The sequence below is a fragment of the Episyrphus balteatus genome, chromosome 1, assembly GCF_945859705.1.
Source record: "Episyrphus balteatus chromosome 1, idEpiBalt1.1, whole genome shotgun sequence".
Lineage (NCBI taxonomy): Eukaryota > Metazoa > Arthropoda > Insecta > Diptera > Syrphidae > Episyrphus > Episyrphus balteatus.
Genome location: NC_079134.1, coordinates 98,519,752 through 98,663,930, shown reverse-complemented (window position 1 = coordinate 98,663,930; position 144,179 = coordinate 98,519,752). Strand labels below are relative to the sequence as shown.

General features: G+C 32.3%; 2 protein-coding genes across 17 annotated transcripts; one reads left to right on the top strand and one right to left on the bottom strand.

Annotated features, from left to right (window-relative positions):
- The first annotated feature begins 45,389 nt into the window (after positions 1-45,389).
- On the top strand, positions 45,390-126,682 carry LOC129918355 (sentrin-specific protease 8). Of its 14 annotated transcripts, none has more exons than XM_055998853.1 (8): positions 45,390-45,542; positions 45,663-45,769; positions 103,954-104,062; positions 104,126-104,341; positions 125,128-125,817; positions 125,873-126,164; positions 126,216-126,305; positions 126,371-126,676. In XM_055998853.1, exons 3-8 carry the CDS (start codon positions 103,963-103,965, stop codon positions 126,588-126,590), a joined length of 1,608 nt encoding a protein of 535 aa, XP_055854828.1. In that variant the 5' UTR covers positions 45,390-45,542; positions 45,663-45,769; positions 103,954-103,962; the 3' UTR covers positions 126,591-126,676. The 14 variants fall into 14 exon arrangements, with proteins under 14 accessions (XP_055854828.1, XP_055854818.1, XP_055854898.1 ...); XM_055998843.1 differs by having other exon boundaries at positions 45,391-45,542; positions 45,663-45,792; XM_055998859.1 differs by lacking the exons at positions 45,390-45,542; positions 45,663-45,769 and adding an exon at positions 92,457-92,599.
- On the bottom strand, positions 84,462-93,114 carry LOC129918426 (fatty-acid amide hydrolase 2-B). 3 transcript variants are annotated; one of them, XM_055998960.1, is made up of 6 exons: positions 93,025-93,114; positions 91,588-91,717; positions 91,136-91,514; positions 90,863-91,082; positions 90,602-90,734; positions 84,462-85,805 (listed from the first exon to the last, which is right to left on the bottom strand). In XM_055998960.1, exons 3-6 carry the CDS (start codon positions 91,358-91,360, stop codon positions 84,758-84,760), a joined length of 1,626 nt encoding a protein of 541 aa, XP_055854935.1. In that variant the 5' UTR covers positions 91,361-91,514; positions 91,588-91,717; positions 93,025-93,114; the 3' UTR covers positions 84,462-84,757. The 3 variants fall into 3 exon arrangements, with proteins under 3 accessions (XP_055854935.1, XP_055854926.1, XP_055854946.1); XM_055998951.1 differs by lacking the exon at positions 93,025-93,114 and adding an exon at positions 92,812-92,936; XM_055998971.1 differs by lacking the exons at positions 91,588-91,717; positions 93,025-93,114 and adding an exon at positions 92,812-92,929.
- Positions 126,683-144,179: the final 17,497 nt, after the last annotated feature.

Below are 144,179 nucleotides of genomic sequence, written 5' to 3'. Positions count from 1 at the left end.
TGATGAAATATATGAACTTAAAAAACATGTCAATTTTTGAAAAACGGCAACGCCATATTTCCGCTCTCGGCATTTTTTGAGAAAAACTAAAAACGCAGTTTTGTTAGAATCAATAAGAGTACTGCGCACACCAGAGAAATTTGAAATACCTCGAAAACGTTATATGGGAGATATGTGTTAAATTGGAGATATTAAAAAAATAAAAAAAACGGTCCTAGGGAATTACGTAAAAATCATCTGTACCAAGTTTCAAGCAAATCCATCCATCCGTTTAGGCCCTAGATCCATGTACAGATGGACGCACAGACGCACAGACCGACGGACGGCATGACGAAAACCACTTTTTTGATCTTCTCCATCATCGTAATGTTGGTTTTGATTAAAACCTCGATTTTTTTTTCTACACGAAACCAATACTTGCCCTATAGAGCAAGTAAAAATGTAAAAAAATAAGGTAAAATCAAAATATTTAGTACTAATTTTTTTCACTTTTTGTGAAATAAAGCTCTGAAATGATTTTTTATTCACTGCAATATCAATTTATCAAACACTGAAAATCAAAAAGCTTTATCTCTTCTAGTTTTTAAGAAAATCGAAAATTACTAAAACTTCATTTTTTCCAAACGATTTTTTATGCTTATTCATTGCTCACATTACACATAAAAAGGTAATATATTCCGGAATGACATTGGTCGCCAGATTGTCAAAACATGACACTTTGGCGACCAATGTCAGCTATTCTTGATTCTTGATTGTTTAAAACACAGTACACATAATAAGTTAATATATTCCGAACGTTGTCAAAATTTGTTTGTCAAAAATGGGCACCAATCTGTCAGGTCGGCCTTTAATTTTTATATTTCAATCGCAGTAAACAGGAAATATGTTTTTGTTTTAATTTATAAAATGTCATTTAAAAATATTATAAATTGAAAAATAACAAATTTTCTTCGTGTTTCATCGCGGAAAATGGTAAATAATTGTTTCAAAATTAGTGGTGTGCGTCGTTTATCGGTTTTTGTGCGTTTTTCGTCGGTATTTTAAACAATTAAGAATTCGGTAGCTGACATTGGTCGCCAAAGTGTCATGTTTTGACAATCTGGCGACCAATGTCAGTTCGGAATTCTTAATTGTTTAAAATACCGACGAAAAACGCACAAAAACCGATAAACCACGCACACCACTAATTTTTAAACAATTATTTACCATTTTCCGCGATGAAACACGAAGAAAATTTGTTATTTTTCAATTTATAATATTTTTAAATGACATTTTATAAATTAAAACAAAAACGAATTTTCTGTTTACTGCGATTGAAATATAAAAATTAAAGGCCGACCGGTGCCCGATTGGTGCCCATTTTTGACAAACAAATTTTGACAACGTTCGGAATATATTACCTTATTATGTGTACTGTGTTCATTGCTGATGTTTTTCCAATATTTTTTTCATGTACAGGGTATCCGGTAGAAAATGGATAAGCCTGAAATGGCTGATAGGTGCACATTTGACTGTTCTGAAACCGAATAGAAAAAGTTTCTATCGCAACTAGTTTAGAAAATATTAGCTTTTTTTCGTTCAGTGTACTTTGAATTTCATCATCTTACGTTTTCTTTAACCACAATCACAAATGAATGAATTTTATAAATTTGTTATTTTTATAATTTTCTACAATAATTGGCTCACTACATAAGAAGTTAAAAGTTTTTTATAACTGTTGCATCTTTTCTTTAAAAAAAATTTGAAATTTGTTTTTCGATGCAAAATGTAAAAAAAATATTTTATGAAAATTTTCAAACACCTGTGGTATAAAAAAATCCATAGGAACATAGGTGGCCAACTTTTTTAAAAATATGCGCGTCCAAAGGGGATTGCAGAATGGTAAAAGTTTTTATCAAATCTAGAGTTACTAGGAAGTTATTGGTACCAAAGTGCAAAAAAAGCCTATTAATTTAATAAATTATTTTAACTGTAAAATCTTAAGTTTTTCACATTGCTGCCACAAATGCATGGATTCCATCAGTTTTTTCAATCAGTCATATTTTACAATAATTCTTCTTATACATAACTATTAAAAAAGTGTTACAACCGTTGAACAATGGCTATAAAAAACAATTTAACTTTTTTTTATGCAAGTAAGTAGAAAAAAAAATATTTGTTCGCTAATTTGCTAATAACCAGTTTAAAAGATAAAATAAGAAGTGGCTCACAATAATAACTTTAAATTAAATTGCATCTAACAAATATTGGCTGTTTTTCGTAGCCCAATAAGATTGGGAATTGAACACAAATTCGAAAACATTGCAACATTTTTGATGAGGTTGCATTGGGCCAACGGGACCGAAAATCACAATTTTTCTTTAAAACGAGATCATTAAGACGTCAAAACTCAAAACAAGCTGTCCCGATGCACAATTGTATGCCCATGCTTAAACTGAGCAAACAAATATTTTTTTTTCTACTTTGCATTAAAAAAAAGTTAAATTTTTTTTGTATAGCCATTGTTCAACGGTTATAACGCTTTTTTAATAGTTATGTATAAGAAGAGTTATTGTAAAATATGACTGATTGAAAAAACTGATGGAATCCATGCATTTGTGGCAGCAATGTGAAAAACTTAAGATTTTACAGTTAAAATAATTTATTAAATTAATAGGCTTTTTTTGCACTTTGGTACCAATAACTTCCTAGTAACTCTAGATTTGATAAAAACTTTTACCATTCTGCAATCCCCTTTGGACGCGCATATTTTTAAAAAAGTTGGCCACCTATGTTCCTATGGATTTTTTTTATACCACAGGTGTTTGAAAATTTTCATAAAATAGTTTTTTTACATTTTGCATCGAAAAACAAATTTCAAATTTTTTTTAAAGAAAAGATGCAACAGTTATAAAAAACTTTTAACTTCTTATGTAGTGAGCCAATTATTGTAGAAAATTATAAAAATAAGAAATTTATAAAATTCATTCATTTGTGATTGTGGTTAAAGAAAACGTAAGATGATGAAATTCAAAGTATACTGAACGAAAAAAAGCTAATATTTTCTAAACTAGTTGCGATAGAAACTTTTTCTATTCGGTTTCAGAACAGTCAAAAGTGCACCTATCAGCCATTTCAGGCTTATCCATTTTCTACTGGACACCCTGTATATTAATTATTTTATGTTTACTACACCTACTAATTCGTCTTACCAAATCGTCATAGACCAAATCGTAACCAATATCAACGTTTTGTTGACAGAAAATGAAATTACAGTTATCCAGACTAGAGCTGTAACAAATTGTATGTATTCATTACTAAGATGCGGGTTACGTCAGTAAAGAGTAACGAAATGTTATTGTCTAAACAATGTCGTTACATACTCGAATTTTCCGTAAGATTTGAATAAAAAAAATATCCTTAACGTATTATCAAATTCCTTAGGTTAGTGTTTTTGATTTTTATTTACATAAATGTTTGAAAAAATATCTTTTAAATACACGGTGTTACAAAAATGAGGTTTCAAAATATACGCGGGCGGAGACCTATCAGGTTTTGTAGAGCTAGTCGCACTGATTACGAAACGGTATTTGAAAATCCCCTAAAACCCCCAAAATCTGGAGTTACGGGCAAAAAACGGTTTTTTTGACCTTCACCTCAATAAAGCTCAATAAAAACATTTTTTTCTTTGGAAGGGGGGTCTATCTCCCTCCGTTTAGGTGGGAGGGGCAGTTTTCTGAAAAAAAATTATCAAAATAAAAAAAAATTATTAAAAAACAACGGCAACACTTACAGTAATAAATGATACCATTTCCGAAAGGAAAAATTGTACATTTGATTCTAATTTTTAAATCAATATAACATAACTAATAGTTTTTGAAATAATCGATTTCAAAGTTAAAAATACGCGAACAAAAATTTTTAAAAACTCATTTAATACTATTTTTGTCCAGGCTGTGAATTTTAATTAAAAAAAATTTCACACACAAAACTGCCTCAATAGATTCCTTATCGAAAAGTGAAAACTATATGTTTCTATGTCTTCTAGTTTTCGAGGAAATTGAATATTTTGAAAAAAGAAAAATCTGATAAAATAATTTTTCAATTTTCTCAAAAACTAGAAGACATAGAAACATATAGTTTTCACTGTTCGATAAGGAATCAATTGAGGCAGTTTTCTGTGTAAGTAATTTGTTTACTAAAATTCACAGTCTGGACAAAAATAGTATAAAATGAGTTTTAAGAAATTTTTTTTTAAAACTCATTTTGATAGATTGACATTTGATTATGGGTCCACAATAACATTTGACATAATATCGGTAAGCGATTTCGTGTGTTTTCGTGGATCGATAATACATAGATTTTTTTTTAAGCCTAGTTAGTATACAGTTCTTTTTGATAAAAAAAAAATAGTTAAGTAGGTGTTGAAGAAAAAAAAATTTTTTCTTGAAAAAAAATATCTGTGGTGAACAAATGACAGTTGTAAGTTTTTTCCACAAAAACAATGGGCACTTTAGATTTAGTTTGCATTAAAGTTAATTTTAAATCCAATCCATTAAATCTGAATTTCGTAAATCCAAGGATTTAATTTTTTGTTCATATTAGGCGTTTTTTATTATCACATGATCCATATAGATCATTAATTAAAACGTATTGTAACAACTACATGAGATCTTGCAATATCACGATTCGTGATCCTGATGAAAAGCAAGATCACGATTCGTGATCCTGATGAAAAGCAAGATCTCATGTAATTGTTGTAATACGTTTTAATTTATGATCTATATGGATCAAGTGATAATAAAAAACGGCTATTATTAACTCAAAAAAAAAAATTATGTGATTATTGAATAAATTTTACATCTGGATTTATAAAGCTAAACAGACCTCCAGAGAGCAGTTTAAATTTGTTTGGAATAACGAGATTGGATTTAAAAATTGGATGATTGGATTTAAGTAGTGAATATTATGGAATTGGATTTATTTTTGACATTGTTTACATCCAGATGTATTTTTTAAACTAGTGAATAATATGGTCGTAAGAGTAGTTATCAGCCATTTCAGACTCATCCATTCTTTTTTTTTTAAAGGGACACCCTGTACAAACTTTTGTTTTAGTATAAATAATAAATACCTAATAAAATTTGCAAGCTTATCTGTTGATAATAATGGATCATCATCTGACTGATAGAAGTTCATATCACTAAACTATTGCAAAATAAAATAAATGTCATGATAATAAGAACATTGTAATGATGCTTATATCGCCCTGTTTTTGTGTGAACCCAACTGCATTTCTTCAAAGATTTTTTTTTCTATTAAACATCACTAATGCTCAGGTTGGCAATATTAACATAATGTACTATTTCATGGCAACAAGAACTATGTATGTCATGTGATTAAAATTGATTTTAGTGTGTTGAATTCAAAACTGTTTACAGATATCACGTCTAGTTTTCGGGCGTTTTTTCATCACTATTTTCGCAATTAAACTTATTTTTAAATCAAAAAAAACTTATTTTCTGTGGAATTTTTTTTTATGTTTAATCAAATATAAATATATATTATACTAGCTGACCCAGCGAACGTTGCCCCGCCTTAGAGGAAATAAATAAGTTTTTGATTTTTCAATTTTTTAGGTTAGATTAGATTAGATTAGATTAGATTAGATTAGATTAGATTAGATTAGATTAGATTAGATTAGATTAGATTAGATTAGATTAGATTAGATTAGATTAGATTAGATTAGATTAGATTAGATTAGATTAGATTAGATTAGATTAGATTAGATTAGATTAGATTAGTTTAGATTAGATTAGGTTTGGTTAGGTTAGGTTAGGTTAGGTTAGGTTAGGTTAGGTTAGGTTAGGTTAGGTTAGGTTAGGTTAGGTTAGGTTAGGTTAGGTTAGGTTAGGTTAGGTTAGGTTAGGTTAGGTTAGGTTAGGTAAGGTTAGGTAAGGTTAGGTTAGGTTAGGTTAGGTTAGGTTAGGTTAGGTTAGGTTAGGTTAGGTTAGGTTAGGTTAGGTTATGTTTGGATTGGTTTAAAATTTGTATTTATAAAATTTTGATTGTTCTCTTTTAAAGCTATTTCAAAAATTGCCAAGTGAAAAGTCAAAATTTTATTGATACAAATTTGAAACCAAACTTTAGAACTTGGTGCACTTTTACATCTCAGTACTCTCTGTGTCAGCATAATTTTAGTATAGGAGAACTAGGCTTTTTTTTAGCAGTAATGTTTTTGTTGTGATTTCACTACTTTTTGCAAGGTTTTGCTGTAGAACTTAAAATCTATATATTTGATTAAAATTCAGCGAAAATGGACGGTTACCACGCCCCCCCCCCCCTAAAATTCTCAAATTTTAAATTTTTTCCTTTGTATAAACTACTAGCTCTACCATTGTACCAAATTTCCAGATTCTACGATACACCGGCACACAAAAAAAAAAGTGTCATGTACCAGAAACCAGACCTATCTTTCTATATGTTTTTGGGCACGCTGGCCCGTTCACCCTCCAGTTTTGAGCTGTAACTGCATTTTGTGCTTTTTTTTGTGTGCCGGGGATAGTGACATGTCGCGACAGTGCCAGCACACACAAAAAAAAGTTGTATGTACCAGGAACCAGACCTATCATTCTATATGGTTTATGACCCGCTGAATCCGAATTTCAAGTCCGTTGTGCCCGGTCACCCTCCAGTTTTGAGAAAATGAAAAAAAAAACCCAAAAAAGGCAAAAAACTTTTTTTTTGTTTTTGCACTGTACTCAAAACTGGAGGTTGACAAAGCCAAACGGACTTGAATTTCCGATTCAGCGGGTAAAAAACATATAGAAAGATAGGTCTGGTTCCTGGTACATGACATTTTTTTTTGTGTATGCCGGTGTTCTACAATATTTGATGAAAATTCAGCGTAAATGGGCGGTTGCCACGCCCCCTGGCTAAAATTCTCACATTTAAATTTTTTCCTTTGTATAAACTACCAACTCTACCATTCTACCAACTTTCAAGATTCTACGATTGTCAGGAGTGCTCTATTATTATTGATGAAAATTCGGCAAAAAAGGGCGGTTACCTGAATTGAAAATCTCAAATTTTGATTTTTTCCTTGGTATACACCACAAGTTTTAACAGCGTGTAAAATTTAAAGTTTCTACGATAGCGGGAAGTTCTCCATAATTTTGATGATCTGTCAGTGAGTCAGTTACGGTTTTTGCGATTTTTGAAGTCCTATATCTCAGAAACTACTTATCGTAAGAAGCTAAAATTTAAAAAATAAATTTCTGGAATTTTTGGTGTGGAAGTTGGAGGGGGGTCGAAAATGGCCTGAGTTTTTTCCTGTAAATAAGGGTGTAGTGCCAAAAGTGCTAGAGAACTTGGCTGGGCCCTACAGTGCTCCTTGATTTCAATCATGTCTTCGTTTGTTTTTACTTCTCTCGTTAATGAACCAACGCGAGTAACTGCATCTACTAGTTCATGTTTAGATCACATCTTCATCTTCATATGCTTGCTTAAAGAAATCAAGTCAAATTTTAAATCTTCGGTACATGATTTGAAATTAACTGACTATTTTCTGACCAATCTTCAAGTCGATTATACAATACAAAAGCAAAATAGTCATGCCTATTACAGAAGACGCAGTGACTCATTTCCCGGGAATCTACTCGATCCGCAACCGAATCAAATTTCAATCTGTGAACTCCCCGGGATGAACTGTACTATCGATCCACGAAAACACACTAAACTGCTTACCGACATATGTCATTGTTGACACTTACATAGCCAAATGTCATTCTATCACTTCCGCATCGGCGCGGCGGCTTCGGTGATACGAAATCTTGTGGAAGTGACTCTCACTCCCGTCGCAGTGCATCTGCGTCTTCGGTAATAGGCATGAGAGTGTTTTATTCTGAATTTAAAAATATAAATTATGTACGTTGCATTGCGTTCGTCATTAACTTTTGAATTTTGGGACGAAGTTTATGATTCAAGTGATCCTTCTATAGCGTTTAATTTATTTTTGAATAAGTTGCAGACCCATATTTCAAATTGCACCGTAACTACTACTAGAAATTCTAACAAAGGACCATGGGTTTTTTGGGCCCAATTTCAACATTGCTCAACAGTGATGAAACGCATGTCAAATGAAAGGTCTTGAGGAGTACATATTTAAAAAAAGTGGCAACACTTACTATAAAATGTTTCACCTTTTTCAAAAGCTAGACATCCCACCTTTAATTCAGTATTTAAATAAAGTTATTTCTATTAATTGTTTTCGAAAAAAATGATTTATAAATAAATAAAATGCACGACTGGGTCGCACGTACTTGCTCTTGTAGTTCAAAGCATCTTTATCTTAAATATATATTGGAAATTTAAGATTTTGTGGAGAAAAAAAAATAAAAACAAAAAAAAATCGAAAGTTCAAAAAATTCAATTTTTTAAATATTTTTTGAAAAACTTTTTTTTTTAATTTTTTTTTTACATTTTACACTTTAACCTATGATGTTTGTAAATTTTGAAAAAATTGACTTATGCTTTGATGAAATATATGAACTTAAAAAACATGTCAATTTTTGAAAAACGGCAACGCCATATTTCCGCTCTCGGCATTTTTTGAGAAAAACTAAAAACGCAGTTTTGTTAGAATCAATAAGAGTACTGCGCACACCAGAGAAATTTGAAATACCTCGAAAACGTTATATGGGAGATATGTGTTAAATTGGAGATATTAAAAAAATAAAAAAAACGGTCCTAGGGAATTACGTAAAAATCATCTGTACCAAGTTTCAAGCAAATCCATCCATCCGTTTAGGCCCTAGATCCATGTAGAGATGGACGCACAGACGCACAGACCGACGGACGGCATGACGAAAACCACTTTTTTGATCTTCTCCATCATCGTAATGTTGGTTTTGATTAAAACCTCGATTTTTTTTTCTACACGAAACCAATACTTGCCCTATAGAGCAAGTAAAAATGTAAAAAAATAAGGTAAAATCAAAATATTTAGTACTAATTTTTTTCACTTTTTGTGAAATAAAGCTCTGAAATGATTTTTTATTCACTGCAATATCAATTTATCAAACACTGAAAATCAAAAAGCTTTATCTCTTCTAGTTTTTAAGAAAATCGAAAATTACTAAAACTTCATTTTTTCCAAACGATTTTTTATGCTTATTCATTGCTCACATTACACATAAAAAGGTAATATATTCCGGAATGACATTGGTCGCCAGATTGTCAAAACATGACACTTTGGCGACCAATGTCAGCTATTCTTGATTCTTGATTGTTTAAAACACAGTACACATAATAAGTTAATATATTCCGAACGTTGTCAAAATTTGTTTGTCAAAAATGGGCACCAATCTGTCAGGTCGGCCTTTAATTTTTATATTTCAATCGCAGTAAACAGGAAATATGTTTTTGTTTTAATTTATAAAATGTCATTTAAAAATATTATAAATTGAAAAATAACAAATTTTCTTCGTGTTTCATCGCGGAAAATGGTAAATAATTGTTTCAAAATTAGTGGTGTGCGTCGTTTATCGGTTTTTGTGCGTTTTTCGTCGGTATTTTAAACAATTAAGAATTCGGTAGCTGACATTGGTCGCCAAAGTGTCATGTTTTGACAATCTGGCGACCAATGTCAGTTCGGAATTCTTAATTGTTTAAAATACCGACGAAAAACGCACAAAAACCGATAAACCACGCACACCACTAATTTTTAAACAATTATTTACCATTTTCCGCGATGAAACACGAAGAAAATTTGTTATTTTTCAATTTATAATATTTTTAAATGACATTTTATAAATTAAAACAAAAACGAATTTTCTGTTTACTGCGATTGAAATATAAAAATTAAAGGCCGACCGGTGCCCGATTGGTGCCCATTTTTGACAAACAAATTTTGACAACGTTCGGAATATATTACCTTATTATGTGTACTGTGTTCATTGCTGATGTTTTTCCAATATTTTTTTCATGTACAGGGTATCCGGTAGAAAATGGATAAGCCTGAAATGGCTGATAGGTGCACATTTGACTGTTCTGAAACCGAATAGAAAAAGTTTCTATCGCAACTAGTTTAGAAAATATTAGCTTTTTTTCGTTCAGTGTACTTTGAATTTCATCATCTTACGTTTTCTTTAACCACAATCACAAATGAATGAATTTTATAAATTTGTTATTTTTATAATTTTCTACAATAATTGGCTCACTACATAAGAAGTTAAAAGTTTTTTATAACTGTTGCATCTTTTCTTTAAAAAAAATTTGAAATTTGTTTTTCGATGCAAAATGTAAAAAAAATATTTTATGAAAATTTTCAAACACCTGTGGTATAAAAAAATCCATAGGAACATAGGTGGCCAACTTTTTTAAAAATATGCGCGTCCAAAGGGGATTGCAGAATGGTAAAAGTTTTTATCAAATCTAGAGTTACTAGGAAGTTATTGGTACCAAAGTGCAAAAAAAGCCTATTAATTTAATAAATTATTTTAACTGTAAAATCTTAAGTTTTTCACATTGCTGCCACAAATGCATGGATTCCATCAGTTTTTTCAATCAGTCATATTTTACAATAATTCTTCTTATACATAACTATTAAAAAAGTGTTACAACCGTTGAACAATGGCTATAAAAAACAATTTAACTTTTTTTTATGCAAGTAAGTAGAAAAAAAAATATTTGTTCGCTAATTTGCTAATAACCAGTTTAAAAGATAAAATAAGAAGTGGCTCACAATAATAACTTTAAATTAAATTGCATCTAACAAATATTGGCTGTTTTTCGTAGCCCAATAAGATTGGGAATTGAACACAAATTCGAAAACATTGCAACATTTTTGATGAGGTTGCATTGGGCCAACGGGACCGAAAATCACAATTTTTCTTTAAAACGAGATCATTAAGACGTCAAAACTCAAAACAAGCTGTCCCGATGCACAATTGTATGCCCATGCTTAAACTGAGCAAACAAATATTTTTTTTTCTACTTTGCATTAAAAAAAAGTTAAATTTTTTTTGTATAGCCATTGTTCAACGGTTATAACGCTTTTTTAATAGTTATGTATAAGAAGAGTTATTGTAAAATATGACTGATTGAAAAAACTGATGGAATCCATGCATTTGTGGCAGCAATGTGAAAAACTTAAGATTTTACAGTTAAAATAATTTATTAAATTAATAGGCTTTTTTTGCACTTTGGTACCAATAACTTCCTAGTAACTCTAGATTTGATAAAAACTTTTACCATTCTGCAATCCCCTTTGGACGCGCATATTTTTAAAAAAGTTGGCCACCTATGTTCCTATGGATTTTTTTTATACCACAGGTGTTTGAAAATTTTCATAAAATAGTTTTTTTACATTTTGCATCGAAAAACAAATTTCAAATTTTTTTTAAAGAAAAGATGCAACAGTTATAAAAAACTTTTAACTTCTTATGTAGTGAGCCAATTATTGTAGAAAATTATAAAAATAAGAAATTTATAAAATTCATTCATTTGTGATTGTGGTTAAAGAAAACGTAAGATGATGAAATTCAAAGTATACTGAACGAAAAAAAGCTAATATTTTCTAAACTAGTTGCGATAGAAACTTTTTCTATTCGGTTTCAGAACAGTCAAAAGTGCACCTATCAGCCATTTCAGGCTTATCCATTTTCTACTGGACACCCTGTATATTAATTATTTTATGTTTACTACACCTACTAATTCGTCTTACCAAATCGTCATAGACCAAATCGTAACCAATATCAACGTTTTGTTGACAGAAAATGAAATTACAGTTATCCAGACTAGAGCTGTAACAAATTGTATGTATTCATTACTAAGATGCGGGTTACGTCAGTAAAGAGTAACGAAATGTTATTGTCTAAACAATGTCGTTACATACTCGAATTTTCCGTAAGATTTGAATAAAAAAAATATCCTTAACGTATTATCAAATTCCTTAGGTTAGTGTTTTTGATTTTTATTTACATAAATGTTTGAAAAAATATCTTTTAAATACACGGTGTTACAAAAATGAGGTTTCAAAATATACGCGGGCGGAGACCTATCAGGTTTTGTAGAGCTAGTCGCACTGATTACGAAACGGTATTTGAAAATCCCCTAAAACCCCCAAAATCTGGAGTTACGGGCAAAAAACGGTTTTTTTGACCTTCACCTCAATAAAGCTCAATAAAAACATTTTTTTCTTTGGAAGGGGGGTCTATCTCCCTCCGTTTAGGTGGGAGGGGCAGTTTTCTGAAAAAAAATTATCAAAATAAAAAAAAATTATTAAAAAACAACGGCAACACTTACAGTAATAAATGATACCATTTCCGAAAGGAAAAATTGTACATTTGATTCTAATTTTTAAATCAATATAACATAACTAATAGTTTTTGAAATAATCGATTTCAAAGTTAAAAATAGGCGAACAAAAATTTTTAAAAACTCATTTAATACTATTTTTGTCCAGGCTGTGAATTTTAATTAAAAAAAATTTCACACACAAAACTGCCTCAATAGATTCCTTATCGAAAAGTGAAAACTATATGTTTCTATGTCTTCTAGTTTTCGAGGAAATTGAATATTTTGAAAAAAGAAAAATCTGATAAAATAATTTTTCAATTTTCTCAAAAACTAGAAGACATAGAAACATATAGTTTTCACTGTTCGATAAGGAATCAATTGAGGCAGTTTTCTGTGTAAGTAATTTGTTTACTAAAATTCACAGTCTGGACAAAAATAGTATAAAATGAGTTTTAAGAAATTTTTTTTCGCCAATTTTTATTTTTGAAATCGATTATTTCAAAAACTATTGGTTATGTTATATTGATTTAAAAATTAGAATCAAATGTACAATTTTTCCTTTCGGAAATGGTATCATTTATTACTGTAAGTGTTGCCGTTGTTTTTTAATAATTTTTTTTTATTTTGATAATTTTTTTTTAGAAAACTGCCCCTCCCACCTAAACGGGGGGAGATAGACCCCCCTTCCAAAGAAAAAAATGTTTGTATTGAGCTCCTCTACAAAAACCCGTTATCAAATCCTGGCGCCCAGGTTATCCTACTACGTGCCGAAACAACATTTTTGTTCTATACCTAAAAGTTCGAATTTCTGTATCTGGGTTGAAATCGAAAAAAATTTTTTCTAAGCCAATTTTGGAGTGATTTTCATAAAAAATACCTTGATTGATTGGGAAATAGATATAGTTTATGAATATATTTTTTAAATAGCTTGTTGTTTTGAAAAAATATACTTTAAATTGATGCCGAAGTTGGGCAAATGACGAAAAAAATGAAATTTTTGAACTTTGACAGCTTATAAATTCTAAGTGGTTTAACCGAGTTACATGTTTTATACATTGTTGAAAAGGTATATTTATCTCCTATCAGAAACTGTAAAAAAATCGAAAATGGGTAAAAAATTGTCGAAGCTAGAATTTTTTCAATGGGTGAAGGTCCAAAAAACCGTTTTTTGCCCGTAACTTCAGATTTTGGTGGTGTTAGGGGATTTTCAAATACCGTTTCGTATTCAGTGCGACTAGCTCTACAAAACCTGATAGGTCTCCGCCCGCGTATATTTTGAGTGTTACACCGTGATATTATAATGGATGTCTTTGTTTTTTTTTTTTCAATGTATGTTTAGTTTATTTATCAATGATTTATTGAAATATATTCGTTGTCCTTAAGATATTTAAGAAATCTGGCCTATGTTATACCGTTTTCATTCCATTATAATTCTAGTCTAAACCATGAAAAAATAACTAAATAAAATAAAATATTTTAAGTAGGTACCTACCAAACGTACATTGTACCATGCCAAAACCAAACGCTCGAAATATACTAAAAATACGAAAGTAACGAATAACGATATTATTGATACTGGCACTAGAACCAAACCATATGCCATTGATTTTATAACTGTAAGGCCCAGTTGTACAAATATTTAATCCGTGGTTCAACAACTTTTATCTTATGAAATCGGTGTAAAGGTTCCAGTTTAGCACTAGTGCAAGGTCCACATTATGCAAAAATAGCCACATCCATGTTGAAATCCGCGGAAATCGGTGGGTTAAATTCCTGATCCTACATAAGAAAGTATTAGGAATAGGTCTATTTTCACAGATTGAATAATTGAACAAAATAGGAGACTTAGGTGTCACTTATACAAACTTGTTATATTCCTTCGTCGTTAACTTCAAGAAAAGTAAGGGTAAATACTCAGGACTCAGCATAAAAAATCGTATGGAAAAAATGAAGTTTTAGTAATTTTCGATTTTCTTAAAAACTAGAAGAAATAAAACTATTTGGTTTTCAGTGTTTGATTAATTGATAGTGCAGTGAATAAAAAGTCATTTTAGAGCTTTATTTCACAAAAAGTGAAAAAAAAATAGTACTAAATATTTTGATTTTACCATATTTTTTTATTTATAAATCATTTTTTTCGAAAACTATTAATAGAAATAACTTTATTTTAATACTGAATTAAAGGTGGGATGTCTAGCTTTTGAAAAAGGTGAAACACTTTATAGTAAGTGTTGCCACTTTTTTTAAATATATTTTTTTTCATTTTGAGTACTATTTTATAAAAGGTCCAAAACACCACTTTTGCGCTCGATTTTGACTTCACCCCCATATAATTAATTAAAGTACTCCTCATTGTACTCATTTGACATGCGTTTCATCACTGTTGAGCAATGTTGAAATTGGGCCCAAAGTCCATACAAAAGTGCCCATGGTCCTTTAAACGTCTCAAGCTTTGGATATCATTGACGTTATTAAATAGAATAAAAAAGAAAAATAGTCTTAGTAAATCTGCATTAAAGCATCCTAACAATTCAAGACTTAAGATCTATTAACACAAATTATGCTGCGATCTAAAAAACGAAATACCTAAGTGCCGAGATAATTATTACGCTCAGAAACTGACGGAAAACTTTGGAAATACTAAGAAGCAATGGGGACTAGTGAATGGAATTCTGAACCTTGGGTATTCCCCAAGGTTCCGTTTTAGGTCCCATCTTGTTTCATGTTTTTGTAAACTTATTATTCTTACAGCCTTTTAAGGGAAAATTATCAGCCTTTTTTGATGATACTGCTCTTTCGTACTCACATAATAAATTACTTTGAAGCTTTTGTCAGTATGAACCATGACTTAGAGATTCTACGCAACTGGTTTGGATATCATAAATTGGTTATAAGCACCAAGACTAAGTTCATGATCTTTAATTTAAAGGGAATGGTTCCCGAAATTTTTTCCGTATCATGCCCCTAACTGTTCTGGATTTCAGGTCAACCAATAAATTCTCCAACTTTTAAGTGTTGTGATGGATGCTTCGTTCATCACTATAAATACTTATTCGATAAGAAACTTAGTTGGTTGGAACATACGACTAATTTTAAACTTTATCTTAATAAAGTTGTAAGACAGATCTACCACCTTAGTCTGTATTGCCTCAAAAAATCTTAAAACTTGCGTATTATGGCCTAGTGCAATCAAAAATTCAATTTGGTATTTCTTGTTGGGGTGGTACTCATTTATGCAAAATTCAACCGTTGCTCCTTAGTCAAAAACACCCGATTCGTATCATATCTAGAGTGCGTCGTATGACACCCAGTTTTAATATGTTCTCCAATCTCGGTATTTTTCCTCTTAAACACTTGTACTTTTATAATATTTTAAAATAATTTTTTAAAAGTAATGGTTATAATAATGTAAGAGCTCTAGAGATAGCTGGTTTGATTTCCAGATTACGTCATCTTATGAATGTTCCTAGAATTTTCAAATATCACTTTAGCACTTTCTATAAGATAACACCCCGCCTATTAGGGTGGACCAAAAAAATTATTTTTCATTATTTTGATTTGCTCTACCGACAACTTGTTTTCTCGACACAAAATAATTCTACCCTAATTTTTCCAGAATTTTTCGATGATGTTAAGGGGTTGCGCGCACCCCTTTATTAAAAAAAATTAGCTCTTTTAGTTTATAATTTTTTTAAAGCTTAAATAATTTTTTAATCGAAAAGCTGTTTGAGTAAAAAGTATTGGGTATCAATAGATCTACTAACATCAATTTTTCTTTTTTCAAAAATAAATATTTTTGACTGATTCCCAGGCGTTAGAAGTCGAAATTACTGGTAAATGCTGGGAAAAAAGCTTAAAAACTATGTTTTACTGCTGTTTATAACGGTTAAAATTATTTTTATCGTATTCCTCATCAAATTTACTATAAAAACCGTGCTTTTTTATTGCTCATTTCTTCTTAAATTGATAAAAGAAAAATAATTTTTAAAAAAGATCGTACCAAAACAAGTGAAGGAAAAATGGGAGAGGGTACTTTATCTTGTGTGCCGAGATTTGATAACGGTATTTTGTAGAGGAGTTAAATACGATCATTTTTTACTAAGAGAGGGGTGGTCTATCTGGCTCCGTTTAGGCGGGAATGACAATTTTCTAAAAAATGACTTTAAATAATGAAAAAAAATATTAAAAAACAATGGCAACACCTACAACTATGAATAATACCTTTTTCAAAAGCTAGAACTGTACACTTTATTCTTATTTTGAAGTAAAGTTATTTCAATCAATTGTTTTTGAAATAATCGATGTAAAAGTAAAAAATTGGGAAACAAAGTTTAAAAAACACATTAAATACCATTTTTGTCAAGATTGTGGATTACAATACAAAAATGGCTGAAAAAATAAAGTGTCACAATTGATTCCTTAGCAAATACAGAAGTCCATATGTTTTAATGCTTTTAAGTTTTTGAGAAAATTGAAAAATAAAAAAAACTTCTTTTTTATCAGACCTACTCGAGATCGTACTTCTGGTTCCACGAAATTTTATTTTGAAAACTATCCATATTTTTTAATGATGTTGTTGTGTATGCAGCGCCTTAAAATATTGAATATCGGATATGTTTTGTGATGGTGGCAAAAATATCGAAAAAAGCCATAAAAAATATAATCTGATAAAAAGAATTTTTTTTTATTTTTCAATTTTCTCAAAAACTATAAAGCATTAAAACATATGGACTTCTGTATTTGCTAAGGAATCAATTGTGACACTTTATTTTTTCAGCCATTTTTTGTATTGTAATCCACAATCTTGACAAAAATAGTCATAGACCACCCCTCTCTTAGTAAAAAATGATCGTATTTAACTCCTCTACAAAATACCGTTATCAAATCTCGGCACACAAGATATAGTACCCTCTCCCATTTTTCCTTCACTTGTTTTGGTACGATCTTTTTTAAAAATTATTTTTCTTTTATCAATTTAAGAAGAAATGAGCAATAAAAAAGCACGGTTTTCATAGTAAATTTGATGAGGAATACGATAAAAATAATTTTAACCGTTATAAACAGCAGTAAAACATAGTTTTTAAGCTTTTTTCCCAGCATTTACCAGTAATTTCGACTTCTAACGCCTGGGAATCAGTCAAAAATATTTATTTTTGAAAAAAGAAAAATTTATGTTAGTAGATCTATTGATACTCAATACTTTTTACTCAAACAGGTTTTCGATTTTAAGCTTTAAAGAAATTAAAAACTAAAAGAGCTTATTTTTTTTAATAAAGGGGTGCGCGCAACCCCTAAACATCATAGAAAAATTGTGAAAAAATTAGGGTAGCATTATTTTGTGTCGAGAAATCAAGTTATCGGTAGAGCAAATTAAAATAATGAAAAAATGATTTTTTTGGTCCACCCTACCGCCTATGTTATAAATTGCCAGATGAATTCAGATGTGTGAAAAATGAATCAAAGTTTTTAGCCTTAATTAAACGTTGGCTATTTTCATTAGATCATTCTCAAATAGATATTATTCTTAAATCCATTAATTTGATTTATCTTGTATATTACATAATATATTATATTAACTATCTTCTGAAGTTAAACATAAATAATATTGATTTTTTTTTTATTGGTTGTGTTAATCCCCACACTGTAATATTTTTTTTCTTGCTATCAATGGTTTATTCGTGACTTATTCTTTGGAATAATAGCATAAACCTCAATATTTCATCTTAAATCTTAATCTTAAAATATTTATTAACTGTAAATTCAAACAAATAATATGTAAAGAAAAGAAAAAGAGATATTTACTTAATAAGCCCTTTGAAAAATTGTTAAATATTTGCTTTATATTATTTTTTGACTTAGGTATATTTTTTTGATTGAATTTTGTTCACTTAGCCCTTAGATTTTGGAATGAAATAAAGATACAAAAAAAAAAAAAAGATCAATGTAGATATCTTGTGATACCCTGAAGTATTGTAACTTTGGCTGAATTCACAAACGCATCACTGCCTTTGCATCATAACTTTTTGTATGGAAAGAAAACACTACCTTACCTACAAAGCATCACGTTTGCACCAGGAATATTTTTGATGCACATTTTTGATACTATATGATGCTATAGTTGATCGAGCCATTTGGTAGACTTGACAAAGTTCAGTAGGCTGTTGCCTGAGAGTTCTGATAGTTCTTCAAATTCATTAAAGAAGTAGTTTCCTAAAAAATTTTTCCTAGTGCGGCAGAGTGCTTGACAGTGACAGAGGAAGTGAACAGTGTTTTCTTGTTCGTCTTCATTGCAGCAGCCTCTACGTAGATCATCCGTACTAAGCCCCATTTTCTTTTTTGTAGGTTATGTCCCGTTAAGACGCCTATAAGGGATCTTCAGGAAGGTTTACTAAGTAGTAAGATCTTATTGGATTTTTTCTCGTCGTAATTCGGCCATAGAGTCTTGGTGTTACCGCAGGTATCTAGGATATTCCATCTTTCATTGGTTTCTTGTAAAATATTATTGACGATATTTCGCTTTATTTCACATTGTGGGATTCTGATGTTATGGTCTATAAGAGAGCCTTCCCTTGTAAGCTCACCCGCTTTTTTGTTGCCGAACACATCAAAGTGGCCGGGAACCCAGCAGAATTTTACATTATGCTGCATACCAAGAACCCTAAGCTCTTCGCGATAGCAAGAAACAATCTTTGACTTGATTAAAGTGATAGAAATCGCTTTTATTGCCGCTTGGCTATCAATAAAAAAGTGATGTCAGCAGGTGATATCGCCATCATGGATATTTGTTTAGCAGCATTTTTCACTACCAGTATCTTGGCTTGGAAGACACTGCTATAATCCAGGAGCCTGAAAGAACTGGCAAGGTTGAGTTTTTCTGAGTAGAAACCTGCACCAACCCCAGTGCTCATTTTCGAGCCATCAGTGGCGATTATCGACTCATTTGAGAAAGGTACACTGTTTTCCCACTCTTGTCTGTTGGGGAAACTGGCATTAAAATACTTGTTGAAGTCTAAGTAAGGGGTCATGTAATCTATACTTAAGTTGTTGCCAACGTAGTTAGAAAGTATGGCCGCTTTGACTAGTACTCCAAATGTTAGCAAGGGCGTATACAGGTTTACTTCTTGGGAGGGGTCACGCCAAATTTTTTTTAGAAAAGTATAGACTTAAAAATGTGCTAGTTAAATTACAAATATTTAAATTTGTTTGTTTCGCATTTAGATCCGAACAGTATCGGAGAATTACAAAACAAAAAAAGGTATGTGATTCGTTTGCTTTAGTTTAGCCCTAGCCTTGAGCCCATTTGCTTAGACCATCTTGTTCTTAAGGGGTTATATCTAGTTGTAAGTACAAAAAAACCTTCTTTTTTGTTTATTTTTTGTGAAGAGGCACTTAATTATATAAACATAAAGAATACATATCCATATAGTCAATCTAATGAATAAAAATAATTAGCTGTGTATTTAAAAAAATATTGGGTTCCGTTATTTTTGTAGTAGATCTCCTAGACTTACTCCAGAAATAAGGTGTCGGCGGTCAGCAAGATATCTCTGATCCAGGTCACTTAAAATTAAAAAAACTAAAAGATTTATTTTCAAGATAGACGAATGCAGGTAATGAACAGAGGAATAGTCAAAATTTTGATTTTTGACAAAATGGCGGCTTCTCAAAGAAAAAAATCGTATTTTTCACGAAAATTTATACTTTAAAGTAGCTTTAAAAATCAAATTATTGTCAAAAACCTTTTTCCTTCGTTCATTACCTGGCAAAAGTATCTAAGAAAATTGTGTAAAAATTTCAAGTCGATTACTCCAGCCGTTTCGGAGAAATTTTGCTCACCGCCAGACACCTTTTTTTTGGAGGTCGTCTAGGAGATCTACTACAAAAATAACGGAACCCAATATATTTTTAAATACACAGCGAATTATTTTTATTCATTAAATTTTCTATATGGATATGTATTCTTTATGTTTGTATAATTAAATGCCTCTTCACAAAAAATCCACAAAAAAGTAGGTTTTTTTTGCACTTACAACTAGATATAACCCCTTAAAATTAAACTGTATACTTCGATTTTCCGCTAGCCCAAAATCTTTTTTAAAGATACATACTATGAAAATCTTCTTTATGAAATAAATATGGTAACTTTTTAGTTGAAAGTCTTCCTAAGACAAACGAATCACAAAGTTAAAAGAATAGCATTTCGAAAAAAAATTTTTTTTAAATCTTATGCAAATTTTATTAGACTAGGGGGATACAATTTTTTATATTATAATAAAATTCAATGCAGTTTGCATAACACCCTACTACGATCGACCCATGTTAAAATAATTTCTGATTTAAAAAACTATCTTTGGCGTAAAACATAATGCTAGTTTAAAGGTCCCAATAGAAATTTTGGTAATTTTAAACGGCAATATTATTTTGAACGAAATGCTTTATCATACTTATTTAGGATTTTACAAAATATGAGTCTGATTTCGTCAGCTTTCGGGTTACAAAATAACACACATTCAGTTATATTTATTAAATTTTCTTAAATTGGTTCTTAAAGGTGAATTTTAATATTCTTAGCTTGCTGGAAATATGTATTTAATTTGGCTGTACATAGACAAGGTTACTTAAATTCTTACCTATAATCGGTTTAGCATTGATGATCAACAAATCGATAGTTGTTTCAAAAGATAAAGTAAAAATTACTATTATATTTTATGAGCAAACAAAATTCACAAATTCTTGGCTGTTTAGATAATTAAAAAGGTAGTGACCGATGAAAAACAAAAAAGTAAACGAATTTCATAGGAGGAACAAAACAACGTAAAATTTGTTTGTTTTGTTCACTAAAAATGATTTATATTTCACAAATTAACAAAAATTGGCTCTGGTTCTTCATTTCTTTACAAAATTTTATTTTGGGTTGACGTTTTGTATTTGACAAAATTTTAGTGTTTGTGAAAATGTGTGTAAATACGTCTCGATATAAAAAGGATCGATTCTTCGGGAAAAAGTAGCGAATTTATTTTCATTGGAATTCATTTAAGGATAGTAGCGACTGCAAGTCGACTGCAGATCGAACTTTTGGTTATTTAGAATTCGACATATAATATTTTTTCTTTTGCACTATCAAGAACGTATTTTTTTCTAGGTGCCAAAGAAGAAAAACATTGATCGTACTGGCAAGCCACATGAAAAAACATCCATTTAAAAATAAACTGACTGTGACTTCCTGGGAAAATTTTGCGTGACCCACCGGCACCGTTGGGTCACATGGCGGTCAACGTGTTAAGAATACGTTTAAAATTGAACAACTTTTAAGATTGCTTTATAGAAACGACTGCTTTTTTATTTGCTTCTTAAGAGCTGCTTTCAGATATAGCTGCGTTCCTTTGGAAATATTTATCTACTTTTTAGTACTTAAAACTACTTTGATCTACTTTGCTATACTGAAAAAGTAGTTCAAAGCAGCTTTAAGTACTAAAAAGTAGATAAATATTTCCAAAGGAACGCAGCTTATATTGAATTTGAATGTTTAATTTTATCGAACGAATCAAAATAATACTAATCTATCTTACTGCTCACTAAAAATATGACCACATCTTCAAAATAATATGGTAAAATAGTTCGTTGACACCAAAAAATGTTTTCATTTTCATTTTCCTTCATGTTCTAAAACTTAAACATTTGGAAAATCATCTTAATTAAGTATAACTTACCAAATTGTTGTTTAAGTTTTGAGGTCTTGGGGGGGGTCATGACCCCGTGACCCCCCCCTTGTATACGCCGTCGAATGTTAGTTTGACTGAGTCGTAGGGCACTGTTTGCTGCTAATTCTTGTACAAATAGATCTAAGGGAGTGAGATTAAGGATTGCTTCCAAACCTGTGGTTGGAGTGGACCTCATCACTAATGCATGCTGTTCTTTGTACTTTGGTTAGGGTCTTCAAGTTCATGGTATACATCCACATGATTATTTTAAGATTTGGTCCCCAATTTCTGCCAAGAATCCTATTATCCAAGATCACTCCGAGATATTTCGCTTTACCGGAATCTTAAGTGGGGTACCATCAATTTCTGGGATTACAAAAGGAGGAATTTTCCTTCTGTTTTTGAAAAGTACAGTTCTTTTTTAAGGGGATTAACCCTAAGACCGCATCTCCTGGTCCAGTTACTGAACGTAGATAATGCGTTTTCTAATTGTTCACTTACAGTGGTTAGGTATTTTCCTGTCGCTAGAAGAGGTGAGAGAATACCAACTTGTGGGGTTCCTCTAGATGCGTACTTTTTTATATGTGACCCACCTAATTCACTTTGATTTGTCTGTTCAACATGCACACGATCCATTTTATGACCGTGTCTTCAATTTTAAGGTCAATTAGTGCTTTTTCTATTGCACTATTATGAACACACCTTGTGATAGCCAACATTTTTCGTTTTATTATCAGGAGCAAGAACAAATAACGCAGATGGTCTTCCGACCCGTAAACACTGAGCATGCTAGATATAATTGTCCCCATGGTAATGGCGAATGCAAGACGGGAAGACCGGAAATTGAAGTCGTTTAAACACAAACGGCATATCGGTTGACGGTTAATATCATCGTGGTCCCTAGATGAGAACTTCCTCATCTGCAAACTTCTGTGTGAAATTGTCCCGTAAATTACATAGTTCATTGTTCAATTTACTTACCACCAAACGCGTTTCATTGTTTTGTTTGGTTTATGTCTTGAAGCATGATTATTAGGTGGGACAACTTCGGCGGAGGGATAACCCCCTAAAAAATGGATTGAAGCTGATATAAATAATATCTAGGATTTCATTAATGAAACAGGAAACTTTGAGGTTTTAACAAAATTTGTTTTGAATTTAGATTTGTATTAACTTAATCCATTCTTTGCAGAAGCTTACAACACAAATTTGGGTACTATCGCAAATGTCTTGAGCAGAAACCCCTAAATGCCACCTGGGACCTAATAAGGTCGAAAGTGAGGAGCCTTAAAAGCTCACCCGAGTAAAAATAGAAATTGATTTTTTAAAGAAAAAAATCTTGATCGCCGCACCACCGCCACGACACCACCCTTTGCAGGAATTTTTGCCGCACGACCGCCGCACCACGACTGCAGCACGTCCGCACTATTTCATTTTGTATGTAAAATTCGCCGCACCATGATAAATAATTTTGGAAATTTGAAAAATAAAAAAAAAAAACTATCGACGAGAAGGAGATTCGTACCCGAGCACGTTCAATTAGAAGTCCAACGCTTTAACCACTCGACCACCAAGTCATGTTTGCATGAACTGGCAATTTGTTACTTAAGCCAAAATAACTTTGAAGACGACTTAAACATTTGTATAAGTACGAGAATAGAATTTTTTTCATACAAAATTAAATAGTGCGGACGTGGTGCAGTCGTCGTGCGGCGGTCGTGCACCGAATTTTTCGTTCAAAATGAAATAGTGTGGACGTGCTGCAGTCGTGGTGCGGCGGCGTTGGTAAAGCGAATTTTTTTAATAGCTTTCATTTTTTTCAAAATGAAACGGTGCGGACATGGTGCAGCGGTGGTGTGGCGGTTTACAAACTTTTGATCATAGTCCGGACGTGCTGCAGCTTTCGTGCGGCGGTTTAGGAATTTTTGATCATAGTGTGGACGCACTGCAGAGGTGGTGCGGCGCAATAGAAATTTCTGGTACCTAATAGTGCGGACGTGCTGCAGCGGTCAAAAAGTGCTGCGGACGTGGTGCAGTGGTGGTGCGGGGGAATTCCATTTTTACTCGGGTTTAACTAAAATTTACAAGGCTTCCTCTAAACACTTCTAAAAAATCTTAAAGAAATATCCTTTCATACCAAAATGGTTGACTTGCGTATTCAAGCCTTAACTAAACCTATACATAGATTGTCGAATCGAAAAAGTATGCGCGCATATGCCTATAGTTGGGCCTTAACGTTGAATCAAACAAGAAATGGCGAGCCTCCACAAGACATTTATTGTTAAAACACGTCAACATGACAAAGATTATCTACTGTGGAGGTGGCCTGTTATAAGACGCAAACTTGACAGCATTTTTTTTTTTTTGTTCTATTTTGTTTTCGTTTTCGTATCAACAATGAGATATGTCGGTAAGCAGTTAAGCGTGTTTTCGTGGATCGATTATACAGTTCATCCCGTTGAGTTCACAGATTGAAATTTGATTCGGTTGCGGATCGAGTAGATTCCCGGGGACTGAGTCACTGCGTCTTCTGAGAAAAAAAGACCACATAAAATAGAACAAAAACAATAAGATTTCTCTATGGTTTTCATCCAAGAAGGAAACCTTATTAAAACAATGAACTTATTAAAATTATGTGGAGTTCTTTTAGAAATAATAAGGAATCTTTTTAAATGCATGTGGAAATCTCTTTAAAATCATATGGAAAGTTTTTAAAAATCCAAACTTTTAATAAGTTTTCCGTATTGTTTCAAGAAGTTTTCTTCATACTTTCAATAAGGTTTCCATTTAATTTCAAGAAGATGTCCTACTGAAAAGGATGTGAAATCTTATTAAATATATGTGACAATAACGAAGAAAAAAATAACAAAAATAATAAAAAATTATTAAAATTATTTTTATTTTAAGTGGAGTGATTGAATATAATTCAATATAAGTTCAAGTGACCTCAACTCCAAAAATTTATAAAGCGTTTCGCCCAGGTACGACAGTGGGCTCATCAGTTAGATCTGTCGTACCCTTACTAAGACGCCTTATTTTGGTCGATGTTTACCGACACTATATAAAACTCACAGCATGAATATACTGTGAATTATAATATTCTAAGGGAATTTGTTTGAATTCAGACACTTAGAAAATGTATGCCCGTGGTCAGGCTTATATAATAACGAAGAAAAAAATAACAAAAATAATAAAAAATTATTAAAATTATTTTAATTTTAAGTGGAGTGATTGAATATAATTCAATATAAGTTCAAGTGACCTCAACTCCAAAAATTTATAAAAACGCTTTATAAATTTTTGGAGTTGAGGTCACTTGAACTTATATTGAATTATATTCAATCACTCCACTTAAAATAAAAATAATTTTAATAATTTTTTATTATTTTTGTTATTTTTTTTTCTTCGTTATTATATAAGCCTGACCACGGGCAGAGATACCCAAAGGAGATGGGAAACTTTCGTACGTTTTACCCCCCAAAACCCATTTGTTTATTTCGTGTTGTTGTAATCTCTTTTGTATTCGTGAATAAATGTGAAAAACACACATAGTGTAGCCACGGTGTTTTTACGCACACCTAAGCAAAAATGTACGATTTTTCACGCATACTTAGCCAAAAATGTATATTTTTTCACGCATACTTATCCAAAAATATCTAAAGCAGCTTGTAGGCAAACCCGTATGACGTCAGAAGTTTCTCATCTCTTTTGGGTATCTCTGACCACGGGCATACATTTTCTAAGTGTCTGAATTTAAACAAATTCCCTTAGAATATTATAATTCACAGTATATTCATGCTGTGAGTTTTATATAGTGTCGGTAAACATCGACCAAAATAAGGCGTCTTAGTAAGGGTACGACAGATCTAACTGATGAGCCCACTGTCGTACCTGGGCGAAACGCTTTATAAATTTTTGGAGTTGAGGTCACTTGAACTTATATTGAATTATATTCAATCACTCCACTTAAAATAAAAATAATTTTAATAATTTTTTATTATTTTTGTTATTTTTTTTTCTTCGTTATTATATAAGCCTGACCACGGGCAGAGATACCCAAAGGAGATGGGAAACTTTCGTACGTTTTACCCCTCAAAACCCATTTGTTTATTTCGTGTTGTTGTAATCTCTTTTGTATTCGTGAATAAATGTGAAAAACACACATAGTGTAGCCACGGTGTTTTTACGCACACCTAAGCAAAAATGTACGATTTTTCACGCATACTTAGCCAAAAATGTATATTTTTTCACGCATACTTATCCAAAAATGTCTAAAGCAGCTTGTAGGCAAACCCGTATGACGTCAGAAGTTTCTCATCTCTTTTGGGTATCTCTGACCACGGGCATACATTTTCTAAGTGTCTGAATTTAAACAAATTCCCTTAGAATATTATAATTCACAGTATATTCATGCTGTGAGTTTTATATAGTGTCGGTAAACATCGACCAAAATAAGGCGTCTTAGTAAGGGTACGACAGATCTAACTGATGAGCCCACTGTCGTACCTGGGCGAAACGCTTTATAAATTTTTGGAGTTGAGGTCACTTGAACTTATATTGAATTATATATGACAATCTTATAGAATTTACGATAATTTTTCCCTGAAAACCCCTGTTTTGTTGCATTCAAATTGTAATATCTTTCGTTCTAATTTCAACTTTGGAAATTTTTATACATTTTTGAAAACTGCAATAACACGGCAAGTTTTCAAAATAATAAACCTGTGTCACACCATACAAATTTTTTTCAAGGTGTTGCTCTGAAATAAAAGTAAGAAATTGATTTTATTTAAATAATGGAACTGTTTATTGATTTACAGCAAAATGGCGTATGAAATAAAAAATATTTTGATTAATTAATTATTTCTTATTATTAGGCAATGTTTTAGTGAAAGAATTGTAAAAAACAAAAATCAATTATGAGCGGAGGAAGCAAAACACTGATGCTAAGTCGGTATTTTTCAAAATTTCACAAAAAATGCATTAAATCGAAAACCGTAAGGATTTGGGATGAACAAGTTACCAAATTCTGAGAGCCCTTAAGTTGGCCTATCAGCATATTTCGTTTGAACCATTACTTTTGGGACACCCTGTATACAATGATTTTGGTTTGTGTGTGAACTTGATTGAGCTATCTGAGCTTAAATAGCTCATTATAGACACCCACCTTTCAATAAATTTGTACAGAAATAAAAAAAAAGGTTCGTGTTTTGAATTTATTATTATTATTTTATGAATTAATTCCTCTAATGAGCACTTAAATTGTTTTGAGCAAAACTTCACAGTTGAATGTGTTGGTGCCATTTAAAATGCACGAGAAAACTACCACATATAAGCACTGTGGAGATTTTTCTCTCATTGCAGCTTGTAGGGTGGAGGAGAAAAACCAACCGAAGTCGCGTCCTTTGTATATATTTTTTTATTTTCCGTGTGCTTTTTCAAAAATTATTTTCTTTTATGAAATATCAGTATTAATATAAGAAGTACTTTTTTGGTTAATTTATGTTTAACTGCTTTTCACAATTTCCACCATGTTTTTACTTTCATTAAAAATATCATTTTACAAATTTTATTCAAAGTGGCAGAACAACAGTGTCACCCTGTACTATAATTTCAAAACAGAAAAATTGAAACGTTGCAACGTTGAATTCACAATTTTCATCCATCAAAACCTAAGTGACTAAAGCCAGAACTATAATTGGCGGATGGAGTCGGAAGCTACTGTCAATTGTTGTTTTTTTCCATAAGTTTTCATCCGACGAGTGCGCTCGCAACCGCACTCGACGGATGAAAACTTATGGAAAACAACAACAATTGACATTAGCATCCGACTCCATCCGCTAATTATAGTTGTGGCTTAACACTGTCTTAAATCTGTAATAAACATAGCATACATGCATAGTAATTTCTCATTCTCTCATTCCATCAGTAAAGAATGAAGAAAACGAAAAAATATAATCTATTTACTTCAAATTCTCCTCCTTTTTTTCTGTTCTGTCAAATTTCAAACAGAAATGTATATCTGATCTCCTTACTTTCATTACTGATATCAGAATAAGTTAATATGACCCTCTCTTTCATACAAAAAGTCCATATATTAAATTCTGCACAAAATCGACTGAAGCGCCCTCGCAACCACTCAGGTAGCGAACAAACTAAAAATTCTCCCCTCATGATAGTACTATAGATTATACATATATACAAAGGTCGCGTCTCTAGGTATTCCTTTCCCTATGAACCAGTTTGTGAGAGCATCTACTTTCGAAAGGAAGGTATTAAACGCATTATACCTTTCACACGCATTCACAGATAGGAAAACAAGAGAAAAATAAGAGAGATGTATACCAATTATCTGAAATTAAATTTGTGCCATTTAAAATGCACGGGAAAACTACCACATATAAGCACTGTGGAGTTTTTCCTCTCATTGCAGCTTGTAGGGTGGAAGAGAAAAACCAACCGAAGTCGCGTCTCTAGGTATTCCTTCCTCTATGGGATGTTTTATGCAAGGGGGTACGAGTCAGCTCTCTAGGTATTCCTTCCTCTATGGGTATATCATTGAATGATTATATATAGAAGTGACACCGGAAAAAAACATCGGTTATGTTTGAGGAGTGGTTTTAGGATTGTGTATTCGAAGGCCGAAAAATTCCTGAAAAGGACTTTTGTTTACTAAGTAACGACAATATTATTTATATTTGGTTTATTCGTATTACATAGTTTTGTTTTGCGTTAGTAGTGTGTTTGTTTATTTTTGTTTCTGTAATATTCAAATTCAATTTATTTTTAATTTCTGTAATATTTTGAATTTAATTTTTATTTTTGAATGTTTGATTCTTACGTATATTTGAAAGGATTTTGTTTTTCTGTTTTTATTAACGACAAGAAGATTTTCTTCAGTTATAGACTTACCGTTCGCGTACACTTAAAACCTAATTATCAGCTGACATCGGGTCGGAACTACTCGGACGATTGTCTGCATACACTGCTTCCGATCTAGGACGTCGCTGCCGGTCTGTAGTCTGACTTTGTGAAACTTGAAGTGCATATAAAAATTGTTCTCAATGGAATATTTTGAAGAAATTTATATTTTTGAAAGTTCATACCGCCAATTTTAGCAAAGAAAAGGCTTTTAGCAATATCTATGTATAAATCAACCCGACAACGCACAGTGGGTCCCGCCATAGGTCAAAAATAAAAAAAGTAAATGTCAATTTTTTAAAATCCAATGATTAAACAACGTTCTACAATCTCCCATCGAACCAAAACCAAAAAAAATTTGACGGTTACCCTTTTTTTCATTTCTTAATAGCCATTCAAAGTCGGTATATAAAAAAAGGTACAGTTTTTTAATCGCTGCAGTTATAAGGTGTGAACTTGCGATAGTGATAGCAGGTGTTAAAAATTGTGAACAGTATTAAATTGTTATGGATATTAAACGAGAAGGTTAATACTTTCTAAAAACATAAATTATATTATTAAATAACATTAAGGCTAATTGTAATGGGGCTCGTTAGCGAAGCAATTTTAACCATTTTTATTTAGCTCAATTTTCATTAAATTAGAGATTTAGTTGGTTTGCCTTCGAGTGCCCTCTACAATTTAAGTTCTCAAATGAAGAATACCGTCCTACCTTTCGAAATAAAAGCGCCGTTTTTTCCCCTTTTTTCCCCTTTTCGAGTAATACGAGTTTAAATGACGATACACGGAGAAAAAAAAATTACAACGTAAAACTAAAAAAATCCTTTTTGGCACTATTATTTTTATAAAAGACTGAACTAGAGGGTAAGGGTAAAGTGCTCGACTGACAGGCAGGTCCATTTCCGGCATTAACCATTTTTTTTATATTTTCAAAAAAAAATTTTTCTTGAAAATAACCAAAATTTTAAAAAAACTGACTTGATGCATTTTTTTGCAATAATAAATCATATAAAATGATAATACAGGTGTTTCATTAAAAAAAAAATGGTCATTATATTTTTGACCGCACTTTGTATGGGAGGTGACCCACTGTGCAACGGACGAAAAATCCAAACAAGTTCGGATTATGCCGGTTGATCGGTTACCTATTATCGGGCGTCAACGTACGTCAACGGACGATGTCACTTTCAGTGGTGTACGCACTCTCTTTACTTTCTAGGTGCTTGGTTCTATCGGCCGAGTTCGGCCGAAAACGCCCGAGCATAATTCGGTCGATGACGGATTTTGTGTACGCGAGCCGTTAGAGGATATAATATATGGAGTTAGGGTTGCCAGGTATATTTTGACGAAACTAGTAATCGAGATGCAAAATCCCGGACTTTCCCATTGAATAAGAAGTACAGGAAGGGGTGTATATCACACCTATAGAGTTGGCGAGTGAAGCCACAAAAAAATAAAAAAAAAAATAAATTTTATATAAACTGTCAAAAATTTTATATAATCTGTCAAATTTCGAGCTTGGTTTCCATGGGCGAACTTACTCTTATTGGTGATGACAAGGCGATACAATTATTGACCGCCAATGTTTCAGCTAATCTTGATGATTTTAAAACAATTTTCAGTCTGTTTTTAGTTGAGAAAAGAAACAGTTTAAAATTCGTATATAATTATGATAAAAAATAGCACTTATACGAAAGTCTCTCACGAGACTAGTTACATTTCCGTTGGCGCCCCTTGAGTGAACAATATATCTGCACTCCGACCCTTTACCAATACATGTGCATCTGTACAACTCACACTAATAAAAAGCGGCTTCACTTATTTGGATAAACACCCCTTCCTGTACTTCTTATTCAATGGACTTTCCCGGACAAATAAGGACAAAAAAGAGTACAAAACTAGGACAAAAAAAATGCATAATTTTATAAATAAAATAACCGAACAATCCTATTAAAATTTAACCAAAAATTACATTTTTAACCCTTGTTCCCGTAGCATTTTTTTCTTATTTTTTCACAAAAAAAAAATAGATAAAAAACTCTGAGACAAAGTTTGGCCTTCTCGGTATAGTATTATAATAAACATTTGAGCTATAATACTACAAAAGTGTAATGCAATTCCAATTTTTAAAAATTTTAAAATTCCATTGAAAACCAATTGCGCAAAATTTTAAACGATTTAGTTAAATGCAAATAAAATTTTTAGTAAGTTACTAAGTAAAGAAATGGTCTTTTTGACTTAGCAACTTACTTAAGTGGCTTTAGATTTTCCTTAATCGTTTAAAATTTTTCCATATTCTATATTTTTGAGTTTTGATTATATTGGAACAGAATACAAAACAGAATTGAGCAGATAATAAACCAAAATATTCGTTTTTTTAATAATAAGGGCCAATTTTTCAATAGTCGGATAAACCTCAGAGCTTATTCCTAGGAATAAAAGTTTTTTTTTTATATTGACATTTATTCTTATGATAGTCTAACTGACGATTGAAAAATTAGGGCTAAATGAATTAAGAGTGGCATACAAGTAGTGAGATACTTAAAGGCTAGAAAAGAGTACAATCCTGGACAATTGATAGAAACTATCCCGGACGTCCCCCACACAGCCAAAAAAGAGTACATGTCCGGGAAAACCCGGACGGCTGGCAACCCTATATGGAGTGCTTGTGCTGTTAGTTCCGTGAAGCTTTTATAGAGGGCTCTAGTTTCTTTAAGTTTTTCGATGAGTGAATGCCTCCATTTTATTTTCATTTGATGGCTGTCATCAACAAGCGTGTTTATTTACAGCTGCGGAACCGGACTCTCACTGAAAAACGAAGGCAGCGGCCCCTATTCATGCATATTACAATGTATTAGGTATACGAACAAGCACTCCATATAATTATATCCTCTAAGGTTATAGGTAGAGTCCAAGTGTTTATTTAATTTTGATTAGGGTGTTTTTTGTAAAAACTTTGGACTAGACCAAAGTTGTAGTTCACATTATTTGAATGTTGTCCACATGCACTGTGGCATATACATACTTACTATTTTGACCGCATATGCAAGAGTAGGTAAGGATCAAGTTCATACAATCTGCCTATAGGACACATTATTTTAAAGTATTTTAATACATATTTCAAAGTATTTGGATACAATACTAAACCACATCGTTTATTTGCTTAAACTGATTTATGTATGCGAACAATAACTTTGGATATGCGGCTTTGTTCAAATTTGCAGCTGTAAATGAATGAAGTTTTTGTAAAATGTTAAATTAAAAAAAAATCTTTTCGTACCATTTTTGGATACATTTCTTTATTTTGAATTTTTTTTAAATTTTCTTTGGTGTATCTAAAATTTAAACGGAATATTTTTAATAAAATGATCAAATCAACTCCGAAGAATTTGATTTTGCTTATAAAATAATGATTCATTTATAGATTCATAGCGGAAAATTTTCTAAAAAAAAACTGTAAAAAGGCCTATTTTGATCTCAAATGTAAGGTTTCTGGATAGTTCCAATGATTTTTCTATTTCACCATTTGAATTAAAATAGATATTTGGTTCTAAATCGTAAAACTAGAAAAATGTAGCTTTTACATGCTTTTTATTTTGTCATGATACTTTATAATCAAGCTATGCATTAGTACGAAAAAAAAGTTGAGATAACAATCAGGCATGGCATTATTATAATGGAGAATGCAAGAAAGTGGGTCACGAATTTCCGTTTCTCTGTCTGCTGTCTACAGGTAAACGGATCTACCTATTAATATCAAACTTCGTATGAAGCATTTTTTGGAGACTCTCCACAGGGATTCTTAGAGCTATTTTTTTTGTACCAAAAATCACGGTAGGTAAGTGTCATATACCAATTTCGGAAATGTTTAATTTTCTCGAAAACGGATCCAGTGATTTTGTATAAAAAATTTATGTAACAGTTTTTGGCAATCATGGAAAATTTTTAAAATAATTATTAACGGTAAACCGTAAAACCGTTTTTTTTTCAAATGTTCGAAAACGGTACATTAATTTTTTTGACATTTTAGTTTTGGATGTTGATTAGTAATTTCTACGAAATTGCATACCAATTTTATTTTTGAATTTTTTTTAAAATTGTATTTATAAGGCTTCAACGATTTTTAATTTTTTTCTAAAAATTTATCTTAGTAGAAGAAATCAAATTGAATACTTGTTTTGGAGCTAAATTTGTTTTCAGATGTTGTTTTTTATCTTTGAAAAACGAATATTATGTTTTTTTTTTCATATAAATTTTCAAAACATTTAATTATTTTAACAACTTTAACCCTAAGAGAAAGTTCGTGCGACCCAGTCGTGCATTTTATTTTACTGAGGTACAGCCCAGTACGAAAAATTAATCTTTCTTTTTTATTCATCTTTGATCGAGAGTGAAGTGCTGCGGTACTGAAAGTGGTATAGTAGGTACCATTTTACTGCTCTCGACAGCTTCGTACTATTGTCTCTTCCTTTAACATTCAAAGTTGTGTGTTACATCAAAGTTCTTGTATCCCAAACATTTTACACAAACAGCAAGGAGTTGAGTCATGATTAAAAAAAAACACTTTATTTCCTGCTAAATTCATCACTAGAGTTTGGCACTTTAGTTCATTTGAGTGATCGATGACTTTAGTTCAAATCACACTATTGAACTAGTTCTGAAATAGTTCATTTAGTTCAATCAATTTTAATCACTCCGGTTTTGTTAGACAACAAAAAAAAAAAACAAAATTAGTTTGTACAAACTGTATCCAAATGTATGTAAAATTAACGCATTCTACATAATAAAACAAATACAAACTAAAAATAACATATACATATTTTATGTTTTATAAAAATTCTTAATTTTGTTCATATACTTGTAGAGATGATGGTGCTTGAAGAAGAAACGCTGATACTGGCACAAGCGACCTTGTGCCTTTTGTTTTACATCTAAATCTTGAGGTAGAGCAGAAGAACTGATTTCGCTCCACAAAGAATTGGATGCAATTTCATATGCACTTTAATTTCTGAACCCCAATTCTTTAAACGTCGGTCGGTGAGGTTAAAAGGGCGCTGTCGGCGTATAACGTATAAGACAAGGAGACAAGGACCAAATTTGAAAATTCCCTATACAAAAGGGACTTCCTGTTACCCAAAATATATATATACAAAAAAATGATAAACAGTTAACATAAAGCTATCGGAAAGCTTTTGCTTGTTGTAAACAATGTTAAAAATTAGCAAATAAACGAACCATTTGCTGTCAAAAAATAATCTGAAGGTATCCGAGAATTTTTGCTTTACCTCAGGTATCCGAGTGATTAGCTGATAAACATTTGGCTATTTTTTATTTTGATTTCTATTCGCGCGATTATTCAGCTTGAAAATAAAATAAATTTGCAAGAATTAAAGCTAAATCCAGGGGCGAACGCAGAAAATAATTTCGGGGGGAGTTTCAATAATTTAAGTAAACATTTTTTTTTTGTATTATTTATCAGCCCTGTTGTGAGTTTCACGTGGTCAATTTTTCTCCCGAAACATTTTTGTTCGTCCGGAATTTTAAAAACCTATTGCAAGTTGCATCGGAATGAAATAAGCATTTTCCACTAAACTGTTTTTTTTTTTTTGTTTTTCACCACAGTTTAGTTGAGCTGTTAATCTCGCATTTTAACTAAAAAAAGTTTAAAAAAAACGGGGAGTTTTCGGGACGCGAACAACTTGTCGTCCTCAACTCACAATAGAGGATAAGTGAAATTCAATTTTTCCGGGTGGAAACTTGTTCAAGTGAAACTCACAATAGGACTGAATATGTTTTTCGGGGAACATATCGTGGGCACAAAGCCAAAACCACGAATCTGCAAAATCGTAGTTTTGAGAAAAACTTCTTTAAAGTTTTCGGGGGGGTTTTAACCCCCAAAACCCCCCTCCCTGCGTTCGCCCCTGGCTAAATCGATTGTGCAAGTACTATGCAACAATAAAAAAAAGGGAATTTGCTTAAAAGAAATAATTTCCTCTTTTCAATATTTACATATTTTTTAATTGCTGCTTTGGCAAGCTATCTGGATAGCTTTTCGTTCAAAGAGATATTCCATATACGGGTATCCCAGATAGCCTATCCCATAGGTATTTGAACGTGCACAATGTCATATTACGACTGCTCTAGGTTGCTGTTAAGTTTGTTGAAAAAAACTTTTTCGCTATTCCCGAACTAAATTGGGCTTTTAAGCAATCTGTCTTTGTCTTTTTCCTTTCTATCATAACTGTTTATTAAAGAAATACAAGAAAGAACCAACCAATCAAATCAATTCTGAGGAAAACAAATGCATACACGCCAATTTTCCTCAGAATTTAAATGTCAAAGGTTTTTTTTCTGTTTTTTTTTTTATTTTTTCTTCGACACTGACGTTTGGCTTAAAAGCCCAATTGAACTAAGTAAGTGAACTAAGTTCCATCTTAAAATGTTTTGAGCAAAACTCCAGAGTTTAATGTGTTGGTGCCATTTAAAATGCACGGGAAAACTACCACATGTAAGTACTGTGGAGTTTTTTCTCTCATTGCAGCTTGTAGGGTGGAAGAGAAAAACCAACCGAAGTCGCGTTTCTAGTCGGCTATTACATGAAGTCTCAAGAGGCGCGCCTCTTTTCAAACATAATGAGTGCAAAAGAGAAAAAAGATGAAAGAAAAAATTATCCGACCGGAGAGTCGTGGTTCGAGATTCTGAGACTCTTTTTTGACGTTTCTTTCTCCACTTTTTCTTTTTTCAACATTCCCTTTCATATTTTTTGCTTCTTGGTGCAATACAACAACAACAAATTTTAAATCAAAAGAGAAATGTCAAATTTGAGGCCTGGACTCAAGAGGCATCGTGTAATAGTGCGCGCCTCACAGAATGATTATCAAAAGAAAATTAGAAAAAAGAGTCAAGCCTCTTGAGGCTTCGTGTAATAGCTGACTATGTCAGCTATTACATGAAGCCTTAAAAGGCGCGACTCTTTTCAAACATAATGAGTGCAAAAGAGAAAAAAGATGAAAGAAAAAATTATCCGACCGGAGAGTCGTGGGTCGTGAGTCCGAGACTCTTTTTTGACGTTTCTTTTTTTACTTTTTCTTTTTTCAACATTCCCTCTCATTTTTTTTTTGCTTCTTGGTGCAATACAACAACAACAAATTTTAAATCAAAAGAGAAATGTCAAATTTGAGTCCTTGACTCAAGAGACATCGTGTAATAGTACGCGCCTCACAGAATGATTATCAAAAGAAAATTCGAAAAAAAGTCAAGCCTCTTGAGGCTTCATGTAATAGCTGACTATTACACGATGCCTCTTGAGTCAAGGACTCGAATTTGACATTTCTCTTTTGATAGGGCTTTCAAGCCAAACGTCAGTGTCGAAGAAAAAAGAAACAAAACAGAAAAAAAAATTTGACATTTCAATTCTGAGGAAAAGTGGCGTATATGTATAGTATATGCTTGTGCATGCATGTGTTTATGTATTATGCATGAATGCGTTTGTTTTCCTCAGAATTGATTTGATTTGATTGGTTGTTTTTTTCTTGTACTTCTTTAATAAACAGTTATTATAGAAAGGAAAATGTTACGGACACCTTAAACCTTTATAATTAGCCCTTAGATGTCCCATGTATCTATGGATACTACTAACTGAAAGGCAAAAGTATTCCACACCATAGACGATGAATTGGCAGTGACATGAGTTAAATGGGGAATTTAAACTCTTATAGGAGGGTAGCGGTGGCACCCAAAACGATCCTCACCTCCGCTCCTTATAATTATAGTTGTTTAAACGTTTTTGGCAATCTAGAGCTCGTGCTCGTACGATGTGCCCACTGGCGACACTGGCAAGAAATCAATTCGATTTTTTTTAATTGGATATAAATTCTATATTTTGATATTCTTATCATAAAAAATGTTTTAAATGTTGGGTCGAGGCACTGATAGATGCACTCCTTGAATAAACCACAAATAATGTCTATTGTGGGGGAAACAATCTCCCTACAGCTCCGCTTCCAGAATGTATCCTCTTTTCCTACAAAAAAAAAAAGACTTGTGGCACTCGAGGACTGCCGCGGTTAAGCTATTGCTTTGCATTTTTTGTCAAATTATGCAATTATAATTTGTTTACCTACCCTACACAAAACCAATGATCTGGGGTCGAATTACGGCATACGTTCGTTAACGAATGGTTGCTATGTGTCCCTATCGTTTTCTAATAATTAAATAGAGACAGAAATAGTCAAAACGTTAACGTATGATCGTAATCGTGTGCCGTAATTCGACCCCTGATTTTGTATCTACCTATCAATTCATACACCTACAACAACAAGGTCACATTTGAAAACATGCATACACACAATCTCATGTCATAAACTTCTCCAGACCAAAAAATAAGAAAACACAAGAACACTTTTTCTCTTTTCTCTACAATCGCAACGCAACCGCAACGCTTTACTCGTTCACAAATCACAACAAGTTGAACAAGAAACAGAAGAATGGGAAGAGAAAACAAAACAAAAGAAAGAAACCATTCACACAAACAGCGCTTGCTTGCTCTCGTTCGTCTCGATATTTTTCGTACCATGTACACACATACCATACACGTTTAGTGAACCATCCATGTGTGCGGCGTAATAAATTTTCGTTTCATTTTTTTGTAGGGTAGACCATCTACCAAAAAAGTTATAGTTTTTATATGGCAATCAAACAACCAAATAAAGTTTTTTCTACACCTATACGGAAAATATAAGTATGTTTTCAAAATGAAAACAAATTATGTGGCGTTTTATGCGGACAAAATTTTAAATCCAAACGACCAAACCCAAATTCAATTTTCCAAAAAATAAGACAATAATATTTTCAAAAAATACAAGAAAAATATCTTTTTTTTCCACTGTAGGTAGGTAAGATTATTTATTAGGTAATAAAAACAACGAATTCTCTTCCATTATCTTTTTCCTTAAATAATAATTTCATTTAAAGTTTATAAAACTGTCAAATTTTTAGTGCTTGTGTAAAAATATGTGAAGATTCGTATTAAAAGACGAAAAAAGAATCAATTCGTCGGCAAAAAACATCAATACTTTTCGTTGGAAAACGTTTAAGAAAAAATTATTGCCAGCTCGTCGACGGTACATCAATGTTTTGGTTCAATGGAAAACGCCATGGTACAATGGTGGGCACCCCAAACATTTTTTAATTTGAATTGTGAATTGCTCTCGTATTTAAAGATTGACAGATTGACACATAAAATTCATTAAATAACTTTAAAAAAATTGTTTTTCAAAAAAAAATTATTTTTTGTTATATCCAAAATTAATTTTTTTTTTTAGTTTTCTTAATTTTAATATCAGTATAAACATTTTAATGTCAAAATTTTCATTAAAGTCGATTGTGTCGTTTACATTAAAAAATCGGTTCTATGGCAAGTAGGTACCGTTAATAACGGTCCAAACAAATATTTTTCTCATTTCAAAAGTGCGGCTTATTTGCAGCATTACATGTTTTTTTTTTTTCAAAGCAAAATTGTTATCCGTTTTTGAGAAGATTGCAATACCTCGAAAACTTTATATTGGAGTTCCGTTAAATCCGTACAAATCGTCTCTACAAAGTTTTTAACAAATCTATCAATCCGTTTTGAGCTCTTTTTTCCAATTCTTCGAACTGAAACTTATAACGGATACAGGATTATTATTGGCAGTGGCAACGATTGATGTCACAATGCACGTATTATTGGCGCCCCTGCCAATAATAAAGACACTAGGTACTTTATATGGAATAGAGCTCTTGATTTCGACCGGGTAGTACCCGTCCTCACTAATACCCGATTACCCGAATTTTCGAGTATTACTCGAGTACCCGGGTACCCGGGTAGTTCGGGTACCCGGTAGTTTCATGTATTATAATACCCGAGTACCTGGGTACAATAAAGCCATTTGTTTGTTTTATTTGATAGTGTTTGATTTAATGGCGTTTTTAATTGGCAATCTGGAAGCAAAAATAAGCAATCTGAATGCGTTCAATTGGGCAAAAGTGACAGTTCTGATTCTGAAAAAAAGAGAATTTCTCTCCTGGTTTTAAAAACAGAATCAGAAGCAGAATCACTTACACATTCATAGATTTAAATGTCAGCAGTACAAAATGTTTGCAGCACAAAAACAAATGAAGTTTGGCGCGAATACACATATATGTGGCACATGTTAAACTCAACCAATACATTCACACCAAACTTCAGATTCTTCGGAATAAAAACAAACTGTTCAATTGGGATTCCGAATCGAAGAACAATTCCGGATTGCCAATTAAAAACGCCATAAGACTATTAGGGCCATGGGATCTATGATGGGTGGACATTTTTTTTTTTTACCAAAAACCAAATCGGCACAAAATGTAATTTTTTTTAAAGAAATTGAATGGACAACATCCACGCGGAGCAAAAACCAAAACCCGAAATAAAATGCAAAAATAATAATAATGAATGCGTTCAAAAGTGAAGCCCAGTAGGTACGAATCTGTCTACGATCTTATGAGATCGTAGACTAGCTACCATACCGACTACCGGGGTGAATTCATGAATAAGGTTTATAGATTCGATTATTCAAGCCTAGAACCCATTTCAATAATTGAATTTATAGATGATAGAGGGTGAAATAGATTCTTGCATGAGAAAAAGAAAGATAATATGACGTCATTCGATTCAATGCTGCATTAAATCGGATGATGTCAATTGCACATAGGTAAGCTAAGTGGGGATTATGTATGTGAATTAAACAGCTAATAGCATGATTGTCATGGGTTAGGTATCCCATGACATAAGAATCATTTCTGTGTCAACCTCCAGATAGAGTAGTGTAGTGAGTTATCTTTAGAAATTTGAAAGTGGTAAGTTTTCTTTTACGAGATATGAAGTAAGAAAAAGTGCACTGCGGCAATTAAAAAAAAAAATTTTTAACGAAACAGTTGTCGTGTCCGACGGAAACAAAGATAGAAAAGTAACATACTCTAAGGAAAAAATCAAAAAGCTGGAATGAGGAAATTTCAACAAATAAGTAACGAAATTTTCAAAAAGAGGGTAAGTGATGTTTTGTAAATTATTATTAGAAACATGAGCTGACCCCAAGTCCACTTAACAGGGAATTGGCGGTCACAGACAAGGTCGTGGCCGCCGAGGTTTTATCCTTTTTGAAGGATTTTTTTTTAAATCATCACGAGATAAGATTCCTATAAGCAATTAGAAGGAACTAACGACCTCCAGAGATTAATTTGCACTGAAAACCCCAAATCGCAGCAATAATTCATCGAAGACCAATGCATATATATACGAAAACTACGATATATATCAAAAGTGGAGCTAAAATTCGGAAAATAGTTTATCCAACGGCCCACGTTTATTGATAGATGCGAAGCCATATGGTATTGAGATGACCCCTTTTGGAATATAAAGTAAAGAAAGCTGTTTGAATGTATGTTAACATTCATTTGGCGTGATATTGTTTTTTTATATTTTTCTTAATTTATATATTATATACCTATATTTAAAATTTATTCTTTAAATCCTCAATTCCTTTTTGTTCAATAATTTTTTTTGTTGTTAAAAATTAGTGGCAACTAGTTTTGGTTGGGTTTTAATAAATAAAAGTAGTGAATGGGCATTAAAACCACGAGTTTGCATTTTTCTTATTCGTGGGCGAAACTGGTACCTTTTGAGTACATAAAATCCGCTATAGACTACAACTATAAAGAGCTCTATAAAAGAAATAAGCGTGAACGCGGGCGATTGTAAGGCCGATAAAAGCAAAGGCCATAATTGCGTCAAGAAAAGGGGCTAAAGGTTGACCATAAGATTTAATGTCATATGCCTAGATTGAAAATTTAAATAATTATAATTTTTATTGTTCCGCATTTTGTTAGCCAATAATTTTGATAGTTTTTTTTATTCATTTTTCGTTGTTCTAAGGTGAACTTTTTGTTCTGTTAATTATTATTTTTGTTTGTGTAATTTTTGATAAAAAAAATTTCATATTTCAAATTTAATGCAACCAAAATTGATTTTGATGATTTTCCTATTTATAAAATTTCAAAAAAAATTATACTTAAAAATAAATGTTTGTGAATCACGCCAACATGAATCTTTTATTCAAACTTATAAAGGTTTGAGATGGCCTGTTAAGGATTTTTCAGGGGGTGGAATGGGCGGATAAAAGATCTTCAAACAGGATGAAGTGAAGGCGAAAAAAAGATGCCTATTGAGGGGAGTCCCAATGGTAACTATATGGGCTCCAGGCTGGGAGGGGGCAATGCTGCGAAACATCTGCAGCTCGACGGTAGACAGGTCATGGTTGGAATGGTAAGAGAAGTAAAGTAAGTGTATTTTTTTTGTTTTTCCTTTTTCAAGTAAATGGCACGATTTATGTTTCTTTGTTGTGGTTTTCTTCGTATCCCAGGACAAGATCCCCCCCATATCCGGCGAGCTTAGCCGTGCGTCGCCAGCGTGCCAGTCCTGAGTATTCGAATCTCCTATTTTCTTTTTTTCCTATTCTACCCCACACTACAACCCAATGTAAAATTTTGTTATGGTCGCACCTGCCATTATACCTATCCTATTCCCAGCTCACTTCCTATCCTTAATGCTCAAATCATTTGAAACTTAAACCAGCAGCAAAAAAGACAAAGACAGATTGCTCATTGCTTAAAAGCAGAGATACCCAAAAGAGATGAGAAACTTCTGACGTCATACGCGGTTTGCCTACAAGCTGCTTTAGACATTTTTGGATAAGTATGCGTGAAAAAATATACATTTTTGGCGAAGTATGCGTGAAAAATTGACATTTTTGCTTAGGTGTGCGGAAAAACACCGTGGCTACACTATGTGTGTTTTTCACATTTATTCACGAATACAAAAGAGATTACAACAACACGAAATAAACAAATGGGTTTTGGGGGGTAAAACGTACGAAAGTTTCCCATCTCCTTTGGGTATCTCTGCTTAAAAGCCCAATTTAAAATTTGTTGTTGTGTTGCACCAAGAAACAAAAAGAAATTAAAGGGAATGTTGAAAAAAATAAAAAGTGGTAAAAGAAACGTCAAAAAAAAAAGTCTCAGAATTTCGACCCACTAAGCTGCGTTCTTTTTCTAACAATAGTCAACTATAGTTGTTATGTCAAAAAATATGGTTGATGTGTCATTGTTAGAAATTGTTGGGTTTTTTACAAATCATTTAGGAAAGCTTTATCGTTAGATATTCATGCCTATTACCGAAGACGCAGAAGCGCTGCGGCGGGAATGAGAGTCACTTTCGTCAGATTTCTTATTACTGAACTCGCCGGTGCGGAAGTGATAAAATGACATTTGACATTAGAGTTGGGCACTTTAGTTCATTTGAGTGATCGATCACTTTAGTTCAAATCACGCTACTGAACTAGTTCATTTTAGTTCAATTTATTTTAATCACTCCGGTTTTGTTAGAATCAAAAAACAAAATTAGTTTGTACAAACTGTATCCAAATTTATGTAAAATTGACGCATTCTACATAATAAAACAAATACAACCTAAAAATAACAGATACATATTTCTTTTTTTATAAAAATTCTTAATTTCGTTCATATACTTGTCGAGCTTTCTGGTTCCTGACGAAAGTCTTGAAGAAGTTCGTGCTTTCATTAAATCAAAATCATAGTAATGCAAGTACCAAGATGCTACTTGTTTTTTGTTCTTGCTCAGAAATAAGAATAAGTTGTGCTTGAAGAAGAAACGCTAATACTGGCACAAGCAACCTTGTGCCTTTTGTTTTACATCTAAATCTTGAGGTAGAGCAGAAGAACTGATTTCGCTCCACAAAGAATTGGATGCAATTTCATATGTACTTTGGTTTCTGAACCCCTATTCTTTAAACGTTTGTCGGGTTAAAAGGGCGCTGTCGGCGTATAAGACAAAGGGAGACAAGGACCAAATTTGAAAATTCCCTATAAATATGGGACTTCCTTTCACCCAAAATACATATATAAAAAAAAAATCATAACGTAAGGTGAGCGCAAGCTGTTTTGTAATGTCATATTACGACTGCTCTAGGTTGCTGTTTAGTTTGTTGAAAAAAATCTTTTTCGCTATTCGCGAACTAAATTGAACTAAGTAAGTGAACTAAGTTCAATAGTTCACCAAGATGAACTAGTTCGTTCGCGAACTACACAAGCCTATTTGACGTATGTCAATAAGCAGTTTAGGGTGGTTTCGTGGATCGGTAATACAGTTTATCCCGGGGAGTTCACGGATTGAAATTTGATGCGGTTGCGGATCGAGTAGATTCCCGGGGAGTGAATCACTGCGTCTTGGGTAATAGACATGATTGTTAAACTGTCAAAAAACACCCCAAAAAATTGAACACGACCGACTCAGTTGGTATTGCCATGTTCAAAGGAGAGATCCTGAGAACCCCGTCATGCAACGTTCCAACACGAAATAAAAAGAAAGGTAAGCCTAAAAACTCCTGGTACAAGCAAATGCAAAAACACCAGCATTCAGTTGGCCTTAGAAATGGAACAATACAAAACCGGGAGGCTTGCCGCCGATTTCTGAGGTCAACCCGGCGAACCCCACAGGCGGATCACTAGTGTGAAGCAGATACGTGGGATAGTTATGATCACCTAGACATCGAGATCAGAAAAGCGCGCTGCAGCAGTGCCGAGAAAAAGTAAGAAGAAGATTGTTAAACTGTCAAACCACAAAAAAAAATTGTTTTGAGAATATTTTTTTTGCATAATTATAACAAAAATCATGTTTTTTTAGTAAAAATAAATCCTTTCTAATCATAAGATTACAGAACTCTGTTTTTATTTTCATTTTTTCCGCTTATTTCCAAAAGAAAAAAATCAGTAAGTTGGTTTTGTAAACAATACATCCACTTTGACACATCAAAAATCTCATGAGTGAGTTGGAAATAGTTACGATTTGTAACTATTTGACACTTCAAAACGAGTTTAGGAACGATGTTCATCTGTCAAATAGTTACAAATCGTAACTATTTTGTAGTTAAGGAACGACAAAAGTTAACAATAGTTAACTATTGTTAGAAAAAGAACGCACCTCTCTCCGGTCGGATAATATTAGGTCTGTGTGGGTACTGCCTAAAACAGAAATATTTCAACTTTTTTCAACTTTTTTAACCCAATTCCTGTTTGGGTACTCTGAAATTGTACATTTTTTCACAAAAAAGATGGCCGCGAGAGAGAAAAAAATTTCCCCTTCTTGCGAATTTCTGCCCAAAAAATTTCATCGAACAAAAATCTGAAATCTGTCAAAAGGTAGTGCTTTCTCTGTTTTTCTTTATTTGTTCTTGTCGCACAACATAAAGAAAACAAACTACAAACATGGTGGCGTGGATTTTTTTTTCTTGTTTTTTTTTTATTTATTTCGTTTTAGTGATGTAATGCTCAAAACAAATTAATATTTTATGAACAAAATACTAAAAAAAGTGTTTCAAAAATAAAACAAAGTGTTTTTAATATTATTCATTTCTTTTTTTTTTAATTTGTGTTTACTTTTTTTAATGATCAAAACAAAGTACAAACATGGCGATGTGGCTATGTTTTGTGTTTTTATTTTTATTTTTTTGTGTTTTAATGGTTAAGAAGTGCTTTATTTTATAAATGATTTATATGAAAAAATGAATAAAAAAAAGTGTTTGTAAAACAAAACAAATGTTTTGATATTTTTCCGTTCTTTATTTTTTTTTCAATTGGTGTTGTTGTTTACATTTTTGTTGTTGTAGAAAAAGTAGCAGAAAATTTTGTGCCAAAAGCGTTTGGGTACTTTTACACAATTTTTCTTTCTCTGAGAGAATTTCATCCCCACTCCTTAAAATTTGACAGGTTTCATATTTTTGTGCAAAAAGAACCCAAACAGACCTATTTTGTTTTAACTTTTTTCTCTTTTGCACTCATTAGTTTTGTAAAGAGGCGCGCCTCTTGAGGCTTCGTGTAATAGCCGACTATGAACGCAAGAAATGAACTTTTTTTATTCAAAAATGAACTTCTGCGGCGAATTGAAGCATTGAATAAGAAGTACAGGAAGGGGTGTTTATCCAAATAAGTGAAGCCGCTTTTTATTAGTGTGAGTTGTACAAATGCACATGTATTGGTAAAGGGTCGGAGTGCAGATATATTGTTCACTCAAGGGGCGCCAACAGAAATGTAACTGGTCTTGTGAGAGACTTCCGTAAAAATGCTATTTTTCATCATAATTATATACGAATTTAAACTGTTTTTTTTTCCTAAACTAAAAACAGACTGAAAATTGTTTTAAAATCATCAAGAGTAGCTGAAACATTGGCGGTCAATGATTGCATCGCCTTGTCATGACCAATAAGAGTGAGTTCGCCCCTGGAAAAAGAGCTCGAAATTTGACAGATTATATAAAATTTTTGACAGTTTATATAAATTTGTTTTTTTTTTTTTAATTTTTTTGTGGCTTCACTCGCCAACTCTATAGGTGTGATATACACCACTTCCTGTACTTCTTATTCAATGAATTGAAGTATTGCCGCAAAATGAAACAGATGTCATAAAACACATAGTTTTATTTAATAGAAGTGCAAAGTATTTTTGTTTTGAATTTATTGAATTTTGTGGTTTTGCCAACAAATTTATACAAACGAGGTAAGCAAGTCTTTGATGCTATAAATTATCCACATGTAATAATTGATGTATAATGAAGTATCAGCGTTGTTATTAAGCATTTCTATCTGTCTGATGTTTGTTTTTTTTTTTATTTCTTAGGTGCACCATTATCACTTCGGAGTTACAAGTATTTCAAGTTATCGGAAATCGAAACTCCTTTTGTTACATTCAATAATAAATAAAAATTTTAATTGATACAAACTGTGGTGCGTAATATTTTGAATTTCAAGTGAGTATAGACTCAGATATTTATTTTTCTGCTCTCAAAGCGTTAATTTAAAACTTAATATTTATTTTACCAACTTCAGTTCTGAATATTTGGACAAAGAATTTAAAGTTCAATTAAAGCCCTGTTTCATTGGAGATGGTAGTTTACTAATAGTAGATGTTTTGGTTAATCTAGTACTATCATCTACTCATGCTCTTCTTCCCGAGTAGATACGATTTGTATTGAATTCGATGAAAGTGCGTTCCATTGAAAATCGCTAGTAAACTACTAGTAGTACTTTTCCACCTCCCAAAGGAACAGGGCTTAAATAAGCATTACAAAATATGTACAAATTTAAAAAAACTGAAAACCAGCAGATACGCGGGTTGCTTCTTTTAAGCTAGTATCGTGGAACCCTTCTTATTGACTTCCAAAAAGGAGAAGGTTATAAATTCGTCTGTATTTAACAATTTTGATAAATCTTATATTCGAAAGCTTGTGCCTGCAGTTTGGTCCCATTTCAATTTCAACCAGTTCTGACATTAGAATCCATGTGAAAACCATAAATCCAAGGCTGTTTGTTTGTTTGTTTTTTTTTTTTTGTTGATAAAAATGGTTATTTAACTTTTGTATGGAATATTCACCCGACTAGCAGTCCATGTATAGGATGTCAATGGTATATCTATACAGTAATAGACAAAATAAATTAGATAAGCACCAATCGAATTAGCTCATTTATGTTATTCCCGCTCTGCAAGTACATAATCAATAAACTATTCTTCAGTAGTGACGAAGAAAGTCTATTACTATACTCATACGATCCTGTGGATCCTGTCTAGAATGCTTGAAACGAGAAAGAAAATAATCAAATGTATTTATTATTATTATTTATTATTAAAGAAATGATCCATTCTTTTTCTTTGTTTAAAAATATTTTCGTCTTTTTATAGTCCGGTCAAATTAGACTAAAATAAGGGGGTGAGGTTACATTAATTCCCAGCAAGCTGAAAATTGGTAGGATTGTTGGAAACACCATCATAAATTAAATCTAAAAAGTCCTCATCGATCCGAGGCCTGGAAAAAAATTTACGGGGGGTCAAAGGTCACAAAAACTGATTTTTTTTCAAGCGTTCGTTATCGTGTTTTTGGCAGTTAACTTAATAATATGTTCTAGTGTATTGTATATCGTCTGAATGTTGTTGTTGATGTAGTCTAATGTCGTTTTCTTTCACTCCAATGAGAGTACCCTTTTAGTACTTATTTTTGCACTTTTGAAGGTTTTGTGTTCTTTGACACCACAAAAGTGTAAAAAAAAAATTACTAAGGAGTAATTTTAGTACTACGGAGTACCCCGGATTTACTCCACATTTTAAGTCAGATTTACACCGATTTGCACACGCACTTGCACACACACTTATGAATTTGAAGTTTGACATTTTAAAATTTTGTTTGAAAATTGAAAAATGCGAAAAGTTTTTCTTTCAAACTATTTTGTTATTAACAGAAAACAAGGAGTTCCGGAAACTTATGTGCAGATAATTATAGACATGTATGATGGAGCAGTTACTAAAGTAAGATGTGCAGCTGGAGTCACCGAAGAATTCGAAATCACAGTAGGTGTACACCAGGGAAGCGTCTTGAGTCCTCTGCTCTTTATTACCGTTCTTGATTACCTGCTTGAAGGCAAAGTGACGGACCCAAAAATGCATCAGTTATCCTTTGCTGACGATGGAGCCATCATAAGTGAAGACCCGATATCCCTGCAACGAGCACTTCATGTATGGGTGGATGTTCTAGAAGGTAATGGGTACCGCATAAGCGCGAAAAAGACAGAATACCTATGCTGCCCATTGTCTGATCCACACAGGCCTATTCCTGACATTTATTTGAATGGTGTAGTGCTTCCCAAGTGTGAAAAGTTTAAATATCTGGGGTCTATGATAAATAACGAAGGTACTTGTGATGACGATATCAATCATGGCGTAAGCGTAGGGTGGATGAAGTGGCGGGAAAATTCTGCTATCTTCTGTGATCGAAAAATGCCCCCTTAGCTGAAAGGAAGGCTCTACACCGCAGTTGTGCGTCCAGCACTCACATACGGTTCACAATGTTGGACAATGTACAAAAAGTATGAGCGTAAGTTAACGGCAGCTGAGATGAAGATGCTTCGTATGACAGCAGGAGTAACAAAGCTTGATAGAATTAGAAGTACGAAGATCCGAGGAAGCCTTCATGTTAAAAACACCATCTCCCAAAAAATTGAACACGACCGACTCAGTTGGTATTGCCATGTTCAAAGGAGAGATCCTGAGAACCCGTCATGCAACGTTCCAACACGAAATAAAAAGAAAGGTAAGCCTAAAAACTCCTGGTACAAGCAAATGCAAAAACACCAGCATTCAGTTGGCCTTAGAAATGGAACAATACAAAACCGGGAGGCTTGCCGCCGATTTCTGAGGTCAACCCGGCGAACCCCACAAGCGGATCACTAGTGTGAAGCAGTAACGTGGGATAGTTATGATCCCCTCGACATCGAGATCATAACAGCGCCGAGAAAAAGGAAGAAGAAGAAGAACAGAAAACAACCATTATGAATATATTTTCTACTGTATTATATTCCGCCAGATATATTTCTTCCATTTTTGCGTTAATTCTTCACTTTTTCCAAAATGAAATTGAAAACTCAATAAAAAAAATTTTCCGCCAGTGTTCTTCATCAATAAAAAAAAATCCTGTGCCATATAACAAAAAAATCCCATTTTTTTCTGCGTTGATGGGATATTTTTATTTTACAATTATAAAATCAAACTAAGGGTGTGTGTCAATTAGGTTGAAAAAACCGATCAGAAGCATAATGAAAAATATACCAAAAGTAAAACTAAGTCCACTTGTACACGAAGACGCAAAGGGCGAGACGCACATAAGAGCAAAGGAGAAAAAAAGTTCGAAAAAAAGGGAAGGAAGATTTTCTACCGTGAGTCTCCGGTAAAAAAATTTGTGACTCTTTTTGACGTTTCTTTTTGATCTTGTTCTTTTTTTTTCCTGTTCTGCTTTATTTTATTTTGTCGGTTGTGGAATCTGCTTCGTCGGTTGTGTATTATTTGCGTGTATAGTAACGTTTTTCATTTATTCAAAAGTTTTCCTTGCACATGGACCCCGCACGGGAGTTGTTTTTTTGTATATTTTTGTGTTTTTTTTTGAATTAAAATACATAGTCTGCTTGTACACGAAGACGTAGACGCACAAGATGCACATAAGAGCAAAGGAGAAATCGATCTTTCTCTCTCTCTCTTATGTGCATCTCGTGCGTCTACGTCTTCCTGTAGAAGTCGTCATACGAAAACAAGAACAAAATAAAACCAAAGAAAATAACTGTCAAATTTGCGTCTTCAAAAAAATAATACGTGTAGAAGCCCGTGACGCACCGAAACAAAAATCAAAAAGAAATTGGAAGATGATTTCTGCGCCTTCCGTCTTCGTGTATTATGCTTCATATGTTATTAATATTAATTTTTCTTTTCAATTCATAAAATGTTTTCCCTAGGCCTGTTATCACTATTTTTTTCAAGGAAATTATCCATTTTTGCCTTGTCACACACACAATTACATTTAAAAAAATTACTCTCATTATGTTCTTTCACTCCAGAAAAAGGAGTAAAAATTTAGAGTACTCCTTAATAGAGTGAAAGAAAACGACATAAATCAATATGTTCTGATATTTTGTCAGAGAGTAAGACATTATAATTCTGTATTCGTTCATTCTCTATATTTCTTGGTATACTTATGTCGTTTTCTTTCACTCCAATGAGAGTACCCTTTTAGTACTTATTTTTGCACTTTTGAAAGTTTTGTGTTCTTTGACGCCACAAAAGTGTGAATAAAAAAATTACTCCGGAGTAATTTTAGTACTACGGAGTATCCCGGATTTACTCCACATTTTTAGTCAGATTTACACCGATTTGCACACACACTTATGAATTTGATGTTTGACATTTTAAAATTTTGTTTGAAAAGTGAAAAATGCGAAAAGTTTTTCTTTCAAACTCTTTTGTTATTAACAAAAATACCCATTATGAATATATTTTCTATTGTACTTCATTTACACCGATGGCACTAAAAACGAAAATGGTACAGCATTCGCAGTAGTTGATGAAACTGAAAACACTCTTTGCAAAAATATACTCCCGGAGTTTGCATCTGTTCTATCTGCCGAATCCAGTGCAATCCTTGCAGCAATTAAACTTAACATAAAACAGAAAACGATAATATGTACAGACAGCCTGTCCACACTGAACGCCGTAAAAAACATAAACAACAACTCACCAACTATACAATACATAAGGGATAATCTCATTGCAAATAAGAACAAATTGAAACTGTTATGGGTACCTGGCCATACAGGTATTAAAGGCAACGAATTTGCAGATGTAATTGCAAAACAAGCAGCTAGAGAACCTCTTATAATGTCTTATGTGCCAAATAAAACTGATATAACCAAAATGGTGAGAAATCATTTTTTTAAGACCAAACAAATCGAATGGAGTAATTACCAACACCACTACTCAAATATAAATCCAGAAGGCCAATCGATTTTATATCCAACAAACTGTTCAACAGTCATGATTCGGTGTTTTCTAAGACTCCGAATGGGCCACTCAAACATCACCCACAGTCACCTGCTAGAACGAAAAGATCCACCAAGATGTCACATTTGCAGCCGAGAAGTATTAACCATCCCCCATCTATTAAATGATTACAATTCAACGAAAAGTATTCTTTATAAATTTATCAAAAATAGATCTCTACTAGACATATTAAAATATCCATCAGAAGAAAATATAAGATTGATATACAAAATTCTAAAATCTTTAAAAATAGATAAACTTATTTAATGTTAACCTACTAAATCCATTTTTCTTTTAATTTAAGCTGATAGTCCTGGTAGCTACTGCTTTAATTGTATTATTTTGTAATTAATTACATTGTAATAAATAATAATAATAATAATAATAATATTTCTTCCATTTTCTTTAACAAATTAGGTGACTTTTCTTTTATTTAAAATAAATTTTTTTTTAATGTAGGCTTAAAGTCAGTTTTATTTAATTCTTATTTTTTTGGCGCAACGTTTCAGGGATGGTTATCCCCTTCATCAGGCCTTTAAATAAACATAAATAATTAACAAAATATTTATAAATAACAAATTTGGAAAACTTACAAAATATAAACAATATTTGATGAAAACAAAATTATTTATGATTTTTACAAAATAAGCAAAATATTTAAAATGAAAACAAACTCAAAATTTAGTAGTAAAAATATAAGTGAGGTTATTCAAATTTTAGCTAAATGACTGTATATAATACTAAGACCATCGCAGTCCGATCTTCTGTTGACAACATTTTCGTTCTTTTGAATGTGCAGCATTTCTAATAGCATACGTTTAGAATAATGATTTTCTTGTTGTAAGATTTTTACATTATCAAAATCTGGTCTGTGGTCTTCTTCTTCTTCTGCGCCAAAAAAATAAGAATTAAATAAAACTGACTTTAAGCCTACATTAAAAAAAATTTATTTCTTCCATTTTGTTCGTTAATTCTTCACTTTTTCCAAAATGAAATTGAAAACCGAATAAAAAAAATTGTTCAGCCAGTGTTCTTCATCAATAAAAAAAAATCCTGTCCCATATAAAAAAATCCCATTTTTTTCTGCGTTGATGGGATATTTTTATTTTACAATAATCAAACTATGGGTGTGTGTCAATTAGGCAGAAAAAACCGATCAGAAGTATAATGAAAAATATACCAAAATTAAAACTAAGTCCGCTTCTACACGAAGACGCAAAGGGCGAGACGCCCATAAGAGCAAAGGAGAAATAGAGTTCGAAAAAAAGATTTTTTCGTTTTGTATATTTTGGTGTTGTTTTTTGGAATTAAAATACAGTCTGTTTCTACACGCAGATGTAGACGCACAAAATGCACAAAAGAGCACAGGAGAAATCGATCTTTCTCTCTCCCTTGTTCTGATGTGCATCTTTTGCGTCTATGTCTTCCTGTAGAAGTCGTCAAACGAAAACAAGAACAAAATAAAACCAAAGAAAATAGCTGTCAAATTTGGGTCTTCAAAAAAATACTACGTGTAGAAGCGCGCCACGCACCGAAACGAAAATTAAAAGGAAATTCGAAGATAATTTCTGTGCCTTGCGTCTTCGTGTAGAAGCAGACTTATCAACGAGCGCTTATTATGCTTCATATTTTATTAATATTAATTTTTTTGTTTCAATTCATAACATTTTTTCCCTAGGCCTGTTATCACTATTTTTTTCAAGGAAATAATCCATTTTTGCCTTGTCACACACACAATTACAAAAAAAAATGTACTCTCATTATGTTCTATCACTCCAGAAAAAGGAGTAAAAATTTAGAGTACTCCTTAATAGAGTGAAAGAAAACGACATTAGTTTTTGTTTATTTTTAGTTTGGCTCTTACTAATTTGTGATCGCTGTCAAATTTGTACTTATAAATTACGGAGACGCCTGCTAATGTTGATATTTTGTTGGTCAATATAAGCTCAATATAATTTTTTGTTCTTCCATCTCCATGTCCATTTATTCATTTCATGTTTCTTGAAGAATTAGTTTCCAAAGCTCATATTCGTCTCATACAGCCATGACAAGAGCCGTTCTAGTGCAGGCGCTAGAGGTAGTTGAGAATGTAAAATATGAGGACCGAGTTTCATTATTTGAGTTCAGAAGAGGTCAAAGATCTTGCCGTACAATTTTGTGGTCCATTTTTTGTTTACGCCCCAACTCTTATTTGTATAGGAAAAAAGCTATTATGTCATAAAAATCATAGCAATAAGGAACAAAGACGTTCATGGGTTTTTATTGCAGGAATCGTCCAATGGGTTATAAAAGAAGATAAAACCGCGAAGTGCCATTAAATGAGGGGGTGAAAATTGAAGATAGGGGGAAAAAGCCCCCTTTTTGGTTTTTTCAATATATGTATCTCGTAAACAAAGCAAAATTTTGGTAAATTGCACCCAAAACTTTTTGTAGAGAATTAATTTACCTATCGGAATAATATTTTTTAAAAATTAAAAAAAAATGTTTTCATACCAAAACAGTCGAAACAAACATAACAACAAAACTTTTGAGTTGTTTTGCTTTTTTGGCTGTATCTTTTTTTGGCTTAGATAGACATATTCATTGTTCTAAATAAAAAAAGGATATTAAATTTCCTTTAAAATGCTGGGGTCAATAAATTTTTATATTGAAAATTAACCGAACTTTGGCCATTTGAACCTATCTTTTTTCGCATTTTTAGTTTTACTCAAGTTAAAAAGAAACATTTGAGGGGAGAGTACGATTACTTAGTTGCCAAGAATTGATATGGTTTTTTTCTAGAGGAGTTTAATACAATTATTCTTACCAATTATTTTATTTTCTTCATCTTTTATCCAATTTTGGCATAAAAGTCACCTATAATCAATTCCGATTTATACTCTTGGTAAGTAGAGTCTAGTTTATCATCAAGTTGTTCATCAGAGGCTTTCTCGGTATTTTAACTTTAAGAGTACATATTCTCTCGTATGCTTATGTCGTTTTCTTTCACTCTATTAAGGAGTACTCTAAATTTGTACTCCTTTTTCTGGAGTGAAAGAACATAATGAGAGTAATTTTTTTTTTATGTAATTGTGTGTGTGACAAGGCAAAAATGGATAATTTCCTTGAAAAAAAAATAGTGATAACAGGCCTAGGGCAAACATTTTATGCACTGAAAAGAAAAATTAATATTAATAACATATGAAGCATAATACACGAAGACGGAAGGCGCAGAAATCATCTTCCAATTTCCTTTTGATTTTCGTTTCGGTGCGTCACGCGCTTCTACACGTATTATTTTTTTTGACGCAAATTTGAGTTATTTTCTTTGGTTTTATTTTGTTCTTGTTTTCGTATGACGACTTCTACAGGAAGACGTAGGCGCACGAGATGCACATAAGAACAAGAGAGAGAGAAAGATCGATTTCTCCTTTGCTCTTATGAGCATCTTGTGCGTCTACGTTTTCGTGTAGAAGCAGACTATGTATTTTAATTAAAAAAAAAAACACCAAAATATACAAAAAAAAAAAACAACTCCCGTGCGGGGTCTATGTGCAACTAAAACTTTTGAATAAATTGAAAACGTTACTATACACGCAAATAATACACAACCGACGAAGCAGATTCTGCAATCGACGAAATAACATAAAGCAGAACAGCAAAAAAAAAGAACAAGATCAAAGAGAAACGTCAAAAAAAGTCACAAATTTTTTTTACCGGAGACTCACGGTAGAAAATCTTTCTTCCCTTTTTTTCGAACTTTATTTCTCCTTTGCTCTTATGTTCGTCTCGCGCTTTGCATCCTCGTGTAGAAGCGGACTTAGTTTTACTTTTGGTATATTTTTCATTATGCTTCTGATCGGTTTTTTCAGCCTAATTGACACACACTCTTAGTTTGATTTTATAATTGTAAAATAAAAATATCCCATCAACGCAGAAAAAATGGGATTTTTTTGTTATATGGCACATGATTTTTTTTTATTGATGAAGAACACTGGCGGAAAATTTTTTTTATTTGGTTTTCAATTTCATTTTGGAAAAAGTGAAGAATTAACGAAAAAATGGAAGAAATATATCTGGCGGAATATAATACAGTAAAAATATATTCATAATGGTTGTTTTCTGTTAATAACAAAAGAGTTTGAAAGAAAAACTTTTCGCATTTTTCAATTTTCAAACAAAGTTTTAAAATGTCAAACTTCAAATTCATAAGTGTGTGTGCAAGTGCGTGTGTAAATCGGTGTAAATCTCACTAAAAATGTGGAGTAAATCCGGGGTACTCCGTAGTACTAAAATTACTCCGGAGTAATTTTTTTTTTTACACTTTTGTGGCGTCAAAGAACACAAAACCTTCAAAAGTGCAAAAAAAAGTACTAAAAGGGTACTCTCATTGGAGTGAAAGAAAACGACATTAGTATGTCTTTTTTTAAATGTTTCTTTATTATAACGCCATATAAACCTTTAAATTCTCCTATGTAGCAGAAAATCTCGTTGTCAAATTCTATGATTTTGTGACGAAATAATCTTGTTTCTGATAAACCAATTAAGTCCCATTTTATTTATTTTCTCTAATTATTATACATATTCATGTGTTCTTTCATCATATCGTCTTTAATGTAAATTATTGCCTCTTTGTAGTGTTTAAGCTGAAACTTATTTCTCATAATTTCATCTTTTTTTTATTTGGAATGTAAAATCGACTAAGATTGGTTTCGTTACATTTTCTCCCAATAGGCCTTTCGAAGTCTAATTCATATTCATTTTGATTTCTAGGGTATTATTGAAGAATTTTAGAACGTATTTTTGTAGAGATTTGCTATCTGTCTCTATTTCTTTCATATTGTAAATCACTACATTTTTTCTTTTTAAGGTTTTTTTTCAATAAATTTAATTTTTCCTTCCAAAGAATTTTGTTTTTCTTCAATATTGCGCTGATTTTCTGATATTTTGTATAATTTCTGAGTTTCATTTTGTATTTGGTTCGTTAGATCGGTTTTTAAAATCCCAAGTGCGGTTAATATATTATCTAGCTTTTTTTCTGTGACACCCAAAATGCATATTGAAAGAAATTTGATTTCAAGTGAAAAACTCGAGCTTAAAAATACAAATTATGGTCTTTCAAAAAGAAAAATTATTAAATTTAATAAGTCAAGCTGTATTGAGAAGCATTCATAATAATTGAGCATAATTGAATTGTCAGTTTTAAGAACGGAATAAGTCCATTTTGCAAAAGTAAACGCTATAGATAAAATGAAGATCAAGTGGATTTGAGTATAATGAGATAAAAAATTTTGTTTGTAGTGGGTTCTGGTAGCCAGGTATAACGGTTTGAAAACGTTGGACTTCCGTTCGTTTGAAATTTCAAATAAAATTCAAATTTTAATGAAATAAGTATTTAATTTATTTAAAATAAAGCTTTTAATGATAACAGATCATTTAAGTAATATAAGAGATTATGTAATTTAAAAAAAGAGGTATACATAAGCAAGATCACATACAAAAATATAGTAAAAAAAGCTTAATAAAAAAAAGTTCATCCTTCTTCTTCTTCTTCAACTCCTTCTTGTCGTCTTATATATGATATGATTTTGCGAACATCCCCCATCTTTTTATGGTTTATGGGAATTTTATTTTCATAAGCCATTGTCGTTGGTAAGGCAGAAGTAGCGATTAGGCTTGTGTAGTTCGCGAACGAACTAGTTCAATGAACTAGTTCATCTTGGTGAACTATTGAACTTAGTTCACTTACTTAGTTCAATTTAGTTCGCGAATAGCGAAAAAGATTTTTTTCAACAAACTAAACAGCAACCTAGAGCAGTCGTAATATGACATTACAAAACAGCTTGCGCTCACCTTACGTTATGATTTTTTTTTTTATATATGTATTTTAGGTGAAAGGAAGTCCCATATTTATAGGGAATTTTCAAATTTGGTCCTTGTCTCCCTTTGTCTTATACGCCGACAGCGCCCTTTTAACCCGACAAACGTTTAAAGAATAGGGGTTCAGAAACCAAAGTACATATGAAATTGCATCAAATTCTTTGTGGAACGAAATCAGTTCTTCTGCTCTACCTCAAGATTTAGATGTAAAACAAAAGGCACAAGGTTGCTTGTGCCAGTATTAGCGTTTCTTCTTTAAGCACAACTTATTCTTATTTCTGAGCATTACTATGATTTTGATTTAATGAAAGCACGAACTTCTTCAAGACTTTCGTCAGGAACCAGAAAGCTCGACAAGTATATGAACGAAATTAAGAATTTTTATAAAAAAAGAAATATGTATCTGTTATTTTTAGGTTGTATTTGTTTTATTATGTAGAATGCGTCAATTTTACATAAATTTGGATACAGTTTGTGCAAACTAATTTTGTTTTTTGATTCTAACAAAACCGGAGTGATAAAAATAAATTGAACTTAAATGAACTAGTTCAGAACTAGTTCAGTAGCGTGATTTGAACTAAAGTGATCGATCACTCAAATGAACTAAAGTGCCCAACTCTAGTAGCGATGCGTTTTTGGAGCAAAAACTTTTGTTTCAAAAGACCGTCGCGTCGATCCATTCCGAAGCTGTATTTAGAAATCATAAACATGGAATCCTTGTTTAGTGATTTGCTGGTTTTCTTGTAAAAATTTGGCCAGGTGTTTTTGAAACCCAGTATATATCCTCAGACGAAATGCTCGTTACTCTAAATCAGTGTTTTTCAAACTTTTTGAGCTCGCGACCCCCTTGAGAGGAAAAATATTTTGGCGACCTCCTTAACACTATAATGTGTCAGTAAATATCTGTGATCTGTATACTACTGTAACCATTCAAAACTCGATCTAATTACATAAGATTTGGCTTATTCACGAAGAATTTTTTCCCGGTGTTGTACATTTTATTTTGTAAACCTCTTTCTGCTTCCTGCTATAGAAGGCAAGGCCTTGCAAAGTTGACTGTTTAGGATTGTATGCGATGAAATGGATTCACTCCACAATTATCTTTTTCACCACGCAGATGGCAGTGTGGAAAAGTACTGACACAAATTTTGGAACTAAGAGCTGAATTATTGGTGTTTTAACAAGATTAAAAATCTGAAAATTCGAACCATTTTCTGACCCTCCGTGGCGTCTAAAATTATCATTTCTCGCTAATCTGCTTGACCACTTAATAAGAGCCTCCAAAGAAGAGAGGAAATCATTATAACTGCAAAAGACAAAATCAGAGGATTTATCGGAAAACTGCAAACAAATTTTATTTTTACCATGCGTTCAAAAGATTCTTGAAGAAAATTAAGGCCGTGTGCGTTTGGTTAAATTTTGGTACTAGCGCAAAGTGGGACGACTCATGGTAATAATTAAAAAATAAAACTATTTTAGCGGTACTTGAAATTAATTGGTAAGTGATCCCAAATCTATGAAAGCTCAAAATGCATTAAAATTTTTTGCATTTATTTATTAGTCCATAAGTTATAAACACGTGAACATAGCCTATTTTCCGTTTTTTTTTTTTTTTATAAAGAGTTTTAAGGTGTTTTTGTTTCAGATAATTGTTGGGCAAATATATTTCTCCTGTGAAAGTTAGATTAATAATTGAGTATATTGATGGTCAAGTTATTTTAATTAAAATAGTTTTTTTTCGTGTGTCTTTTTTTTAATGGTGATTTTAAATGTGTTATTGCGATATGAGAAAAAAAAAATATTTTCAAATTTTAAATCGATTTTTCAAAACATGGTCAAATATGGTTGTTGGGTTTTTTTTAGTTTTATAATAAGCAATGTGTATATAAACCGAATGAGGAGAAAAATCTTGCGCAAGTTTGCGCCATTTTAAGTAAGTTGACATTTTTAGGTTCAACTGCGTATATAAAAAATGGTGACTCATTCACAATATGGCTCGATTGTGCAAACTTCAAACTTTTTCAACAAAATTAAGCAGTTAATTGGTTTGGAAGTGCTTAATGGAGGAGAAAGTGCGAAATTTAAAGAAATTTCGAGGATTTTTGTGTCAGTTTGACGCAAAAATGGCAGCATTGCCATAGAAAGAAGGAGAGCTTTATGGAGATTAACTAACGATGGTTTCATTTTTATTTTTTTGGCAAGTTCGTAGACCAGAACATAAGCTTCTGTTTGATGAAAGAAAAAAAAATATTCTGGAGAACTTCAGGCAAAAAATGGGACCTCTGGTGGACCAAACCTGGTTATGGCACAACAAATGATGTCAATACTAGTCGACGTTCTTTTTCGAATCCAAAGTTGAGTTCCGAAATAACCCGTATAGATAACAATCTCTTCTTCAAATTTGCATTAATTTTGACAACACTCGCTGCTGGTCCAGAAATAAATATTGACAGTGTCCATTGGACACGTTTGAAGAACTAATTCTTGGAACAAAAAATCTTTATCTTTCGCAGTACAGCTGGTATGCCTAGTAGTGTATATACACTTTTACTCCATGCTGAAAACATAATAAGGTTTTTTGATTTATGTACCTATACCTAGGCGTTCTTTCGATAGAAGGGTTGTTGGAAGCAAGGTACAAAAAAATATGGGAAGCTAGTTTGGATCATACTCAAAAGAGTTCGATGTTGAATTCAATTACCGACTTGATTAATCATTTGCTTATTACGTCAGATCCTTAAATTTAAAGCATTAAATCTAATGCTGAATTTCAATTCCCAAAAAGTGACCCAAATATAAATTTTACTTGGTTAACAATAGTTAAATTGCAGAGTTCCTCATGGAGTTAGATCTTAGTAATATGCATAATGCATGTAATCTAGATACAAAAACATAAGCAAACAATTATAAATAAAAATTAAAATAAAAACAAGTTCGCTGCTCAGCTCTTTTAAAAAAATCCTAGATTTATATGTTTTAGTGTATCAATTTCTCTGTTTTTAGGATGTAATCATAGATATAAGTGCTAAAATTCTATTTCAAGCATATTTGGCTGAATTTCTTACTTTATTCCCAAGATATTAATTTTGTCGTTTTTCCCATACACTCGTTCCATTGTGTGATGGTGAGTTTTTCGGGATTAACTTTTTGTAATGGTGGTAATAAAGGCTCCAGTTGTGGATAGTATTAGCTTTTGTTGTTTTTTGGATAGTTTTAAGCAAATCCAATTTAGTGAAGATGTTGAAACTATAAACAGGCGAGTTTTTGGCTGAGTTGGCTGCAATATCCGCGTATTCGTTTCCTAGAATACCTACGTGTCCAGGAGTCCACATCAGTTTCGTGTTTTTTGACGATTTTCCCAGCTTGTAAAATGTCGGTGTTGTTGTTGGGGTTGTTTAAGGCGTTAAGTACTGAGATGGTTGACAGAACATATGATGAACTTCTCGTGGCTATTCGTTGTGGTTTTTGTGGCTTGAAGTATGGCGAATGCCTCCGCTGTAAACACCGAAGTGAAATCCGGTAGATTACCAATGGTAGCCTCCATTGGTAATCTACCGGATAGAACCATTTTATGTGTAGTTACTTGTTTTTGACCCATCCGTGAAGATAAATTTCCATCCGTCAGCCTTTAAATCACGCATTCTGTATTGATGGACCATGGAGGATATCGTGGCGTAGGACTTTTTGTAGGCAGATTTGATTGGGCTGCTTTGGCAAGAATCGTGGCGATGGCAGAAGGTATTCTTTTTGGCACTTTTATCTCGAGTGCATTTTTAACATCGTTATCAATGATGGAGTTTTTGGTGAACACGAGTTTGGCTAGGAGTTTGTCGGTGATGGCGTCTCTTCGTTCTTCAATGGTGGGCAGTCCAGCTTCTGCAAGTATGTTTATAATGGGACTAGTTAAGAAAGCGTTTATACTTCTTGCTGCATTTTGGTAAGTAGGTTTGATTATTTTTAGAGTTCATTTAGGAGAGTGCCCGTATATATACAACCCATAATCAACCCATAATCAGTTTCTAAGATCCGTTTTGTTGAGAAGCCTAATGACGAGGTAGAAGAACATAGTTCTGGGGATTTTATAGAACACGGTTGCTTTAAGGTCACAGAAAGTGACAACATTACACCGGACTCTATAGGATCTTCAGAGGAATTGATCATGTGTCGAATTGGGGGAATTCCTATCACGATGATTATTGACTCGGGTTCTCGTTTTAACCTTCTGAGTGAAAAAGACTGGAAAATATTAAATGTTGAAAATGCAACTATTATGAATGTGCGAAGTAAGTCAGAAAATCAGTTTAGGGCGTACGCTGGTCAGGATTTACTCAAAATAAAAAGTGTTTTCGAAGCCACAATAGGAGTTCGAGATGATTTTGATGTGATTTCTTCGTTCTATGTAATTGAGAACGGAAGTCAAACACTTTTGGGCAAAGATACGGCTATTAAATTACGTGTTTTGAAATTGGGTTTAGAAGTCAACCAAATATAGTCCATTAAACCAAAACCAAAATTAAAGGTGTGTCCATCTCCCTGTCCATAAACGAAGCAATTCCTCCTGTTCAGCAGCCCATGAGAAGAATCCCGTCTGCTCTTGAAGAAAAGGTTAAGATTAAGATTCAAGAAGCAATAGATCTTGATATAATTGAACCAGTTTTGGGTCCCAGTTCATGGATATCACCCGTGGTATTAGTTTTTAAAGAAAATGGTGACACCAGACTTTGCGTTGACATGAGGCGAGCCAATGCCGCGATTTTAAGAGTTAATTTTCCTTTGCCAACCTTCGACTCATTTATGACCAAACTTAAAGGGGCAAAGATCTTTTCAAGATTGGACATGAAAAATGCCTTCCATCAATGTGAATTAGATGAACACAGTCGTGAAATAACGGGTTTTATAACGTCTGGTGGAATCTATAGGTTTAAACGATTATTCTTCGGAGTAAATGCAGCCCCAGAATTATTTCAAAGGGAAATGGAAAAGTTGCTAGCGCCATGCAAAAATGTTCTTGTTTTCATAGATGATGTTGTTGTGTTTGGATTGTCGGAGGAGGAACATGACGAGAGCCTGAAGATGGTGCTCGAGATCTTTAAATCGAATGATGTCCTGTTGAACGAAGAAAAATGTCTTTGGAAAGCGAAGAAAATTAAATTTTTGGGACATATTTTGACTTCCGATGGCATATCACCAAATCCAGATAAGATAGAGACTGTCTTAGGTTTCAGAGCTCCGATAAACAAGGAAGAAACTAGAAGTTTTCTGGGTCTAGTGACATACCTTGGGAAATTCATCCCTGACCTGAGTGACCTCTCGGAACCTTTGAGATGTTTAACTAAAGTGGAAGCAAAATTTATCTGGGGACCCAAACATGATGCGTTTCAAAAACTTAAATCGCAATTGGCGAAAATTCCAAAATTGTCGTATTTCAATCCTTGTAAGAGAATAAGGCTCATAGTTGACGCAAGTCCCGTAGCATTGGGAGCGGTTCTGTTGCAGTTCCAGGGGAATGAGCCTCAAGTTATTTCGTTTGCAAGTAAGAGCCTGTCTGATGTGGAAAGACGATATTCACAAACGGAGAAAGAAAGTCTCGCGTTGGTATGGGCTGTTGAGAAGTTCTACTATTACTTAGCTGGCATTGAGTTTGAGCTTGTTACGGACCATAAGCCACTTGAAGCCATTTTTAAACCATCATCTAAGCCTACAGCTCGCATCGAACGTTGGGTTTTGCGGTTACAGGGCTTCAAATTTCGTGTCATATACCAACAGGGGAAATTCAATATTGCGGATTCATTCTCCAGGTTATGTAATTTAGACCAGTCTCAATCTTTCGACGAACGATGTGAACAGAATATTTGTACCATCATTGAGGAAGCAGGCCCAAAAACCCTAACAATTTTTGAAATTTTGGAAAATTCTAAATCGGATCTTGAACTGCTGGAAGCCGTGAATAATCTCAAGACAGGTAATTGGAATACAAAGAGCAACAACCGTTTTTTCCATTTCGCTTGGAGCTTAGCCCTGTAGGCAATATTCTTTTGCGAGATCCAAAGTTTTAGAATTGGCCCTTGGTCATCCGGGTGAAACGATCATGAAACGCAGACTCCGTTCAGAAGTATGGTGGGCACTTATCGATCGAGATGTTGAAAATTGCGTGAAAAAATGCTATGATTGCTCCATCTTAAAGCGACTTCAGATTGCCAATACGAAGGGGTTGGATTATAAAAAAGAAATCCTTAAATTCATTCTTATGTACAACGTTACACCTCACGGTACGACCGGAAAGGCCCCGTCAGAATTGCTCTTCAATAGGGTGATTAGAGATAAAATTCCATCTTTACATGATGTTCCTGGGGATGTAATGGATTCGGAAGCGAGGGATCTAGACTCCATTAACAAAGAAAAGGGTAAACAACAAGCTGATAAGGTTCGAGGTGCAAAGTCTTGTGACGTTAATGTTGGGGATAAAGTGGTGCTTAAAAATGTCATTTTTCCCAACAAGCTCACTCCCCAGTTCGGCCCAGAAATATACGAGGTAATTGAGAGGAAGGGCAGTGATGTTGTTGTTAAGAGCAACGATTGTACCTACAGAAGAAACGTTAGTCACTTAAAGAAGATACCATTCTCGGATACAGAAGAGAATTCAGTTCCTATAGTAGATTCAGTTGCGTCCCCTACAGTTACTCCATCGGAATCCACAAACCAAGATAATCAGCAATGTTCTCCGAAGCAATTATAAAAATCCTCAAACTTGAAGTTGCGGTATCCCGGTCAGTGCCCCCACATGCATCTGACCACCAACGGCTTGCATGCTGTCACCCCCAGCGCAGGTGGTGCCCCGACGACCTCGGGAAGCGGCAGTGGTTCTGAATTGTTGTGTTGTGTCTCCATGTTTATTATGGGTTGGGATAATTAGTAACGATTCATTTCTACTCTTCAATTTGATAAAAATGAGTGACCTCATGACTTGCAGAAATAAATCGTTGTTATTGTTATTGTTATTGTTATTGTTATTGTTATTGTTATTGTTATTGTTATTGTTATTGTTATTGTTATTGTTATTGTTATTGTTATTGTTATTGTTATTGTTATTGTTATTGTTATTGTTATTGTTATTGTTATTGTTATTGTTATTGTTATTGTTATTGTTATTGTTATTGTTATTGTTATTGTTATTGTTATTGTTATTGTTATTGTTATTGTTATTGTTATTGTTATTGTTATTGTTATTGTTATTGTTATTGTTATTGTTATTGTTATTGTTATTGTTATTGTTATTGTTATTGTTATTGTTATTGTTATTGTTATTGTTATTGTTATTGTTATTGTTATTGTTATTGTTATTGTTATTGTTATTGTTATTGTTATTGTTATTGTTATTGTTATTGTTATTGTTATTGTTATTGTTATTGTTATTGTTATTGTTATTGTTATTGTTATTGTTATTGTTATTGTTATTGTTATTGTTATTGTTATTGTTATTGTTATTGTTATTGTTATTGTTATTGTTATTGTTATTGTTATTGTTATTGTTATTGTTATTGTTATTGTTATTGTTATTGTTATTGTTATTGTTATTGTTATTGTTATTGTTATTGTTATTGTTATTGTTATTGTTATTGTTATTGTTATTGTTATTGTTATTGTTATTGTTATTGTTATTGTTATTGTTATTGTTATTGTTATTGTTATTGTTATTGTTATTGTTATTGTTATTGTTATTGTTATTGTTATTGTTATTGTTATTGTTATTGTTATTGTTATTGTTATTGTTATTGTTATTGTTATTGTTATTGTTATTGTTATTGTTATTGTTATTGTTATTGTTATTGTTATTGTTATTGTTATTGTTATTGTTATTGTTATTGTTATTGTTATTGTTATTGTTATTGTTATTGTTATTGTTATTGTTATTGTTATTGTTATTGTTATTGTTATTGTTATTGTTATTGTTATTGTTATTGTTATTGTTATTGTTATTGTTATTGTTATTGTTATTGTTATTGTTATTGTTATTGTTATTGTTATTGTTATTGTTATTGTTATTGTTATTGTTATTGTTATTGTTATTGTTATTGTTATTGTTATTGTTATTGTTATTGTTATTGTTATTGTTATTGTTATTGTTATTGTTATTGTTATTGTTATTGTTATTGTTATTGTTATTGTTATTGTTATTGTTATTGTTATTGTTATTGTTATTGTTATTGTTATTGTTATTGTTATTGTTATTGTTATTGTTATTGTTATTGTTATTGTTATTGTTATTGTTATTGTTATTGTTATTGTTATTGTTATTGTATTGTATAAGAAAACTATTATGTAAGTTTTTTTTCAAACAAGGCAAAAAGTGACTTAGTCCACTTTCATAATCATGGGCACATATAGGTAAAGGATCAGATATGTGGGTGCATTGGCAAGTATGCACTTTTTTGTGTGTAAAAATATGTAGGTATTGACATTTGACTTGTACACAATAATTGATTTGCATATATAGGTTGATTTCTGGGTTGTTCATATTGCGTGCGTGAAAAATGCTTTTTTGTGATTTTCTCGGCTCCTGTTTATCGTAGAATGGATTTTGTTGTCTTGTTTTGTAAAAAAATGGAAAGAATGGATTTTGTTGTCTTGTTTTGTAGAAAAACGTTTTCTTTCATTTTTATTTACTATACATTTTTTTTTGTAATGTTTATAGATGATAGTGAATTTTTTTTTTCGATTTAGGTTCATCTGAGCGAAGAAGTTCTTAAAATAACTTTGGTAGGTACAACTTTAAATTTCCTACAACTTTTTTTTTGCACAAAAACCAAAATATACTTTTCTGAAGATTTTTGGGGTGCTGATTTTTAATCCGAAGTCAGAAAAAATTTATTATTATGTAGGTACAAAATCATATACAAACGTAAACCGTGAGTTGATTAAATGCAATTTTAAAGTTGGTAAAAATGTGGGTTTGTATCGTAAGGTGGAAGCAAAATGACATTTTTCTATATACAGTAGTCTCTCGATAATTTGAACTAATTAAGACAAAGCGTTTTCGGATTTTAGAGGGATTCACATTATTGGAACCTTTTCCAATTTTTATTTTATAATTGGGTTATTCTTGAAGAAGTAGTTCTTCTAATTTGAAGTCGTTGATTTTTAATAATTTTTTTTTTCCAAATTAAGTGAATTTATTTAATTGCCCCTCCCCGCTAAACTAGAAGGAATAAGCCCCCCTCCCATACGATTTTCCTAAACACTAGCTTTTTGGCAATTTCCTCCTGAATAACTCCGTATATGTACGTACTAGGGATGTTGCGAATATTCGCATCCGCAAATGCGGGACTTCCGCATGATTTGGGACATCCGCCCCCGCATCCGCAATAATCAATGCGGATTTTCATGCGGATGTGGATGCAAAGAAGATGCGACAAGAAAGCAGTTGGGTGGAGCAAACGAATGGCTCGTACTAGTGGCAGTCACACCGAGTAATACGTCTGTAATAGTCTTAAATATAGTCCGTTTTCACTAGAGCCTTAAGTCGAATTTCAAATTGTATAGGAAATTTTTAGAATTTGAAATTCGAACTGGCCTAATTTGCGAAATTATAAAATTTGGGGTGAAAACAGGCTATAAATAAAGATCTTTCTTTCACAGTGAGCCTGGACAGGTTTAAGGTTGACCTAAAATGACGACAAAAACTAAAAATGAGGCTTTGTTCCTGATGGCCTCAGCAATAATAATCCGTTTTTAACAAACGTGTAAACGTGTTTTTTTTTCAAGAAAAATTCATATCAGCACAAGGCTCGAGTACGATAACTTGGGCGCCGAGAATTGAAAACTGTTTTTTGTAGAGGTATTCAATACAAACATTTTTTGTTATGGGAGGGGGGGTTTATGCCCCCCCCTTTTAGGTGGGAGGGGCAATTTTCTAAAAAAACTACTAAAAATTAAATTAAAAAACAACGGCAACACTTACAGTTATCAATGATACCTTTTTCAAAAGCTAGAATTGTACACTTAATTTGAGCTTTTAAATCAAGTTATTTTAACCAGTTGTTTTCGAAATAATATATTTCAAAGTCAACATTTGAGAAAAATAAGTATGAAAAAATACATTGAATACTATTTTTGTCAAGACTATGGATTTCAATACGGGTTAAATCGACAATGTAAACTACCTCAATAAATTCCTAATCAAATACTGAAAACTATATGTTGTTAAGCCTTCTAGTTTTTTAGAAAACTAAAAAAATAGGAAAACTACGATATACCGACCTAGCGAGACAATCGACCTTATCACGTATTCCATCGTATCGGAAAATAATCACAATCACGATTTGTATGAAATGTTCGACTACGGACGGATTCCGTGATTATTTTTTCGGGAATCGTAGCAAATTTCCGATACGAATGGAACTCATAATAACGCCGAAAAAGTTTCTAACAAGGAAGAAAAACCAAAGAGTCAATAAACATGAAAATCAAATCTATTTGCTCATATTTTTATACACAATGCACAGTGCACATAGGACAAAATAAATTATTATAATCAGTTTTCTAACTATCGAAAACTTTTAAAAAAATCACTAAAAGCAGCCTACAAGACATATTTAAATGAAATAAAGTGCAATATATCTATAAATCCAAAATCCTTTTTGAAATTTATAAATTCCAAGAGAAAGACATCAAAGTTACTTTCATCTGTGAAATACAAAAATATAACCTCAAACTGTGATAAAGAAATAAGAAATAATTCGTGCAATCCAAATTACTGTGATAACTTAACCTATAACCGATTAAACTGTGATATACGATATATATAATAAGACTAACTGAAGCGGAAATAGTGCAATATATCTTATAACTTTAAACGAGCTAAAATTGTTTATATATATTTATATAGAAAATTGGTATCTCGGAAACGGCTCTAACGATTTCGATAAAATTTTCAGGGTTTGTTCTTCTAAGCGAGTTAAAAATTTTGGAACAACTTTTAGAAAAATCCGCCCACTGCCACGTCTACTTTTCTCATAAATAAGTTTTTAGGAAACTACTTTAAAGATTTCGAGATTTTCTCTAGGCGAGTAAAATATTTTGGAACTTTCAGACAAATACGCCCACTGCCACGCCCAATATTCTTATATATAAGGTTTTTCGGAAACTGCTTTAAAGATTTCGATGAAATTTTGAGGGTTTGTTCCTCTATTATTTTATGGTAGTTTTTTTCGGCGAAAACGCATTTAACAACTTCAATACATTTTTAAAGGTTTTTCTCCTAAGGTCTAAGCGATTGAAAAATTGAAGTAATTTTTAAAAATCTGCCAATTTTTTTACACTCATTGTTCATTTTTTTGTTACCAACACTAAACAGCCATCTTATTTTATTTAAAGGGAAAAAATCTTCTTCTGCCACTTAGATCAATTTCTTCCTCTTTAAATGTACCTTGTTACCAAATGTCAAAATAAATGGGTGATATTTTGAAAAACATTATTTCCGACAAATACAATGTCAAAAATTGCTACGAACTTAAACAAAAATTACAAGACATAATTTTAGAAGAAGACGATAAACTCGTTTCATTTGATGTCATCTCACCAACATACCCATCTACCTTGCCATAAAAATAATAATGAAAAACTGGACAACAATAGAAAAATTTACAAACATGCCAAAAAAACAGTTTCTAAGAATGTTAGAGTTCTGTCTAAAAGAAAATAACTATTTCCAATATGAAAACAAACTTTTTAATCAAACATTTGGTATGCCTATGGGGAATCCGTTATCTCTTACAATAGCAGATATAATACTCGATGACCTTCTTGACAATGCAAAACAAAAATTAAAAGAAAAAAACAAATATTATACAAAAAATTAACACAGCAACAGATTTCATAAACAAAATACTTGATATAAGCGACGATCAATTCAAAGATCCAAAAGAAAACAAATCAAACAACAAACCCGATAAATAAAGCAACAACAACTAATAACAACAACAGCATAATCAGGTACTTCAGCATTCGCTATATTCCAAAGTTAACAAACGGTAGAAGCTTACATTCAATCATTACGCATATAAGTCAAATGCCACACTCAGGAACATTTTCACGAACACCAAAGCTCCATTGAAAAGAACCAAACACAACGTTGTCTATGAGGTATGCTGCGGGGGGACAGAAGAGGAGAAGTGCAATTTGACCTACAACGGAACAACAAAAAGACAAGTTGGTATAAGAATGACGGGGCACAAAGCGGACATAAAAAAGAAGAAACCATCAACAGGGCTATCACAACATATAATTGATAACGGCCACCTACCAAATTTCGGTGAGATAAGAGTACTCGACAAAGAGAAGAGAACGACGACGAGGTATACTCTTGAAAGCTTGCGCATACAACAAAAAATAAGAAGAACAATGAACACACAAGAAGATCGAGAAAACACCATTGTAAGCTACGCATTAGCAATAAAATAAGTACCTGAACTAACTACACTGTGATAATTTATGTTTGTCTTTTCAATTTATTAGTCTTGTTCTTAATGTTAATCTATTAAATAGTTTAAATAATTTTCTTTCATTTTCCTTTTTCAAACTAAATAAAAACAAAAGTTGAAAAAAACAAAACCAAAAAAAAATGTAAAATACAACAAAAAAACAAAATGTAAGTTTTTAAAAATTAACCAAATTGTGTAAAATAATAAACAAAAAAATTTTGTTTCATAATGTTAAATAAAAATCATAAAAACCCCTGAAGAAGTCGTGAGTAGCGACGAAACGTTGGGTAAAAGATGAAATAAAGTTTTTTTATTTGCATTTAAAATCAATCGACCAAAATAGCCTGCATTACCAAATTTAAATCTACGAATAAATTTTTCTTTTTATTGGCGACCTCAAATTTATGAGGTGTGAGTGTAAATATAATATAAAATTTAAAGATACCGAGTAAAGCTCGGTCACCCAGAAACTTGACGATTTAGGCCGTGTGTGAATTGCGTTAAATAGTTAAATTCGTGTAAAATTTTTGACACTATTGAGGTGAATAAAAAATTTTCAGCTGCTAAAATGTATTGGGCTCCGGGACCTAGTTAAATTTGAGTTAAATTTTTTTTTGCAGATGGTTTTGTTTTGTTTTTTTTTTTTTTTTTTTTATTAAAAAGGAGTATCATGGCAGAAAAAAGGCAGACAAAATTTTAAACAATAAATTCTTTTTTTGAAATTATTTTGTTCACCTCAATAGTGTCAAAAATTTAACACGGATTTAACTATTTAACGCAATTCACACACTGCCTTAAAAAGTAATTGTTCATCTGGTCCTGATAATATTCCGACCATATTTGTAAAAGCTTGTAAGTCATATCTCATATATTTGTCCTGCAATTACATACATATTTAATTGTTCGTTGTCATCTGGTGTTTTTCCTGAATTGTGGAAATCTTCGTTCATTTTACCCCTTTATAAGCGTGGAAACAAAAAGAACGCAGAGAATTATCGTGGAATAGCTAAACTTTCTTGTATTCCAAAGCTCTTCGAAAAAATTGTCTGTAGACACATTCAATACTATTGCCAGTCATTAATTGTACCTGAACAACATGGTTTTTGTCTTCATAAATCAACGACAACAAATCTTCTCGAATTTACAAATCTTATAAATAATAATATACAAAATAGACTGCAAACGGATGTATTCTACGCTGATTTAAATAAAGCTTTTGACAGAGTTAGTCACTCTTTACTTTTGCTTAAGTTCAAGAAATATGGGTTTTCAGAATGGATACTTTCTTGGATCAAATCGTATTTAGAAAACCGCACTCAGCATGTACGCTTCAAGAATTGTGTATCTAAAGTTATTAATGTTTTATCTGAAGTTCCTCAAAGAAGTCACATTGGAGCGCTTCTATTTTTGTTATTTATCAATGATATATGCAAAGTAATATTATATTCAAAAATTCTTATCTTCGCTGATGACTTCAAACTTTTCTATGGATTCTCGATCCCTAATGGATTTTTTTTCTTACAACATGACATCGACAGTGTTTCAGAATGGTGTATTTTGAATGGAATGGAACTCAATAAAAAGAAATGCAAACTGATGACTTATTCAAGAAGAAGAGAACCATTAGTATCTACTTATTTTATTGAAGAAACTTTAGTTGATCGTATTGATTTCTTTAACAACTTAGGAGTCTTGTTTGATGCCAAACTATCATTTAACCCTCCTATTGATACAATTACTACTAAGGAAAGAAGTCCTCTGGGATTAATTATGAGGTTTTCCAAGGAGTTTAATGATCCCTATATTACAAAAACCTTATACTTTGCTTTTGTTCGTCCGATTTTGGAATACTGCAGCTGCGTATGGTGTCCTTGTAATGAATCCTCCATTAATAAAATTGAAAGTGTCCAAAAACATCTTCCATGAGATCCAAGTCAACATCTTCCCCCATATGAAAATCGATTGAAGCTATTAAAAAAGAGGAGAGGTGAACAATGTACTCTTCCTGTTTCAACTTCTTGAAGGATCAGTTTGCTCTGCCAATATTCTAAGCAAATTAAATATCAACACTCTTGCGAGATTAACACGCTTTCCTGCTTTTTTTTACCTACCTCCCAACCGAGTTAATTATGGCTTAAACCAAGCCCTAAATGCCATGTGTTCGGACTTCAACAAATATTATAATATAATTGATTTTCATTTATCCAAAAATACTCTTAAAAAAAACTGTTATCTCATTAATTACACGGTGTAACACTCAAAATATACGCGGGCGGAGACCTATCAGGTTTTGTAGAGCTAGTCGCACTGAATACGAAACGGTATTTGAAAATCCCCTAACACCCCCAAAATCTGGAGTTACGGGCAAAAAACGGATTTTTGGACCTTCAGCCATTGAAAAAATTCTAGCTTCGACAATTTTTTACCCATTTTCGATTTTTTTAAAATAAAAAAAAATATTAAAAAACAACGGCAACACTTACAGTAATAAATGATACCATTTCCGTAAGGCAAAATTGTACATTTGATTCTAATTTTTAAATCAATATAATATAACCAATAGTTTTTGAAATAATCGATTTCAAAGTTAAAAATATGCGAAAAAAAAAATTTTAAAACTCATTTTCTACTATTTTTGTCCAGACTGTGAATTTTAGTAAAAAAAATTACTCACACAGAAAACTGCCTCAATTGATTCCTTATCGAACCGTGAAAACTTTATGTTTCTATGTCTTCTAGTTTTTGAGAAAATTGAAAAATTATTTTATCAGATTTTTCTTTTTTCAAAATATTTTTTGTTTTTATTTTTCAATTTTCTCATAAACTAGAAACATATACTTTAAATTGATGCCGAAATAGGGCAAATGACAAAAAAAAATGAATTTTTGAACTTTGACAGCTTATAAATTCTAAGTGGTTTAACCGAGTTACATGTTTTATACATTGTTAAAAAGGTATATTTATCTTCTATCAGAAACTGTAAAAATCGAAAATGGGTAAAAAATTGTCGAAGCTAGAATTTTTTCAATGGGTGAAGGTCCAAAAAACCGTTTTTTGCCCATAACTCCAGATTTTGGGGGTGTTAGGGGATTTTCAAAAACCGTTTCGTATTCAGTGCGACTAGCTCTACAAAACCTGATAGGTCTCCGCCCGCGTATATTTTAAAACCTCATTTTTGTAACACCGTGTTATTATTTTTTTTGTTTTTTTTTTTTCAACTATTACCTGTTCAACATTGTTTCTTTAATTAATTTTTAAATTTTTTTCTTAATTTTGTTATACATATTATAAAACATTTGTAAAATGATTGTAAACATATTTTTTTCTAAACAACTTAGACAATAGTCTGCAGTTGAGAAATAAATAAATGAAGCTGAGGCATGGACTTTGACGAAGGCGGCGAAAATCTCTTTGGATAGTTTCGAAAGGAAAATTCTTCGGATGAGTCTAGTCCCGTGTGCATTGATGGTGATATGGGGAAGAAAATACAATAACGAACTGTAGAGGGAGAGATGGCGCACGAAAGTGGAAGGAGACCTCAACAAACTAGTGTGAAACTGCAACCAGCTCGCTAAGGATAGTGCTGACTGGAAAAGCTTTCTGTCTGAGCCCGAATCAAAAATTGATTGTAGCTTAAAGGCGATGCATTGCGATGACTGCTAACGCAAAGTGAATTTCACCATCAACATGAAGAAATCATAGCTTTTCTTGAAGAAACTAAAATATTAGGGCTTCATATGATGGTGGAAAGGCGTGTAATTTGCGTTAAATATTTGAGCAAGGATAAATGTTTTTCATTTATACGTATGCAGAATATAAATTTATCTTTGGTGAAATCTAGCTATGTGAATTAATGTCGAATTCCTTTCAATGCAAAAATCGAATTTTCGGCGATCTTGAAGCGAATTTTTTCTGAAAATCATGTTCCATAGAAAAAAAATTCGCTTCAAACGAAGCAGAATTCGAATTTTTTTAATCCCTCTATTTTGCGAGATTTACACGGATTTGCACACACACTTGGAACATTTGACATTTCTCAAACGTCAAGCTGAAAGATTTCTTCGTGTTGTTTGTTTATTTGAGAACTCCAACTTCAAATAAAGAGTAAATTATAATCGTATATTGTATTTTTATTGCGGAAAAATATGAAATAAATTAAAAAAAAAACAATGTGCAGTCAAAATATATTTTTTCCTAGCATACTTCCTGTGAAAAAGTGAAATTACTGTGACTTTTCTCCCCGTGATTGTCTTCAGGAAATTTTTCCTCTGTAAAACCACAGCATGCGGCCTAAATAATTAACCTTCTACTTCATCTTCACTCAGATCTTAATAATATCTCCAATTTCTTATTGATTTTGATTAAATTAAATTTATATTACCGAAGAAAATAAACAAAATTATTGATCAAAGGAATCTCTGGTTTTATTTTGAAGGAATTGTTTTGATTTCAGCTTGACGTTCGTGTAAAAATTGTTGTCAAATGACACACACACAATCGCAAAAAAAATTTGGTCTGTTTTCATGTTCCTTTTTAACACCAAAAATTCGATTTTTTTGAGGCGATTCAAAAAATTGAAAGGAATTCCACATAAGATATTAAAAAATATTTATTTCCCTTAGAATAAATTTCTGACAGCTGAAAATAAATATAGACAGCTTCAATATGGCAAAGGGCACGTTCAGGAAATATTAGGGACTTGATATTTAGGCAACGTCATTTTCTGAACTAACTTTCCATTAGCTTTCCAATAAAATTACCTAAATTGGAAAGATTTTTTTTGACAGCTGACCAATCAGAGACCGAAAAATTAAATCATAATAAGCAATACAATCCAATTTACTGAAAAGGTGTTTGACTTTCAACTTCGATGTACATAACTATCCATATTTAATTTACAAAAGTTAAAAAAAATGCAGAGCCCAATTAAACCCAAAACAACATATGCAACTAAATAAAACACACTTTAAAACCTAGTGTTTTTTGCTGAGTCTAAGAAAATTGCTATAAAATCGTAAAGCAAGAATCTCATCTGCATATTTAGCCACTTTTATTAAAAACCCGATGGGTGAGTCACTTTAACTCTAATAATATTTCTTAATCCAAAGAATAATAGTAAAAGCTGTTTGCGTTTGTTTGAGTTAGACCCTAGCTGAGGTAGGGGTTGGGGTAATTTTTTTTCAGATCTTTTTATTTACCGATTTTCAAGTCAAACCACACAATATGATAAATCTCTGGGAATTCTTTAAATAATATTATGCATTCAAAATAAAAATAATCGTTAAAAAAGTGTCTTAAAAATTAAGCACAAGACTTACCCAATGGGTGATTTGGAAAAATAACATAGCGTAGAAAAAATGATAGATACCCAAAACATAAGCATGTTAAATATTCAACAAAAAGATAAAAATATGTTATTCGCAGTCGTAGTAAATAATATTTTTCAGTAAAACACATATCAAACCATTCGCTTTAAGTTTTCTATTTATTCTGAACGCCAAATAGGTAAAAAAAAATTAAATTTACAAAACATAATTGTCTACAAAATAGTTAATCTTGACTAAGTAGTTTCAATTTGAATTTCAAACAAACAATTACTTTACACCTTGCTGTTTTATGTCAAAAGTTTGGTTTTATATGTAAGAACTTTCAAAAAATAATAGTTTAAATGCAAAAGAAGTGCGAAGTCGTCGAAAGCAGTAAAATTCTACTATAGTACTTTTTACAGCACTGTATTAAAAAAAGAATACAAAATGATTTTTTCTTTTTTGAGCAACTTACATTTCTTTTTGAAATGGTGCATTTTTTTTCAAACATTTATTCCTGTTCTTCTTAATTTGAGAGATTTTGTGAGATAATAATAACATTTTGAGAGGAATCTTCTTCTCCTTCTACACACTGCATTTAAAAGAGCAAATCAAGAAGTAATACTATTAGATCTATTTTTATTTTTCAATCAGAAAATAAGTACCATTTCATGAAGTATTTCAATTAATAAAATATTAAAGAGAGTAGAAAAATAATATATATTACATATTATCTTTTGCTCAAAAAATTAAATTAATCAAAATACATTAAAATAAAAATTATATTTAACAGCCCTTAAAACAACGAAAAATCAAATTGAATGAAATTGGTGAAAACTGCCAACCGAAAAAATGAGCTGTTCCCGTGCTGATCCCGTGTCACTAAGTTTCAATGATACTCTGCTCCGAGTCTCCGATATACAACTATTACAAGGCCCGCATTGGTTAAACGATCAAATTCTTTCTTTCTATTTTGAATACCTCGAGAGAATAAGATACAAAACCAACACAGATTTACTATTTGTTTCGCCAGAAGTCGTACAGTGCATGAAAATGATGGCCGATGATGAGCTTGTGTCTCTTCTAGAACAATTGAATGCCGATAAAAAGCCTTTTATATTTTTTGCTCTCAACGATAACGAATCACATCGTGCCGGCGGAACTCACTGGAGCTTATTAGTCTTCTCTAGACCTGAACGTACTTTCTTCCATTTTGACTCACTGGGTAATTCAAATCAAGAAACGATGCAACAATTTATTAGCCGTATAAAGGAAGCTTTAAATTGTAGAAACTGCCAAATGAAACAAATACGTTGTCTTCAACAATCGAACAGTTATGATTGTGGAATACATGTTCTCTGTATGACAGATAATATTGCCGATTACGTTAATCGATTTGAATGTGTAAATGGAGTCGGACCTTTGCATCATGATACGATTAGCGCGAAACGTGGTGAGCTCTTGAAGTTGATTGCATCTTTGGGAGGAAAAGTTTAGTTTTATTTAAATAAAGTGTTCTCTAACTACATTCAAATCTCATTTAACTAGCGTTGCTAAAATTATGTTTATATAATATTGATGATAAATTAAAATATTTTGTCTTATTTGTGTATCTCAGTCTGATAAGGAAGTCAGAGGATAGAATTGAATTGTAAAGAAGTATGACAAGGAATAAAAATGCATTCCAAGACAAGATTTTTACAGAGATAGCAACAACAATTCAATATAACTCGGCATAAGGAAAAAACACAAAAATGGAAAGAGATGGTCCTCCAGGTTGGAGTAAGAGGAAGTTTTGCAAGAGGTTTTAAACTCTTTTTATAAACCTACATATCGTCTTGCAAAAGCCATTTATTAAAACACTTTTTTTAAAGCCTGAATATTAAAATCATAGTGGGTTTGTTTTTGTTCTGTCCAAGCTCCTAAAAATATGTTTTTTAAATTTTTGTTTGGTAAGTATATTTTTTTTTCCTAACTTGTTGGATTGAGTGGGATTGTCAAAAATGATGAAATAAGGCCGATAAAAGTATTGCACTGAAAAGTAAATGAAATTTTATAAATACAAAAATGCATTTGGAGAGTGCACCAGTGCATCCAAGATATCATAGAATATCCCGCTGAAATGTTTGCTGAATAATATACTAAAATCCAAAGCAGTTAGGTAAGCCCGAAATTCTAGGTCCATAAAAATCAGGATTATACGAACTTATTGACAAATTATCTCATTGGCAAAGTATCATTTTTCATACATAGAAGTTTTTTTCGGCAATCAGATGTACCTTTTCTGCGTGAACCACGTATCTACACAGCAAATTTTGTTCTGTTCTTAAAACAAATATACATTTTTCTTGAAATTAAAAATATGAATTGAACAAAAAGAAATCAAGTTATGTTTAAGACATATTGATTGAGTTTTTTTCTAAATCAAAACCCTCTTATCTATTCTTTCTGTAAGTTTTAGAGGAATGTTTAAGAGAAAAAAACAAATCTTTTAAAAAATGTACTTACGAGGTTCAAGCACAAACGGGAAAAATTCCCCTTTTTGTCAGTTATCATGTTTGTACCAAAAACCACAGGTATGCATGTACAAGTACATGTCAAAACATGAATATCACACTCGGAGCTATGTAGGTATTTGTATTTTTCAGTTCTTAACTTGAATCCAAATAATTTTAGCTTCACTTAAAAAATACTCCTTGACTTTTAAGTCAATTTAAGGTTTCCGACCACAATTTAAGCTGTGTTGTATACTATGCTGGATTTACATACGTCTGCACGCAGAAAAGTAAAGGGGGATAGATACAATACATACAATCCGTACTTATGAAGGAGAGGCATTGATGAAGACGAGCATGTTCGTCTTCGCCATAATCTTCCTATAATCTGCATTTCACAGTGAGCCTGAACAAGGTAAAGGTTGACCTAAAATGACGACAAAAACTAAAAATGAGGCTTTGTTCCTGAAGGCCTCAGCAATAATAATCCGTTTTTACCAAAATCGGATTAGCTTCCTTTTTCGAGATACCCCCTGTAAACGTGTTTTTTTTTTTGAGAAAAATTCATATCAGCACAAGGCTCGAGTACGATAACTTGGGCGCCGAGAAATGAAAACGGTTTTTTGGTAGAGGTATTCAATACAATCATTTTCATAGTTCATAGTTCATAGCATTTTCATCTACTCTCTCTATCCAACATCTGTGGTTCTTAAAAACTGTGTCTCCTTTCAATGCAGATCTGGAAATGCAGACGTACATATGTAAATCCAGCATTAGATATTTACGGCCATATAATTCACTCTGGATTTAGTTTGGATTAAATTTAATTTTAATACCAATCAATTAAGGCCATATTATTCATTAGTTTAAAAAATATACATATCTGGATGTAAAATTGTCATATATCAAAAATAAATCCAAAATAGTTATCCCGATTTTAACTATGAAAATAGTTAAAAATGACTATTTTTTCTCTGTGTGATAGTGAATATTATGGATTTGGATTTATTTTTGACATTTCAATTTCTTTACATCCAGATGTATTTTTTAAACTAGTGAATAATATGGCCGTTAAATTTGAATTTCATAAATGCAAGGATTTAATTTTTTGTTTACCTATATTATTCACCCAAAAAAATTATGTGATATTCAATAAATTTTGTGTAATAATTTGCATATATTTTTATAAAATTGGATTTACGATTGGATTAATGTAGTGAATATTATGGATTTGAATCTCTTTACATCCAGATGTGTTTCTTAAACTAGTGAATAATAGGGGGTTTTCTTTTTTAGTTCTGAACAGAGTCTGAACGTTAAAGAAAAATCGGTTCTTTTTTGTTCAAAGCGTTCAGAGCCTAAAATGTGTGTTCTTTTTTGTTCAATAAGAATTAAAATGGCTGCTGAAGCTGTCGGCTCCGGTGCAGCCATACCGCGCTCTATTAAATGCATTGAAACTGAATCTGGATCTCTTCTTAACTCAACAGAAATAAGTAATTACTTTGCTACTACTTGGTCCGAATATTCCAATGACAACAATTTTCATAATAATTTCAAAACAAAAAAAGAAGAAAGTCTGCGCATCATACCCTACATGCCTACCAATTTCGCAACCAATCATCTTGAGCAACCCATTTCGCTACCCGAATTAGAATCATGCCTCAATAAGCTAAAAGGGAAGACACCTGGTAGGGACAGACTCTCATATCCAATGTTTAAAAATCTGCCAACAGACGCAAAAATCATTCTTATCAAACTCTATAATAAAGTTCTCGATTCAAGTGTTATACCGCAATATTGGAAAACAGCAACGGTTATCCCTATCCCCAAACCAAAAAAGGAAATCAACAAAATTGATGGATACAGACCAATTTCACTATTACCATGTATCTCAAAGATTTTGGAGAAAATAATAGCGAAAAGGCTCCTTTGGTATACTGAGTCCAAAAAATTGATTGCTTCTAATCAAGTTGCATTTAAACCCAAAAGGGGATGTCAAGATGCTTTACTCCATATTGACAGTTATATTTCAAACGCTATCTCTGCAAAAAATCACGTTTCAATACTTTCACTCGATTTCGAGAAAGCATTTGATAGGATAGGAGTTCACTTAGTACTATCAAAATTAAGGGAATGGAGCCTGGGCCCAAAAATGTTTGGCTACATTAAAGCTTTCCTTTCGAACCGGAAATTTTGTGTTAAAGTCAATAACGCATACTCCCCAAACTACCCTCTACATAATGGTATCCCACAAGGATCACCCCTTTCGGTAATGCTATTTTCAATAGCGTTCAACGAAATAAGCAACATCATAAATAAATATAATATTCTTGATCATTGTTTATATGCCGATGATGTTTACGTGCTATGTAAAAACAATGATTTAGAAATTACAAAAACAACTTTTTTAAATGTAATAAAAGATTTTGAAGAATGGTCCACCACTTCTGGTGCGAACCTATCATTACAAAAATGTAAAACATTTCATATATGTAGAAAAAAGTCATGCCAAAACTTTAACCTTACTATAAGCAATATAGAACTAGAGCCAGTAAATAATTTAAGTATTTTAGGATTAACCTTTAACAATAAATATAATTGGAAAAACCACTGTGTTGAATTAAAAAAAACACTCGCTGCAAGGCTTAACATCATTAAATATCTGTCTTCCAAAAAATGTAAAGTTCATATTAATACGCTATGCTATCTAACTAAAATGTTAATATTAAATAAAATAGACTACGGACTTAGTATCTACGGAAGCTGTCCAAAATCTACGTTCAATATAATAAAGCCTACATACCATCAAGCTGCTAGAAAATCTTTAAATGCATTCCCAACAACCCCTATAAAAAACATATTGGCTGAAGCTGGTTTGCCAACACTCAACGAAAGGTATGAAGAAGTAATTCTAAAACTTTCGGGAAAACTTTTGTTTTCGACGAGATCCGTTATAAACAAAGACTCTATTGCTGCCCTTCGTTCGACACGGGAAAAAAGAACTCCATCAGCAATATCGTGTATTTGGAAAAGTGTCTCAAAATTCAAACTGCCAAACAAAATAAATTGCAACCCAACATCAAAGTACCCACCCTGGTTGTGTAGACCCGAATCTTTTGAGCTGTCACTGTCTGAGTACTCAAAGGAACATACACCAACAAACGTCTATCACGGAATCTTCAATACCATCGAAAACGATCTCAAAACCAAAGAATGGAAATTCATATATTGTGACGGTTCTAAAGCAACAAATCATACAAGCTTTGCGGTAACAACAGACAATGGTCAATTACTCAGGCATGGTCTCCTGCCTGAATTCGCATCAGTTTTTTCCGCAGAAGCACTAGCGGTCTATGAAGCCATAAAATATGCCACCAATAGAAGAGGAAACTGGGTAATATGCACCGATAGCCTTTCAGTTATCCAAGCTATCAAGAACCTGAATAATGCCACCCCAGCAATAATTATGCTCAGAGATAGTCTTATTAAATCCCAAACAAAACTCAAAATTATGTGGGTTCCAGCACACATAGGTATAAAGGGCAATGAATATGCTGACAAAGCTGCTCTTTCCGTCAGCAAAACACCTACGTTTTTGTTTTACACATATAGTGAGAAGGATCTGTTAAGATTAATAAAGCTAGAAGTAAAAACAAGCCAAATTAATAGCTGGATGACATATAACCACCACTATTCAAGAATAAACAATAATAAAATACCACCTATTTATCCAGTTCAAGCAGCGAAACCCACAATTACCAGTTTCGTACGTCTTCGCTTAGGCCACACTCTATCAACTCATCAGCATCTTCTTAAAAAAGAAAGACCTTCAACTTGCCCCAGCTGTACGGAAACACTAGATATCAACCACCTCCTAGCCCACATCAACCGCTCCCTACCGAACAATGATGACAACATTTACGAAATTCTCAAAAACATTAACGTCCAAAATTTAGATACTATTCAAAAAACAATAACACGTCTTAATTTTAAATTATAATTTTGTAAAATATATAATTCTTTAATAGCGAGCCGAAAGCCCTTGCAGCCTGTGCTCTCTAAATTAAGTACTAACTTAGCAATTTAAGATTACTATGTTAGTCTGTATAAATAAATAAAATAAATAAATTATTAAAAGATATTTTTTTTTCTTTAGTTGGGTTTGACAACTATGAATTGACAAAATGTCATTTGGTGGCAGTTTGTTCTCAAATCTGTTTCAATTTTAATTCAGAGCGGTCAAAACACGTTCAGTTCAGAGAATGTTCAGAGTGTGCTCAGAATGTTCAGACTCTGTTCAGAGCTTTCTTCTGAACTAAAAAAGAAAAACCCCTATACTGTTCTGATTTCCATTCGAATTCAATTTTCTCCCCTTTTCGAGTTTTAGCTGGTCCGAATTCCGTATTCGAACACATTTTCCGGATTCATAAGTGTTTCGAAAAACGAACGGATCTAGGTTTGTAGAGATGGCGGTCAAAGCAACCAAGCTTGATGACCAAATTAGCGCAGAGTACGCCGTTTTGATACCAAAACTCATGAAACCAATGAATGATAAATGGATTTATTTAAAAATAAAATTTTAATTGATTCTAAAAGGAAAAACAAGTGTGTAGACAGTCCTGTTGCATTGAGGAACCAGATCAAGTCTTTGATTCTGAGATATTATCTATGTCATTAAAAAATTCACTCCCCAGAGAAAGTACTCTATTACTAGCGAGGGCAGGACGTTGGCATAGAAAATGGAAGACCGTTTTTTATTTCTTTTCTGGGTCTGGAGATCAAATCATTAGTTTTGGATTTATTATAGGTGGGCCACATTTTCCTAGATATGGCGCAGCTAGTCAAGCTATACCACCTATTATTAGCTTTTGTTAAGTAATTTGAGAAGATATTGCTCTTCGCTCTTCATGACATATGAGAATGTTGACTGCTTCCGCTAGCGACTCATGAAAGGCCGATCCTAGCCTGGCCAGTTCATCCGTATTTTCGTTGTCCTAATGGTGGCAATGGTGCAGAGAATGTATTGCTTGACTGCTAACCTGGAGGTGTGGGTTCGAGCCCTACCACAGGCAGCATCCTTTTATTTATCCCTCAGCTTGGTCGCCACTCGTGGATAGTAATCATCGTATTCTCAATTCAATGTACCAACAAAAATTCTTTCCTATCTTTCTATTTCTTCTAACTAGTGCCGTGCAATATGCATTTAAAAAGTCCTTAGGTCTTTCAGGCATATAGTTAAATTAAAAAAAAAAAAAAAACAATATGACCTGGGAACGAACGGATCTACAATCCGATAAATTTTTGCTGTTTTCAATCCGGGTAGCAATTTTGTCACGTGAGTTCTTATTTGTCCTACAGACAAATTTGTCGAAAATGAGATATAGATGCCATCTTATATTTTCAACCACGCTCTTTCGATTGCTGCAATCAGAATCGACCTATCTCTTTTAGTTTTCGAGATGAAAAAAATGATTTTGTCTTATAGACGAAATTTTTTCGATGAATTATTTATTATTTATTTGTACTACATTATATAAATTTTTGTATGCAGTAGGACAAATACTGGCTTAATAATTATGCAAAATTTGTGCATATTCAATGAAGTTATATTTTTCAAACAAAATAACTGTGCGTTAGTCCCCATATTAGCTCCTCCTAGGAATAGCGAAATACTCAAATTTTGAAGTTTTTTTTATCTTAACTAATCGAGAAAAATGTACCTTCATATTATTTATTTATACTTTATAAACATTTTGTATAATATTTCCGTTTATTTTTTTCTCAAATAAATAAAAATAAAATGCACGACTGGGGTCGCACGTACTTGCTCTTGCAGTTCAAAGTACTTTTATGTTAGTCTACTTGTAGATTATATTATTTTTAAGAAATTTGGTTTATGAGGGGAAGAGCCGACATGGAGACAAAATTTTTTTTGAATACAAATTTTTTTTTTGTTATTTGAATTTTTTGAGAAATAAAAATGCAGTTTTGTTGCAATTGCTTTGAATATTACGTATGCAAAAATTAATCAAAATCGCTAGAGCCGTTTTCGAGAAAATGGCAATTACTAATTAAAGATTTAAGGGAAGAGCCGACAGTAGTGATTTAAAAAAATGGAAACACCATATTTCCATTATCCGTATTTTTAGAGAAAAACTAAAAACGCAGTTTTGTTGGAACTTTGTAGAGTATTACGTGTGTTAAATTTAATCAATATCGTTAGAGCCGTTTTCGAGAAAATTGCAATAACTCGAAAATTTTGTTTGGGAGCTATACGTTCTAAGCGAGATATTAAAAAACAAAAAAAAAAAAAACAACCTTGGACATTACGAAAAAGACATCTATACCAAATTTCAAGAAAATCCGTTCACCCGTTTAGGCTGTAGCTACTTGTACAGATGGACGCACAGACGCACGGACGCACAGACCGACGGACGTCATGACGAAACCCATTTTTTTGGACTTCTCTATCATTGTAATGTTAGTTTTAATCTCGAATTTTTTTTTTTGACACGAAACCAATACTTTCCCTTTGAGTAAGTAAAAATACAGGGGGGTCATTCCGTAATTTTCAAAACGATAATCGTCAAAACGTTAATAGAGGACGTGATCGTCCACAATTTGCTTCACGTAACTCAGCGAAATTCGTTTCGTCTACGTTTATTTCTTGAAAGTTTGAGAGGTTTCAGAAATTCTCAAACTGCTTTAAATGTCATATTGACTCTGTCTGTCATTAAGCAAAAGAAGAAGAAGAAGCGTGGTTGTATTTTATATGTGTTTTTTTGTGTTTGTGTTCTGTCATTTTTTTGTTGGTGGTATGAATTGAAGAAAAATGCAAAATAAATAGCTGCGTTCCTTTGGAAATATTTATCTATTGCTTAGTACTTAAAGCTGCTTTGAACTACTTTTTCAGTATAGCAAAGGTAGTTAAAAGTAGTTTTAAGTACTAAGCAGTAGATAAATATTTCCAAAGGAACGCAGCTAATGTTGTTAACGTCTGACGATAATCGAGATACGGAATGACCCCCCTGAAAAGTTAAGTTTTTTGCTAATAGGACAAATAAGATTTGAATGGATTCAATTTTCGTTTCCGGTTTCAAATTCGATTTTTAAATTTTTATTGTCGTCGGATGACAGTTTTTCTTCTGGAAAGAACACAATCCCCGCGTTCAAAGCAGGCCACCTGAACTTAAGTTCTGATTTGTTAGAAGCTCTGATTGGTCAGATGTCATAAAAAGTTAGGTGACATTTGATTCTGACAAAGCAGTCTCTAAAAATTCATAACTTAAGTTCAGGTGGCCTGCGTTGAACCCGGGGAAAACTGTTCTTAAACGTCAAATTTGTCAAACTTTAATTAAATAAACTCTTGATAAATTCCACAAAATGAATATTAATAATATGATTATGAATATTCCTACAATCATAAATGGTTTACTATTTCCCTCTTTATCACCTTCATAGTCGTGATGAGGAGATTGTGAAAAAACACATATACATAGACACGCAACTTGAAACTGAAAAGAACTGTGTTTGGGTGTTTTTTGGCGTTCGGGATCGGAGAGCTCTTCCGGATTACCAATTGAAAACCACATTAATACGATCGCAGATCTGACTTTATGAACACGTCTAACGCAGGCCTAACACCAATTTTACGATTGTCAACTATCAATTGAAAGTCGTTAATACTGAAATTTGGTGTTTTAAAATCTAATTTGGGAGAAAACTGGTCATTTTTCTAATGGAATTTTTCAATTACATTTCAAATAATAACGGTTGGCATCATTCTTTGCAAATTAGATAATATGAGATCAAAATAATAGGGGTGTACCTAAGTTAGGCAGATGTTTAAGAAAACACCCATATTCATATTGTTAGTTGAATAATATTCTTTGTTATTAAGTTCATCCTAAAAAAAAATAATCATAATAAGAAATGTTTAATATTATATTTAATATTTTTATTGAACATAAATATGTTTGTGTCTTTCAATACATAAAGATATCACTTAATAGAGTTGTATATGAAAATAATTACTAAAATATTTTGGTACATAAATTCAAAGGACTTTGCATATATCAAAAATATGAGCTTGTGAATTGTAAAGTGTTATATTAAATTTTTTTTACAATATAGGATGCAGTGCTTAAGTTTTTTGTGATAAAACCACAACTGTTGAATATACACCGATTTCAATAAATACAAATAAGAAAGTAAATACAATTCTAAATGTTTACTTCTGGGCGTACCCAACCACCAAATGCCTTTTCCAGTTCTTCAGCTACAGCTAAACAAAGGCGATCCTTATTAAAATTAGCAATTACTTGCACACCAAGAGGAAGGCCTTCTGCACCTAAACCGAGAGGTACCGCCGTTGCCGGAAAACCTAAAACATTGATTATTCCAGTGTAAGAAAAGTTAAGTGGACGCACCAAAGGCTCATTGTGATATGGTGCTACGGTGGGATGAGTTGGATAGATCAAAACACCATTTTCACCAAGTAAATCCTGCAACTCACTACGCAAATCATTGCGCTTTTTAACTAAATGATGGTATTTTGGTGACCCAAATGGAGTTTGGGCATCATCTACCAAAGCTGTGATCAACCCAATAAAAGTGTGCTTTGATTGACCAACACAAAATTTCAAAAGTTCCTTTATCGGATTAATGTCTCCATTTAAATTTGCCAACTGATGACCAAACCCATGTCCGGAGTCGTCCTTCATATTCGCAAACCAAATTGCTGCAGACTGCTTGAAACTATCAAGTTGAATTTTCGTTGCACTTATACCAGTTGATCCTTGCAAATACTCAACTACTTTACGCAGTGAATACGTCAAATCTTCATCAACTGGAGAGACTAATCTACTTCCTCCATCGCTCTCCTGATAATAATATTTAAGTTTCTTTAGGTCAACTGGTTCATCTAGATTGAGAAGGTTGGATCTCTCGCCGGAAATAACTTTCAGTATTGGTTTTAAATCAACAGCATATCGACACATGGGTCCAATTCCAAGAAATGAGTCTTGCTCCGAAGAAAAAGGCATTGGAAATTGACCTTTATTCGAGACAATATTTTTTGATGGTTTGTGACCAAATGTACCGGTGAAGAACGAAGGCATGCGTATAGAACCTCCAATGTCGGACCCTAGTCCGAATGGTGAAGCAGCCAAACTTTGGATACACCCTTCACCCCCACTTGATCCTCCTACAATACGATTAGTGTCATATGGGTTGCGTGTACGTCCATGAAGTGTATTTGAGCTTTCCCACCTATGATTAAAAAAATATATTTTAAAGAAAAAATGAATACATATTTTTTTTTTTAACACATGAATCGTTAGGTTTGAAAGTAGTATACAGGGTGTGCCAAAAGTAATGAATCAAACGAAATAATGCTGATAGGCCAACTTAAGAATTTGGTGGCTTTTTCATCCCAAATCCTAACGGTTTTCGTTTCTTCTCAAATTTCAAACAATCCCTACTTTTCAACAGTATTTTGCTTCCTCCGCCCATAATTTATTTTTGTTTTTTTATTATTATTTCACTAAAACATTGCCCAATAAAAAGAAACAATTAAATAATCACAATATTTTTTATTTGATATTTTTTTAAATAATTTTCTGAAAAAAAAATTTCAAAAACAAAATGGTATGCAATTTTGTAGAAATTACTAATCAACAGCTAAAACTAAAATTTCAACAAAATTGAACGTTATGTTTTCGAAAATTTCATTTGTCAAAAAAAAAAATCAATTTTTTTTTTAATTCAAAAAATTATTTATTTTTTAAATTTTATTTCTGATATTAAAATTAAACGATTTTATGACCCTTTTGCAACGAATTCAGTTTTTGGAATAAGTCAATTTATTTCAAACTAATGCAATTTCTAAAAAAATCATCATCAACTACGACGTCATTCTATTATTAAAAAAATTCACATTGGCCTATTCTGTTACCTATTGATATGCTGAATCAAACTAAACAAACTCCAAAAGAAAATAATGTTTCTTTTTTGTTTTTATCCCAGGGAAATTAAGTAAATTAAATCGCATTTTTCGCGGGAATGTGTTCCGGGGGTTGTCCTTATCATAAAAGTCAATTTGTTGGGATAATTGGAGGTTGGGAACAGCCGCCATCTTCGAAAAGAGATTGGTTTCGTTTTTATTGAATAGCTCCATTGTCATTCATTTTAACAAAAAATGACTTATTAATTATCAATAAAATTATCTAAAAAATGATGTACAAAACATTTCCGTGTGTTGATAAAATAAAATTTTATAGTTCGTTAAAGTGCGGGTTTGTGTCGCAAGGTTGGGGCAAAATTACATTTTTTCATATATCTGACGAACTTTTGATTTGTCTGGGTAATTCTTCAAGAATGAATTATAGTACTTATAATTATCTATAAAATGAGCCCACAATCGTTATTGTAACCATCATATTGTAGAAGTAATGTAACTTCGAAATTCTCTTTGTACTAGTCAAAAGTGAGAAAAAAGCAAGTTTTTTGTTATTAGGCCTAGCAAATTTTGGGAGTAGAGGTATAATCAAAATATAAGTACACAGTTTTGTACCCATGCTCGTCTTAATATCGAATTCAAAGGTCTGACAACTCTAATTTTGTGCTTTATACGGTGTTCGGGGGGTTAAATAACGTAAGTTTTCAGTTAATGTGAATGAGCTAAGTTTACATTATTTCAAATTATAAATACAAAAACTGATGCTCTGTCATTTTTCCTATGCGTTTATGCGATTATGGTTTAGAGGCTTCTGTGTTTAAATTTTTGTTTGTTTATTTGAACTGAAAACCCCGATATGGTAGTTTAAAAAAGCTTATATCTTGAGTTCTGCTAACCGCATCGCCAAGATTGAGGTGTCCAAATTTAGGAAAATGACAGAGCATCAGTTTTTGTATTAATAATTTGAAATAATGTAAACTTAGCTCATTCACATTAACTGAAAACTTACGTTATTTAACCCCCCGAACACCGTATAAAGCACAAAATTAGAGTTGTCAGACCTTTGAATTCGATACTAAGACGAGCATGGGTACAAAACTGTATGCTTGTGTAGTTCGCGAACGAACTAGTTCAATGAACTAGTTCATCTTGGTGAACTAGTGAACTTAGTTCACTTACTTAGTTCAATTTAGTTCGCGAATAGCGAAAAAGATTTGTTTCAACAAACTAAACAGCAACAACTTGCGCTCACCTACATTATCATCTTTTTATATATTTTTTGGGTGAAAGGAAGTCCCATCTGTATAGGGAATTTTTCCTTGTCTCCTTGTCTTTTACGACGACAGCGCCCTTTTAACCCGACAGACGTTTAACGAAGGGGTGCAGAAAAAAAAGTGCATATGAAATTGCATCCAGTTCTTTGTTGAGCGAAATCAGTTCTTCTGTTCTACCTCAAGATTTAGATGTAAAACAAAAGGTCGCTTGTGCCAGAATCAACGGTTCTTCTTCAAGCACCACTTTTTCTTATTTTTGAGCAAGAACAAAAAAAAGTATCATCTTGGTCTTGCACTACTATGATTTCGATATAATGAAAGCAAAACGAACATCTTCTAGACTTTCGTCAGGAAGCAGAAAGCTCGACAAGTATATGAACGAAATTAAGAATTTTTATAGAAAATAAAATATGTACATATCTGTTATTCTAAGGTTGTATTATTTGTTTTATTATGTAGAATGCGTCAATTTCACATAAATTTGGATACAAACTAATTTTGTTTTTTAATTCTAACAAAATCGGAGTGATTAAAATAAATTGAACTAAAATGAACTAGTTCAGTAGCGTGATTTGAACTAAAATGATCGATCACTCAAATGAACTAAAGTGCCCAACTCTACAAAACTGCGTACTTATATTTTGATTATACCTCTACTCCCAAAATTTGCTAGGCCTAATAACAAAAAACTTGCTTTTTTCTCACTTTTGACTAGTACAAAGAGAATTTCGAAGTTACATTACTTCTACAATATGATGGTTACAATAACGATTGTGGGCTCATTTTATAGATAATTATAAGTACTATAATTCATTTGAATAAGTAAAAAATTACTTTTTTTTGGAAGCTATATGAGTCTTTAAATTAAATAAAAGATAAAGAATTATTTTCTTATACTCAAATATTGTATAAGAAAATAATTCTTTATCTTTTATTTAATACTATAATTCATTCTTGAAGAATTACCCAGACAAATCAAAAGTTCGTCAGATATATGAAAAAATGTAATTTTGCCCCAACCTTGCGACACAAACCCGCACTTTAACGAACTATAAAATTTTATTTTATCAACTCACGGAAATGTTTTGTACATGATTTTTTAGATAATTTTATTGTTAATTAATAAGTCATTTTTTGTTCAAATGAATAACAATGGAGCTATTCAATAAAAACGAAACCAATCTTTTTTCAAAGATGGCGGCTGTTCCCAACCTCCAATTATCCCAAAAAATTGACTTTTATGATAAGGACAACCCCCGGAACAAATTCCATGAAAAAAAATTTGTCCCGCGAAAAATGCGATATTTTGCCCATATTTTGACCAATTTCCCTGATGAATTTTACGCTGATGAAAATGACACTCGATTTCGTGCCTAAAGTGTTAGTAACCCTTACTTATTGAAGCTTAATATATCTGAAATTAATCTTCAAAGTTACAGATTTGTTTCTCAAATAGTTTTACTGTTCTGAGGGATTGAACTTTTGAGATGAAATAAAACACCAAATTTTTGCAGCTGTAAATGACTTTCTTCTAATCACTTTTTTAGGAGCAAAGTCAAATTGTTTTGAGATTATTTGAACATTTTATTACTTTTTTTGAAAACTTTAAATTTTTCCTTGTTTAATCTACAATTTAAAAGATATTAATTAATAAAATGTTTAAATAAACTCAAAAGAACTTGATTGTGCTCATAAAAAAGTGATTTGAAGTAATTCATTTACAGCTGCAAAAATTTTAACAAAGCCGTATATCCAAAGTTCTTGTTCGCATACCTACATGTATATCAGTTTAAGCAAATAACGAGGTAGTTTTAACTTGTTATTAAAATACTTTAAAACAATGGCCCGTATGCATAAAAAAAGTAAATACTAGCATTATGAAATTAATAAGTATAAACTAGGTTTGATATGCACAAAATGTGGAAAGGGATGTAAGTGCAATCGGTCGGTAGTTGAAAGGTGAAAAAGATTCGATTGACAGGTTTGGTCAAATGCTGCTTCTATCTACTCGGGAAGAGACCAGTTGAAACGACAAATGAAAAAAATTACAGTGGTTTTCCCAGCATGTAAGAACACCTCTTCACAACGATCGATGGCAGGGATACTCTTCCTACTATACTACTGTACGTTTCGCCCCGTGAAGATTAATTTACGCGCAGCGTAGAGGTGGAAAGAAACTACCGCATGATAAGATTAGCTTTATCAAGAGAGCTAACAAAGATGGTGTCATTGAAGACGCGTTTGGACCGAAGATCACGTAGAGCTTTTTATGTTTTTTTTTAAATGACCAAAAATTTCATGCTAGTATTACTTTACTTTTGTCGTCTAAAAACTTTGTTTGTCGAGTACAAGCGTTGGTGGCCGTCCTAGCTTGGTTTAACGTTCTCCCGCTTTTGTATTCATATATCTGCCTTGAAGTCTACCTAGGAAGCATAGTGGCCAGATTCCATGAAAAATTGTGAAACTTGAAATCGCCTTTTAATCAGATCTAGAATAAAAGGGAAACAATACTTTGAATATACATAGTTTCACAGCGCATCAAGTTCGATGGAAGTTGAATGTTTGTCCTGCTGCAAGCTATCGGCCTAATATATCATCGAATAAGTTCACAAATTTGAGTCCGAAAAGCCCAAAAGTTTAGTTTTTCAACTAAATCTTAAGAAGCGCCCTACTTCACAAACATATCATATTTTCTTTTTAATATTAATACAAAAAATCTATGTGCGAAAGATTTTCTTTTTTAAACCAGTTAACAATGAAGGAAGTAAAAATTGATTTTCGCAGACCAGTGTAATTTATGAAAATTTTATGAAAATACCCATTGTTTTACCTACCACATGCACATCTCTGAAACATTTGTAAGACAGAAAGGTATCGCACCGGCTTTCCGCATCAATCCCATAGCGTCTGAATCTTCTTTTGCTCGCACTCCTTTTCGAGCGTACAGCCCAGCCGTATAAAGAAAATCTAAGAAAACAATAATTCTGTTGTTAAATATGTAACCATACTTTTGATAAATAAAAGGAATAAAAGGATTCAGATTTTTTAATCAAATAAATAAGCATTATGATGAACAATTAATGAAAAATACTCACCTTTAACAGCTATGCAATCTTTTGTAGAGATCGGAACTCCCAAAAAAGGTTTTACTCTTAAAAGTTCTTCTGTTGTATAAGCTCCAGATGCTACTAAAGCATCCGCTTCCGCTGCGGCTTTGAGTGCTTCATCAAAGCGTTTATCAACGACACAATTAAACATGGGATTTACCTCTTCCACTCGTCGTATAAAAGCTTCTAATACTTTTACACTGCTCAACTATAAAAAATGAAATTTTAAATAAAAGAATTTACAATAAAAAATGATAAAACCTGTTTCGTTCGAATTTTCTCCGCCAAAGAAGTAGCTGATTCCAGTAACAAAGGTTCTGTTATTGCTGACATTGAATGGCCTTTTTTGCCATAAATAATAATAAAAATGACCCTTGCAATTTTCATTATAAATGTGAAAAGGAAATGTTGTATGCACAGCACAAACGAAAATGGCTTTGAACGTTGCAATGTTTCATCGGTGGAAGATTCATTTGTTTCGCCCATGTTATTAAAAGTTTATTTTTTTGTATCTGTATTTGTACTTGTATAAATTTGTAACTAATTTGGAATGATTTTAAATGCTTGATTTCTTTCAACGAATTTTAATAGTCAATAATCATTGGTCGATTTTTACAGTTATACTCGAAAGATATTTTTTCTAAAATAAAAAAGAATAAATTGGATTTTATTTTTTAAGAAATGATTGAGAAATTCTAATTTTTTTTCCTCACCGGCTGGTTTGTTCGCATGAAATAATAATTTCACGATATTTTACCCAAGTACATATATGAGCCCTGTTTTATTGGTAACTCAGTACGTAGCTCAGTAAAATTTTGCAGGGGAAACAACAACAAACGATTGCTAAGGAAAAACAAAAGTTTTTTATATTTTGGTTTTTTAAGCTTTTAGGTTTTTGACCCTTCAACAATAAAAGATTAGTAATAATAAATTAAATAAATAAAGGTATTGGTTGTTGTTGTTTACAGCATAAAACGTTTACTCATAAAATAATGAATACCAATAAAACACGGCTATGTTTTGCTAAAAAAAATGTTTTAAATTCATAAATAATTGTTTACAATTATTGTTCTCTGAAGAAGATGGCAATGATCATCGAAACGTCGGGAAATCAATGAAATTCTTGTTTCACTAGAACGTAACGTTGTTATTGTTATTGCGACCAAAACAGCCGGAGTGTTACCGGATGCTTCTGAAAGTGTTTTATAGGCATCGGATGACACTTCTTCTTCAGGAAAGAAGATAATTTCTCTTCTGATTTTGATATCAGAATCCAGAATCAAAAGCACTCACACATTCAAACCTTTAAACGTCAGATTTGTCAAACGTCATTTTGTTTGTTTTTTGATGCGATTGTTTTGCAAAATATTAAAATTTTCTGACTCGAGTTTAGCTCACAAAAAGCAACCCCTTTGTACCTATTAAACTAATAAGGCCCGTGAATCATTTGTTATTTTGTTCTACATTAAAACATCAAGTTATTTAACAATACAGTGCAGACAAAGTTTATTGCCGAAATTTTACTTAACACATAAAGACAAACTATTCGGGCTTTACTGATTTGATTACATATTACTTAAATTCCAAGTTATTATTGTTGAAATTCTCACAATAAGAAATCCAAAGTATTTCCGTCAGATAATGTATATTTTTCGTTTTGACAAGGAAGCCATAAATGATAAGCCTGATCGTTAGCTGAATAAAATAATATTGATTTCAGAAAAGGTAATATTTAGATGAACACTAGCGCACTAGGTTTTATTAAGAAAAAATAATGATATCATTCTTTTATTTATTGTATAGATAAATACCTACATACACATATTAAACTATATTTTCACAGAAAAACGACTTATTTTCATTAAACTGTTGCTAACCAGAGAAAATTTCGATATAAAGTCATTTATTTCATTTATTTGCAAATAGAAAAATTATACCTATTTTAAGGTTAACGAGATCTCCAATATTTTTATGAAACTAAAAAATAGCGAAAAAAATAACACTGCAAGTGAGTACAATATAAACAGATAGGTATGTATTGATTTTATAATTTGTTTTAGAGTTAAAACGTATTTTTACATTTTATCACGGTATGAAAAATATAAAAATATCAATTATACCGTAAAAACAAAAAAACACAAATCAGTTACCGAAAAATGATTTTTTTTTGTAGCAGCATTAATGTTTGGATGAGAAAAAGTGTTTTTTTTTTAGTTTTCGTTGGCTTACCTATTTCTCAGGTTTATTCTTTTTTATTTGTGTCTTGTTCTTATGTGTCTACACATGAAGACATAAATGAAATCCAGTAACATGTCATGATATTCCAATTCGCCGCAATAACAAAATACAATTCGGGCCATAAACAAAAAATATCAAGACTGGAAACTTTCGTACGTCTTTCCCCCCAAAACCCTTATGTGTACAGTGTAAGTGTTGTCTGTGAATATATGTGAAAGCCACCACGTTGGTAAACGAAGTTAACACGCACACATTTTTAGATTCACGACATTTACCACACATAGAACACGAACACAACGATAGGTTCACGACATTCACCACACCTCGCAGCTTGAAGGCAAACGGCAGTGGTCCGTTCTTTTATTGAACAATGTTAACTATTGTTGTTATGTCAAAAAAATCGTTGTATTTGTTTTTGTTAGATTTTGTTACAAAATGTCAACTTTGATTTAGGAACGACTAAATGTTACATTTTGTTGATCTGTCAAAAGAAAAATTTTTGAGATTAATTTTATGAATGAATAAACAAGAAAAAATTAATTTCGTACTGAAATAATTCTTTTTAATTGAATTCTAAGCAAATTGAAACAAAAATATGCATTCAATAATTTCAAATACGGAAACAAACAAGAAATTCTCTTCTCACATCATCCCCTCTCTTCACAATTTAGTTGTGTTTGACAGATTAACATTGAAACTCAAGTCCAGGAGCTGAGTTGAAAAAAGTAACAAAATGTAACTATTTGACACTTCAACACTGGATTTAGGAACGATGTTGTGACGTCACGATGTTACACTTTGTAACTTTTTTCTCATTTAGGAACGATGAAAGTTAACTATTCCCTTCAAGCAAACAGGTCCGACCTCGGTCCGAATCCGCTCCGCCAGAGGCGGAGCTGAGTCCGACTTCGGATCAGAAACTGGTCCGAAGGCGGCTCAAATTAGTATGGAAATTATAATCACCGCGAAGTCGATTGCATATGTATTGGTGTGGTGAAAATCTCCATTCCGAGAAAACGGAGCCGAAGGCGGACCTGAGCCGGAGCAGCGAAAACCTACCAGAAAGAGGAATAAGAAAGGGATGACATTTCGCATTTGCGACCAAAAAAAGAACAAGATTTATTTATTTTTCACTGAAACTGTTTTATTTTTTATTTTATTTTGGCAAACGAAATTTTCACAATAAAAACAATATAAAATACAATACATTTTTTTTCATTTTATTTCATTTGATGCTGCTGCTGTTGTTGGTGTTTTTTTAGATACCCAATCGCATGTTTCACCTTCTAGATTTTTCTTCATCATTAGAGATTACATCTACAACACAAGAAGAAACAACATTTTAACCCAAACACTTTGAGCGATATATAAAACATACCTTTTTTGTTTTCCATATTGTTTATAATTTAATAAAATTGTTTATAATTAATAAACTAACATTATACAAACAACGACACGAGACACGACGCGACCAAACACTTCAACAAAAAATAACAAAATGACGCTTTGGCTCTTGTTGGCCTTGTCTTTCTTTTCCTTTTCTCATTTTCCACCACGATTCTCGTTCGACTTTGTGTTCATACACAAAAAGTTGCAAGTGTGTGAGTGCAAGCCCGATTTTCGCGGTCTGAGGTCGGAGTTTCTTTGTTGAACTCAGTTTTCTTGCTTGAAGGATTGTTAACAATAGTTAACATTGTCGAATAAAAGAACGCATCACAGTTGACCGCCGAGTTTCCAGTCTTGGTATTTTTTGTTTATGATTCGGGCCCTTCAAGCACAAAAAACGGAGTTCAGAAAAGACACTCCGACCGAGAAAAAAGGGGTTGCACTCACTCACTTGCAACTTTTTGTGTATGAACACAAAGTCGAAGGAGAAATCGTGGTGAAAAAACCAATACATATAAAATCGGCTCCGCGGTGATTGTAATTTCCATACTAATTTGAGCCGCCATCGGAACCGTTCTTGAGCCGGATTCGGACCAAGGTCGGACTTGTTTGCTTGAAGTGATTTTTCAATCGATTGAAAAATCACATGCGGTGGCTACACACTGTTGTGCCAAATCACGTTACACTTTTACATTTTCGAGGAACAAACGTCAAAAAGAGGAAAAATTTAGCAACAGAACTGTACTACCCTCAGGGCCAGTTGTACAAATATTTAATCCGTGGATCAGCAACTTTTATCTTCTGAAATCGGTAGCAAGGCTGAAGTTTAGCACTGGCTCAAGGTTCATATATGTAGAAACAGTCACATTCATGCTTGAACCGAAGTTGACCCGCAGCTAATCCGCCGAAATCGGTGGGTTAAATTCCTCAACCAAGGCTGATCCACGTTTGTACAACTGGCACTCAGAAAATTCTGTTCCCTTCGTGAGCATCTTCCCCCTTCACTCCTCATCCCTCTTGCCTACAAACTCACTGCTTAGGCGATTGTAAAATCACCGTGTAGCCAGGCACTAAAGGCCCAACTATAATAGGCATATGCGCACATGGGCTTATGACATTTGCTCATACGGATCATAAATTTGATTCATAGCTAGGTCGAACATAGCCTTTATGTTTTTCTTAGTTTATTCTAACGGCCATATTATTCACTAGTTTAAAAAATACATCTGGATGTAAAATTGTCAAATGTCAAAAATAAATCCAAATCCAAAATAGTTATCTTGATTTCAACTATGAAAACAGTTAAAAATAGTTAAAAATGACAATTTTTTCTCTGTGTGATAGTGAATATCATAGATTTGGATTTATTTTTGACAGTTCAATTTCTTTACATCCTGATGTATTTGTTAAATTAGTGAATAATATGGCCGTAAGTTTCTAAAAAATATTTATGTTCAACCTAACAATGTTTTACTTTCATGCGAGAAATCGCTGAGAACTTCAAATCGATACAAACCTCAATAAATTTTAATTTTTTTGAGCAATTAAGCTAACATTTTTTAACAATTTTGGTATTTTCTGTTTTTTTTTTTTTATTATTAAAGAAAATAGTTAAATTCAGGGGCGTACGTTGAGTTGTCGAGGCCCCGGGCAAGACTAAATTTTGGGGCCCCTTTGATATTTGGAGGCCCCTTTGATATAGTAAATAAGAAAATAAATTATATACCCTACTTTTTTCTTGGGGCCCTGATGAAATAATATTTGTCTGGTTACCAATTCATTATACATTACACTACACTGAAGATTATAATTTGTGTCTCTCTTGTGTCCGAAGTGTTTCATGTCAAATATCTTATCTTTTGTTTTGAATTGTCTTCTGTCGATGCCCTGATGTGTTGGGGGCCCTGGGGCACGGCCCCGCTTGCCCAAATGGTGTGTACGCCCCTGGTTAAATTATAGTGAAAGTGGCAAAAAAAGTGTTTGATTTTATAAACAAAAATTATTCATGTGAAAGAATTTTGTTTGTAAACGTGTTTGTGTGTCACAATAAGTGATAAACACTTCTAATCACAGTACACATAATAAGGTAATGGGCACGTTCAGGAAATATTAGGGACTAGATATTTAGGCAACGTCATTTTCTGAACGTAAATTTGAGTAAATTGACTAAATTAGTTTGGGTGTGATGCTTTTGTCAAATTTCGAAATTTATTTAACAATTTTACCGGTCGCATGGGTAAGACACCAAATTTAACTTAACTGTAATGAATAAATAAAATTAATTATAACCGATAATGCACTTTTTAGTTGTTTTTCACACAAATAAAATTAATTTTGCTAAATTAATTCTTTAATTAAAAACAATCTGCTGTCATGTTGACAAAAAAAAACTTTCCTAAATTTTTAGGTAAAAAATTCTTGCCTGACTTTCCAGTCAGCTTTCCTATAAAATTACCTAAATTGGAATTACTTTTTTTGACAGCTGACCAATCAGAGACCGAGAACTTACCTAAATATTTAGTCCCTAACGTTTCTGAACCTGCCCAATATATTCCGAACGTTGTCAAAATTTGTTTGTCAAAAATGGGCACCAATCTGTCAGGTCGGCCTTTAATTTTTATATTTCAATCGCAGTAAACAGGAAATTTGTTTTTGTTTTAATTTATAAAATGTCATTTGAAAAAATTAAATTTCCTTGTGTTTCTTTGCGGAAAATGGTGAAATTGTTAACAAATTAGTGGTGTGCGTGGTTTTTCGGTTTTTGTGCGTTTTTCGTCGGTAAATAAAAGAAATAAGATTTACGATAGCTGACATTGGTCGCCAAATTGTCATGTTTTGACAATTTGGCGACCAATGTCAGTTTGGAAGATATTACCTTTTTATGTGTACTGTGTACTGTGACTTCTATTAACATTTATGCGTCCAATTTTACCATGATGAACATGTTTAAAAGTGAGTTTACAATTCTTAAATTAATAACAGTTCTTAATTTTGTAGACAAAATCATTTTTAAGGGATGTTATGGCTTTTTGCTCAAGTAAAATTTCTTATGTAGAACATAAAACCCTTAGGTTCTACTATTTTTTGCCCCTTAAGTCAGCTATTACACGAAGCCTCAAGAGGCTTGACTCTTTTTTCGAATTTTCTTTTGATAATCATTCTGTGAGGCGCGTACTATTACACGATGCCTCTTGAGGCAAGGACTCAAATTTGACATTTCTCTTTTGATTTAAAATTTGTTGTTGTTGTATTGCACCAAGAAGCAAAAAGAAATGAGAGGGAATGTTGAAAAAAGAAAAAGTGGAAAAAGAAACGTCAAAAAAGAGTCTCGGACTCACGACCCACGACTCTCCGATCGGATAATTTTTTCTGTCATCTTTTTTCTCTTTTCCACTCATTATGTTTAAAAAGAGTGGCGCCTCTTGAGGATTCACGTAATAGCTGACTAAGTTATGTCAAACTTAGTGGAATTTACCCTTTTAAGAATTTTGCCTCTATAATGCTTTACAGAAGCAACAATTGCATCTGTAAAGCTTTATATAACCAAAATTGTTTGTCGGGTATGACACAGTTTGAAGTTCGTGTAAACGATTTTAAGGGTTTATGTTCAACATAAAAAAAAATTCAAAACAATTTTTAACAAACACTTTTTTTTATTATTTTTTCTTTAAATATTTAGATATTTTGAGCACTTAATCACTAAAACGAAATAATTTCAATTAAAAACAAAAAAAGGCACACCGCCATGTTTGTAGTTTGTTTTGTTCATAAAAAAATGTAAACACAAATTTAAAAAAAAAATTCAAGATACGAAAAATATAAAAATTTTGTGTATTGTTTTTGAAACACTTTCTTCATTATTTTATTCATTTATTTAATTATTTTGTTAATTTATTTGAAGTATTACACCACTTAAATGAAACAAATAAAAGAAAAAAACAGAAGAAAAAAGCCGCACCGCCATGTTTGTAGTTTCTTTTGTTTATGTTGTGCGAAGTGCGAAAGGAACAAATATAGAAAAACGAAAAAAGCACCAGCTTTTGACAACAAAAGTCATTCATTAAAACTTTACTCTTTTCGCCGTCTAAGTTTATACCGCTGGTATAGCTAGAAAGAACTGGAATCATTTTTTTTTTCAATTTTTGTATGGAAAAGTCAAACGACTAGCAGTCCATATATAGTAGGTCAATGCTCTGCGCTGCATGCAGATTTTTCTCTGAAACTGTGCATTTTTCCACAAATAAAGTTGGCACGAGAGAGAAAACAATTAGGTCCGTCAAGATAGCACCCACACCCCCAAATTTCCAAAATCTGAGTATACAATCATTTGTTGCTAATTAGTTGCTCTAATCTCAAATTTGTTGCTCCACTCCTTCCCCCTCAAAATTGATGGAAAGGGTGTGGGTGCTATCTTGACGTCAAGATAGCACCCACACCCATTAAAAACCCAACATTTAAAAAAAAACTGAGTACGCAGTAATTTGTTGCTCCAAACAGTTTTCTCAAAAAAGCTAAATTCCCCCAAAATTTAACGCACAGCTACAAAAATGGTATCGAATTAAAGGGCCTCTCCACACCTTTTCAAAAAGGTCTCATTCAACTTTTAAATCCATCTCCTTCATGTCCAAAATGGGTTGTGGAACATATCAAAACGTCAAGATAGCACCCACACACCAAGAAAAACCTAAAAATTTAAAAAAATAAGTATGCAATTATTTGTTGCTAATTTGTTGTTAATTAGTTGCTCTAATCTCGAATTTGTTGCTCCACTCCTTCCCCCTCAAAATTGATGGAAAGGGTGTGGGTGCTATCTTGACGTCAAGATAGCACCCACACCCCCTAATTTCCAAAATCTGAGTATGCAGGATTTTAGTGATAATTTGTTGCTAATTAATTGCTCTAATATTGAATTTGTTGCTCCATGCTTTAACCTTCAAATCGACTCTGCAAAAAGCTATTTTTAAATTTTCTATCACTACCCAATCCTCTCTTACAGAAGAAAAACTAATTTTGCGATGACGTCACCTATCAAGCTGGGTACGCCACAACGAAAATTTGAAAATTTAAGTAGGTACGCAGGAATTTGAAGATATTTTGTTGCTAATTTATTACCCTAATCTAGAATTTGTTGCTCCACGGTTTGACCTTTAAATCGGCTGTAACAGTTGCAATATAATTTATATAGCTTTATATAGGTATATTTTCAAAAATTAATGCTTTTTAAAAAGCTACATTTCCAATAGTCAAGTATTCTTGCCCTTTCATAAGCCCTTAAAACAAGTACCTACCTATAGGTACGGAAGACGTTAAGTAAAACTCAACAGCAAAAACAAAGTTTACAAAGGTAATTACTACTGTCCATTTAATGTCTCTATATTATATAGACAGCTTTTCCTTTCCTATTTTACCATTAGGTACCTACCTCAATTTCAAAAATTAATTTGATTTAACGTATAAACATCTACCTACCTTTTGTAAACATATCTTACAACAACAAACATCTATTGTTATAAAATGTCTCCCATGTCCTAGCCTAGAAGAAGCCTAGACATCTCTTGAAAATGATACCTACCCCAACATTTTTTTGTAATTCTTTTCATCGCTTTTTTACACTTTAAGTCTATCACTCTAGTTTTGGAGAGATGCATTTTATTAACTACCACTAAAGCAACCGAAAAACACAACTCAATGCTATTCAACCAATCAGGTTGCGATGCGACTATTTTTATTATAAAAACAAACCAATTACATAAAGAAAAAGCTTAGGTAATTGCCTAAAAGGAAAAACTTTAAAATTTAAGAAAATATGTAAGCAGGTATGCAGGAATTTGTTGATAACACTGGTTAACAAAATTAAACTTTTTTTTTTTTGCCGAAACAAAAATATACTTTTCTGAAGGTTTTCGGTGTGCTGAATTTGAATCCGAAGTCAAAAAAAATTTATCAACTCCCGTTTTTGAAATATTACCTTTAGAAAATGCAGCACTTCGGACCTTATTCTTTTATATATGGAAAATTGTTTGAGCATATTTAGTAACGGTTTTTATAAGAACTATTTACCACCTTTTTAAATCTGTTTAAATCTTTCCGATATCTTTTTTACTGCCCGAGATATCCTCAGTTGTTTGGTATTTTTATAAATTTTATAACGTCATTATCTTCTTAATGATGTATGAAGCCAAACCCACTGACTTCCGTTTAAGATATCTCGGGCAATATAAAAGATATTGAAAAGATTTAAATGTGTAATGTGTAAGCATTTAATTGAAATAAAACTAAAACTAAAACTAAACTATATGCTCAACGATTCTCCTTATACAAAGGAATAATATCCAAAGAACTCAAAAAAAAGTTTTGCATTTTCTAACGGTAATATCTCAAAAACGGGAGCTGATTAGTTGTTTTTGACTTCGGATTCGAATTCAGCACACCGAAAACCTTCAGAAAAGTATATTTTGTTTCGGCAACAAAACCCTTGTAAACCAGTGTAATTAATTGCTCCAACAGATGCATTTAGGTAGGTATTTTAAAGACTTTCTATCTATACCTACCTAATTTTTTTCAAAAAAACTAAAAATTTCAAATTATAGACATGAATTGAATTGATAGTTAGCACCTTCCTTCTTATGCAATAACTTCATTCCCCTAAGGGTGAAGGCCTCAATCCCACATTACCGAACGTTTTCAAAATTGAAATTGAACATAAAAATCTTTGGCGCCGGGTACAAAGGTGTTAAGTCAGAAAAGGTAATTTTGAGGAAAATGAAAGTGAAGTTTCAATTTTTGTTTGTAAATCTGAATATTATTATTTTGAAAAAGTAATGATGCAGAAACATTATCTATAAGATCTTTTTTAATATCCATATGCTGCTGACCGGAAAATGACCGTTCTTAAAAAAAAATTGTGTTGACTTAACACTCTAGAGCCATTTAGTCTTCATAAATAAACTTGGTCCAAAGGTGTTAAGTCAAGAAAATCTTTGTTTATATTGATAACAAAGCTTAATTTATAAAAGAAACTTGGAAATATCAATGTGATCAATTACCAATGTGGGAATTCTTTTTGAAATATGTAATATAATTCTGTAGAAAAATGGCTTTTCGTTTTCTGTCTTCCTCTTGACTTAACTCCTTATGATCAATTTATAAGAAAAATGATTTATTAAAGTTTCACCTCTACCACGTTTGAATTGCAAACATGTTTTTTTTTTAGATTTTGTCAAGCTAAATTATCTACTGTGTTACCCCAAAAACTAAGTTACATAAAAGTCCAAGAGCTAGTGGCTTATTTGACTAAGGTAGCTCTTGTAAGGCTTAAAATTCTTACAGTGGTAATTTTTAACATGATTAGTAAAATAATTTTGGTCTGGCAGGCCTCAGCGGTGCATATCATATATATATATGACCTTGAAAGTGTAACTTTCAACTTTTTATTCCCAAAATTTGACTTTGAAATCAAAAAATATTGATTAATACTTGATTTAAAATTAAAATAAAGTTTAATATTCTGCCTTTTGAAAAATGTATCGTTCATAACAATTGGTTGTTGTTTACATTTTTGTTGTTGTTGAAAAAGTAGCAGACAATTTTGTGCTACTGGCGTTTTGGTACTTTTACACAATTTTTCTCTAAGAGGATTTCATCCCCACTCCTTAAAATTTGACAGGTTTCATATTTTTGTCCAAAAGGAACCCAAACAAACCTAGTTTATACTTATTAATTTCATATTGCTAGTATTTACTATGTTTTATGCATACAAGCCGTTGCTGTAAGGAAAACACTCATAGGGGGAAGTGGTCACCCTTCGTACAGTTTTTACTTATTTTTTTTTAGTTATTTATTTACTCAGTCCAGCTTCGAGAAAATGGACTTTATTTGTAATATGAATATTATTACACTTTACAAAAAAATTTGACACTTCTAAGTCAAAGGCTTAAATAGTTATAGCCATTTTACTAGGATTAGATTTTTGTACGAATCCTCCCCACCCGTGGGGTACCTTCGTACAGCACATGGGGTACATTCGTACAGGATATTTAAAACGTTAATTTGACTAACTTTTGATTTGTCAAATGCCAAATATCAGTTTTAAAACATTTAATTACTTGTTAATTTATTAATTAATTGAACTTGACTCAAAAAAAAACAAATAAAAAACTTAATTTTTCGCGATTCGATGATTCTGAAACAAATTATTATTTACATATATAAAAATACCAACCTTAATTTACCATAGAATGCGAAAAACTAATTTTAGAGGTTTAAATTTCATTTCAATAAAACTGTAACTCCGTGTTTTGATTGTTATCTGCTCAAGAAAATTTACTGGCGGGCATACGTATGCGTACGAATGTGCCCCATGTTTGACTGTACGAATGCTTCCCAAGCTGTACATAATGCAGAAAAATCGATTTTTGAAAAAATGTACTGAGATTTTGCAATATTTATAATAAAAACACAAATTTAACACTTTAATCAACAATTCTTCATTACAGTTTAGCCAAAAACATACTTAACTTAAACACAATATGGTATCAAATGTACATAAAAAAATTACTCAGAGCACTAAAAAGCACTAAAAGTCTTGTGGCGACCGAATCCGTTGCACTTAGGATTCAAAATTTATCTAGCAGCTCGATGCCTACTATGTCTATGCACTCGAGTAAGCACGTGTTTGAATACCGTTTAGTTTTTGTTTTATGCTCACTGTACGAAGGGTGACCACTTCCCCCAACACCATTATTTAAACGGGGAATCGAAGTATTGCGATATTTATGATTCTATTTCATAAAGAAATTTATTATATGTACATTACGGATATTCAGGATCCGATGGAACTGGTCTAGTATTTAGTGTCATTTTAAATCTTAGAGGATATAATATATGGAGTGCTTGTTCCCTTACCTAATACATTGTAACGCCATATGCATAGATAGGGGTCACTGCCTTCGTTTTTCAGTGTGAGTCCGGTTCTGCAGCTGTAAATAAACACGCTTGTTGATGACAGCCATCGAATGAAAATAAAATGATGGATGCACTCATCGAAAAACTTAAAGAAACTAGAGCCCTCTATAAAAGCTTCACGGAACTAACAGCACAAGCACTCCATATATTATATCCTCTAAGTCTTAAATGAAAAACAAATGTGTAAATAATTTTCACATCTGCTTCATACTACAGATTATAATATAACGTGCGTTCATGATCTACATTCCTACATATTAAAAAAAATATATATAATTTTACTAGTCCTCTTGCACCAGATCGTGAAAACCCCTATTATTTTAAAACATTTTTGTTCTAGAAAATTACTTCATTTGAAATTCTAACTGACTTTATTTGCGAAATTCTCATTTTGACTGTTGTGAAAACAGGCTATAGAAACAACAACAAAATTTAATAAAAAATGTTTTATATTTAAAAAAAATAAATGACCCATTAATATTAATTTTAAGCTCCTAACGATGTCAGTGCCACAGAATAATACTCTCAGGTTACAACCCCCAACATCTTCACTTAAGTTGGCATCTCCAGTCCAACATCAAAGCACAGGATCTGCAACGGGTAAAATAAATTTAATGTACTTAACTAATATGAAGAAATTAATTGTGAACATCAATTTTAAAGGAAATCCAAGAAATAAATGTGCCCTTAAGCCTGGTCATTCCCTTATAGACTGGATAAGACTAGGAAACTCAGGATGTGATTTGTCAGGAACAAATGGAGCTGTATTTTCAGTAAGTTTGAAGGAATTAAGTAAACATTGCACCAACGATGACGCGTGGATGGCAATACGAGGGAATGTTTATAATATAACGCGATACATGGATTTTCATCCGGGAGGTAAGATGAATTCAAATGTTGGCAACAAGAATTGATAACGGTTTTTTCTAGAGGATCATTTTTTACTAAAGGAGGGTCGTCTCCCGACAAACAATTTTGGTTCTATAAAGCTTTACAGATGCAATTGTTGCTTCTGTAAAGCATTATAGAAGCAAAATTGTTAGTAGGGCTATCTCCCCCTTTTTAGGTGGGAGAGGCAATTTTCTAAAATATGACGAAAAATTAAAAAAATATATTAAAAAACAACGACAACACTTACAGTAATGAATGATACCCTTTTTCAAAATTGTACACTTAATTTAATTTTTAAATCAAATTATTTCAATTAATTGTGTTCGAAATAATCAACTTCAAATTCAAAATTTGGGAAAAAAAAAAAATTTTAAAACACATAAAATACTATTTTTACCAAGACTGTGAATTTAAATACGAAATCAATCAATGAAATGAACGACCTCAATTAATTTCTTATCAAATACTGAAAATATGTTTTTATGCCTTCTAGTTTCCGAGAAAATTGAAAATAAGAAAATTACCATTTTATCAGATTTTCATTTTCTTTTCATTACCTTTTTGGGCCCTCTGGCCCGCTCCGACAACTTCGTTGCTTCGCTTAGGATATTTTAAATCGGTCCCAAGAATCTCGCGATTTTTAAAAAAACGGTAAATGTATGAAGTTCAAGGCGCATCCTATAGTGTGCCCCTGCTTGGGCACACTATAGGATTTAGGGTGGGATCAAGCTTGGGTATGTACAAAGTTTCTTTTGGATTCGAAGAAACTTTTAAATTTTGAAAGAAAACGAATTCTTAAAAACAAATAAAAATGATATAGGTTAGAAGTTCGTTGTCCTTATTTCGTTTGTTAGGGTCGTCATTCCATAACTACATCCTACTTCTGGTCGGGCAGTTACCCCGACGGCAGAAGCCCCCAACCTGGAGGGCCAGGCTCCTCCAAGGACGAGAGGTTGGCTAAGCCGCTCCTTATAGACCTGTGCTCTGAATATGTCTGAGTAGCTCATATAAGGTGTTCACCAAGTAGTTCGGCCTTACTGGAACTGGTGACGCTACCGTTGATTCTGAAAAAGAATTCTTCCGCTACCGTCATTTGTTGGAAGTGCCTTGGTGGGAACACTCCTTCGTTGGGGGGGTAATTAGTAGCAACAGCCTACTCCGCTTCGACCTGTCGACCATGGGAGGCCCTTCTGCGAAAACAAGTTTCGCGATCGCATAGCTCTAAGCTTCATAGTAGTAGTCACCGTAAGCCCATCCGCCACGACAAGGCTTACCCCCATGGATGGCGAAGCTTGTTGGTTGAGGCCCAAATCCACAGCGGATTGTAGCCGCCTTACGGCACTGGTCACCCTAAGTAAGTAAGTAAGTAAGGTTAGAAGTTCAAGGCGTATCAAAGTAAGATGGGTAAGGGGGCATGCAGCCCCCTTGCTCGGGCACACGATAGGATTTGTGGTGGGGCAAGGTTGGGTATGTACAAAGTTTCTTTTGGATTCGAAACAACCTTTAAATTTTGAAGAAAATTTGCCTACACTCAAACTCAAACCCAAAATCCTATAATAGTAAGCCCAAGTAGGGGCGTTGCAAGGGTTGCTTGCAAGCATTATGTTTATGTAAGCACGAAAACAGCTAAAAAATACAAATCTGATAAAAAGGTAGTTTTTTAGTTTTCAATTTTCTTAAAAACTAGAACACATAGAAGCATTATGGTTTAAAGAATTAGATAAGAAATTAATTGAGGCAGATTATTTTATCGATAAATAAGTATTTAATGTGTTTTCTTAGACTTTTTTTTTCCAAATTTTGACTTTGAAGTTGATTATTCCGAGAACAATTAATTTAAATAATTTTATTTAAAAATTAGAATTAGCGTTATTTTCAAATAATTTTTTTTTTCTGTTTTTATTTTAGAAAATTGCCCCTCCCGCCTAAACGGTTGGAGGTAGACCCCCTTTTCCCATAGAAAAAAACGATTGTATTGAACTCCTCTACAAAAAAAAAAACCGTTATCAAATCTTGTCGCCTAAGTTATCGTATTCTCAACCAAATGTTTTATCTTTATTAGTAATAAGTAGAAATTGAAAGTTTTGAATTTTTCATTAACATCATACAAATTATTGACAGGACTTTCTTTGCATTTTATTTTTCTTTGAAGTCTAAGGCACCTACAAAAAAGCGGTCCTCGAGCTTCTCCACCAATTGCCCCCTCAGTTTTTTAAGTCGATTTATTTCAATTCTTTTTTATTTAAGAGGGGAAATTTGGCAGCAAAAATATTGACTTGAAATTTGTACTTAGTACGTTTTTTTAACTTTGGCATTTAAATTTAGCACTAAACCCAAAGAACCGTTATTTTTTGTGTTTGAAATGCTTGATTTTTAAATTTTGTTCATATTTATAACTATGGGTCTTTAAAGAAAAAAATAATATTTTTTATAGATAACTATATAAAGTGCGATTATCATTCGCTTATTTTGTGTTATTTCCTGTTGATAAAGCTTGTCTTAAAGTCTTTTTTAATTCACACGAGTGGTTTCTTAGCCATAAGCTATTAAATATTAAATGCCTAATAATTTTAATACAATTTTATTAAGCTTTTACCCTGCAAACCAAAACTCAGTAATTTGCTGAAAACAATACCACACGGTTAAAAATTCTGTCGTAGTACAACCTTTGGAATAAGGCCTTTTTCAAAACAAAAATTATTAATTTTTAATATTGCGATTTGATTACACAGTTTTTTAATAATTTTATTATTAATTTCAAATACAAAAAATTAAAATGAATTAGTTTCAATAGTAGAGTAACTAAACCAAATTATTAGGGAACCCGGCCGAACAGCTCTGATTTTGACGATTTTTTTTTCAAACGTAGGTAATTAAAAATACTTTAAAGTCTATAGATTAAAAATTGCCGGTGTTGCCGTATTGTTTTTTAAAATTAAAATTAATTTCTTTTTAACAGAAACATTTTTTTTGCTTAAATTTCATAAAACAAATGATAGCAAAAGATTCTCTTTAATTTAAGGAAAATATATTAAAGGCAGTAAGGGACAATCTTCCATCGTTTAAGCGATAAATGCAATTTTCTAACATTCTGACCTCAAACACAAAAAAAATATTTTGAAAACAACGGCAACACCTACAATACTTTAAAATACATTTTTAAAAAGCCAGAAGCTCATTCTTATCTCTTAAATTTGAATCCACTAAATTTAATCAAGACTTTTTGAAAAAATGGTCCTCAAACTCAGAATTAAAAAAAAAAATGTTATTAGAAAAATTTAAAATTACTTTTTTCCAAACTTTTTCTAATAAAATATGAATTTATTTAAAAAAAATGTTTGGCCATAAATATTATCAGTTGAATTTCGAAGCAAAAAAGGTAAAATATATCACACTTTTGAAAAAAAAAATGAAAAATTACTTCAATTTCAATGGTTTTTTTTTGTTAAAACTGAATTTTTGCATTGAAATAATTAATTTTCTCAAATACTGTGGTAAATAGGAACTTTAAATTTTTTGTATTTAACTTTCAACAGTAAGGGTTATTAAATGAATAAAAAATAATTTTATGTTTAGATGTTGAACTTAAAAAAAAAAATAAGTTACATTTTTTTTCAAAACTTTTATTAAAAAAAGTTCTTCGAAAATGAAATACTTTTTAATTTTTTTCATAAACCGTAATACATATTGACATTTCCTTTTATAATTTGAAATCATAATAAATGCGGCCAAAAAATTTGAAAATAAATGCATTTTACATTACGACCAAGTTTAAAAAACGACATGTTAAAATTTTTTCAATAATTTTTTTTTTTCAAAAATCTGAGTTCAATTACCATTCTTTCAAAAGCCGTTCATTCAATTAACTTCATTTTAATTTTACATATATGACTAAGCTTCTAGATTTTAAAAAATGTATATTTGAATATTGTAGGTGTTGCCGTTGTGTTCAAATATTTTTTTTTGTGTTTGAAGTCAATTAATAACAAAATTGCATCTATCGCTTGAACTATGGAAGATTGTCCCTCACTCCCATACATTTTTTTTCCTTGAATTTCCTAGACAATCTTTTGGCATCAATTAATTTATGAATTTTAAGAAAAATTTTTGAAAAAAAATTGTTTTTGTTCAAAAAAATCTTCAATTAAATTTAAAAAATCAAAACGGCAACACCGGCAATTTTTAATCTATAGACTTTAAAGTATTTTTAATTACCGACGTTTGAAAAAAAAGATCATCAAAATCTAAGCTGTTCGGCCGGGTTCCCTAATATTGCCAATTTTTGAGCTTTAGTTACTCCACTACAAATACAAAATATTAATATGTAATTTTGAAATATAAGAAAATTTTAATTAAAAAAATTCCCTTGCATCTAAACTATAACTTTATTTGGTTAAGAATTGAAACTAAATACTCGTCTTCTTTTTTTTTTAATACAAGAAAATCAAATTTTACCCAAACTGTATTAAAAACGAAAACGAAAATGGAAGCCAATTTGTGCCTGGATTTAGGGTTATCGCTACCTGAAAAAGTACCTATATAAAAATTTTTTGGTTAAGAAAAACGCATTTGGTAATCTTTTTTAATTAAAAATCTGAATTTGCACTATTTTGAAGGTGCTTTGTGTTTTTTTCAAAGTAAAATGTATGAATTACTGACAAAGTTTGATCGGCAATATGGTTTCACTTCACATAGTTTGTTGAAAAAAAAGATAAAAATATTATCATTATTATATTTATAATGAGTAATCACTTTCAGAAATTTTTTGTTTCATTTAAAAGCAGTAAGAAAGAAAATACTAAAAATTATAAAAAATAATGAAAAAGAAAAAAAAAATCAGGAAACGTCTTTAATTTAAATTTCAATAAATTTTGTATTGGACTTAAAAATGTAATACAATCAAAGTATTAAATTTAAATAAAATTTTTGTGTTGCCTCAAATATAACCCAATTTTTTGTAGAATCTACACCAACATTTTTAACCGTGCACAAACAAAAAGAATTAATATGTAATGTTATGTGTTTTTCTACCAACGACTTTCCCCTTCGAAACAAAAAAAATCTTCAATTACACACTTTGTTTTTGTTGGGATAATCAAGACATCATCTTTTTTATTTTAATTTATTTTAGTTAACCCACTCAATGCCAAGCACCATACAAATATAGAAATAGGTACTATTTAATGAGTGATTTAACTCACCAAATTTTAAATTTAATAAAAAATATTTTTTTTTAATTTGGTACTTACAAAGATGTCCGTTTTCGATACATTACTATTAGTGGAGTCAAATTAGCTTTATACCTCGGAATCCATGGAAAGTCGATGAATTTGCAAAACGAGTATAGGGCTGTGTTATTAACGGGTCAAATTAGAAAGCTAAAAAAAAAAAAAAATTAACCGCTCTCGATTACAACGGTTTTTATGGACCGTTTACTGTCATTCCGTATGAAAGCGTTCAATCGGAATTGATGTCTCATTTTAGATTTTGCTCAAACTTTGTAGGGATGTTTTCTAGGACTGATTTAATTTTAAGTTGTGTGGTTTCCCCGATACCCGCATTCGAACTTTTGCAAAACGTCATTTTCATGTTACTATAGTTTTGCGTCAATTGAAGATATCGAGTTGATTTAAGATTTATTTTGTTGAAAAATATCTATATTTAATATTTGGTAAGTATAAGCCTCCTACATACAATAGCCAAGTTTCTGGAGCCAGTCAAAAACCATAAAAAATCAGTAAAATTACCAGTTTTTCAAAAATTGTTGTTAATTCAGGGATAATTATTACGTAATTTTTTTTCAATTTATTCAAAAATTACTATTCTTAAGCTTTGAAATGGCGTTTCAAACAAAAAAATATCTTCAATAGACGCAAAACTATAGTAACATGAAAATGACGTTTTCCAAAAGTTCAAAAGCGGGTAGCGGGGAAACCACGCAACATAAAATTAAATCATCATGGATTTGCTTCCCTACAGTCCTAGAAAACATCCCTACAAAGTTTGAGCAAAATCTAAAATGAGACATCAATTCCGATTGAACGCTTTCATACGGAATGACAGTAAACGGTCCATAAAAACCGTTGTAATCGAGAGCGGTGAAATTTTTTTTTTTAACTTTCTTATATGACCCTGTAGTAACGCAGCCCTATACTAGTTTTACAGATTCATAGACTTTCCCTGGATTCCAAGATTTTACCGATTTTATGCTTAATTTGACTCGACTATATAAGTATAAGGGTATTCACGTAACGGGATAATTTTCTACTTTGCAGAAAAATAGAAAATTCCGCAAAAGGTTTAAATCAGGTATATCAAACTCAATGGTTACGAAGGGCCAAAAGAGCAAGATCAAAATTTTTATGGGCCGCAGAAAAAAAATGAAATTTGTATAAAACAAAGTTATAAAAATAAAACAGGAAGAAAAACATTAATGTTTTTCATTTACCATGTTTTTTCTAAGACTAAGGTTAGTTAGGCTGGAGCTTATAGGTAAATTAATGACTTATGTAAGTAACAGCTCCCATCTAAAGGTATATTTAACAGGAAAAAAAGCGAAGAAAATCAAGAGAACTTGTCTTTCAAAAACATATTAAATCTGGAAGCCTTTTTTCATATTCATTATTCAGTATTATGGTTTAAATTTGTGTGTGTATTATTTTTGATACGACCGACCACCGATGCAAATTTACCTTAATTTGACATATTGCATGCTGGTGTTAAGGTTTTTATCATCAAAACCTAAAAAAATTCCCAAGACCCAGAGCCATTTGGTAGGTTAAATCAGAATATTCGCTTTTTAATTCACTTTAAGAAATCAAAGAACTTCCCCTGATCTACGCCACGAGATCTTATAAAATTTATAATTTTGTTTTTAAGTAAATGTTCCTTACTTATTTATTTGTTGATTAGAAAAAAAAGGTGCTGCATGTATGTCGAAAGCTGGGAGCACAAAATCTAAATTATAAACATAAACTTAAAATTATTAAAAATGTGCAGAGTTATGCGTTATGGGCTGCATGCGGCCCGCGGGCCGCAAGTTGGACATGCCTGGTTTAAATGAACACCCCAGCAGAAAATAATTGGGCACGTTCAAACAGTTAACATAAAGCTATCGGATAGCTTTTTGTTGTTATAATCAATGTTAAAAATTAGCAAAGAAACGAACCATTTTCTGTCAAAAAATAATCTGAATGTATCCGAGAATTTTTGGTATACCTCAGGTTTCAGGTATTTGAGTGATCAGCTGATAAACATTTGACTATTTTTCATTTTGATTTCTATTCGCGCAGTTATTCAGCTTGAAAATAAAATAGATTTGCTAGAATTAAAGTTAAATCAATTGTGCAAGTACTATGCAACAATAAAAACAAAAGGAATTTGTTCAAAAGAAACAATTTCCTCTTTTCAATAAGTCTGTTCAGCGAGGATTTTTCTAGATCAGAACAGGACAGGACAGCACAGTTTCGTGAGAAACGTCAGATCAAGTTAGAGCAGTCATTTAAACGTCAGTTGTCAAAATAAAAAAAAAAAAAAAAAACAAATTGTAAATTATATGAATTTTTTGCTTATCGGTTCTCGTTATAGTTTTATCTATTTTTTGAGTTTTTAATGCGGAAAATATAATTAAAAATAGTTTTTAGTTAGAAAAACCACGAGCACCCGAGAAATATTCGCACAATTAAATCAAAACAAAAAATTACAGCTTTACTTTTGACACTTTTCACGCATCTGTTCTAACCTGATCTGACTCAAAAGCAAGAACAGAAAATCCTGTTCTAAACTGTTCTAGTTTTGTCAATGAACAGGAAACTAGAACAGTTCAGCACAGAAAAAATCTCAATGAACAGCAAAAAGCTGTACTTTTCTGCCTAGAACAGTCCAGCACAGCGTCAGTGAACAGACTTAATATTTACATATTTTTTTGTAGCTGCTTTGGCAAGCTATCTGAATAGCTTTTCGTTGAAAGAGATATTCCAGATACGGGTATCACAGATAGCCTAACCGATAGGTGTTTGAACGTGCCCATTGCGTAAACAAGTGAAGCAAACTAGCTGTTTGTTAAACGTCAAATTGAACTTATACAATTTGTTCAATTAAAAAAATAAAGTCAAGCTAATTTTACAAATACTATGCAACAATAAAAAAAAATGTATTTTGCTAAAATAAAATAATATTCTCTTTTCAATATTAGGTAACATATTTTATTTGTGGTTATGGTTATCTGAATAATTAGACATAAATCGCGTTCAAAAAGATATTCCAGATCGGGTATCCCAGATAGCATATCCGATAGGTGATTCAACACACCTAAAGTTTATCAGATTTTTTTTTCTACAGTTTCTGCCTCAAATTTGTGAGACAAAATTCTATGATTTGCAAAATATTTTTCCCATACAAATTTTGACAGCTCATTTCTACCGATAGAAAATTCTACGGTTTCTATGGGTTTTCCGCGTTTACGTAAATACCCCTATTGTATGAGTTGAAATCTGCTCTGACATATCCCCAACCTTTGTTGATGTTTTTTTTTAAGAAACGAGACTACAGTTTTTGGGCTTCTTGGAGCTTCTCTTGATGATCTTAAGCGTGCAAAAGTCCTTGCTATGGTTCTCATCAAAAAAGAAAGAAAATTGCGTTGATATTTCTATTCTATGCTTCTAACTTCTAAAAAGATCAGTACTTTCGTGACCTTCGCTAGTACGATTTCAAAGAACATAAGGACCTTATAAAAACTAACAAGTACTTGGGGACTGTTTAGGACGATCCTCCCTAAACAGTCCCCAAGTACTTGTTAGAAAGCACCTCACAGGTGCAGCGAGGACTAAGGGCCAGTTGTACAAACGTGGTTCAGCTTCGGATCAGGAATTTAACTCACGGATTTTGGCGGACTACTAGTGGAACAACTTTGGTTCGAGGATGGATTTAGCTATTTCAACCTATATGAACCAGTGCTAAAAATCAATTTTACCACCGAGTTCAAAAGATAAAAGTTGCTGAACCACGAAATAAATATTTGTACAACTGGCCCTAAGGGCAGGATACCCAACTAACATTTTTGTTAGGGCTATTCGCACCTAGAAAACTGTTATACTACCCACGGTAAAAAATTATCAATAAACGCTGATATTTATATTCCTAAGAAATTTTTTAGGAGTATCTTATAGTGGGATTATAGGTGCGATGAAAAATTCTCTGTAAGCATTGTATAAAGCTTCGCTGGACTTCTGTTTAGTGTCACACTATAATGATGTTGGGAAGTGCTTATAGTGTCACAATATAATAATGGTAGTTGGAAAATGTTTGATTTTTATTCACACTTAAAAATTCTCAAGTGCGTCATTGTAATTATTTTTTGTGTTAAATAGTTTAAAATAAAATATTACAACAGTTAAAATTGGTGTAAAGTTTAAAGTATTTCTCTTTTATACTATAAGTATCAACCAGCTCCTCAGATAAACTTGGTTTATAAAATTAAGTTAATACTAAAATAAAAATCAATATAAATGCAACACAATTTAATTTCTTTTTATTTCTCCTCCTTTTATTTCCCCTCCTTTTATATCCTCCCTCACTTTTTATTTCTCCTCCACCACTTTCGTTTGTTGATGACAAACTTTACAGTAGTCTAACAGTGTAATTCTTCCCACACTTATAGGATCGAATACCACTTTCGGCTACTGATGAGAAACTTTACAGGAGTATTTCATTGTACTTCTCATAGGTTTAATAGGAGTAAAAAAAGGGGGCCTTTTTGATGATAATCAGGGTTATATGAGGCTTTTAGGTGTGGGTAATCAAATGGATCCACGACCATTCATCACCATTGATTTGAGCATTTATGTATATGTGAACAATTCTATTTATACTCATTATCTTTATTCAGATAATGGGCCTTACCAATAATGAATCGCTAAACACACGTTTAAGTATCGTCGGGTTTTATTTTACCGTCGCGTTAAATTGGGTGTATACTAATAATCAAAATAAACACGCGTTTAACTAATTGTGCTTCTATTACCAGATCTATTACATTTGTTGTCAAAATGACATAATTGAAGTGACATTTTTTGCACGTAATGTAATAATGAACAAAATTATAACTACAAAATACCGACATACCTTCATATATTTTTATTTTGGTTGTAAAAGTTAAAAAAATGGAGCCCAAGCAAGGAGGCCAAAAATGCATAAAAAAAATGTTCATCTATCGTGAAGTACGACGATAGACTGACTCAATACAATGGTGTAGTTGTGGCTGTAGCTTGTAGTACTGCCAAAATTTTATTGAGGGAAACAACAACAAAAGTTGGCAGCAGCTGATCAAAAAGTTGAGAATTATTCAACTTGCGCTAAAAGCTACAGCCACAGCTACACCATTGTATTCAGGGGGTTAGTTTTCTTTTTCAGCCTTTTCTGAAAGTAATGAATATTATTAATAAAAAGGATAAATATTTATAAACAAATAAATTTTTCCATTTACTTATTTAATAAATTGCCGCCAATATTATTAATTTTTCTCAACAGCTTGTTGACTTGACAAATGTTTTTTTTTTGCTGACAAATGACAGTACAAACCGTGCGTTTACATTTAACCGCGCGTTTATAGTTCAGTTTCCCAACTATAAAATTAACGTGGTGTTAACCCTTAACCTGACTATTAAATTGGTTATTGGTATGGAGAAATATTTAACGCTCAGTTAAATATTTAACTGAGCTTTAAATTTGATTATTGGTAAGGCCCATTATCTATAAATTGGTCACGAAGAATATGGGTCAACTCATTGATATCTTCATAGAAGAGAATAAAAGTTTTACCTCAGTTATAACTACATTTTCTTGGTGCAGTGCAACAAGGGCGGATCCAGAATTTTTTTCTGGGGGGGGGGGCACAAGGGACGGATTAGCAAAAAAATCAGCAATAACAGTTAGAAGTAAAGTGAAGTATCATACGACTGACTGACAAGCAGCGAATTTTAACGACGCACAGTGCGGTATTTTGGTCTAAAACCTGGCCAAAAATAATGCATAAAATGCACATATAATCCTGAGCTATAAATTTTCTTAAAGTTAGTAATTTATTCTTTATTTAATTTTTTGCCTCAAGTTGTTTCAGAAAAAAAAAATGTTTTCGTTTTTAATTGATTTTGTATAAAAATTTGCAATATTATGGACATATTTATACCATTATTTAATGGCCTGGTAGTCTGGGGAAACCCAGTTTTTTTTTTTATTTGCATTAAAATTTTTTATATCTCAAAAATATTGTGTTCAAATTGGAGGTCTATTGGAGCCAAATTCACCAAGTGTATTTTTTTATATTTCGCTTGCGAACGTTTTAATCCAGAGTTCAAAATTTTAATTCGTTCTCCCCACCACTAATGTTTTCAAAGCCGGTTCACCTCATAACTTCAAAACTATTGCACCGATTCTTTTGAAATTTGGAATACTTTTTCTTTCCATGTTTTTTAAAGAAATTTTCTCAAAAACATAATATTTATAAAAATCTATAAGTAAGGGTAGCTTTTGAGGAGTTTTTTTCAAAAGGTATTTATTTTCGGGGGTGCAAACTCTTGAAATTGCAAGATTGTTCTACGTATCCAGCAGTTCAATAATATATAGGTTGTGCAATATTGTGGAGTATGAAACAATAGAGTTGCATATACAATTAAATTTTTTTTTATAATACCATTCATACCTTGATTGTCGATGTCTATATCAAAATTTTTCACCAAAATCACTTTGGAGTAAAAAAAACACTTAGAAAATTCACTTTTTTTTTAAATCGAAAAAAAATTCGTGTTTATCCAACAAATAGTCGTTTATTTATTTGTGAGGTGGAGCTTTTCATGGAAAAGGGATGCAGAAATAGACAACTGTTTCACACAAGTTCTCTCTGTTGCAGGGTTGCGCCCCCATACCTTCCTCAGAGTGTATATAGAACGTAGCATTGCAAATCTTGTAAAGTGGCTCAGGCTCAGCTAAAATTGAAAAAAAAAAATAAGAAAAGGCTAAAACATCCACGGGTGTAATTGCCTATTAAAAAGGAAGTAAAGCCTGCGGGGATATTTCCTTTTCATTTAGGTAATAACACCTGCAGGGGTTCCTATCTAGAAGCCATACTACGCCAAAATAGTGGTTGTCTGTAAAGTGGGCTTACGGACGATAATTTTACGTGATAACGTCAAAAGAAAACAGGTTTTGTTAACAAAAATTATCTTAAAACAATTTATGTGTCAACTCTTGCAAAAAAAATTTATGAGATAAGAACTTTTGTAGTAAAGTACTTAAACTAAAGACTAACCCCTCACATATTTATATCTGTATGTTTTGTAGGAAAACGGAATAACTTTTTGAAACCAATCCTAATTTACAAGAAAAAGCTAAAAAAAATTCCTTTTTTTTTTCTTTTCTCATTATATCAATTTTTTATATGAAAAGTTTAAAAAAATTACACCACTAAAAAGTTTAATATTTCTTCTAAAGAATAAAGCCACAAACGATTTCTTTAGTAAATTCTAATAGTTTAATCAATTTTGAATGAAATGAGGAAAAGTTCAGACCAGCCATTACAAGATTTTGGAAAATAGGCTATCACAAACAAACTAGCTTGTCACAAACGATTTCTTAATAAATTCTGATAGTTTAAACAATTTTGAATGGAATGAGGAAAAATTCAGACCAGCCATTAGAAGATTTTGGAAAATAGGCTATCACAAGCAAACTAAATTGTCCCAAACGATTTCTTTAGTAAATTCTGATAGTTTAAACAATTTTGAATAGAATGAGGAAAATTCAGACCAGCCATTAGAAGATTTTGGAAAATAGGTTATCACAAACAAACCAGGTTGTCACAAACGATTTCTTTAGTAAATTCTGAAAGTTTAAGCAATTTTGAATGGAATGAGGAAACATTCAGACCAGCCATTACAAGATTTTGGAAAATAGGCTATTACAAACAAACTAGGTTGTCACAAACGATTTCTTTAGTAAACTCTATTTTAATTCAAACAATTCTTAATGGAATGAGGAAAAATTCAGACCAGACATTACAACATTTTGGAAAATAGGCTATCACAAACAATCTAGGTTGTCACAAACGATTTCTTTAGTAAATTCTGATAGTTCAAACAATTTTGAATGGAATGAGGGAAAGTTCAGACCAGCCATTACAAGATTTTGGAAAATAGGTTATCACAAACAAACTAGCTTGTCACAAACGATTTCTTTAGTAAATTCTGATAGTTTAAACAATTTTGAATGCAATGAGGAAAAGTGCAGACCAGCCATTACAAGATTTTGGAAAATAGGCTATCACAAACAATTTGTTAAACCACACACAATTTTGTTGGTAAATTCGAAATATGTAAACAATTTTCAATAGAATGAAGTTAAACATTAGATAAGGTTAACCCATAGGAGTTTAGATGAAAAATGGTAGTCGCAGACTTATTTTGATTTATAAATTAAAAATTCAAACTCCATTTCCTATCTTTCAAGTAGAATCAACCGTAGTTTATGCTTACAATCAATCTTGTATACTTGTATACATTTGCAACATGTTGCTCACCTCAAAGTAAAAAAACTCACCTCAGCATCATGAATCCTATGCATAGCTCGGCCCATATTGATAAACAAAATGAAAGTGTAATGAAATTTAATTAGTTTTTCTTATTTTTCTCGAAAACTAAGTTGTCACAAACGATTTAATTAAAATATTCGGGAGTCACAAACGATTTCTGATTGAATGAGTAGGTATAAAAAAGTCCATACTATTTCAGTTTTGAAAAAATGGCTAACTGGTACTTTTTTTAAAAATTTGTTAATAACTAAAAAACTAGCGAGTCACAAAAGTTTTTATTGCTGTCACAAACAGTCACAAACGAATCACAAACGATAGGCATAAAAAAAATTCAAAAAGTTGATTTTTTAAAAATTAAAATGGCTATCTGGGAGCAGCTCCTAGGAATCGGTAGAGACACCAAAATTTTTTATAGAATCTAAACACTCTTTTGTTGTATACAATAGATTGCGGATTGAAGAAGCAGATTCTTTTTGCATATCAGGTTGTTCACGAAGATTCTTTAGATAAGAATCTATAATAAAACGTTTACGATCACAAAGAGTTTTCCATGCAGTAGCATAGTTCACATTTGTGCACTTTATAGATCGAATAAGAGATTCAGCTTTACCGGTTAAAATTTTTTTAAGAAAATACAGCTTCTGAGCATTAGAAATATTAGTTTTTATATGAATCATACTTGTGTATAAATCATGAAACGTTGACCAGTTTTTCATAAGTTCCATCGAACTCAGGAAGTTTTAGTTTAGGAAGATGAATGTCACTTTCTTCACGAAAAGTATGTTCAAATGTTTGATTGACGAATTCGATTCTCTCGAATTAGAATTTTATCTAATATATCACCCTTTTTTTTGTTCAAATCTGAGTTCTGAATCTGAAAAATAAGTGAAATCAGCCTTTAAAGAAGACACCTTTGAGAAGACCGAAAATCTGTTACGTAAGTAGCCCAATTTCAAAATATTTTCTTCAATAGATTGTGTGAAACTTTTTTGAAAACCCGTAAAGTCTACTTCGCATAAGCGTTGTTCTTCAATAGCAGCTTTAATTTGTCCCATATTGGAACAAATTGAAAATTGAACGAATGAAAAAAGCTCACGAAAATCACAATTCAAAGGTACTAAGTCAAAAAGAATTAGGTATTTAAGCGACAGTAGCAAACGAACTAATAAATTAGCACTATTAAATCAAATTCATAAATTTAGCACAAAAAGTAAGTCATACCTCATACGACGGAAATTAACTGAATAGTAAAAAAAGAAAACAGAAGGAAAGCTCTATATTGCAGTTGTTCGCCCAGCACTTACATACGGTTCACAATGTTGGACAATGTACAGAACGTATGAGAGTAAACTGACAGCAGCTGAGATGAAGATGCTTCGTATGACAGCAGGAGTAACAAAGCTTGATCGAATCAGAAGCAAGAAAATCCGAGGAAGCCTTCACGTCAAAAACACCATCTTGGATAAAATACAGCATGACCGTTTAAGCTGGTACTGTCATGTACAAAGACGAAACCCTGAGAACCCAGTTCAAAAGGCGATCGCTTACGACGTTCCAACGCAATCGCGAAGAAGAGGCAGGCCTAAGAACTCATGGAGAAGACAAATGCAACGACAACTGCATTCAGTTGGCCTTAGACATGGAACAATTCAAAATCGAGAAGCCTGCCGACGAACTACGTCACACTACGGCTCCGCATGTGGGCGAACCCCACATGCGGAGCCGTAGTGTGAAGCAGTAGAGTGGGAGAGTTGTGACCCCATCCGAGATCATGACTTTCGTCGATAATGGAGAAGAAGAAGAAGAACAAGTTAAAGCAGAAACACAATCACGCTTTGCCGTCGATTTTGACAACTGCCAAAAGTTCAACCATACGAAATCTGTGTAACCTCCCACAAAGACGCTTTTCTTACGTACGCTTTTTTTGACAAACGTAAGGAAACGAAAGAAAGCGAGCAAAAGTTCAACCAGACTGAACTTTGCTCGCTTTCTGACATTTATCAGACATAGTTACAGTAACCCACATAATTATTGCGCCAAATGTGAATAAAAAAAAAATAAATTATTGCAAAACTAGGTGTGTTTTTTAATTTCTCTTTATAGATGTTGCACATAAAAACGACATCGAAATATTTTAAATCAAAACAATTTACTTGTCAAAAACAAAAATAATTTAATGATGTTGTAGACTGAGTTTTACTGGTAAAAACAATTTATTTTGATTGGTTTTGTTTTTATAACTATAGGATTAAAGAATAAACAAATTTCTATGCATTTTTTAAACACATTAATATCCTTTTTCATTTTTCCACAATCAAATCAAGATAAAGACTTGGCCCAATAATTTTCTGAGTGACTGTGTTTTTTTTATTTGACAGCAGATTTTATGTTTCAATCAGCTGTTCGAAGTCAAAGTGACAGAAGCGCGCTTTGACCCTTCAAGCAAACAAGTCCGACCTCGGTCCGGATCCGCTCCGCCTGCGGCGGAGCTGAGTCCGAATACGGATCAGAAACTGGTCCGAAGGCGGCTCAAATTAGTATGGAAATTATAATCACCGCGAAGTCGATTGCATATGTATTGATGTGGTGAAAACCTCCATTCCGAGAAAACGGAGCCGAAGTCGGACCCAAGTCGGAGCAGCGAAAACCTACTAGAAAGAGGAACAAAAAAGGGATGACGTTTCGCATTTGCGACCAAAAAAGAACAAGATTTATTTTTTTTTTCACTGAAACTGTTTTTTTTTTAATTTAATTTTGGCAAACGAAATTTTCACAATATATACATTATAAAATACAATACATTTTTTTCATTTTATTTTATTTGTTGTTGCTGCTGTTGTTGGTGTTTCTTTAGATGCCCAATCGCATGTTTCACCTTCTGCCTTTTTCTTTATCATTAGAGATTACATCTACAACACAAACAGAAACACATCACTTTAATCCAAACACTTTGAGCGATATATACAACATACCTTTTTTTGTTTCCATAGGGAACGGTACGATTGATCGCAAACTAAAATCTCTTATAACGAAATCTTGCATTTTTTTAAATTTCACTCAAAACAAAATTTCGCATTTTTAAAATCTTACATAAGAAAATCTCGCATTTTCAAAATCCCGCAAACCAAAATTTCGCATTTTTAGAAAAAATCTCGCTTCTGCATAAAATTCTCGCTATAACAAAATCTCGCACCACAAAAATCTCGCATTGTAAAACGACAAATTCGATTGAATAAAGTCCTTTTAATACTTAATCCAGTTGATCTTGAACACTATGAACAACTGAAATTGAAGTCTAATATGCATATAACAAACTTTTACCTTTTCTATCTTCTTCTCATAAATAAAGAACAAAAAATATCAAAACACAATAAATTCCCAGGAAAGTCATTTAATTGAAAAATAAATTACTTCAATAGTTAACAAACAAAAAGTAAAGATAATATACATAATTCCATACAAAAACAACAATTTTAAGATAGCGAGAGGTTTTGAGCTATACGCTTCGCAAGTAATCAATTTTTGACAGTTGAAGTCGTTTTTTATATATATTTTTTAAAGATGTATTGCGAATAACGGTTTTATTCCTTCGTTCAGCATTTCTATTACATCTCGATTGCTGCAGCTTAAATTTTCCCATAACAATTTCCCTAGAAAGATGGCCGACCAAACTGTAGACACCAATATGCCTTTTATTTACGATGGCATTTAAGCGCCTATGCCAGGCTTCCACATTATTTTGGGTTCGTTGAAAATTTGTTGAAAACGTGTCAAAAATATTCCAAAAACTTGGATAGTAAAGAAGTAGGTTATGCATAGGTAATAGCAGACAGACTTATAATCTCACATTGAAATAAAATATTTATTAATTCGCGCGCGCGAATTAATAAATATTTTATTTCAATGCGAGATTTTAAATTGCGAGATTTTAGTTTGCGAGATTTAAATGTTGCGAGCTTTCGTTAAGCGAAATTTTGTAATTGCGAGATTTCGATATAAGAGATTTCATAATGCGAGATTTCAAGATGCGAGATTTTAAAAACGAGATTTTAAAATGCGGTCAATCGTACCCAACCCGTTTCCATATTGTTAATAGTTTGATATAATTGTTTATAATTATACCTATATTTTATTAACAACGACACGAGACACGACGCGACTAAACACTTCAACAAAAAATAACAAAATGACGCTTTTGCTCTTGTTGGCTATGTCTGTCTACTTTTTTTCCTTTTCTCAGTTTTCACCACGATTCTCTTAGACTTTGTGTTCATACACAAAAAGTTGCAAGTGTGTGAGTGCAACCCCGCTTTTCTCGGTCGGAGGTCGGACTGTCTTTTCTGGACTCCGTTTTCTTGCTTGAAGGGGAAGATTTCTCAACGTAACGCGATGACGCGTCTGGCAAAGCGTGATTGTGTTTCAGCTTTTATACTTTTGTCGAAAGCACTGTGTTTTGTGTGTTCGCATTTATGTAAAAAAGCACTAATCAAATGAGCCATAAGCTGAAGTAAATGTATGCACTGAGAAAAAAAGTTTGAATCTTTATTTTAAATTTCAGATTCTTTTGAAAGGAAATTGATAGCACTTAATAAAAGCTTTAAAGTTTTTTTATTACTTTAATTAAGTTTGCTTTAATTAGAAAGAAATTAAACATGTGCTATCAGTTTGATTTTAAGAGTACCGGCACATAAGAACAGCTAGGGTGATTTATACCGTAATATAACGGGTCTTAACACTGTACACTTTAATTTACGATTGATTAAATCAATTTTCACGTTATCACAGTTTTTATATTTATCACAATTAAATCAGATTAACTTAATCAAATAATTTTTTTTTAATTTTGACTCCGTGTGACTGATTTAATTGATCCTAAACCAATGCACTTGGCTTGTACCGAATATACATATACATATATGTGTGTAAGTGCAATGCATTTTTTTTGTTCTCTTTTCGCAATTGCAGGGAGTTAAAAAAATATATTAAAGAAAAAAAGTATTTGAAATTATATATATCAATATATAAAAATAATTTAACTATATTAAAGAAATTCTACCGAATTACCTTTATATAATTAAAAAAAAATAAAATTACCAAACCAGATCCCAACACCGCAACCGCAATTACAACCGGTGTACTTATGTATATACATACATAAGTACACCGGTTGTAATTGTACAATTGTACGTGTGCTGAATCCAAAAAAGCGCCAGGAAAACTCTCCAAATAATCCGGAATTGTTTTCTACAGCTGTGTACTGAAAAACCGAAAGCATATTGAAATTTTGATTTCTTTGATAAAGTTTGATTTCAGCTTCGTAATAGGCTGAAACTTAAAATTTCGTTCTGCTTTTTGAAAAGTAAAAATTCTACTAGTTTATTTTATTTCACCTCTTTTTCGCTGCAACAGCCTGCTAGACTTCGTAATATTAAGCTTTCAAATAAGATAAGATTCGATTTATGATTTTTTTTTTATTTTGTTACGCTTTTTCCCATTTGTTACGCTTTTTGAAAAATGTTGTTACTTTTCAAAAGAGCCTGCGGCAACACTGCCCCGGAGTAATTTTTTTTTACACTTTTCTGGTGTGGCGTGGAGGAACACAAAACGTTCAAAGCTGCAAAAATAAGTACCAAAAGAGAACTCTTATTGGAGTGAAAGAAAACGACATTAATTTTCCCTCTTAAACTATTTATTGAATTCTCTCGTCTGTTTTGGTAAATTATAAATTTTTAAAAATGTATTATAGTAATTTTTTGTTTACTCTTTCTTACTTTCTCTTTTCATTTTTTTTCCTCTCTTTTATGAAAACAGAATTTGATTTCATTAATTAATTATACTTACACCCACCGTCAAAAGTTTGGAACCACATGCAAAAAAATGATGAAAATCGATCAAGTTCTATCTCTAATAGAATATATCTACATTAGAGCGACCGCAACTCCCATAGAAAAAAATTTTTGTCGAATTTTTTTCGGGGGAACCCCATAAAATGTTCCGCCTTTGCAGATTTTTAGATAGCCAAAATTTCAGCTCGATTGGATAGCTCTAAATGGTGCCGACACTCGCTCAAAGTATCAAAAATCTCTGTTTTTTCACTGTTTTTCGCAGAAAATTAGCTCTAGCTTCCAAACAGAGGGGGTTATTTATATATTAAATTAAAGGTAGTGTTGTTACACATAACTCAGATGCTAAACTTGTTTAGTTTTACTAATAAAAAAAATATTGTCATCAATTTAAATTTTCAGTACCTACCTCAAAAAGAGCTGAAGTGCAAACTGAAGGGACAATTTTTTAAAAGTCAGATAAACCTCAGTCAGAGCTTATACCCAGGAACATTGACTTAATATATATGGACTGCTAGAAGCATATTCAGGTTGGTTCCACTTGTTTCTTCGCGATAATAGCGCCCTAAAAAAAGCGGAGAATAAGTGCAACATTTTTGACGAAGTGCGAAAGGAACAAATATAGAAAAACAGAGAAAGCACTGCCTTTTAACGACAGATGTCATCAACTAAAAGTTTCCTCTTTTCGCCGTCTAAGGTTATACCGCTAGTAGAGCTAGAAAGATGTGGAATCATTGGGCGCATTCACAAACCTAGGTGCTACGTAGGCGAGTTTCAACTAGCTTTTGGAATGCGAATTTGCACTACAAAGCTAGGTGACAGATGCAATAAAAAAAAAATGTGTTTTGAGTGGTTTAAATAGCTTTTTTTCTTTGAAATTCCTCAATTTCCTGATTTATATTCACATACTGCACAATTAATTTTATTTTATATGCTTTTTTCATCAATTCCACCAAATTTAAAATTCAAATAGAATTTGTTTCCATCAAACAGCTGACTGAGAAATGTCAGCTAGCTTTGAAGTCGAAAATTTTTACCCTACGTCGGAGGGGAAATTTCAACTAATTTCTTAGCTCTTTTCAGCCAATCAGAACGAGTCGCTACGTAGCACCTAGGTTTGTGAATGCGCCCATTTTTTTTCAATTTTTGTATGGAAAAGTCAAACGACTAGCAGTCCATATATAGTAGGTCAATGCCCAGAAATATCTTTTTTTTTTGTATTGACATTATTTGTTCGATAGTCTAACTGATGATTGAAAAATCAGGGCTTAGTGAATAAAAACTTTTTTTAGTTAAGAAATGAAATATTAATTAAATACTCAAAAAATATATGTGCATATTATGAACAGGTCCAGAAGAACTTATGCGGGGTGTTGGCAAAGACGCAACGAAACTTTTCGAAGAAGTACATGCTTGGGTAAACTATGAACAACTCTTAAAAAAATGTCTAGTTGGACCACTTCAAAATGTGATTACAGTAGATAAGAACTTTTGTAAGCCTCTTAAAAAAGATGCTGCACCCTTTCAATTCAAAAGAACTGACACTGCACCACATCAACCCGTAAAACTTGTTCCTGAAACAACATGCACCAAAGTTGTACCACGTTTTGATTGGATTCAAACGCGATCAAATATAACTTTGTACTTTTTTACAAAACAACTATGCAATCCAGGCTTAATCATTAAAAGAAATAATTCTACAAACATTGAAGTGAGAATTTGCATTGTAAACTGTTGGCATCAACATGACTTTGACTTGCATCAAAAGGTAAACTGGCCACCAACAAATGTGAAAATCTCAAATGAATCAGGGAAAATTGAATTAAAATTCCATAAAACTAACCCTAATATATGGTTAAGCTACGGAATGTTTACTCATTCAATTGATCAGCAATTAAAAGAAAGTTATTATGAGTTTGAAATTGTACGTAATGAAAATTTCAATCATAATTCATTTGCGTTACATTTGCGCGCTAAAAATGATACAATTATTTTGGTCCCAGTTGCATACCACCTTACTTTTGTTTGTAATATTGAAGGTGAGGAACCCAAGTTTTCTACCAGTGTATGGTTAAAAATTAATTTATTTTATAGGCGAAGAAGTTAGTCGGCATTACACCCCTATACCAAGAATGTTTTCACCACTAAATAATGAAGACTTCATGGATTTGCACTTCCTGTTAAAAACGTATGAAAACGGCTTACTTGGAAAATATTTAAAAAAGTTAGAACACAAGTCAACCTTATTAGTGTCGCAACCGAAAGGCAATCTTTTGCTTAGTAAATTCCTAACACATAGTAAGATCGCCCTTTTAGCAGCTGGAAGTGGAATAACACCTATGTTGAGTTTGATCGATTATTTGTTATCCAGTAACTGTCTTAAAATGTAGGTATTTTTTTTACATCATTATTTTATCTTATATTTCTCTATTCAAAGTGAAAAGTTGGTGCTTATAGTTTTTAACAAAACCGAAGAAGACATTTGGTGTAGGTCAATCTTTGAAAAACTAATGGAAAGCGACAACAGGTACTTATACTATTAATTATGTATGCAAATAACAATTATTATCATTTTCATTTTCTTTTTGAAAGATTAAAAGTAACACATATACTTTCTCAACCGAAGGAAAAATTGGAGAGTGAGAGAGGTCATATATCTCAAGAATTTTTGTCAACCATCAGTAGCCCGTCTTCAGAAAATTATTGTACTTTCATTTGTACATGTGGACCACCAACTTTTAACAGGTGTACTGAAACTATCTTAGATGCACTAAATTTCCCTCCGTCAGACACGTACTTTTTTAATGGCTAGAAATATATTATATGAAATAGTAATAAAACAAAATAAAAAGAAACAAAGTGTTCCAAAGTTGATAAGAAAAAAATAGAGGGTGATTCTTGATTAGGTATATTGTTCTACACTACCTAATTCTCTCTACAAAGTTAATAACACGTAATTCATTTTTCCTTTCGTTTTTATCACATTCCCCTCCTTTTAAAATGGGTTTCATGGTTTCATCCTACTTTTATATCTTTTTTCATAAAATTCTTTTTTTGTTCTCTATTTTTCAAATTTCCTCTTCTAAAGCCAGAACTATAATTGTCGGATCGTCGGATGAAGACGGAGGGGAACAGCGCTCGCTACCGCACTCGACGGATGAAAACTTGTCGAAAATACAAAGAAAACAACAACAATTGACAGTAGCTTCCGACCCCATCCGCCAATTATGGTTCTGGCTTAAGTCCCTTTTTTTTTCTTCCCATCCATAGTTTTTACATAGTGTTACGATTACTTGTCTTTCACCTAAAAATTTGTTTCAAATCTGCCCACTCACCGTTAAGGTGATTTAAATTTTAAAGAGATCATGTTCTGTTTATTTGTTTTCCATTTTCCTTTTCTACACGGATTTTAGAGTTTTTTCTCTTTGTCTTTAAGCATCATTTTTGTTTATTTCAATTCATTTATCTAGGTACATTTCAACAACTTTAATAAATGTTTGTTGTCTGTATTTACAAAATTTTACCTTTGTGGTGTGCAGTCGAATTTTTTTAAACCGATTGTAAAAAATCGGTTAGCCAATTCTCGAAAGAAAATATTGACTGGTTAAAAGACGATTAAGACGATTTAGAATATTTTTTAATCAAATATTAATAAGTACCCTTCTCCAATCCAATCACAAAAAGATATTGCGTGGATACGAAGTTTTTTTTTTTAAACCAATTATCCAAAAAAAAGGGTTTTTGCGAAGTGATTTCAAAATTTACTTCTCTAGAGATGTTAAATATCCATTTAAAAGATTTTTTAATTTTATTTTAATTTTGGTGGGGGCAGCATCCCCATTTATTCGGCTTAATTCAAGCTACAAGAACTTAATCTAACTTAAAAACTAACTTATAGCTAACTTAGAGGGTGATCGGGGCAGTTAAGAAGGCGGTGTTTAAGAAGAGACTTGCTGATGTTGAAATCAAAATAGTCAAAGTTCGTGTTTATACTCCGCAACATTCGAGTGAGGGGTTCGTTGGATCCATAGGATGTACGGTGGGAGGACAAATAAAAAAGGCGAGGATTTCTCAGATTTCGGGGGTTAGTATTGGAAAAGATGGAATTATAGAGAGTTTGACAGTCAACAGATCCGGTGAGAAGTCGGTGAATAAATAGAATATCGTTTATTTTTCTTCGTTCTTCTAAAATTTTCAAGTTGATTAGTTTGAGACGATTTTGATAGGGAGGGAGGATAAAGGGGTCGTCCCACGGTAGGTGACGAAGAGCGAAGCGAAGAAAGCGACATTGAATGCTTTCGATTCTGGCTGTGTGGAAATGGTGATATGGTGACCAGACTTGAGAGGCGTATTCAAGGATGGGTCTAACGAAGGTTATATAAAGGGAGCGAGTCACATAAGGGTTAGAGAATTCTTTGGACCATCGTTTAACAAAACCGAGGGCTGAGTTGGCTTTGTGTATCATGTTATCGATGTGCATTAGAAAATTGAGTTCTCGGTCACATATGAGACCAAGATCTCGAATCGTTTCAACAAAGGGAATGTGTTCATTTTGGAGTAGGTAGTAACGGGGAGCAGATTTTATGCGCTTACATGTGAAGGTCATTGATTGGCATTTGGTTACATTTAATTAAGGTCTGATTGAATAAGTTTTGAATCATTTACCGATGATATTGTTTTAAAAAGCTTATGTCGTTTTCGATTGGAATCACTTAAAGATTCAATCATTCTGAAATCCAATAAAACAGTTTGAATCGTTTCCACTCAATTCTGAAATTTTATATCTGTACTAGCTGACCCGGCGGACTTCGTTCCCCCTTTTCCAAGTTTTATTTCCAATTTTTGATTTTGTAATGTGTTAACCTTTTCCCATTACACATAGGTACATACATATGTACATATGTAAAACTGTTTAAAATATTAAACAAAGCAAATCATTTGTTTGACAGCTATTACAAATTTTTATCGGAATTTATTCAACCAATAAAGGTTATATAATTCAAAAATATACAAAAACTGGCTCTGGTTTCACTTCTTATTTTTTTTTTTTTGCAAAAAGTGCCTAAATCGATGAATCCCGCCTGCCATTATAGAAAAATATGACTCATTCTCCCTTTCTTTTGTGAAACTGTTAATGATTTGTGTTTTGCACCAGAGGCCTGGAATTCCAACACCAAGAACGATCTTTTTACTTTTTTTTTGTTTAAACAACCTGTTTTCTTATGACGTTATCACGTAAAATTATCGTCCGTAAACCGACTATACAACCATTGTTTTTGTTTTGTTGACTTTCGTTTTAACTTCCAAAATATTTATTTGCGGAATGTAGCATCCACTTTCAACGCTCATTTTTAATCCACTTTAAAAATAGTATTCTCTCTCTTACCGAAACAATAGCAATAGGATAAAATCGTAAAAAAAAAAACGATTAAAAATGAAAAGATTTCGTCTTAATTCTATTCATACATACGTCGATTTTTATGCGGAAATTGTATTAATGGTAGTTGAAACAACTTAAACAAATTTTAAGATGCAGTCATATTAATTTTCAACTGTGAGATATACTGATGGTAAACAATTTTCTTTGCGGGACTAACATTTTAAAGAGTTAATTCATGTTTGTTTTTATTACCCTTGAATATGAGCGATTTTGAACCCCAAATATTGAATTTGCTTATAACTTGACAACATACCAGGTCCAACTATAAAACAAAACCTGTCTCGAACGAACCTTATCACACACACACACACACACACACACACACAAAATTTCATAAAAATCTATATCTACTGTCATTCGGACTTCAAATATGGAATTTAACTATAACTTGACAACAGCGACACCTACTGGGTCCATATCACACACACAAAATTTCACAAAAATCTCTCCAGTCTGGTCAAAATATGCAATTTTTCTAAAACTCGACAACAGCGCCACCTACCGGGTCCAATTATAAAAAAAACCTGTCTCGGACGGACCTTATCACATAAACAAAATTTCACAAAAATCTGTTGAGTCGTTCGTTCAAAATATGAAATTTTTCTATAACTCGACATCAGCGCCACCTACCGGGTCCAATTTATGAAACAAAACCTGTCTCGGATGGACCTTATCACACCCACCAAATTTCAGAAAAATCTCTCCAGGGGGCCAATTCTGGTTCTGTGAATAAGTGAAACGAAAAGCTTTTCACTTGTTCACTCATTTTATTCTCGTTCTGTGAAAAAATGAAAACAAACATCAAAAATATTCATATAAATATATATTTTTTTCACTAAATTATTTGTGATATCATAGGATGAGAATCGTTTTTCGTTTCAAATGAAACGAAAAAGTGAAAAGAGTGTTTGAAAGCTAAAATGAAAAAGTTTTTTTTTTCGATTCACGTTTTCACAGAACCAGAATTGGCCCCCAGTCTGGTCAAAATATGAAATTTTCCTAACTCGACAACAGCGCCATCTACCGGGTCCAATTATAAAAAAATCTGTCTCGGACGGACCTTATCACATAAACAAATTTTCACAAAAATCTGTTCAATCGTTCGTTCAAAATATGAAATTTTCCTAAAACTCGACAACAGCGCCACCTACCGGGTACAATTTTGAAACAAAACCCGTCTCGGATGGACCTTATCACATACACAATATTTCATAAATATCTGCCCAGTCTTTCGTTCAAAATATGCAATTTTCCTAAAACTCGACAACAGCGCCACTACCGGGTCCAATTATAAAAAAAACCTGTCTCGGACGGACCTTATCACATAAACAAAATTTCACAAAAATCTGTTCAGTCGTTCGTTCAAAATATGAAATTATCCTAAAACTCAACAACAGCGCCACCTACCGGGTCCAATTTTGAAACAAAACCCGTCTCGGATAGACTTTATCACATACACAACATTTCATAAAAATCTGCCCAGTCTTTCGGTCAAAATATGCAATTTTCCTAAAATTCGACAACAGCGCCACCTACCGGGTCCAATTACCTATAAAAAAAACCTGTCTCGGACGGACCTTATCACATAAACAAAATTTCACAAAAATCTGTTCAGTCGTTCGTTCAAAATATGAAATTATCCTAAAACTCGACAACAGCACCACCTACCGGGTGTAATTATAAAAAAAAACTTGTCTCGGACGTACCTTATCACATAAACAAAATTTCACAAAAATCTGTCCAGTCGTTCGTTCAAAATATACAATTTTCCTAAAACTCGAACACAGCGCCACCTACCGGGTCCAATTATAAAACAATCCTGTCTCGGATGGACTTTATCACATACACAAAATTTCACAAAAATCTGTCCGGTCGTTCGTTCAGAATATGCAATTTTCCTACAACTCGACAACAGCGCCACCTACCGGGTCCAATTATGAAACAAAACCTGTCTCTGATGGACCTTATCACACCCACCAAATTTCAGAAAAATCTGTCCAGTCGTTTAGAAGGAGTAGGGTCACAAACAAACGCACAGGAGAATTATATATATAAGATGGTGAATAACACTGTGCTACAAAATAAAAAAAAAAAATACACCCGAGAAATAACATAGTGTAGGCTGTTCGTATGGTCGAATAATGCATACAAATATTTTTCTTATATTTTTGGAACCCTCCATTTTTTTTATTCACAAAAAAACATTTTTACAGACCTTACGATGTAATCTATCAATATTTCAGTCATTTTTCTAACAACTCTCAATATGTTATATGTTTTTGGAAAGAGGATTTCCAGACCTTTTGAATGATGTATATAAGTCTATTGTTTAAACAAATTAAGTGTAGGTTTTTATCCCACAAATCTTGAAAAAGTGATTTTTTCCCAATTTTTTCAACTTTACCCAATTTTTTTTTCAAAATAAAACAAACAAAAAAATAAAGTAAGGTTATATTCTGAAAGAAGCTGTCAAGGTCATTTTTGGTTACATTTAATTCGAGGGTGATCGGGGCAGTTAAGAAGGCGGTGTTTAAGAAGAGACTTGCTGATGTTGAAATCAAAATAGTCAAAGTTCGTGTTTATACTCCGCAACATTCGAGTGAGGGGTTCGTTGGATCCATAGGATGTACGGTGGGAGGACAAATAAAAAAGGCGAGGATTTCTCAGATTTCGGGGGTTAGTATTGGAAAAGATGGAATTATAGAGAGTTTGACAGTCAACAGATCCGGTGAGAAGTCGGTGAATAAATAGAATATCGTTTATTTTTCTTCGTTCTTCTAAAATTTTCAGGTTGATTAGTTTGAGACGATTTTGATAGGGAGGGAGGATAAAGGGGTCGTCCCACGGTAGGTGACGAAGAGCGAAGCAAAGAAAGCGACGTTGAATGCTTTCGATTCTGGCTGTGTGGAAATGGTGATATGGTGACCAGACTTGAGAGGCGTATTCAAGGATGGGTCTAACGAAGGTTATATAAAGGGAGCGAGTCACATAAGGGTTAGAGAATTCTTTGGACCATCGTTTAACAAAACCGAGGGCTGAGTTGGCTTTGTGTTTCATGTTATCGATGTGCATTAGAAAATTGAGTTCTCGGTCACATATGAGACCAAGATCTCGAATCGTTTCAACAAAGGGAATGTGTTCATTTTGGAGTAGGTAGTAACGGGGAGCAGATTTTATGCGCTTACATGTGAAGGTCATTGATTGGCATTTGGTTACATTTAATTAAGGTCTGATTGAATAAGTTTTGAATCATTTACCGATGATATTGTTTTAAAAAGCTTATGTCGTTTTCGATTGGAATCACTCAAAGATTCAATCATTCTGAAATCCAATAAAACAGTTTGAATCGTTTCCACTCAATTCTGAAATTTTATATCTGTATTGGTGAATAACACTGTGCTACAAAATAAAAAAAAAAAATACACCCGAGAAATAACATAGTAGGTGTGTTTTTTATTACCACCGGTCTTAACTGGACAAAAAAAACGCAGTCGGGGCTAAGGAATTTACATGTTAAATGCAACAACACTTTAGCCCCTTGGGCTTAGCTGTTAAGCCCGGAGAATTCTCTGGGCTTAACTTTTTCAACAGATTTAAATCTGTGTTACCAACTCAAATTGTTCGTAAATTGTTTAGAATTAGTTTAAAAACATCAAAAGTGATGTTTGGAAGGACAATTGAATCATTTATTTGCAAAACATGATAAGTCCATGATTTTAAAATTTTCAGGAGAAGAAAAAAACGTTCTATTTTCTTTTAATATGCGTAGAAAAATTTATAAAAAATATATTCTGTAGAACTCTTGCCTAGCTACAAAATACCGTTTCGTTTTTAATTTTTGGAGCGATAGCTCAAAAGATAAAAAATAAAAACGCTTTTGGACTTATCATACTTTGAAAATAAACGGATGTGAAATTAGTTTTTAAATGGATATGCAATTTTGCTTTTAGCCCCAGTCTATCAAACAATTGTATTTGAGAATAAAATACAATGTCCGGACTGCTTATTTAACTGTAAAATAGCTTTAAACTTAAGATTTTCAGCCATTAATCTAATATACCATTTACACAAAAAGAAGCTGTTGTTTATTTTCAAAAGATGATAAGTCCGGGACTTATTCTGTTTTTGATACTAAAAAAATATTTCGCGTAGCTGTAAAATCGGATATAGATGGAGTAGATACTTCATATTTTAAAAACAGACGTGGTTATCCCTGAAGTACAAATTTAGTCAAAAAAACGAATTTTGAAAAAAAGTGGACTTATCATGTTTTGCAAATAAATGATTCAATTATTATTTTAAACATTTATTTAATAGTTAGTTGAACTTTTTTTTTTCAAAAACACACAAAAAAACCCCAAAAGCGAAAAATATGACAACTTTATATTTTTTTGTGTCAGCTGATTTCGGAACATTTAGTATGCAGTGCTGCCAATTTTTCTCGCTAAGCCCCGAGGCGTTTTTTTTAACCAGTTAAGCCCGGTGGTAATAAAAAACACACCTAATATTTAAATAATTAAACGTCAAACCAAACTTCCTAGTACTCCAGTCAAAGCGTCATTTGACCTTGCGCTGAGAGGCACTGTCTGTTTTTATTTCATGGATCGATGGGGGTATATTTAAAAGGCTTAAACCCAATTTCTCACCACCTGATCATTCTTTTTAGCGGAGTTATTCACAAAAATGCATTTTTTGGGATATTTTACTTCTGAGCTAATATCTTTGCTCCAGATTGTCGTAGACCAAAAAATAAACATACATTCTCTTTCTCTTAACTCGGCTCCCGTGGGTCGTAGAAAGCTAATTTTTTTTTTAAATTGTAGATAATTTAAAGGACTACAATAATATTTTATTTTCTTAGCCAATACTCGCACCGTTTGCAAAATAATAAGGCAAGAGTTTGCTAAACAAAAAAACGACAAAAATCTCTCCAGTCTGGTCAAAATATGCATTTTTTCTAAAACTCGACAACAGCGCCACCTACCGGGTCCAATTATAAAAAAAACCTGTCTCGGACGGACCTTATCACATAAACAAAATTTCACAAAAATCTGTTGAGTCGTTCGTTCAAAATATGAAATTTTTCTATAACTCGACATCAGCGCCACCTACCGGGTCCAACTTATGAAACAAAACCTGTCTCGGATGGACCTTATCACACCCACCAAATTTCAGAAAAATCTCTCCAGGGGGCCAATTCTGGTTCTGTGAATAAGTGAAACGAAAAGCTTTTCACTTGTTCACTCATTTTATTCTCGTTCTGTGAAAAAATGAAAACAAACATCAAAAATATTCATATAAATATATATTTTTTTCACTAAATTATTTGTGATATCATAGGATGAGAATCGTTTTTCGTTTCAAATGAATCGAAAAAGTGAAAAGAGTGTTTGAAAGCTAAAATGAAAAAGTTTTTTTTTTCGATTCCCGTTTTCACAGAACGACTTTGACTTAATATTACTTATTTTTTATTTGCTTCAACAAAAAGATTGCTCACTAAATTGATAGAAAATGTTGTAACGAACAATTCATTGCTTTATTTTTTGCCGTAGGACATTCTGAAGTCGAGTTATTCCCAAAAAACGATATTTTTGGGTGTTTTCGCACCGGTTTTGCATGCGTTCATTTATCAATAGCTCGGCCATCTTTGGTGATAAAGAGCTCATTTTTTCTATAAAATGCAGGACATGAACAGGGCTACAAAATAGGTTAGAAAAATGTCAATCATGATATAAGCTTTTTTCGAAATAATTACAAAAATGTGTTTTTTAACAACAAGAATTTGACTTTAAATGGCTGCCATTTTATATTTACTCACTCAAATACAATGAAATTACATACAACAATAGAAAATATTATAAGGAAGAGAATGTATGTTTATTTTTTGGTCTACGACAATCTGGAGCAAAGATATTAGCTCAGAAGTAAAATATCCCAAAAAATGCATTTTTGTGAATAACTCCGCTAAAAAGAATGATCAGGTGGTGAGAAATTGGGTTTAAGCCTTTTGAATATACCCCTATCGATCCATGAAATAAAAACTGACAGTGCCTCTCTGCGCAAGGTGAGGCCCTTTTTTCCGACGCTTTGACTAGAGTATAGTAGAAAAGCAAAAAAATTTTATTTGATTACACGGTGCGACACTGAAAATACACCCGAGAAATAACATAGTGTAGGCTGTTCGTATGGTCAAATAATGCATACAAATATTTTTCTTATATTTTTGGAACCCTCCATTTTTTTTTATTTACAAAAAACCATTTTTACAGACCTTACGATGTAATCTATCAATATTTCAGTCATTTTTCGAACAACTCTCAATATGTTATATGTTTTTGGAAAGAGGATTTCCAGACCTTTTGAATAATGTATATAAGTCTATTGTTTAAACAAATTAAGTGTAGGTTTTTATCCCACAAATCTTGAAAAAGTGATTTTTTCTCAATTTTTTCAACTTTACCCAATTTTTTTTGCAAAATAAAACAAACAAAAAAATAAAGTAAGGTTATATTCTGAAAGAATATACATTTAGGCACAAATTGGCGTATTTTTTTATTGAATTTGACCAAAACTGCGGAATATATGCTATTTTTTCGTAAATAGAAAATGTGGCTTTTCATGATGTGAATTGCAAGGTGCACAATAGGGTGTTCATTATTTTAAAATAATAAGAATTTCTATGCTCCTAGGATCTTATATGGTTGGAAATAAACTAAAAAAAATATTTTCCAAGTTTCAAGTCTCTAACTTAATTCTAACCTGTGCCGCCAAGCGGTTGAAGTTTCTTATGGGAATAACTTGGGGTTTCTTGGACCTTGTTCGATCAATTTTAAATTCCAGCCAAACCATTCGTTCAAAAAATTTAAAACTTTACAGACTCAAATTTAATAAGTGTAGCTATCAAGTGAAAATTTTTCAGATTTTTAATTGTTATAATTTTAGAGATTTAGCTTGGTAAAAAAAGTCATTTTTTCAGACTTTTTCAAAAATTGCTTTTTACACGTTTAATGCCAAAAATTTAAAAAACATACATTTTTATTCACAAATAAGCATAGCATGTATATTTAAAATGCAAATTTAAAATTATAACAATTACAAATCTGAAAAATTTTCACATGATAGCTACACTTATTAAATTTGAGTCTGTAAAGTTTTAAATTTTTTGAACGAATGGTTTGGCTGGAATTTAAAATTGATCGAACAAGGTCCAAGAAACCCCATGTTATTCCCATAAGAAACTTCAACCGCTTGGCGGCACAGGTTAGAATTAAGTTAGAGACTTGAAACTTGGAAAATATTTTTTTTAGTTTATTTCCAACCATATAAGATCCTAGGAGCATAGAAATTCTTATTATTTTAAAATAATGAACACCCTATTGTGCACCTTGCAATTCACATCATGAAAAGCCACATTTTCTATTTACGAAAAAATAGCATATATTCCGCAGTTTTGGTCAAATTCAATAAAAAAATACGCCAATTTGTGCCTAAATGTATATTCTTTCAGAATATAACCTTACTTTATTTTTTTGTTTGTTTTATTTTGCAAAAAAAATTGGGTAAAGTTGAAAAAATTGGGAAAAAATCACTTTTTCAAGATTTGTGGGATAAAAACCTACACTTAATTTGTTTAAACAATAGACTTATATACATCATTCAAAGGTCTGGAAATCCTCTTTCCAAAAACATATAACATATTGAGAGTTGTTAGAAAAATGACTGAAATATTGATAGATTACATCGTAAGGTCTGTAAAAATGTTTTTTTGTGAATAAAAAAAAATGGAGGGTTCCAAAAATATAAGAAAAATATTTGTATGCATTATTCGACCATACGAACAGCCTACACTAGGTGTGTTTTTTATTACCACCGGTCTTAACTGGACAAAAAAAACGCAGTCGGGTCTAAGGAATTTACATGTTAAATGCAACAACACTTTAGCCCCTTGGGCTTAGCTGTTAAGCCCGGAGAATTCTCTGGGCTTAACTTTTTCAACAGATTTAAATCTGTGCTACCAACTAAACTTGTTCGTAAATTGTTTAGAATTTGTTTAAAAACATCAAAAGTGATGTTTGGAAGGACAATTATTATTTTAAACATTTATTTAATAGTTAGTTGAACTTTTTTTTCAAAAACCCACAAAAAAACCCCAAAAGCGAAAAATATGACAACTTTATATTGTTTTGTGTCAGCTGATTTCGGAACATTTAGTATGCAGTGCTGCCAATTTTTCTCGCTAAGCCCCGAGGCGTTTTTTTAACCAGTTAAGCCCGGTGGTAATAAAGAACACACCTATTATTATATTTGTTATCAGTGAGTATGTGGCGTTGGTTATCAATAAATTTTAAGTGGTTACCCTCACTAAATCGATTTTCAGAAAAATGGTACTTTTGATGCGCTTTTTCTCGACAACGCCCCAAATAAATGCAGGCAGACTAAGGTATTCGTCATCACCATGACCCACGCTACCTCTGACATTCATATGAATCGGTTACCTCTCACGCAAGAAATCTGCTCCCGGCTCTCGGTCTATAACCTACACACTAGACTGATTCAAAAAGAAAAAACAAATTTTTTTGTTCAAAGCATTGTTGAAAATATTGTTGGAAATGACGAAAAAAAATACTGTAAAAGTTTCAGCCCTTAATGTTAACATTTAATACCCCCGCATCGCAAATTTCTATTTCCCATACGATTTGTATGGGAAAGATTGTGTATTTGTGTTTAGAATTTTTTATCTTTTTAATGGTTCATCAAAAAGGCTAGATTTAATTCATTTCTTGTATAAAATTGAACGCTCTACAAAATTGCATTTATAAAATTTAAAAAAAACGGACGAGAAAAATTAATTTAAATAATTTTTAGTTGAAAAAATGAATAATTCGAATATATTGAAGAAATCTAATATGATAGTATTAGGGGTTTGAGAGTTATATAAAAGGATCTGTGAAACCAAAACACAACGTAGAATACAAATATTCGAAAATTTTGCCAAAGTTTTTGAAAAAACCTAATAATTTCGTCAAAAAATCGTAAGAAAATGAGAAAAATTACTTTTTATATTTTAAAGTTGAATAACTTCGAAACGCGGCACATAGGAGTATTAGGTGTGTTTTTTATTACCACCGGTCTTAACTAGACAAAAAAAACGCAGTCTGGGCTAAGCAATTTACATGTTAAATAAAACAACACCTTAGCCCCTTGGGCTTAGTTGTTTAGCCCGGAGATTTCTCTGGGCTTAACTTTTTGAAGAGTTTTAAATCTGTGCTACCAAACTAATTTTTTCATAAATTGTTTAGAATTTGTTTAAAAACGTGAAAACTCACGTTTGGAAGGACAAAATGTATTAAAATAGTTTTGCTAGCATACATTTTTGTATCTCTTTGTAGAACATACATGCAAAATACAAGAAAATGACGAAAGCGAAAAATATGACAACTCTAAATTTTTGTTGTGTCTGCTGTTTTCGGAACATTCAATATACAGTGCTGCCAAGATTTCAGGTTAAGCCCCGAGACGTTTTTTTTGTCCAGTTAAGACCGGTGGTAATAAAAAACACACCTATTGTCATCAAAAACCTGGCCATAATTATTTTTCGTGGTTTTTGTTATTATTTCTGTTTAAAATGAGTATTCCTACAAGAAAATACAATATAAACCTAGTTTTTGTTATTTTTATTTTTTTACGAAAAACTAAAAAAAATGATTAATGGCCTGTACTCCGCCTGTCGACATTATTTTTCCCAAAATTTTTTCCTCATCCCTAATACGCAATTCTCAGTTTCTTTTCTCTCTTCCCCAACCTTAATTAAGATCACCCAAAATAAAATACACTAATAACATCAGTAAATTTAATTAAAAAAAAAAAAACGTTGCATAAAGTAAGGAGTATTTTCTATCAGAAAGTGAAAAACTAATTGACCCTCGATTCTCTAAAGAACACCTAAGAGCACCCAATTTTTGTTGCATTGTGTTAAAGAATATATAAACTAACTCATAAGTTTCAATTATCGCAGAATAACGGGGTATACTAAAACAAAATCATTAAAGTTCAAATAATAACTTAACAAAAATATCAAGTTTTTAGATACTAGTTCTAAGCCCGAATTAAAATAGAAAAAACCATCTAACATTTTCAAAACTTTTTTAATATCGTTAATAAATAACTGAAGAAGAATTCTCCATTTAATTTTTTTTAGATTTCTATCACAACACTTCGATATCGCATATAGAATAACACTTACCAAAATACTTCGAATTCAAATAAAAATGAGGTAATAGCCTTTTCACACCAGACCCAAAAACGCGGTTTATGGCAAAAAGTTTTCAAAAACCTGAAAAGCGTTCACACCACAAATTTACAGGTTTTTGTTTGACGTTTAAAAATTTTTGACATCCAAATGTCAAGTTTTCGATGGGATTTAATTTTTGTTGTTTAAATCAGCTTGAGCTCACAAAATTGATCAAATAAAATGAACTCTGACAATATAAATATAATTTTATTTATTTGGTCGTTAAATTGTGAAGTTTCAGTTTAATTTCTTCCTGAGAATAATATATTGGCCGCCCCCAAATTCTTTAGACATTTTGATGTAAATATGACCGGCTGCCTTTGAGCTGTGGCTCCTTTTCAGCCCAAAGTTCCAACAGGAACTCTTCATCTTCGGTCCTCCACATATTTTTTTTTTTGGTTTATTTTTTCTGCTCTGCCATTTTCTATAATTGAAAGAAATAAAAAAAGAAATTTGATTAATATTATCAAAATAAAATCAACAACAACTTGTTATCTTTGCCTGTCAGTTCTTTTTTTTTTTGTCTGCTGTCAGTTCTTTTTTTTTTGTCTGCTGAATTGTTGCTGAATTCCTCAAAAGGTTTGTTTGGTTATTTCGTTTGGAGTTGAATGTTTTCATTTTCAGGTTTTTGGCGAGTTTAATCAAAAACTTGTGTTTTACGAAAACTTGTGGTTTATGAAAAATGTATGGAAAAACTTGTGTTTTTGATATAGGTTTTTGGGGTTTTTCGCAAAAACCGCGTTTTTGGCTTGGTGTGAAAAGGCTATTAATGTAACAGTTAACTTTGAACTCATTTTTTAACAAGACACGATCGTAAAACAAAAAAATGAGTGCAGCATATTGACACAGGTTTATTTTGCACCCACTTTGCCAAACTTTCTGGTGTCAATTTTGATTTTCAGAAAATCGACTTATGACCAGGTTTTTACTGCAAATACTCCTATGTGCGACGAAGCGAACTCTGTGAACCACGAAATCATAAATCAAATAAAGCAAAAAGCAAAAAAAAAGTGAATCTCAAAATTTTCGACCGTCGACTCACAGGGTAGAACATTTTCCATCCCTTTTTTCGAACTTTCTTCCTCCCTTGCTCTTATGTGCATCTTGAACTTTACGTCTTCGTGTAGAAGCAGACATACAATTTGTTTCACTTCACATTCGCGCCAGTTTTGCCACGAATCGGCAGTTTTTTTTAACCCTTTCGGTACCAGCGTTAGCCTCATGTAACATATCTTTAAAAATTCGTATAAAATATTCCATGAATTAATCTCAATTGAAAGATAATTGGGCCTATTCTGCCAAATTTTTTATTCTGCTATGAATTTTCTGTTATGAATGATAAAAGATCTCAACCATAAAAGATCTTTTATAATTGGTATTCAGGAGTTCAAACTTTTATAAAATTCTGTTATGAAACTTCGAAAAATGTGGAAAGTAAAGTGAATTGAATTTTCTCGTAAATCATCCAGCAAAATTGTGTTTCTTCCTATAAAATTAAAGTAAGATTCGCGTGCATCCTGCCTTTCGCAAAATATTTACAATCTGAAGCAGATACCTTACCGCTACAAAAAAAACCTTTTAATGGACATTGGACAAAGTGCTCAGAGAAGATTGCAACATTTTAAATGCAATTTTTAACTTCCCTATTTTTTTGTAAAATAGGTATGTTTTCATTTTATTTATGAAATAAATTATAATTTAAATAAACATGGTGTTTCACCCAAGCAACAATTTTGCTTGCATTAGGTCCATTTTGTTCAATTCGACAAGCTATAGTTTGTATACGCTTAGCTTAAAGGCTTGGCCACACCGGAGGGTACGCGGTAGAGGTACAGGTAACGGTACGGGTATTTGTATGGAAAAAATTCCAAACTGACACATCAACGTTCGGGTGTGGAATTTTTTTAATACAAATATCGTTGCCGCTACCCGTACCGCTACCGCGTACCCTCCGGTGTGGCCAAGCCTTAAGGCCTACTTTCGCAAGTCAACCATTTTTGGAAAAAAAGGAGGTCTCTCCTTAAGGCTATTTAGAAGTGTTTAGAAGAAGCCTTGTAATTAAAAGTTAAAAAAGATCTTTATAAGACCTGTTTGAACCGTTCTAAAGAAGCATTGTATTTTCAAGTGACAGAAGGCTTTTTTAACCCTTCAAGCAAACGAGTTCGACCTCGGTCCGAATCGGCTCCGACGTGAGTCCGACCTCGACTACATATGCCGATTGCATATGTAATTGTATTTTCACCACGATTTCTCCTTCGACTTTGTGTTCATACACAAAATGTTGCAAGTATGTGAGCGCTTTGTTCTTTTTCAATTAAAATAATATTCTCATCATTTCAGAACAAAAGAAAAAGCAGTGGAATTTCCAAAAAAGGAGAAAAAACAAAATAGGAAAAAATTAAAATAAATAAAATAAAAAGTAGAAATGCAAAATAGAAAGAGTCAAAATAAAATAATGAAATAAAATTCAATAGATTCTTTTTTTTTGTATGCATAAATTCAACATCTTATAACAACTTCTATAAGGCCTTATTATAACATCCTACGCAAGTAATCCGGTTTGTGTATTAGATAAATCCTCTGCAGGAAGACCTCCGTAAGGACATTTTTCGCTGTTTGTCCCAAGCTATTAACTTGTGGATTACCTGTGAAGGAAAGTCCTATGTAATTTCGGTAAAATGCGCCAAACTGATTTGTATAAGACTTGTCCTTCTTCTAAAGCAAGCCAAAAAATAGCTTGCGTTGACCCTTATGAAAGCTAAATTGTTACTTGGGTCTTAATTTCATTTATATCAAGTGAAAAAGTTGTTCCAAGGAGGTGGTAGTTCTTGTAGATGAAATAGGATTGCAACGTCGCGTCCTCGACGCGACGTTGCAATCCTATTTCATTTCGAAGACGACCGTTCCTTGTGACAGTTGCTTAATTGAAGACGGAATAGTGGGTGAAGTGATCTTGGTGTTTTGTTGATGCTTTTAGTTTTGCATTTGATTTGTCCTAGTCACTTGTAGTATCTGAAGTAACTTTATTTTTTTAATTGATGGTATTGTAATGTTTTATTCCGGGTTCACAATAAAACTTATTTCGTTTATTTTAACTTCCACTTATCTTTCCGTTCAAATAAGAACACACTTTATTTCAAATCAATTTACTTTTATTATTCGCTCAAACAAACACACTTTTCAATCACTTTATTTACTACTAACAATTTCCAACACTTTATTTCACTTTGTACTGTACTCTTTCACATTCAAGATTAAACTGTGTCCGGTCGGTGTCCACGCTGCCCTTTTATACCTGAAATTCGGAATTCGAGAATGTCTTCGAAGGTTCTCGTCTTTGCTTCTCGAAGCTTCCTTTCCAAGAGGGGGCGCTTCATACTTCCAGTCCAGTGGGATATTTTGGGATATTCAGCAGTCGAGGGAATTTCTTTGGATGCGTTCAGAGGGTAGTTTCTTAATTACTAAAGGTCCGTTCACATTTCTACCTTTACTGTAGCAGGTAGTGTGTTCAGACTTTTATCTTAAAAGTAGTTCGTTCATCGTTACATTGCCCCCCTCTTAGGATTGTTCGTCCCGAACAACTCCATTGCTTCTTTCACCATTATAACGATGTAAACGGTCACAATGAACTACCTTTAATTTGCCTCTTACCCCTCTCTGTATACGGTAAACCACGTCGTTGATTCTGGTTATTACTGTGTAAGGGCCTTCCCAGTTTTGTTGTAGCTTCGGTGATAGTCCCTTTTGTCGGTGGGGATTGTAAAACCACACAAGTTCTCCTTCTTGAAACCCTGTTGCTGTCGCTCGCGCGTCATATCTTGTTTTCATCCTGTCACTAGACGCTTTTATATTTGTCCTTGTCCGTTGGTGAATGGCAGCCAGTGTTTCTTTCAGGTTATCAACATACTCATCTATTTCCTGTGGCTCATTTGGAACACATCCGAATTTTATCTCACTTGGCAGCCGTATTGTAGAACCAAAAAGGACTTCCGATGGTGTATGTCCAGTGGAACTATGTGTTGCACTTCTATAAGCCATCAAGAATAATGGAATATGTCGATCCCAGTCTCGTTGATTATCGTTGACTACTTTTGACAGGTGTTCTTTAAGTGTCCTGTTAAATCGCTCAACCATCCCATCAGATTGTGGATGAAGCGGTGTTGTTCGCGTCTTCTTGATGCCAAGGAGTGAGCAAACCTCTTGAAAAATCTTAGATTCGAAGTTCCTTCCTTGGTCGGAATGAAGTTCCATGGGTACTCCGAACCTGCTCACCCAATGAAAGACAATCTTATCCACAACTGTTTTGGTTTCCTGGTTTGGGATGGCAAATGCCTCAGGCCACTTGCTGAAGTAATCCATCACTACGAGGATATACCGGTTTCCTTTGTTGGTTTCGGGAAAAGGACCTGCCACGTCTATTGCAATCCTCTCAAAAGGTGTGCCCACATTGTACTGATGCATCTTGCTTTGCATTTTTCTAGCTGGTCCTTTGCTAGCGGCACAAGTATCACATTTTCGGCACCACTTTTCAACGTCTTCTCTCATACGTAACCAGTAGAATTGCTGGCGTACCTTTTCCAGCGTCTTGTTGATGCCTAAATGGCCTCCAGAAGTTCCCTCGTGCATCTCTCGGAGAACATCATTAACCTTTGACTGAGGTACGATTAGTT

Bases quoted from the DNA above. Each gene is read 5' to 3' on its own strand.
- LOC129918426 (XM_055998960.1), bottom strand. From the start codon at position 91,360: ATGGGCGAAACAAATGAATCTTCCACCGATGAAACATTGCAACGTTCA. The intron at 91,083-91,135 runs GTTTTATCATTT...CATTTTTTATAG, and splicing joins AGAAAATTCGAACGAAACAG to TTGAGCAGTGTAAAAGTATT. The intron at 85,806-90,601 runs GTAGGTAAAACA...TTTTAATCATAG, and splicing joins GTTTCAGAGATGTGCATGTG to GTGGGAAAGCTCAAATACAC.
- LOC129918355 (XM_055998835.1), top strand. From the start codon at position 93,190: ATGATATTCCAATTCGCCGCAATAACAAAATACAATTCGGGCCATAAA. The intron at 93,301-103,953 runs GTAAGTGTTGTC...ATTAATTTTAAG, and splicing joins AAAACCCTTATGTGTACAGT to CTCCTAACGATGTCAGTGCC. The intron at 104,342-125,127 runs GTAAGATGAATT...TATTATGAACAG, and splicing joins CATGGATTTTCATCCGGGAG to GTCCAGAAGAACTTATGCGG.